General features: G+C 41.5%; 3 protein-coding genes and 2 pseudogenes across 3 annotated transcripts; 3 read left to right on the top strand and 2 right to left on the bottom strand.

Moving 5' to 3' along the window:
• Positions 1-446: 446 nt before the first annotated feature.
• On the bottom strand, positions 447-56256 carry CCNB3 (cyclin B3). The gene is made up of 12 exons (XM_067022868.1): positions 56141-56256; positions 37298-37429; positions 34961-35047; positions 29803-29900; positions 20460-23628; positions 19495-19590; positions 18047-18139; positions 9158-9295; positions 5486-5641; positions 4500-4649; positions 971-1101; positions 447-749 (listed from the first exon to the last, which is right to left on the bottom strand). The coding sequence occupies exons 2-12, from the start codon at positions 37391-37393 to the stop codon at positions 677-679; spliced, it is 4287 nt and encodes a 1428-aa protein (XP_066878969.1). The 5' UTR covers positions 37394-37429; positions 56141-56256; the 3' UTR covers positions 447-676.
• Positions 56257-60700: 4444 nt separating this feature from the next.
• AKAP4 (A-kinase anchoring protein 4) lies at positions 60701-74111 on the top strand. Its single transcript, XM_059049725.1, is given in 7 exon segments — positions 60701-60718; positions 62895-62993; positions 64074-64124; positions 64685-64786; positions 71021-71872; positions 71874-73148; positions 73956-74111. Coding segments are annotated over 6 exon segments (2535 nt in total). The 5' UTR covers positions 60701-60718.
• Positions 74112-90773: 16662 nt separating this feature from the next.
• LOC131747745 (glycylpeptide N-tetradecanoyltransferase 1 pseudogene) lies at positions 90774-92337 on the top strand (annotated as a pseudogene).
• A 14544-nt stretch (positions 92338-106881) lies between these two features.
• On the top strand, positions 106882-107535 carry LOC131747746 (peroxiredoxin-1 pseudogene; annotated as a pseudogene).
• Positions 107536-109635: 2100 nt separating this feature from the next.
• On the bottom strand, positions 109636-109991 carry LOC131747747 (non-histone chromosomal protein HMG-14-like). Its single transcript, XM_059049726.2, is given in 1 exon segment — positions 109636-109991. A coding segment is annotated over 1 exon segment (309 nt). The 3' UTR covers positions 109636-109682.
• Between the last annotated feature and the right edge of the window lie 4583 nt (positions 109992-114574).

Below are 114574 nucleotides of genomic sequence, written 5' to 3' on the forward strand. Positions count from 1 at the left end.
CAAAAGAGACTTCAGTGCACCACTCAAATTGTTTTTTTCAAATTTAGACTCTAGAAAGCCATCTTACTACAAAAGTAGGGGTATATTTCAGTGAAAATCCTTATCCCTACCTTTTCATTATCTAGGAAGAAGCAAAGAAAGTTGGCAACCTGATATGGGGACCAAAGGGTATTGGCCCACGCTTCCAGCTGCCCCAGATCTGAACACTGAGGCCTGTCGGGTAGCGGGGTCTCTTTGGACTACCCCTCCCACCACCAGGATCCTCCTTCTACAGACGCATTCATCAGTTCACACCTAGCTCAATTCCTCTTCCTGTGAAGAGAAAATCTCCAAACAGAGAGGGAAATTGGATAAGCTAGACCCTGAGGCACAGCCTTTACTAGGCAGGAAAAAAAAAAATAGGGCTACATGTGGGGCTCCTGAGCAATAAGAGGGGAAGTGAGCCATTTTAACAACAACCATTAATTTTTATTAAATTTCTAATCAAATACAATAATTTCTTCTCTTTCATAAAAAAGCACAAATATTTACAACATTATCAGTTTGGGAAAAGACAAACAGTAAAAATGAAGAAAAGTGATGAAAAGACAAATTCAAGGACAATAAATACAGCCTATTTGCATGCCTGCCTGGCCCTGGTGGCTGCTGCCAGAATGCCAGACCCTCAGCCTCAGAATTAGCAGCAGTTCAAAATCTCCTCCAGTTTCAACACGTCCAAGGGCGGGATTTTGGTGACTTCAAAGAAGACCCTGCAAAAGGAAGAGGGGTCTGCTCAGTGTAAAATAGCACAAAGCAAGCAGGCTCCGTGGAATAAGTGGGACATAGGCCCTTGGTTCCCTATCTTGCTTTAACTCTGGAGCAGAAAGTAAGGTAAAAAGTACCTGAATCTTTATTTTCCCTTAAATTAGGTTAGTCTGGGCCTCCCCATGACTGAGCACAAACCCAACCTCAACTGGAGCTTGGTACTTACTGGTGGGAATACTTGGAATACACAGTCTTGAGCCTACTAAACAAACGCAAAGTCAGCAGGATGTTCAGCTGCCTGACCAAGGGGTGAAGATCAGAGGTCTTGTAGCCACTGTAATACTCCAGGGTAGGAGCCTGGAAGAAGCAACATGGACAGTGACTTTTACAACAGGAAGCAGACACTTCCTGTCTCCAATACCCAAATCCAAACTTCTTATCCATAGTACAGGCAGGGAAGAAAGTCAAACAATTCAAAGACTCGTAGAGCACAGATACCGACCAATAATTATAGGGTACTACCTAGAAGACTATGTTCTAGGTGCAAGCTAGTGGTATGGCTATATCCATATGCACCAGCTGGATATTAGCCCTAGCCATAGGTATTTAAACTGAAATCCACCAAAGAATTTAAGGAACAGGACTGACTTTGTTACTTACTCTCAGGTTAAGAGCCAATGGCCAGGCAAACCTCAGAACAAACTTGAGGTCCCAACTAAACAGCCAACAGGAACTTAAGGCTGTTCCTCCTCTCTGGCTCAAACAGCTATCATTTCATGCATTCATTTTCTCAGTCAACTTTAAGGATGCCTATCATGTGGCAAAAAGAATATAGCAGAGTGTTTAAGGGCAAAGGTTCTGGAGGCAAACTGCCTGGGTTCAAATTCCAGCTCCATTAACAGAATGGCCTTGAGCCAGTTACTTAACCTCTAGGTGCCTCAGTTTCCAAATCTGCCAAATAGGGATGATTACAGTAATTACATAATAGGTTTAAATGAGATAATAGACATAAAGCACACGGAACAGAGTCTAGCACATACCCAAACAATGCTAGCTAGGATTAATATTACCAAGCCCCATACAGGATGCTGGGAATACAAAGATGACTAAGAGATGACTAAGGCTCCTGCCCTTGAGGAGTCTGTAGTCTAGTGGGGGAGACAGACATGCACACAGAGAATTACAAAATGTGTGGGAAGTGCTACAATGGAAGGGAGCATGGGACAGTGTAGGAACAGAGCTGCAGGACCCATGAATTTTGGCTGGGAAAGTCACAAAAAGCTTTGCAGAGGAGGGCACATCTGCAATAGGTACTGAAAGTCTAGTGGGAATTCCACAGGTAGAGAAAAGAAAATTCATTATTCTGTGAGGCAGTGGTTTTCTTAAAATATCTAAAATTATTTTCCCTGAACTCATTTTTTTCCAAATATCTTACCTGGAAGCCCAAAGAATTGGGGGCGGGAACTAAGAAGCCCACCAATTTGGATGCCTTTACCTTTTACATGGCCCCTGAGATACTTCTGCAGGAATCCCAGGGCTCTACTGAATATTCTTTGGAAACCACTGCCACAAGCAAAGGGCAGTCATTAGCATGCTAAGCAGGGGAGTAACACATGGGATAACACATCATATTGGGTGTGTTAATTAAGATTAACAGCCCTACTGTCACTGCCCCAATTGTTCGCATTGTTCACATTGTTCAATTGTTCACTGCCCCAATGCTTCACGTTGATTATTATAAAAGCCCACTCACTGGTGTTGATACGTTCACATACGCTCTCTCATCTAATATACCTTCCGTATTGCTATATACTAGTACTGTTTCCAAAACATACAAACAGGAAGATATCACTCTCCTGCCTTAAAAACTTGCAATGCCTTAGTGTAAAATGGATCTTTCAGCATGGCATCAAAGGTCTCTCACAATCTGACCACACTCTAACATTCTGGTCTCACCTCTCACCATTCCATACTCATACATCCTCTGCTCTATCCATAGGAAATGTCTTATTCTGCCCTGAATACATCACACTGTTTCCTTATTGCCTTCACATCTTTTCAATTATTGTTCCCTCTGCCTAGAATGTCTCTTCTCAAGGTTCCTACTCATTTCTCAAGACCCAACTCAAAAGTCACCTCCTCTGTGAAGCCTTTCTCATCTACAGCAGTATATATAGTGTAGAGGACTGTGGAGCCAGACTACCTGGGTTCAGATCAGGGCTGACACTTAGCTGATACTCACTGGTACAGCCATGCCAAGTGTTAAAACAATGAAATATTTTATACTGGTTGGCAAGCAGTTTGCTGCCCTGAGCCTCTCAACTGTCCTCCCTCAGGACCTACCAGCCTTCCCCAGGATCCAAGGGTCAAAGCCTGGGTCAGCATGGGGCCTCCAGGATCATGGCTCCGGGGCTACGGCCACATCCATTCTGATTATAGAGTAGGTATATTCTTTGAACAGACTCCTAGTTCCCAAAGCCTAGCTCTGCCTCTCATTAGCCAAACACGGGAAGTTATTTCTTATCTGTACAATAGGGATAATAGTGCTGATCTCATAGGGTTGTTGTGAAGATTGAGTTAATAGACAAAGAGTTTAGTTCACTGTCTAAGCACTCAGTAAATGCTAGCCATTATTATTATGTATTTTTTCTCATCGTCATCACTGCCATTTACTTAATGCTTTCTCTGTCCCAAGAAATTTCAGTGCCTTGTCCAAGTTCACACAACTGTTCATAGAGTTCTTCCTCAGCACACAGAGGTTTCTTCATCAGTAGTGGTGCTAGAATTTCTAGGCTGCAGGGGCTTAGGAGTGGTTGGGAAGAGTATGCTCATTTGCAATCATACTCTATTGGATTGCATGTTACACGTCAGTAAAAATTCATAGTTTTCTAAAGTTGCTTTTATTCACAATTTTTTATAAAATTGAGAAAGCATCAAATATGCATTTTATTTGTATTGGGGAAGGAGGCTGTGGGGGCATTCCTCCTCAGAGAAGAGCACAATAGTATATCTCTGAGTCCCCTGTTACACACATGGACAGTTGCTTTCACTACTCTGTTCTCTGGGTCAGTGCTTTCCAAATCCTGTTCCAATGAGCTCCCTTGGGGGGTCAACCTTGCTGAGGGGACTTCAAGGAGCAGGGGTAGAATGGGGTCAGGCAAGAAGTTGGTACACCCCACCCCCTGCTGCAATCAGAATAATTTCACATTAGTCTGTTTTGTGATACTAGGCTTTCAAGTAAGCTGTCTTTGGAAGAAAGGGTACTGTGATGAAGAAAAGTGAAATAAAATGCTTTAAAACCATGGCTCTAGAAACCCTTTAGGCCTGGGCCCCTAAGATGTAAAGATGTTAAAGGATTCATAAAGGCAGGTATGTAGTAGTCTTGTCACAGAGTTTCCCACAGCCCTAGTTTACACCTTCCTCCTGAGCTGACCCTGTGCTTTTAAATCCCTATCCCTGGGACTTTCCTGGTGGTCCACTGGTTAAGAATCTGCCTTCCAATGCAGGGGACAGGGGTTCGATCCTTGGGCAGGGAACTAAGATCCCACATGTCGCAGGGCAACTAAGCCCACGTGCCACAACTACTGAGCCCACAAACTCTGGAGCCCATGTGCCACAGCTAAAGAGAAGCCCGCGTGCTGCAATGAAGAGCCCACATGCTGCAACTAAGACCCGATGCAGCCAAAAATAAATAAATAAATAAATATTTTTTAAAAATCCCTACTCCTTCTTCCCCACCGCCCACAAGTATTTACCCAGTGTCTGAGCTTCTCCATGTAGAGGGCCAGGAGGAAGGAGCCAGCAGCTAGCTTGGAAGCCCTCTCCTGCACATAGTCGTATTCCTGCAGAGTCATTTCACAGATGAAGCGGGACAAGGTCAGTGTCTTCATGCTGGCACGGAGACACTAAAGGCAGGAAGAAGACTGGGTCAGCATTCTATTCAGAACACTGGAACCAAGCAGAAAACACCCTGCACTCACTCACTCCAGTAATCCCACCTTGGGCCTAAATGGCTCTCTGCCTGAACAATGTACCTCTTTTGCCACCATGACTCACACTAAGGACCCTGCCCCCAAAGCACAGAATCTTTAGGAGGGGGGATTATGAAATTGGCAATGGTATCTGCCATCTTCAGGGTTTTAAACCAAATTATCAAGTGTGATTGTGGTACCCTCCACCTCCCCTTTCTGTACGTGTCATCCTTTGAAGAGCCAAAGGCCTCCAACTGTTGACTTTTCACTGGGTTCCAGACTAGGAGGTATTCCATGCTCCAAAAGAACTCCTTCCCTTTTCTTATTTGAATATATACGTGTGTGTGTGTGTGTGTGTGTGTGTGTGTGTGTGTGTGTTTAGATACACTCACACACACACACAAATCCTACAACAAGACACACTTGTATAATACAAAGTGACTTCCCCTGTAACCAATATTCAGGTGAAGGAAGAGAACTTTGACAGCATCTCCCCTAAACTTCCCAAGTGTCCCTTCCTGATCAAAGAATCTTCTTCCCCTCCCCTACTCTGCCCTCACCTCAAAACTTTATAGGCATACCATGGAAAACTGCAATTTTCTTCCCCCAACACTCCATAAAGATTGCCAATCTAGGAGGGTGGACTGAAGAAGAAATTCCCCTGTCCCCAGTTGTCCCTTTCCCTTTTCCTACCACTCAAGCAGCCACTCTGGGAATGGAGGGGACTAACCCAGCAGTGGGAAAATGAAGATGTACCTTCCCTGTCTTACCTTAGCATATCTGCGCAGAAAATGATAGGCGATGGGAATGTTGATATCAAATTTGAGGGTGTTTAGGATGCTGATTTCCATGGCGAGCATCTCATCTCGCTTATAAATATCATCACAGATGTACAGGAAGTCATCCACACAAGGTGGGCAGGGCTCCTATGGGTGGAGAGGAGAGGCAGTCACAACCAGGCAAAGACAGCCCACTCCTCTCTGCTTGGAGATGAAAGGCAGGGGAGGAGAGGGGTGAAGGATAGGAGGTGATAACATTCCCTGGCATGAACCTTCAGGGTAGCTCTGAGAGCCAGCTTCTGGTTTTTGAGTAGTACATCTGAAAATCAAAATCAGAGAGATAGGAGGAGAGAGGATAGGGCCTCTTGGGGTAGATTCTTATAGCACTGTAAGTGGCATAATATGGCACAGGGACTGGAAGCACTGATCTCTCTTCTAATGAGTGAGAGCCAGAAATGGGAAATCTAAGGCCTACTCTGGGGGGAACAGAGGGAAGGAGACCATAGGAAGGGAGCTAGAGATGGAAAATAAGCCCACACTTTGTTTTCTTGTCTAAGGAATGAATAAGGATGTTTGGGAGGGGGCACTGCTGGGGTAATAGGCAGTGAGAGAAAGAGAGAGATAGGCACAGAGGGAACCTAAGCAGAGACTGAAGACCAAAGGATGGGAGGATGTGCAAGGGAGCTAGACTGGGAAGGTCCAAGCCAAGCCAAGGGTGAGAAGAACCACCCCCCTCCACAATCTGGGGCACCTTTCCATGTCCTGCCCTCTGCAGGTTGAACCTTAGTTTTGGGGAAAGGGCTAGGAGGCAGGAAGACCCCTGAATCTTTTCTCTAGCTGCACCTCACTGCCCACCCCAGCCTTCTTCTCACACCTTTATTTTCAGATCACAAACTGGACCAACCCTCTGGGTTTGCAGACAGGGAAATTGAGGCCCAGAGAGAGGAAGTGACTTGCTCAAGGTCACACAGCAACCTAGTGACAAGACCAGGACAAGAAACTCCCCCTTCCACTGCTCTACTCACCAGTGGTTGCTTCCTTTCTTCTCATATCATCTCCATACCTCCCCTTGCAAAAGTCTTTCTGTACTTCTCAATCCTGTGAGGGGAAGACACCCCTGCTCCAAAAAACTTAGTGGAGGTCCTTTGTCCTGATAATCAGAAGACGGGTGCTCCTGGTTCCAAAATTTGCTAACGAGAGCACCTTGCACACTCCTTCTCCCTCCTGCTCTTGGTTGTCCAGGAACCCCCAGCTGCTTTTTTAACCCCCCTGAGGCTGAGACAGGGAGCACTTGTTTAAGCCACAAGGTCATCCCTAGGTAGGTGGAGGGAGGAAGAGAGAGGGAGAGACGTAAAAAGAGAAAGGAAGGGGAGCAAGGGAATGAACCAGGAAGCCAGTGAGCAGGGAAGGAAATGAGCTAGAGAGGGGAGCAGGGAACAAGGGAGAGAGTGAGGGAGGACGAAGGGAAAGAGGAAGAAAGGGAAGGAGGGAAGCTAGAGAGCAAGGGCAGGAAGGAGGGAGGGAGGATAGGAAGGAGGGAGAGAACCAAGGAGAAAAGGAGCCAGGGAGGGAAAGAGGGTGGAAGGGAACAAGCATGAGTGGGTGGGAGGGAGTGACCAAAGAAGTGAGTGAGAGGGAGCTGAGCAGAGAGGGAGCAGGGAGTGAGGGGGAGCAATGGAACCAGGGAGCAAGAGAGTAGGGAAGGAAGTGAGCCAGAGAGGGAAATGGGGAGAATGAGGGAGGGAGGGAGGAAAGAAGAAGAGAGAGAAGGAGGAAAAAGGAAGGAGACATGGAAGGAGGGTGGGAGGAAGTTAAGGTGGGGGGAGTCATGGTGCCAGAGTACCATGGAGCAAGGATGGGAGATACAGAGGGAAGGAGCAAGCAGGGAGGGGAGAGAAGGAACAAGCAGAAAAGGAAGGGTGAGGGAGGAGGGGAGGAGGAAGCAAAGGAGGAGGGAGGGGAGCACACACTAGAGAAGCAACAGGGAGGAGAGGGAAGGAGAAGGAAGGGAGAGAGGGAGTGACAGAGGGAAGAGCACTAGCTAGGGAAGGAGAGAAGAGAGTGAACAAAGGAAAGGGACAGGAAGAAAGGAAGGGGGGGTGGAAGAGAGGAGGATGGAGTAGGAGGGAAGGCGGGATGGGGTGGGTAGGTGGGTGGGAAGGCTTGGAGGAGTGAGAGATAGAACCACGGTGGAAGGGAGAGGGTCATGGAAGGAGGGATCAAGTGAGGAGGGGAAGGAGAGAGAGAGAGAAGGATAGAGAAAAGAAGGGTTGGAAAGAGCAACAGAGAGTGGATGGGTGGGATGGAGGGAGGGGCCCAGCATGGAGTGAGCGAGTGTACAAAGCAGGGATTGAGGGATCAAGGAAGGGATTGAAAGAAGGCTGGAGGGAGGAAGGGAGCTACCGAGCAAGGGAAGAAGTGGAACAAGGCAGAAGTGGAGCGAGGGTGGAAGTGCAGTGAGGGCCAGAAGTGGAGTGGGGGCTGGAAGTGGCAAGAGAGGGAGGCAAGTAAGGAGCAAAGGAGGGGTGGAGTTAGAGAGGGAGGTACTGATCGAGGTAGGAGCTAGTGAGTAAAGGAGAGAGTGAAGAAGGGAAGCAGAAAGCTAGTTAGGGATAGAGCTGAGTAGGGAACACAAAGACAAATCCACAGTTCTAAAGGTTTCTGTACTCATAAAAGTTGCTACTTCTCTGTTCCTAAACCCTAAGTTTTTATACTATTAGCCTATCTAAAGGAAAAATGAGAAGAGAACAAGATCATTTAGCATCTAAGGAAGAGGAAAGACTCAGTTAAAGTAGTCAGATGGATATAGTTATGAAGGAAAGGCCAGCTACTTGCTTTTATACGGCTACTTCAAAAATAACTAATTTGGGCTTCCCTGGTGGCGCAGTGGTTGGGAGTCCGCCTGCCGATGCAGGGGACACGGGTTCGTGCCCCGGTCTGGGAGGATTCCACATGCCGCGGAGCGGCTGGGCCCATGAGCCATGGCCGCTGAGCCTGAGCGTCCGGAGCCTGTGCTCCACAACGGGAGAGGCCACAACAGTGAGGCCCGCATACCACAAAAAAAAAAAAAAATAAATAAAAAATAACTAATTTAATTGGACTCACAACCATCTACACCAGGCCATTTTCTCTTAAATGTCTCCAGCACCTAGATTTGGAAACACTTCCTTATATATGCAATTCAAGACTCCACTAGACGGAGGTGGAGTTGCTGGAAGAAGAAAATGGGGTGGGGACAGAGAATTATGGTCCAGAAGGAAGTTTTAAAAAACAATCCATTTAACTAGGAATATGTCCACCTACACACATCTTCAAAGAGGAAAAGGGAGAATTTTGTTGATGTCAGGAAACAAATACACCACCATTTGCACCCAACACCAGTTTCCCTGCTTAGTAAGACAAAAAATCGGTAGGAAAACTTATTTGTGTGCATGTATGTAATTGTAACATACACACACACATATACATATGCAAATGTACACATGTGCATATATATGTATATACATGTATATAATACATACATATACACACATTATACATATGGATGCATACACACACATGTATACATACATATGTAAATGCACATTCATACATACATATATATCTGGCTTGGATAGAAACCAATTGATTAGTTTTCTCCAGGTCCTATGGACTCAGGCTCACCTCAAATTTTGCTGCAATCAGAAAAGCAGTGGAACCAAGGAGTTGTAGCTTGTCCCTCTTGCATATTACCTCCATAAGGTAGTGATCTACCAGCTTCACTGCCAAGTACAGGGTCTCATGACTCATCTCAAAGGTCATCTGGAGGAACACACAAACAAGGCAGAAATCCACATATTGTCCAAATCCAAAGGCACATCCAGATAGGTGTAACTACCTGGTCTGTGGTATTGAGGACAGTGGTGCTACCAGGCCTGGCCAGCTGAAACTCTGCTATGAATGCAAGAACTGATTCAGTTAGGGGCCTGGCTACATCTCTAGTGCCTTTGAGGACCCTGGCATTATCTATCCCTACACATTTGGGTAAGTGACCAATCTTACATCAGAGGGAGATGCTCTCCTTCTCTATGAGCACCTTGAGTGAACACACCCTCTCTGTTTCATCTCCAAAACTTAGATTCTTGCTTTCCCTATTTGCTACTTTGTAGGGTAAAAATCCTGAAGGTTGACTTTTTGTAATGCAAGTGCCTGACTTAAGCTTTGATTGCCAAAGCATCCACTTCAAAGAGGCATCCAGATAATAAGGAGACATCTTCAAGATGGCAGAGGAGTAAGACATGGAGATCATCTTCCTCCCCACAAATACATCAAAATACATCTACATATGTAACAACTCCTACAGAACAGCTACTGAATGCTGGCAGAAGACCTCAGACTTCTGAAAAGGCAAGAAACTCCCCACGTACCTGGGTAGGGCAACAGAAAAAAGAAAAAACAGAGACAAAAGAATAGGGATGGGACCTGCACCTCTGGGAGGGAGCTGTGAAGGAGGAAAAGTTTCCACACACTAGGAAGCCCCTTCACTGGCTGAGACGGGGTGTGGGTGGGTGGAGAGGATGCTTCAGAGCCACAGAGGAGAGCGCAGCAACAGGGGTGCAGAGGACAAACCAGAGAGATCCCCACACAGAGGATCGGTGCCGACCAGCACTCACCAGCCTGAGAGGCTTCTCTACTCAACCGCTGGGGGGGGGGGGTAGGAGCTGAGGCTCTGGCGTCAGAGGTCAGATCTCAGGGAGAGGACTAGGGTTGGCTCTGAGGGAACACAGCCTGAATGGGGCTAGTGTGCCACAGCTAGCAGCGAGGGAGTATGGGAAAAACTCTGGAACTGCCTAAGAGGCAAGAGACTATTATTTCAGGGTGCATGAGGAGAGGAGATTCAGAGCACCACTTAAAAGAGCTTCAGAAATGGGCACAAACTGCCAGCTAAAACCACAGACAACAGAGATGGGCATGAAATGCTAACGCTGCTGCTGCAGCCACCAAAACTCCTGTGTGCAAGCACAGGTCACTATCCACACCTCCTCTCCAAGGAGCCTGTGCAGCCCACCACTGCCAGGGTCCTGTGATCCAGGGACAACTTCCCCAGGAGAACACAAAGCACGTCTCAGGCTGTTGCAACATCATTCGGGCCTCTGCCTCCACAGGCTCACCCCGCCTTCTATACACCTCCCTCCCCCTGGCCTGAGTAAGGCAGAGCCTGCTAATCAGCCACTTCTTTAACCCCTTCCTGTCGACACCAGAGGGCAATCTACATGCAGAGGCAGGGCCAAATCCAAAGCTGAGCCCCAGGAGCTGTGCAAACAAAGAAGAGAAAAGGAAGTTTCTCTTTGCAGCCTCAGAAGCAGTGGATTAAACCTCCACAATCAACTTGATGTACCCTGCATCTCAGGAACACATGAACAGACAACGAATCACCCAAAATTGAGGCGGTGGATTTTGAAATGAAGAGGAAATAGGCAGTCTACCTGAAAAAGAATTCAGAATAATGATAGCAAAGATGAACAATCTTGGAAATAAAATGGAGAAAATACAAGAAACGTTTAACAAGGACCTAGAAGAACTAAAGAGCAAACAAACAATGATGAACAACACAAAAAATGAAATTAAAAATTCTCTAGATGGGATCAATAGCAGAATAACTGACGCAGAAGAATGGATAAGTGACCTGAAGATAAAATAGTGGAAATAACTAGAGCAGAGCAGAATAAAGAAAAAAGAATGAAAAGAATTGAGGACAGTCTCCGAGACCTCTGGGACAACATTAAATGTACCAACACTCGAATTACAGGGGTCCCAAAAGAAGAAGACTAAAAGAAAGGAACTGAGAAAATATTTAAAGAGATTACAGTTGAAAACTTCTCTAATATGGGAAAGGAAATAGTCAATCACATCCAGGAAGCACAGAGAGTCCCATACAAGATAAATCCAAGGATAAACATGCCAAGACACATATTAATTAAAGTATAAAAAATTAAATACAAAGAAAAAAGATTAAATGCAGCAGGGAAAGCAACAAATAAAATACAAGGGAATCCCCATAAGGTTAACAGCTGATCTTTCAGGAGAAACGCTACAAGCCAGAAGGGAGTGGCAGGATATATTTAAAGTGATGAAAGGGGAAAGCCTACAACAAAGATTACTCTACCCCGCAAGAATCTCATTCAGGTTCCACAGAGAAATTAAAACCTTCACAGACAAGCAAAAGTTGAGAGAATTCAGCACCACAAAACCAGCTTTAAAACAAATGCTAAAGGAACTTCTCTAGGGAGAAAACACAAGAGATGGGAAAGACCTACAATAACAAACCAAAAACAATTAATAAAATGGTAATAGGAACATACATATTGATAACTACCTTAAAGGTAAATGGATTAAAGGCTCCAAACAAAACACATAGACTGGCTGAATGATTACAAACACAAGACCCATATATATGTTGTCTACAAGAAACCCATTTCAGAACTAGAGACACATACAGACTGAAAGTGAGGGGATGTAAAAAGATATTCCATGCAAATGGAAATCAAAAGAAAGCTGGAGTGGCAATTCTCACATCAGACAAAATAGACTTTAAAATAAAAACTATTACAAGAGACAATAAGGACACTACATAATGATCAAGGGATCGATCCATGAAGAAGATATAACAATTGTAAATATTTATGCACCCAACATAGGCGCACCTCAATACATAAGGCAAATACTAACAGCCATAAAAGGGGAACTCGACAGTAACACAATCATAGTAGGGGACTTTAACACCCCACTGTCACCAATGGACAGATCATCCAAAATGAAAATAAATAAGGAAACACAAGCTTTAAATGATACATTATACAAGATGGATTTACTTGATATTTATAGGACATTCCATCCAAAAACAACAGAAAACACATTTTTCTCAAGTGCCCATGGAACATTCTCCAGGATAGATCATATCTTGGGTCACAAATCTAGCCTTGGCAAATTTAAGAAAATTGAAATCGTATCAAGTATCTTTTCTGACCACAACGCTATGAGACTAGATATCAATTATAGGAAAAGATCTGTAAAAAATACAAACACATGGAGGCTAAACAATACACTACTTAATAACGAAGTGATCACTGAAGAAATCAAAGAGGAAATCAAAAAGTACTTAGAAACAAATGACAATGGAGACACGACGACCCAAAACCTATGGGATACAGCAAAAGCAGTTCTAAGAGGGAAGTTTATAGCAATACAATCATACCTTAAGAAACAGGAAACATCTCGAATAAACAACTTAACTTTGCACCTAAAGCAATTAGAGAAGGAAGAACAAAAAAAACCCAAAATTAGCAGAAGGAAAGAAATCATAAAGATCAGATCAGAAATAAATGAAAAAGAAATGAAGGAAACAATAGCAAAGATCAATAAAAGTAAAAGCTGGTTCTTTGAGAAGATAAATAAAATTGATAAACCATTAGCCAGACTCATCAAGAAAAAAAGGGAGAAGACTCAAATCAATAGAATTAGAAATGAAAAAGGAGATTAACAACTGACTCTGCGGAAATACAAAAGATTATTAGAGATTACTACAAGCAACTCTATGCCAATAAAATGGACAACCTGGAAAAAATGGACAAATTCTTAGAAATGCACAACCTGCCAAGACTGAACCAGGAAGAAATAGAAAATATGAACAGACCAACCACAAGCACTGAAATTGAAACTGTGATTAAAAATCTTCCAACAAACAAAAGCCCAGGACCAGATGGCTTCACAGGAGAATTCTATCCAACATTTAGAGAAGAGCTAACACCTATCCTTCTCAAACTCTTCCAAAACATAGCAGAGGGAGAAACACTCCCAAACTCATTCTATGAGGCCACCATCACCCTGATACCAAAACCAGACAAAGACGTCACAAAGAAAGAAAACTATAGGCCAATATCACTGATGAACATAGATGCAAAAATCCTCAAGAAAATACTAGCAAACAGAATCCAACAGCACATTAAAAGGATCATAGACCATGATCAAGTGGGGTTTATTCCAGGAATGCAAGGATTCTTCAATATATGCAAATCAATCAACGTGATACACCATATCAACAAACTGAAGGAGAAAAACCATATGATCATCTCAATAGATGCAGAGAAAGCTTTTGACAAAATTCAATACCCATTTATGATAAAAACCCTGCAGAAAGTAGGCATAGAGGGAACTTTCCTCAATATAATAAAGGCAATATATGACAAACCCACAGCCAGCATTGTTCTCAATGGTGAAAAACTGAAACCATTTCCACTAAGATCAGGAACAAGACAAGGTTGCCCACTCTCACCACTCTTATTCAACCTAGTTTTGGAAGTTCTAGCCACAGCAATTAGAGAAAATAAAGAAATAAAAGGAATCCAAATAGGAAAAGAAGAAGTAAAGCTGTCACTGTTTGCAGATGACATGATACTATACATAGAGAATCCTAAGGATGCTACCAGAAAACTACTAGAACTAATCAATGAATTTGGTAAAGTAGCAGGATACAAAATTAATGCACAGAAATCTCTGGCATTCTTATACACTAATGATGAAAAATCTGTACGTCAAATTAAGAAAACACTCCCATTTACCATTGCAAAAAAAAGAATAAAATATCTAGGAATAAACCTACCTAAGGAGACAAAAGACTTGTATGCAGAAAACTATAAGACACTGATGAAAGAAATTAAAGATGATACAAATAGATGGAGAAATATACCATATTCATGGATTGGAAGAATCAACATAGTGAAAATGACTCTATTACCCAAAGCAATCTACAGATTCAATGCAATCCCTATCAAATTACCACTGGCATTTTTTACAGATCTAGAACAAAGAATTTCACAATTTGTATGGAAACACAAAAGACCCCGAATAGCCAAAGCATCTTGAGAACGAAAAATGGAGCTGGAGGAATCAGGCTCCCTGACTTCAGACTATACTACAAGACCACAGTAATCAAGACAGTATGGTACTGGCACAAAAACAGAAATATAGATCAATGGAACAGGATAGAAATCCCAGAGATAAACCCACACACATATGGTCACCTTATCTTTGATAAAGGAGGGAAGGAAACACAGTGGAGAAAAGACAGCCTCTTCAATAAGTGGTGCTGGGAAAACTGGACAGCTACCTGTAGAAGTATGAAATTAGAACACTCCCTAACACCATACACAAAAATAAACTCAAAATGGGTTAAAGACCTAAATGTAAGGCCAGACACTATCAAACTCTTAGAGGAAAACATAGGCAGAACACTCTATGACATCAATCACAGCAAGATCCTTTTTGACCCATCTCCTAGAGAAATGGAAATAAAAACAATAATAAACAAATGGGATCTAATGAAACTTAAAAGCTTTTGCACAGCAAATGATACCATAAACAAGACCAAAAGACAACCCTCAGAATGGGAGAAAATATTTGCAAATGAAGCAACTGACAAAGGATTAATCTCCAAAATTTATAAGCAACTCATGCAGCTCAATAACAAAAAAACAAACAACCCAATCCAAAAATGGGCAGAAGAACTAAATAGACATTTCTCCAAAGAAGATATACAGATAGCCAACAAACACATGAAAGAATGCTCAACATCATTAATCATTAGAGAAATGCAAATCAAAACTACAATGAGATATCATCTCACACCGGCCAGATTGGCCATCATCAAAAACTCTAGAAACAGGGCTTCCCTGGTGGCGCAGTGGTTGAGAGTCCGCCTGCCGATGCAGGGGACGCGGGTTCGTGCCCCGGTCCGGGAAGATCCCACGTGCCGCGGAGCGGCTGGGCCCGTGAGCCGTGGCCGCTGCGCCTGCGCGTCCGGAGCCTGTGCTCCGCAACGGGAGAGGCCACAACGGTGAGAGGCCCGCATATCACAAAAAAAAAAAAAAAAAAAAAAAAAAAAAAAAAAAAAAAAAAAAAAAAAAAAAAAAAAAAACTCTAGAAACAATAAATGCTGGAGAGGGTGTGGAGAAAAGGGAACCCTCTTGCACTGCTGGTGGGAATGTAAATTGATACAGCCACTATGGAGAACAGTATGGAGGTTCCTTAAAAAACTACAAATAGAACTACCATATGACCCAGCAATCCCACTACTGGGCATATACCCTGAGAAAACCATAATTCAAAAAGAGTCATGTACCAAAATGTTTATTGCAGCTCTATTTACGATAGCCAGGACATGGAAGCAACCTAAGTGTCCATCAACAGATGAATGGATAAGGAAGATGTGGCACATATATACAATGGAATATTACTCAGCCATAAAAAGAAATGAAACTGAGTTATTTGTAATGAGGTGGATAGACCTGGAATCTGTCATACAGAGTGAAGTAAGTCGGAATGATAAAAACAAGTACCGTATGCTAACACATATATATGGAATCTAAAAAAAAAAAATGTCATGAAGAGATTAGTGGTAGGATGGGAATAAAACACAGACCTCCTAGAGCATGGACTTGAGGATATGGGGAGGGGGAAGGGTAAGCTGTGACGATGTGAGAGAGTGGCAGGGACATATACACACTACCAAATGTAAATTAGATAGCTAGTGGGAAGCTGCAGCATAGCACAGGGAGTTCACCTCTGTGCTTTGTGACCACCTAGAGGGGTGGGATAGGGAGGGTGGGAGGGAGGGTGACAAAAGAGGGAAGAGGTATGGGAACATAAGTATATGTATAACTGATTCACTTTGTTGTAAGGAGAAACTAACACACTATTGTAAAACAGTTATACTCAAATAAAGGTGTTAAAAAAAAATAGAAACTGGAAACCCAAATGTCCTTCAATGGGTGAAGGGTTAAACAAACCTTGGTATATCCATACAATTGAATACTACTCAGCAATAAAAAGGAATGAACTATTGAGACACACAACTTGGACAGATCTCAAGGGAATTATGGTGAGTGATAAAAGTCAATCCCAAAATGTTACAAAGGTCAAAAAGAGAAAAACAAATACCGTATGCTAACACATATATATGGAATCTTTTAAAAAAATGGTTCTGAAGAACCTAGGGGAAGGACAGGAATAAAGATGCAGACGTAGAGAATGGACTTGAGGACACGGGGAAGGGGAAGGGGAAGCTGAGACGACGTGAGAGAGTGGCACTGACATATCTACACTACCAAATGTAAAACAGATAACTAGTGGGAAGCAGCTGCATTACACAGGGAGATCAGCTCGATGCTTTGTGACCACCTAGAGGGGTGGGATAGAGAGGGTGGGAAAGAGACGCAAGAGGGAGGGGATATGGGGATATATGTATACATATAGCTGATTCACTTTGTTATACAGCAGCAACTAACACAACAATGTAAAGCAATTATACTCCAATAAAGATGTTAAAAAAAAAAGAGGGGGATAATAAACGCACACAAATGTTAACACTGTAGGTTGTGGGATCATAAGTAATTATAATTTCTTACTTTGCTATAATTGTGAATTTTGTGCAATAAAAATAATAACAAAAGTTTTAAAAAAAGATTCAGTTCATCGTTCCAACTGGTAGAGATATTTTATGTTATCCATTTATTTCCTATCCCTACTCCCAGTTTCATGCCATCTGTGAATTTGATGAGATGATCTTCTCTGTTCTCATCTATATCACTTATAAAAATATTGATCAGAACAAAGTCCATTGGCAGTCTACTAGAAATCTCTTTCTTGCTTGGTAATGATCAACAATCTTTGTGATCAATTTTACTTATTTAAGGTTTACTCAAATTCTACTCTTATCTAATTTACTATTTTGCATCATTTCCATAAGATGACATTTTCATGCTTTGCTGATGTTCAAATATACCATGTCTACCACATTTCCCTGGTCTGTCACTCCAAAGTTAGCCTGAACCATTACTCTGGTACTTAAAGGATATTAAACTACATTACATTTCCTTCCCAATTATATAGTAAGACTCTGCTGGGCTGATACTATGCCTTATATTTCCTTGCAAACTCCACAGAAATCCTTTCAATTCCATTCATTCAACAACTATTTATCGACACCTACTACGTCCACGTACTATTGTGGGCTATCCTTTGTTAGTATAAAATGATAATTAAGTATTCATAACAATTTTCCCTCAACATCCAACCCTCAACAAACAGCTATCTGCCCTGTTTGGCACTACAATGTCCTTCCTATTACCTATCCCATCCAAAGCTTGAGAGACTTTGCCACTAACCCCTATCCAAATCACAAGATATACTTTTACAGGATTTTGAGAATGATTAAATTGCCATACCATCATTGCCTTTTCTAGAAATATCTCTCCTTCCACTGAGCACTTAAGACACTCTCTGAGTGTCTTATTAATAACATTCTTATAGTACTTAGTATATTCTACTTTGTATTGTTCTTATCTGCCTGCTGTCTTATCTTGTCCCCTAGGTCATAAGCTCCCTGATGGCAGGAATCATGGCTTATTCAGCTCTGTAGACTCAGTAAATTTTTACTACGTTTGGGACCTGGCAATGCTAAATGAATAATTGATAAAGAGAATAGCAGCCCCTTAAGGCAGCAGCTGTCAGACTTACCTGCACCTCCACCAACCAGTCCACGAGAATGGCCCTCATGTCACTGTTGATATCTGTCTGCCTGGTCATATATTTTTTAAGTATGAACTTTTCCTGGCAGCAAGAAGAAAGAAGTGTTAACAAATAAACTCTTCTTATAGTTCAAAAATTGTAACTTGGGAAAAAATATTTGCAACTAATATCTCAGAAAAAAATTGTAACCTAACATAAGTAATTTCCTCAGGGTTCTAAATCATTATTTTCACCTGGTATCAGATAGGGGCAAATCAAAGTATCCTTTTCCAGACAAGTTTCAGTTACCTTAGGAAATGAACACACATGATATTTAAGTGTCAGGGTAGATATAGAGGAGTCCAGGAGGATATGGAATATGGGCAGGAATACACCTATGACTATAGATGAATACCAAAGAGATTCTGCCCCTTCTTTGCAATTCAGTCTAAAGCACAATACCAGGCTGTGTAGAGGAGTCCTTCTCAAACTTTAACATGCATATGTGAAAGATACTTGGGGATCTTTAAAATTCACATTTTAATTTAGAAGGTCTGGGGTGAGGCTAGGTTTCTGCATTTCTTTTTTTAAAATTTAATTTAATTTTTTATATAGCACATTCTTATTAGTTATTGATTTTATACATATTAGTGTATATATGTCAATCCCAATCTCCCATAAGATCCCCAAGTGAAACCAATACTGCTGAGGTAAGGCCCGCACTTTTAGTATAGTAAAATCATCTCTTGCTTCCTCCAAGGTATACTAGAAAAAGTACAGGCTCTGGAGTCAGTTAATCTATTGCTGTGTCTCTAGAGAGAAGATGAGATATGCATCCTTCCTCTTATGCATGGCCTGCTAAAATTCTAGTTAGTAGATAATCTTGGTCCCATCTGTTCCACTGAGAGACAGAAGAAAATTTGGAATTGATGAATATTAGTGGTAAAAGAGACTGGCAGATTTCAAAGGAGAAAGATTTCACCAGGTTGGAGAGAGCTGGAATAAAAGGTCTGGTTTTACATATGATGCCAGAAACTTGCATAGAGAAGGGAAAAATCCATAAGAGCAGTCACTCAGAAAAAGCCCGCTTAACAATTTTTGTGTCTGAGATTACCGCCTCAGCAATTAGAGGCTTATGGTCTCCAAGGTAATTAGACTTTAGTTCATATCCCAGATCTACCACATACTATTTGTGTTGACTGAGCAGTTTCCCCCAACTATGAAAAGCAGATAATAATACCTACCATCATGAAGTTATTGGGAAAATTAAACAAGATAATGTTTATAAATCCCTTAGCACAATGTGTAACTCATAGTATGCTACCAGTAGATGTCAGTTGCTGCTATTATTGTTTTCATCATCATTATCACCTCCCCTTTAAACTTGCATTTGAAGGATGCGTGATGAGAAAATGAGAACTGGAAATCATTGCCCCTCACCCGCACCACCTACAAACCTCTCTCTCCTTCATGTAACTGAAGATATCCTTAGCATATATTGAGTTGAAAAATGGATCACTGTGGTCCTTGTCAATATCCTCCAGTGGGGTTATCTGCTTGGAAATCACCAGAAAGACATATTAAGAGAAAGATTCCAAGAAAAGCTTAGCACACATACATAAAAAATGACTCCTTTCTTCTCACTGTCATCTTCTCCTAAGGTTCCTCAAGCCTTATATGTCCTGGGCCATAACAGAGCACCCCTTGGCCCTGTAATCCTCATACTGTTGGGTAACCAAGAAATGCTTAGTCCTCCTGTACACACCTGCTCTGTCCTAAGAACCAGACACTATTTTTACAGGTAAGCTCAAGATTCTCCAAGAAAGACATTCTTGTCTTACTCTTTCAAATTATGTCACCTGTCTTCTTAGGTCCCTTGTTATGTCTCAGTGCTTTGATCTGGCCCAGTTCATCTTCTTGTTAGCCTTTTCCTCCCTTCTACACCTTTAACCAGGTTGTTCTGCCTACAAGAGGGGTCTTTCTTCTCCTGCTTGCCAAATCTCATCCTGTAGTCCTTCCAATTTACAACTTAAAAACCATCTTTCTTGGAAGATGCATCTGTGAACTTAATCCGCAATTACTAAGAAAGGCAATTTCCTGAAAGAAGTTGTCTAACCGCTACTGAAAAGCGTGTGTGTATATATATATATATATATATATATATATATATATATATATATATATATATGTATGTATTTACACACACACACAGTATTCCAGACCCTTGGGGGTATTCCTGGAATAAATACTTTCTAATTGCTCAGGTACATCACTACGCCAATCACAAAGTCAAGAGATTCTACAAGGCCAACTTGATTTAATACCAATTGCTTAGGAAGGCAAAAAAAAATCTTTGCTAGCAGCCACCTCCATGACAACAAAGAACACTTCATCTAATTTAAGAAGAAAAAAAGCAGAATACCTCCTTCTCTGGTCTCTTGTCCTGAGATGAGAAAGGTTTATTGGAACTGGATTCACAAGTACTGGACTGGCTTATGGTACTGAACTTGCCCACACTGGACATGGTGACAGTGCTGGACAAGCCTATTCTAGAGTCAGGGGCAGTGGTGGACACAGGTGGGCTGGTTTCAACTTGGAGGATGATGAAATCTTTGAGGAAGGTGTCTTCTTTGTGAGTGAGATTCTTTTGCAAGGCCAATGGCTCCTTGGAAGACAAGTCTTTCTCATTGCTGGGCTTCTCCTGCAAGGCCAAGGGCTCCTTCAGGATAGCCTCCTCCTCAATTGTGGGATTCTCCTGCAAGGCCAAGGGCTCCTCGAAGAGGGTCTCTTTCTCACTCGTGGGCTTCTCCTGCAAGGCCAAGGACTCCCTCAAGATGATTTCCTTCTCAATGCTCGGATTCTCCTGCAAGGCCAGGGGCTCCTTCAGGATAGCCTCCTCCTCAATTGCAAGATTCTCCTGCAAGATCAAGGACTCCCTCAGGATGGTCTCCTTTTCAATCCTGGGCTTCTCCTGCAAGGCCTGTGGCTGCTTAATAAGGGACTCCTCTTCACTGATGATGTTTTCTTGCAAGGCCAACTGCTTTTTCAAGAGGAACACCTCCCCCTGAGCAGTGGGCTTCTTCTTTAAAGATAATTGCCCCTCTATGCTCACTGCCACCTCAGTGGAGAGCTCTTCCTTCAGAACCAATGGTTTCTTGAAAAGGAATTCCTCTTCAGTGGTTCTTTTGTCCTGCAAAGCCAACAGTGCCTTCAAGGAGTCCTCTTTGTTATCAGTCTTCTTCTGCAAGGCAAAAGACTTCCTGAAGAGGGACTCATCTTTGTTGGTAGGTTTAACATGCAATGAAAATGGCTCCTGAAAAGGGAACTCCTCCTCAGTGGTAGACCTCTCCTCCAAGGTCAGTGGCTCCTTAATATATGATTCTTCTTCAGTGGTGATATTCTCCTGCAAGGCCAATGGCTTCTTTGAGAGAAGAAGCCACTCTTGCAGAGTGGTGTGTCTCTCTTTCAGTACAGATGGATCCTGGAAGAGGAACTCTTCTTCAGTTGTAGACTTTTTTTTAAAGGGCAACAGCTCCTTAAAGAGTGACTCCTCTTCAGAGGTAGTCTTCTCTATGACTAGTGGCTTCTTTAAAAGGAACGTCTTCCCCTGAGTGATTTGCCTCTTTTTTAAAGATACAGGTGTCTTGGTAAGAATTGCCTCATCAGTTGAAGACTTCTTCCTAAATGACATTGGCTCCATAAAGGAGGAGTCCTTACCTTCACCAATCATATTCTGCAAGTCCAATTGTTCTTGGAAGATAGGCATCATCATTTGAGTGGTACACTTTTTCTTCTTTAAAGATGACTCCTTGGTAGAGACTGCCACATCTGTGGTATGTTTCTTCCTAAATGACACTGGCTCCATAAGAAATTCATCTTCACTGTCTATATTCTCCTGCAATGCCCACAGCTTCTTCAAGAGGTCCACATCCCCCTGAATGGTGTGCTTCTCTTGCAGTGCAGATGGTTTCTTCAAGAGGGACTCCTCCTCAGTGGTAGGCTTTATTTTAAAGGATAATGGCTCCTTAATGAGTGACTTCTCTTCAGAAATGGTCTGCAATACTAGTGGCTTGGTCAAACAGGACATCTTACCCTGACTGGTACACTTCTTCTTTAAAGATAACAGCTTATTAGAGGAGGTTGCCTCCTCAATGGTACACTTCTTGTTAAAAGCCAAAGCATCCTTTAAAAGGGACTCCTCCTCAGTTGGAGTCTTTTGCAAGACCAATGGCTTCTCCAAGATGGACACCTCCTCCTGAGTGGTGTGCTTCTCCTGCAAAGCTGATGGCTCTTGGAAAAGGGACTCCTTAGTGGTGGGCTTCTTCTTAAGGGATAATGGCTCCTTAATGAGTGACTTCTCTTCAGAGGTGGTCTTCTGTAATACTAGTGGCTTCTTAAAGCGGTACCTCTTCCCCCGAGTGGTACGCTTCTTCTTTAAAGGTAATGGCTTTTTGGAAAGGGTTGCATCCTTAGTAGTATGCTTCTTACTCAAGGAAATTGGCTCCATAAGAAATTCATCTTCACCATCGTTTTTCTCCTGCAATGCCCCTGGCTTCTTCAAAAGGGTAACCTCCCCATCAGTGGTGTGCTTCTCTTGCGACACAGATAGCTCCTGGAAGAGGGACTCCCCCTTAGTGGTAGGCTTGTTTTTAAAGGACAATGACTCCTTAATGGGTGCCTTCTCTCCAGAGATGGTCTTCTGCAATATTAATGGCTTCTTAAAGTGGGCTATCTTCCCCTGAGTAGTGCACTTCTTCTTTAAAGATAATGGCCTTGTGGTGAGGGTTGTCTCTGCTGTGGTAGGTTGTTTCTTAAAAGCCAATGGTTCCTTAAAGACAGAATCCTCTTCAGTGTCGATCTTCTCCTGCAAGGCCAATGATTTCTTCAAGATGGACACCTCTCGTTCAGTGGTGTGCTTCTTTGGCAATGCAGATGGCTCCTGGAAAAGGCACTCCTTTTCAGTGGTAGGCTTTCTTTCAAAAGACAACAGCTCCTTAGCGAGTGACTTCTCTTCAGAGGTGACCTTCTGCAATACTAGTGGCTTCTTCATATAGGACATCTTCCCCTGAGTGGTACACTTTTTCTTTAAAGATAACAGCTTCTTGGTGGGGGTCGCCTCCTCAGTTTTAGGCTTCTTCCTAAAGTTCATGGGCTCCATAAAGAAAGAATCCTCTTCAACACTGATGTCCTGCAAGGCCAACTCCTCCCTCGTGCAGGACTGCTTCCCCTGATGTGTGCACATACTCTTTAAAGATAATGTACTCTTGTTGATGGCTGCCTTCTCAGTTTTATGCTTCTTCGCAAAAGTCATTGGCTCTACAACATCACTGTCAGTCTCCTCCTGCAAGGATAGTGGCTTCTCTAAGAGGGACACCTCCCCCTGATTTGTGCTCTTCTTTAATGACCTCTTGATGAGGACTGTATCCTCAGTAGTGGGTTCCTCCTTTAAAATGAATGGCTTTTTGAAAAGAGATGCCTCCTCAGCAGTGGGTGTCTTGGAGCTGGTAGATATCTCCAGAATGAGCGGTTTGTCTATAATATTTGGTACCATGGTGGTTGAGACTACTACTGGTGAGAGTTCCAGTTTATACCTATAAAGGAAACAAAGTTTGGGTAAGAAGAATGTAGTTCCTAGAATCCTCACCTACCATCTTGTTTTGTCACTCTACTTACTAAATGTATGGAAGTGGAAAGGGCTTCAACCCCAAGAGACAGACTAGAGGGTAAAAATCAACGGGTACCATAGTAAATCAACTAAGTAGCACACGGTATAGTTTCTATGACCTAGGTCCCCATACTCTTCTAAAAAATTTCCCCTGAAATCCATGTTATTTATGCTTTCTCACATATGATTTATTAACTTTATTTATATACAAAGGCTTTTATTATAATACTTACCACATTGTATGAGTGATTGGCTTATATATGTTTCCCTCACTAGCTGCATTTGTCTTTGTCTATCAGCACCAGGCATCTGATAAAATTCAGGTTGAAATTAATATTGTTTGAAGGCTTATGAGAGAGAATTATAAGAGAGAGGCTTATAAAAGGCTTATAAGAGAAAGTTGGGCTGGTACTTAATGTTCATGGTATCTAACCATATTCCTTTCACTCTAGGCTATTCACAAGATGCTTTCCTAGTGGAGATAATAACAAAGACCAAAATAAACATTTGTTCACATGTGTCAGATGCAAAGCTTTGTTTTGAATAGGACTGCATATCCAATCAGAGTGACTAACCTGGTGTGACCAAATCTCTGGATGACTAGAAATCAGAATAAGAAAAGGGAGAGAATTAAATGTAAATATGATCAGTCTGAACAAGAGTAAGTACCTTCAAAAGACTAGATATTATATGATTCCTTTTATATGAAACATCCAGAGGAGACATATCCATAGAGGTATATCCATAACAGAAAATAGGTTGGTGGTTGCCTGAAGCTGGGAAGGGGTAGGGAAGAGGGAAGAAAGGGACTGGGAAAGAGAAGGGACTATAGGTATGAGTTTCTTTGGGGGGTGCTGAAAAAGTTCTAAAATTAGATGGTGGTGATGGCTATACAAATCTATAAATATATATATTTTTAAATTACTGAATTGTTAAAAAAATGAAAAGGAAGTTCCTCAAAAGGTTCCATCTGACCAGATAGGTTCCAGGTCCCTCCTGATGAGAACTTTTAGAAGTAGTCTTCAGATAGTCTAGTTATGATAGAGCATGCATTCTGAATCTAGACTGCCTGGATCCTCCATTTACTGGCTGGGTGACCTTGGGCAAGATAATGCTCTATGCTTCACTTTTTTCACCTGTAAAATGAGGGTCATAATATTACCTCCTCTATAGAATTATTGTAAAGATTTGAGTAATTGATATGCATCCAAACACTTAAAACAAATCATTGTTAGAACAATTACATGCCAATGAATCAGATAATTTAGACAAAATGTACAAATTCTTAGGGAGATACAAACTACCAAAACAGACTCAAAAACAGAAAATCTGAACAGAGCTATAACAAGTAAAGACACTGAATTAATAATCAAAAACTACCCACAAAGAAAAATCTAAGCCCAGATGGCTTCACTGATGAATTCTACCAAACATTTAAAGAAGAACTAATACCAACATTTCATGAACTCACGAAGAGGTAAGAATAGTTCCCAAGTCATTCTATGAGGCCAATATTAGTCTGATACCAAAAACAAAGACATCAGAAGAAAACTCAAGTCTGATATATCTTATGAACACAGATGCAAAAATCCTCCACAAAATACTAGCAAACCAAATCCAGCAGTATATAAAAGGATTATACACTGTGACCAACTAGGATTTATCCCAGGAATGCAAAATTAGTTTAACATCTGAAAATCAATTCATGTTATCACACCATATTAATGGAATAAAAACAAAAGCTACATGACCATCTCAATAGATCTAGAAAACTCATTTGACAAAATTCAATACCTTTTCATGATAAAAGCACTCAAAAAACTAGGACTAGAAAGGAGATTCCTTAACTATGAAAGAACATCTATGAAATACCCAAAGCTAATGTCATAGCTAATTATAAAAGACTGATGCTTTCCCCCTAAGATCAAGGAGAACACAAGGATGTCCAACTCTCTTTTTGTGGGGTGGAGGATTTGTCATGTAGTAGTGAATAACTAATATAGCATTGTTGATGCTTTAGAACTGAGCCCCTCTGTTCTTTGAATAAAGTACAAACTCTTTGCCATGGTCCATAAGGCCCTGGTGATCTTGCTCCTGCCTGCCCCTCCAAATCAAGCTCTTAAAAAACACTGGTAGGGGCTTCCCTGGTGGCACAGTGGTTGAGAGTCCGCCTGCCGATGCAGGGGACACGGGTTCGTGCCCCGGTCCAGGAAGATCCCACATGCCTGGGAGCAGCTGGGCCTATGAGCCATGGCCACTGAGCCTGCGTGTCCGGAGCCTGTGTTCCGCAACGGGAGAGGCCACAACAGTGAGAGGCCCGCGTACTGCAAAAAAAAAAAAAAAAAAAAAAAAACCAAAAAACAAAACAAAACAAAAAAACACTAGTATAGGAAGTAGGTATTTAGTGTCTATGATGTCCAAAGCTTGGGGTGATCAGAGTAGGCTTCCTCAATAGAGTGACCAACTGTCCTTGTTTGTCTAGGACTGAGAGGGTTCCTCGGATGCAAGACTTTCAATGTTAAAACTGGGAAAGTCCTAGGAAAACCAGAATAAGTCAGTCATTCAACTCTTGGATGGTAAGAATGTTCAACTCTGAACACTTCTATTCAACACAGTACTAAAGGTTCTAGCCATGGCAATTAGGCAAGAAAATAAAATAAAAGGGATCCAGATTGGAAAGGAAGAAGTAAAACTACTTATATTAGCAGATGACATAGTCTTATACATAGAAAATCCTAAGGAACCCACACACAAATACTATTAGAACTAATATACAAGTTCAGCAAAGTTCTATGATTCAAGATCAATATACAGAAATCATATGCATTTCTATATCCTTGGGATGAACATGAAAATGAAATTATGAAAATAATTCCATTTACAACAGAATCAAGAAGAATAAAATGCTTAGGAATAAATTTAACAAAAGAAGTGACGGCTTCCCTGGTGGCGCAGTGGTTGAGAATCTGCCTGCCAATGCAGAGGACACGGGTTCGAGCCCTGGTCTGGGAAGATCCCACATGCCACGGAGCAACTAGGCCCGTGAGCCACACTACTGAGCCTGCATGTCTGGAGCTTGTGCTCTGCAACAAGAGAGTCTGTGACAGTGAGAGGCCCGTGCACTGTGATGAAGAGTGGCCCCCACTCACCACAACTAGAGAAAGCCCTCGCACAGAAATGAAGACCCAACACAGCCAAAAATAAATAATTAATTAATTTTAAAAAGAAGGGTGAGAAATTTATACTCTGAAAAGTACAAAAAAAATGTTAAAAGAAATTAAAGATCTAAATAAATGAAAAGACATTCCATGTTCCTGGATTGGAAGACTTAGTATTAAGATGGTAATGCTCCCCAAACTGATTTACAGGTTCAAGGCAACTTCTATAAGAATCCCAGCTGGCTTATTAGTAGAAATTGACAAGCTGATTCTAAAATTTATATGGAATTGCAGGGAACCCAGAAGAGCCACAACAATCTTGAAATAGAGGAACAAAGTTGGAGGAGTCACACTTCCCAATTTCAGAACACACTACAGAACAACAATAAAGATAGCATAGTACTGGCATAATGAAAGACATGTAGGTCAATGGAATAAAATTAAGAGTTCAGAAATAAACACATTTACAGTCAGCTGATTTTCAACAAGGGTGCCAAGACAATTAAGTGGAGAAAGATTAGTCTTTTCAATAAATGGTGCCAAGGCAACTGGATATCTATCAGTACATGCAAAACAATGAAGTTAGACCCCTAACATACACCAACAATAAAAGTTAACTCAAAATGGATCAACAATCTAAGTTAAGAGCTAAAACTTTAAAACGAAAAAAATCTTCAAAGTAAATGTTCATAACCTTGGATTTGGCAATGGTTTCTTAGATTACGATACCAAAAGCATAAGCAACAAAAGAAAAAATTAATTGGATTTCAATACAATTAAAACATTTATGCCTCAAGGAACACCAAGAAGAAAATGAAAAGACCTACAGAATGGAGGAAAACTACTTGCTAATCATATATCTGATCAGGGACTTGTATCTAAACTATATAAAGAATTCTTACAACTCAATAATAAAAAGATCAATAACAAAATATTTTAAATCAGCAAAGGATCTGAATAGACATTCCTCCAAAGAAGATATGCAAGTGGCCAATAAGCACATGAAAGATTCCCAAATCATTAGTCATCAGAGAACTGCAAATCTAAACCACAATGAGTTACCATCCCACACTCACTAGAATGGCCATTAAAAAAACAAAAAACAAACAAACAAAAAACCCAGAAAATGGCAAGGATGTGGAAAATGCAAAACCCTCGTCCACTGCTGGTAGGAATATAAGATAGTGCAACCACTATGGAATACAGTTTGGCAGTTCCTCAATGAATTCAACATAGAATTACCATATGACACAGCAATTACATTTCTAGTTACATATGCAAAAGAATTAAAAACAGGTGTTCAAACAAAAACTTGTACACAGGTGTTCACAGCAGCACTATTCACAATAACCAAAAGGCGGACACAATTCAAACGTTCATCAACTGATGAATGGATAGACAAAATATGGTACATCCATACAATGGAATATTATTTGGCAATAAAAGAGGATGAAGTGCTGATACCTGCTACAACATGGATGAACCCTTAAACATCATGCTGAGTGAAAGAAGCCAGATACAAAAGACACATTGTACAATGGAATTGTACAATTCCATTTCTGGGAAACGTCCAGTATGGATAAATCTATAGAGACAGAAAGTAGACTAGTAGTTGCCTACAGATGGGGAGGACTGAGAGGTGGTAGCTAAAGGTAGAGTTCCTTTTGGGGTTGATGAAAACATCCTAAAATTCACTGTGGTAATGGCTGCATAACTCTGTGAATATACTAAAAAACACTGAATTGTACATTTTAAGAAGGTGAATTGTGTATGTGAATTATATCTTAATAAAGCTGTTACCAAAAAAAAAACCACTTAGTATAATGTGTGAGTACAGTGAACTCTCAATAGATGTTAGCTATTAGCTCTAGCACTATTATTAGGGTCCATTTCACTGAACTCTGAATGAGGACAAGAATGTGTATGGCATTTTGTGAGGATTTCCCTGCTAAAGTCAGAATGGTGAAAGAAATTCAAAAGAAAACACAGGGAATTAAGGTCAAAATACACATGCAAATCCCAGGAATTTCATTTCAGCAAGAAACTGAGTAGGGCTAAATGCTAATCTTCTGGTATGATTTCTTTCTGCTGGGTAATTAGCAAAGTGTCCTGTGGACCTGGCATGTTAATTTTTGGAGTTCCCCAAACTTTTCCCCTTACCATTTGGAACCCATGCTTAGGCAGGTTATAGCTATCTAGCTGATCTATTGTATTCTTCCAGAAAGAAGTAATTCCCACTGGAATGAGTATATAAACAGGTCTCACTCCACTTTCTAACTCTTCTTCTAATAGAAGTTTTCCTAGGAGTAAATCCTTTTCCCTATCCTAGATGAGAATACTCCTATCTACTTGCAGAACCTGTGATCAGTTCCCTATAACAGCTGGAAAACACACATTTTTGGTCTAAGGAGATAATAATTTCTCTACAGTAACAAGGAACAAACCTCCCCCTAAGGGTTCTAATGGGATAAGCAGACTGGCAAGCTATCAGCCAGCTGCTGAGAATCCCCCTGAAAAGTTAAGTTGCCTTCACACTCTCAACCACAGAGTAGCTCAGTCAAGGACTGAAGTACTAAAATAGAGAAAAGATGAGCACAAGAACTTTTCGCAAATTTCTCAATGACAACAGCTCTTTCAATATGCACACATCATGTGGGTGGGTGACAGAGGGGGAGAGGGAGAGGGAGGGAGGGAGGGAGAGGGGCAGAGAGAGAGAGAGAGAGAGAGAGAGAGAGAGAGAGAGAGAGAGAGAGAGAAAGATTGGGGGTGGTGGTGAGATGAGGCCTATAATTCTTCAGCAATTTAGTCCATCTAAGCACCCAGAGTTAATGTAGTACTCACCACTGTAGCTCACTAAAAATGTTCTCAATGGGGACAAAAGGATGTCACACCCTCTCCTTTACCATATAAAACAATGCCATCTGAGTGCCCTCAGTACTCACCCACGAGCAGGTGTGTTCCTGTTTATCTTCTTGGAAACATCTTTAACAAACTCATTACTGGCTTCCTTCTTGGGCTTGGCAGGTTGACTTTGAGAAGCCTGCAAGAAAAAAAAAAAGGTGGGGGGGCTGGTCTGGAGGAGGAAGCAAGGAAATGGAGAGAGAGAAAAAAAAAAAAACCTCAAATTACCCAATAGGTGGTTCTCATAGGAAGGTCCTGACACACATCCACACCCTGGACACCTTGTTTGGGTGTTCCCAGGAACACTGATCAAAACGTCTTACAACCAGTATGGTACTGGTGCCAACTAGTCATGATGGAAGCTAGCAGTACAGTAGTCCTGGTGCATATTAGCTAAATAGCAGCCCGAAGTGATTTCAAGATACATATGATGTAGTTCTGATCTCCAATGTCAGGCATACTGGCTGGCAAATTCTCAAAAAGATGTTTTGTAAACATCACATTCCATTTTGCCCCCATAAGATGTTCAGAGGGGGGAAAAGGCAATATAACTGGCTTTGCTGCCTGAGTATACCAAGATCAACTAGCTTTTCAGGATAGACCTCTAATACAACACTACCTGTGATACATCTATTCCATCTCACTGAGGAGATATTTATTTAACACGGGGCTCTGGGGAGCTCCACCAGAAATTCTAATCATGACTAATTCTATTAAACAGTAAAAAAGATCATGGGACTGTGAATAATGTCAGTAAAAATAATCTTAAAGGTTATGCCTTTAAAATGAAACAAAGTAAATCTATTATATTCCAAATAAATACCATAACCACACTGAAGGACAAAAGAAAGAAAACAGAAGGAAATACAAGATAATAAACAACTAATCCAAGTAAACACAGACTATATACCCTCACCATATACATCCTCAGTCAGGATGCGTTTGTGGGATGGTGGAGAATATTGCAAATAAATCTGGAACTCTTTTTAGTAGGTGTGTTTATTATGGTGGTGTGGGAGAAGTAATTCTGAAACTCTTTTAGATGTATTATAGTATTGAGTAAATGTGTTGATCTTGGGAACCATGGTTCTCATTGTAGAGAAGGAATATATAAACACGGATTGAGGAATAAAAGAATGAACCCTGTACGTTTTGGAATGGGAGCTGTGTGGACTCATGATTTCTTAAATAGGTATGTGTGTATATACATCTGAGTATACAGGAGTGTGTATTTGTATATATAGATATATGTGTGTATATATATATATATATATATATATATATATATATGTTTAAGTACAGATATGTGTGTATCTATATGTATATATATATGCAGACATTTCCTAACTCTGTTTGCAGAAAAGGCAGAAAAAGCAGACACCCCAGTAGCACACCTAGCACTGAGATCTTGGTCTCTAATACCATTCCCCACTAAAAGGAACAGGAATTCTTCACAGAAATAGTTGACACCATGGCAATAAAATAGGTACAAGAACATCCTGGAACACCCTGTTATGCTGGAAAGAAAATCCTCAAAAAATGATTGTAGTATGTCACAAAGACACAGTAGTCAGATTAAAGGGGACCCTAGTGACCAAATCTGGGATAATTTGAGCACCAAAATAATAAAAAAACAATACTGAACAACAAACCACTGAAAAAATAGGAATTCATAAGTCTATACCAATAATAAACAAACAGGGAAGAAGGGAGGCCTCTGCTTGTAGACTGGTAAATGGGGGGGAACAAGTTCTAGAGTTGGAAAAATCATCATAAAGATTGTGTTAGGCAAAAATCGTCAATGAATGCTAAATCTAGGGGACATTTTGATGAAGAGTGGCTATTTCGAGGCTCTTAAGAGTGTGTCCCACAGATTATTAGTTGCAAGAGGGAAAAAAATAAACAGTACGTAATTATACAGTGGAGAAACCAGACAACATCTTGACTAGGTGATCAAAATTAACCTCACCAATGAGGGACAGATGGATGTCGTGTGCCTCCAGGTGTGATACTCTAAGGACAAAACCTCACCTATACAGTACTCCAGCCAAGCATATATAACATCAGTCTAATCACATGGAAACATCAGACAAACACAAAATTAGGAATGTTCTATTTTTAAAAGGGGGGTTGGGTGGGACTGTATTCTTCAAAAATATCATAAAAAACAAGAAAGGCTATGGAAGTGTTCCTGATTAAAAGAAGCTAGAGACATGACAAGTAAACGACCCTAGACTGGATCCTTTACTGGAGGGGAAAAGATGCTTATAACATTGACTTTACAAAGTCAATGGAAAAAAAACTGGAATATGGACAATAGATTACATAAAAACACTATATCAATGTAAATTTATAAAGTTGTTGACTTCACTGTGTTTATATAAGACTATTTCTCTAAGGATAAATAGTATATAGAGACTCTTTCTCTATATACACTGAAATACCCTAAGTACTTCATGGTAAAGGACCATGATGTATGTAAGCAGATAAGATAAAATGTTAGTAATACGTGAATCTAAGTAAACAGCATATGTGTGTTCTTTGTACTGTTTTTTATTTTTGCAACTTTTTATAAATTTGAAATTATTTCCAAATGAAGTATAAAAAAATTATGCCTTTGTATCATCATATCATAATATGTAACTACAATCCAACAGGGAATTCTTTCTTAGGCCCTCAAGTTGTTGTCCACTTATGCTCTTCAAAGAGCTTGAAACAGTTTGCATTTTAATGTCACCTAAAGTTTTACAAACTCCTTATGTGTCCAGCTGAGATCCAGAATTGGAAAAGATGTGTGTTCTTGGCAGGAGAGAGGTGGAGACCCTAATCCCCAGGGTGAAACTTTCAACTTGCCATATGTGAAGGTTCAAAGCACTAATATTTTCAGATCTAAGCTCAAAGGGACCTTTACCAGTATTTCCCCATAATTCTTTCACCAAAAAATAGGAAAATAGAGATGAATATCCTACTGACAAAAAATAATTTAGGAAATAGACTTTATCTCCTCATCCACTGGCTTTGGACCAGCTCTAACAAATCAAAAGTCCTTCCCATGCTGAAAGGATAAAAGAGAGGGAAAAAAAGAACACTCACAGCAGACTAACTAATTAAAACAGATCAGCTCTTTCAGCAAGCCAGGACCTCACTGTGGTGAATGTTGAGAAGAAGACAGATACGGGGACATGGAAACGAAGTAATACTGACAGGAAGAAGCAAATCATCATAAAGGGAATCCCCAAAATTCAGAGAGAAAGGAGTCCTCAACCCTCAAAGAAATGAGCTCAGACGTCTTCAGAAATGCCCAACCGTGGAATGGCTTAGGTACACTGTAATGATGGAACTTTGTCTGGAAAGCACCAAAGACCATTCAAGGTGACCAGGACTTGAACACAAAAGGGAAATGGGCTTTCTGAGCTTCTGAAAAGATAGAGGCAGAGATATTGCTCAGGGATGTCTTGGGTCCCCAACCCTGGACAAGTATGTGGCCTAACAGATGTTGAATTCAGTTGGAAAATCAGGAGGGTCCTAGCATGTTTCCTATTAATTTATTTGTGTTTGTTCTTTATGAATGATGATATAAACTTCACAAGAAAAAAGGACTGAGACATGGCAGGAAAGTTTTTCATATGCAGTTAGACTTTGCTTTGCACAGTGTCACTGGACTCCCATCGGGACTCTGGAGGCCAAGAGAAGCTACATTAAGATGGGCTGGGGCTTCCCTGGTGGCGCAGTGGTTGAGAGTCCGCCTGCCGATGCAGGGGACGCGGGTTCGTGCCCCGGTCCGGGAAGATCCCACGTGCCGCGGAGCGGCTGGGCCCGAGAGCCATGGCCACTGGGCCTGCGCGTCCGGAGCCTGTGCCCCGCAGCGGGAGAGGCCACAGCAGTGAGAGGCCCGCGTACCGCAAAAAAAAAAAAAAAAAAAGATGGGCTGCATCTGCTCCTGATTTGTGTGCCTACCTTATTCAACCAAGTTTCTAGAGCCATGGTTAAATAAGTCAGGAAATGAATCTAACCTTACAGGTCTGTGTGGGAGGTAGCTCTCTCAACCAATCTAGAGTAAATCTGATTATGCCAGAAGCTGTAACACAATCATACATGTTGTAATCTGCATGGGAGAAGACTGTTTTGGCAGAAAGGTGGTCACACAGCATCTAAAGAGCAGAGATACAAAGGGGAGAACTTTGCCAATGCTTATCCAATCCTGCCCAAGGGGGTAAAATATTATCTAGCAGATGTAAGAATTCTGGTAACCACAGAAGGACACTATTATAGAGGGCAGGATAGGGTTCACTAGGGTTCTCTGTATCCTAGATGAAACAGACTTCAAATCCAACATTGGGCAAGTCTTTATCTGTGAAGTGGAGATAATTATAGTATCTGCCTCAAAGGATTTTATGAGGATTAAGTGAGTGGATACAGGGCAAAATGCTTAGAATAGTGCCTGACACATGGTAAACACTCAGGAGACATCAGTTATTATTATTTTCTAAGACCAAAGATTACCTCTGACTCAATTCTATATTCGGTTAGTAACTTTCTAACTAGTAAATTTGATTTTTTTTTTTTTTGCTGATGCCTTAATAACACCAGAAGGGAGGTAACTTGGAAGTGAACTCAAGAATTCTAGCCAAAATTGAGTTTCTAGATCTCCATAGTTGAAAACCAGATCATGGAACTGTGGTCATCAATGGTTCTGTACTTCAGATGACATTTTTGATTGTCACTATGACTGGGATGCTGCTGGAACTTAATGCTGGGAACCAGGAATGCTGGCTGAAGTCAGTCGTACACAATAGAAAAACTTTCCTGTTCAAAATGCCCATAGTGCTTGAACTGATAAACACTGCCCTCAACTACAATGAATCTACCAAAGTACTTGCCTCCAAGGCCTACACAACCAGCTGAGCCACCTCTGGACTTTATCTAAATGCAAAACCTCAAAGTTCTCATATTTGTCTACAATTTCATACCTGATAATCACTCTTACTGCTTCCAGAGAGCTCCATCAATTAATCCAGATTGTATGTGCCAGCAGAAGAGCCACTGCAGTTTCTGAAATTGGGTCATTGATTCCAAATAAAATTGGCTCTCAACATTCTAGAGAGGGTCAGAGTTTGGTAAACTGGAAAGGTCCCTCAAGGAAGAGGTTGTCTCAACCTTATGCGACACCACGGCGGAGGATGGGACTAGCATACTCACGTTGGTGAGATCTTCAAAAGCTGACCTCTTTTTGAGTGGTCGCTGAGATGAAGATGGAGATATCTTTGCTTGGTAATTCTCCTCTCTCTAAAAAAGTAAAAGAGGTAAATGCATATATCCAATTGTGAACAGTCTTTTCAGGGACTTCGGGTCATCTTTGGGGCTCGGGGTGGGGGAATGGCTGAATCTCTAAGCAACTGCAGACACCTACAATAAACCCCAATAAACTACCACAAAAGGAAATTTTGGCACCCACTGCTTAGAGAGTCCCTGAAGGAGGTAATCATTGATGATAGGGACAAGGCTGGGAGGAGAAAAGATGACTGTCAGTGTAACTCTCAGAATGAGCAAACTAGCTTGGTGAAACTAATTTTCTCTCTTACTCCTCTCATATTTATGGCTATACTAGCCAAGATTAACCATCACCACCCCCACAACCCTGCAACTCCCAGTCATTCCTTTAATATGGATGTTCCCAGGTAAATTAGTTCAATAATTTAACAAAATGTAAGTGTTTCTTATGTTAAGTAGTTGATTTAAGACATTCTCAATAAGGACAATAACACACACACCTAGATACTGATCCAGGATCAGCTCTTTATTAGCTATTGACCTCGCACAAGTCACTTAGTTTCTGAGACTCAATTTCCTCATCAGTAAAATTGGAATAATAACCTACCTCATTTGAGGATCAAATAAGAGAAAACACGTTTTTTAAAAATCTATATAAACTGTAAACGGGCAGAAATAGTATTTTTAAAGTATATAGTCCAATATGTTTTTAAACCTCATAGGGAAAATTCTGTATTTTAAGAAAGGAGTTTGGTAATTCATATTAATCCCTTTTAGTGTATACAAGGGAGAGATGGGGAAAGGAGGAAGGGTGAATATTTTGGATCAAAGGGAGCTTCCTTTCTAGGTAGTGTTTATCTACATATGCCTTACCCCACTCCCAAATGAGCAAGACTCTCTCTGTGGGGTGAGAGGTTAAGGTAAATCACACTGTAGGGCTTTTCTGTTCCCTAACAGTTTTTATTTGGTGAAAGTCTCCTAAGTATCAGATTTCCTTTATGAATTGAGAACCCTGCCCTACCTATGTCAGAGAGTTGTTATAATATGAAGCAGAACATTGAGGTCAGACCATTTATTTTCCCGGTTCTCCATTTACACCATGGACAGTTAGTACATGACACAGTAAGTGATTAGAAATTTAGAGAACTGGATTCATATTACAATAGAACAATCTAGCACAGTGGAGCAATCCTGAAAGAGCTGAGAAGAATTACCTCTGTTTTTTAATTGATTAAGCTAAGAAATAAGTAAACTATTAGTCTCTTATCTAGTTCATGATAAATAATCCTAGTGGAAATAATTAGCAAAAAATAAATTAGTATTTTCTCTCAAACTGGCTAAGAAATTAACTGTTGGTCTGTTATCCAATTCCTACTTAATATTACTGGTAGAAATAACCAGCCCCAAATAAAATCAATGGGTGAAACTGAACTCAATAAAATTTATATTTGCAAAATGTGCCCTGAGAGACTTGGATTTGGAAAAATAACTGCCACAAAAGAAAACTTACAGTGGCAGAACTCTAATCAGAAAATTTGATATGGACAAAAATCTGATCAATGTATCAAATCTTTCTTGCCAAATTTACATAGGAAAAACACATTTGGCCCCTCCAAGAAAATCATTTCAGTGAGACAAAAATGAAAATGATTAGAAAGTGTTTATCTGTGCTGAGAGAAAACCAATCAAGGAAAATAAATTGGCCTAATGATGTTTGCTCCAGGAAACACTCTCTTAATGACAATTCATCAGGTTAGTAAAATTCTGATTAAAATATGAACGATGAGGAACATAGAACATCGCAGGGTTGGAATGACAAACTATCCACAAGGTCAAAACAGCAGGCTCAAAATGGGCCCATTCTTCAAATTTAATAGCTGTAAAAAGCATTATAATACATTTGTTGACCTAATCTTCATACTCTCCCCAGGATGTACCAAGCAGCCACTTGGCAAGGTGCCTTGAGCATCTCAGAGAAAGTAAGAGTATAGATGTGATCACTAATGAGAACTGAGTATTGTTTGCTTTGGAAGGTTATGGAGGACGGCCTTCATCTTAGCCATGCATTTATGAGAAAGAAGAGTTGACACTTTCTCCCTAAGTCCTAATTTGCTGGTCTTCTCCAACTACAAGGTCTGCCACCCTTTCCCACTTTCTCAGATTAAACCACACATATTTCAAAAGGTGCAGGGGTGAGGATAGGGACTGAACCAACACAGGAAGAGCTTATTTGAAACACTGTTGGGAAAGGCAGCTTGCTCTAACCTTTTCAGATGGGCCATGATCACTGGGCACAATTTTGCTGGACTGAGATTTCTTAGTCTCACATCTGGAGCATTGGGGTGGCAGTGGCAGTGGCATTTCTTATGGATTCAGCAGCATCTATCCAAGGCAGGGCTGCAATCAGAAAAGGACTGTTTAAAACACCATTCACCAGAAATATCAGAATTCTCTGGAGATCCTTGAGAAAACCCAGTCTCTCTATAGCATCCCTAGGAGAAAACATACTTTGATTTAAGCAGATCTGGGCTCAAATCTTGGTTCGACCACACTTAACCATGGGCAAGTGACTTAAACTCCCTAGGCTTCAGTTATCTCATCTGTAAAATGGAGATAAGTATATGTACCTCTGCAGGGCACTGTTCAAATTAAATGAGATACTCTATGTTAAAAGCTCAGTACAGTGCCTGCCACCCTTTGTGGGCACTGGGACTGTGGCCTAGCCCCTAGTTTAGCCTAGGAACACTGGGGACAAATTAACAGTTTTGCATTGAAAATAATCAAGAACATGATGGATCATATAGTATGGAGGCTCGCTGGTAGGGTTAATGTTCTTTAAAAGGCATGGGGTCCTGGCCACAGCAATTATAATGATGCTACAGAGAAGGCAAAAGAATACATTGCACACACACACACACACACACACACACACACACACACACGTATGCACAACAGGCCAGAGGGTATTCAAAGGCTGCATTCAATCAAGAAACTGTAATCCAGTTCCAGACACCCAGTAAGAAAAAAATAAAATCAAATCAAAAGATAACAGCAGAAGGAATTAACTTGCTGAAAATCACTTGACATAAAAATTTAACAGTCATTACAGACCTTGGGAGAGTCCTACCTTCACCCCATCTCAGTGTGGGATCCCATTCTACATTCCTTAAATTTCCTTTAGTTTGTGAATTCCCAATAGTTATGATATACTTATGTATCTTACAAGCAAATACATAATTAGGAGGAATCAGTTCTTGGATATCCAAGAAAGCCTTCCCACTCAAATACAACTGCCCTTCCAACCTCACCCATATTCAGTGTCCAAGTTCAACTGCATTTGACAAAGAACAGGCTTCCATAAGAGAGACCCTAAAGGCAATGCACCAGATACTTCAGGCAATGGAGATACAAACACAAATAAATCATGTATCTTACCCTAGAAGTATTCACAGGCACAGCTCTAACAGTAACATAAAAATATGACAAATGATTTAAAAACGGTAGATAAAAAGTACTTTAGAAACATAATGGAAAGTCAGTAATCTTGTGGGAGATTCCATCTGGACTTAAACGACAAAAAGGTTCCCAAGTAGACAGGGGAGCTTTCCAGGCAAAGAAAGCCTGAGCCTAGGCGGAGGCTTGAACATGCAGAGCACAGCAAGTTTGGGAACATCCAAGTTGCCTGGAGTGTGGAGTATAAAGAATGTGTTGGGGAGGAGTTAGAAAGAGGCTGCAAGCTAGGCTGGGGCCACGCTGGTAAGACTGCAGAGAAGACCGCAGTTTGAGGGGAAGGTTTAAGAAAAAAGAGAGGCTAACTTGGGCTTAGCTTTGGATGGAGAATATTAAACATTTTGTTGGCAAGGAAAAGTCAGTACAAGTATGTGCCTTCACACTTACTATGTCAGTTAATCCTCCCAACAAAACTGTGAGGGTAAGCAGGACAAGTACAATTCTTTCCATTTTATAGTCCCAGATGAGTTAAGTGACTTACTACACAGGACACATTATTAAGCAGCATAGAACACCCAGCTCTTCCAGGGCTCTTTTCTAAAATAACATGAAGTCTCTCTGATAGTATGCAAAAAAGATTCCAAAATAGCCTACAGTCCAAAGTGAAAGGCCATAGTGTGGTAGTATGAGGAGTAATGAGGAGTTAGAATGAACACAGACTTTTAAGAAGCAATTGGGCTCCTAAATCAGCCAACTTAGCATCTTAGAGCCTCAGTTTCCTCATTTGCAAAAGAGCTATACCACCTCTTACTTGCAGAGGTATTGTGTGGCTCAAATGTAAATTTGTATGTGCAAAGCTTAACCTGGTAAGTACTCAGAATAAATGGTGCATCTTATTCTCCTTCTCTTCCTCCAAATCCAAACCTATTTTCCATCTCATCCTTCAAAACTCAGCCAAGCAGCAATAAAGCTAAATTGAGTGAACCCACCCTTAACTGCACTGTATGAAAACCACTCACTCCACTATTATTATTCACACCTCATACAATTTTTTATGGATGACCAAAGACTCATGTTCTGAAATCTTTATCTTTCAAGTGGAAAGAAAAAAAAATCAAACTGGAGTCAACAGGCCAGAAAACTTTTAGCTGATGGCATCACAGGTTGACTAAACCTCAGAGAAAATAAGGTTTTTCAGATGATGGTCATGTATCACCTTCATTATCCTGAACAATAATCACTTGCTTTGGGGGACACAGACACTGACTTAAGTAACTAATTTCCCTGCCACTAGGTGCGGGGAGGGAATTGACACCACCAAAAACATGCTTTCATAAAAGAACACTCTGCAGAACACTCTCAACTTCTACCACCTACAGAACCCTTAGCCTTACTTGGACAAAAAAATTAAAATCCTTTCTACTTTCCAGACTTTCCATCTCCCCTACATACACACTGATGAGTGTTGAAGGCTCCATTGGGCATCCCAGGGCTGGTGCTGAAACCCACACAGGGGCAAGTTGGATTGTTTAGAAGCCCAATTGCTCAGAGTCCAAAACTGTAGATCAAGACAATCTCAGGAAACAGTAGTGACTTCTTTTTATATATAAAGGCAGGTTACAGACAGCAAGACACTGGGGAGAGAAAGCAGCATGGTGTCAATGAAAGCAGCACTGAGCTGGGAAGGATGCCCAGGGTCTAGTTCTAATCCTGCCCTAGCTGGCTGAGTGACACAGGACAGGTCCCTTTTCCCTCTCCAGGTCTCCTTCCCCCACCTAATAAAATGAGATAGTGGGACCAGAGTCTCCTTGACATTTAAACCATGGTCAATGGACCAGCAATGTTAGCATCACCTGGGAGCTTGTTAGCAATTTAAAATCTCAGGGCCCTGCGGCAGGCCTTACCGAATCAGGAAGTGCAAGTTAATAACCCCAGGTGATCTGTATGCACTTTAAAGTTTAAGAAGCACTGTTCTAGGATCGCTTCAACTTCTGACATTCTAGGATTCCAAGAGGACCATAGCAGAGAGCAGTGGAAAGCCAGAGTTGGAGGGGTTGGAGGTGGTGATGGAAGAGAGCCAGTGGAGACAACAAGGGAGGAAGGACACATGTTTCCATCTTCTTTCATATCCTTCAACCTGTAGTTCAAAAGACATCCCTCAAGTAGCATTCTCTAGCTTAAATATGTCTTGTGGATGAAATTGATCCTGCACAGTTTCGCTTGTGAAAAGACGTTATGTAAATGTACTCTGATTCAGGCATGTGTACTGGTAGCTCCATTTAAAAGCTGGGACCCAGTTTTGTTTTTTTATTGTTTTTGTTTGGTTGTTTTGGTTTGTTTGTTTGTTTGCTTTGCCATGTCACCCACTAATACACACTCCCTGCCCAACCTCGTAGAGGGCTCTCTCCACAGACTGCTGACTGACAGGAAAAAGCAAAGGTTTCCTGTCAGGGATCCCATGGATCCCGGCAAAAGAAGACAGTGAGTTACAAGGGACTGGAGTGAGGCTCAAGGACCCACCCGCGTGCGACACAACCGGACATTCAAGCGGGCAGTACAAGTTCAAAGGCGCCTACCTCATATCGAGATTGAGGGCAGAAGAGGAAAGACCACGGATGCAGTCCTAGCCCAGGAGAGGCCCGGGAAATGACCGGAGCTCCGCGTCGCAGCAACTGGCGTCCGTCTCAACTTACCCCGTACTCTCTCCAATCAGCCCAGGAGCGAATTTTGAAAATTACAGCCCAGGAGGCAGAGCAGTGGTGATTGGCCAGCAAGGGCAAATCAGCGTGCAGTTGAGACTTGAGCTCGCCTACCAAGGAGGGGCGGGGCTGGGTATTTTTAAACTGAACTCTGCAGCTAATTGACTTCACAACGGGGCGTGGTTTCCTGTACCCCTGGTTGGACTGGGCTGGGCTGACAAGCGGGAGGACTGGGTCTCTTTAAAGACTCGTTTTCATTTAAATAATCCTGCAGGAGGATGGCGAGAGCCGCTGCATTATGTAGTGAAGTTCAGAGCAATTAAAACATTAATATTAATAAGCTTTGGGGAATTCCCTGGCAGTCCAGTGGTTAGGACTCGCCGCTTTCACTGCTGTGGCCCAGTTTCAATCCCTGGTCAGGGAACTAAGACCCGCAAGCCCCCGCGGCGCGGCCAAAACGTGCCTTTGTGAGGGAAGCAGAGCAGAAATTATTGCCCTTATTTTATGGATAGCCCCCAAAGTGCAGAGAGCTAATAGTAGCTAACATTAATTGAGCACTAGCTCTGTGCTAATTGCTATAAATTTTTAAATTGTTTTCAACACTGTCCAAAAAGGTAGGTACTTTTATTATTGCCGTTTTACAGACAACAAAACTGTAGCTTGCTAACTGCCCAATGTCACAATGCTACATTGTGGCAAAGCAGGTAATACAACCGATATGCTCATTCATTTCATTCCTACATTAATTCATTCATTCAACAAATAATTATTGAGCACCTGCTTTGTTCCAGGAGCTAAAAAAATATATATGAGTAACTGACAAAAGACTTGAAGAGTGTATAGCCCTGCCCTGTCTTCTGAGGAGGGAAAGAGAGAATGGAGATGCCAGGAATAAAATCTAGGAATTCCTGCGTATACAACAGATACTCTACCACTAAACTACATCTTTACACTTATTATTAGTCCATTCTCCTTTTAGTATCTCATAACTTCTACATTAAATGGAAAATAGTCACATGATCCCAGGCCCTCTTCTCTTTTTAATATCCCTAGGTTATCACATCCAGATCCATGACTTTAAGTAGCATCTAAAAGCTGGCCCTGAACTCCAGACTCATAAATCCAACTGACTACTCCACATCTCCATTTGGATGTCTAATAGACACCTCAAACTTAACGTATTCACAGCCTTCACCAAACCTGATCCTTCCTCCAATGTCCCCCATTTCAGAAACTGGTACCACATCAAGCCTGTTAATCAAGCCAGAAACCTGGGTATCATCCTTGATTCAAACTCTTTTCCACCACCTTACCCTACCAAATCCAATCCTTCATAAAGTCCTGTTGATTTTACCTCAAAAATATACTTTATATCCATCTACTTCCCTCCATCTCCACTACAACCATAGTCTCTCGATTGGACCACAGTCAAAAGCCTCCAAGCTGCTCTCCCCCTTTCTAATCAGACTCTTCTCTAATGCAAATACAATACAATATGATCAGTCTTTTTTTAAAAAAAAATATGTATCATGTCCCTCTCCTGCTTTTGTGGTTTCCCACAGAACTTAAAATAAAATCCAGACTCCTTACCCTGGCCTACAAGTCCCGCCTATCTCACTAACCTTGTCTCATATCACTCTCTTTCTCATTTACTCCATTCCAGCCATAATGATCTTCTTCCTAAACTTTGAATATACAGAAAATCCCTCTTCTCGGGAACTTTGCACATGACATTCCCACTGTCAGAAACATTCTTCCCTCTCTTCTTTAAATTACTTTTTTTTCCTCATGCTTTAAGTCTCACCTTAAATATCCACTCTTCAGAGAGGCCTTCCTTGACCATGTTATCTAGAGTAGGATTCTTCTCCCACTCCCTAATATTTTATCTCAGCCCCTTGAATTTCTCTTTTCTTTGAATTTTTATTGGAGTATAGTTGCTTTACAATGTTGTGTTAGTTTCTTGCTGTAGAGCAAAGTGAATCAGTCAAATGTATACATATATACACTCTTTTTTAGATTTCCTTCCCATTTAGGTCTTTACGTTTCTTTTAGAATAATTATTGCTATTTGTAATTTTTTTGAGGCTGCCAATCATTTGGCATTTATTCTTTTTTAAAACATCTTTATTGGAGTATAATTGCTTTACAATGGTGTGTTAGTTTCTGCTTTATAACAAAGTGGATCAGTTATACACATACATATGTTCCCATATCTCATATTTGTAATTTTTTAACCTACCTCCTCACTCAAGAATGGAAAAAAAAAGTCATGTACCAAAATGTTCATTGCAGCTCTATTTACAATAGCCAGGACATGGAAGCAACCTAAGTGTCCATCGACAGATCAATGGATAGAGAAGATGTGGCACATATATACAATGGAATATTACTCAGCCATAAAAAGAAATGAAATTGTGTTATATGTAGTGAGGTGGATGGACCTAGAGTCTGTCATACAGAGTGAACTAAGTCAGAAAGAGAAAAACAAATATCGTATGCTAACACATATATATGGAATCTAAAAAAATGGTCATGAAGAACCTAGGGGCAGGACGGGAATAAAGACACAGACCTACTAGTGAATGGACTTGAGTACACAGGGAGGCGGAATGGTAAGCTGGGACAAAATGAGAGAGTGGCATGGACATATATACACTACCAAATGTAAAATCAGTAGCTAGTGGGAAGCAGCCACGTGGCACAGGGAGATCACCTCTGTGCTTTGTGACCACCTAGAGGGGTGGGATAGGGAGGGTGGGAGGGAGGGAGACACAAGAGGGAAGAGATATGGGGATATATGTATATGTATAGCTGATTCACTTTGTTATAAAGCAGAAACTAACACACCATTGTAAAAAAAAAAGAACATGGGCTCATTAAACAACAGAATCAAATTCTGGATTCTCACAGAAATGGACTTATAATTAATAAATTGGCTTCTGGTTTATTTTATAATGCCTATAATGTACCTGAGGTATTCAATTGTATCCAACTCTTCATAGTATCATTTTAATAGGAAGATGCATTCTGATTTCCAACCTGAGAGCCTCAAAACACAGCAACCAAAATTTCTGCACTGTAGGATGAGACAAACTAGAGACTGCATTAGGTCAGCCACACATTAACAATGTACGTATCCTCATCCGTGTAAGCAAATGCACTCTGCTCTATCATCTGCATCTCCATCTTTCCTATGGGATTTTCCCTGTTGAAAATCCCCCCAGGGATGTTGAGGGAATGGGTTCTAAGTCAGCTTAAGACTTACGTTCCATTGCCACCCATCAGCATATATGATATTCAGATATATAGGTAACTGACTTCCCCAACCAGGCTGAAAAACCAGGGCCCAGGTGTTGTATCTACTTCTTGTTCCACTGAGCAACAGGCACAGGATAAGATAATAACAGTTGGCTGAATTTAGGACTAAATGCTGGCTGCTTCTGTGCCCAGAGTTCCAAGGCAACTAAGAACAACCTACGTGAATCTCTTGTCCAGATGAAGTGTTCTAAGAGAAATGTTACATCCATTTCCACCCACAGCTCCCAGTTTCACCATAGAGTCTACGCTTGGACTATCACCTAGGGGAAAAATGCAAATACTATCAAAGTAAACTACAAACATTCTTCCTGATACTACGGATATGGGGTCCTGCATTTAATGGGTTCTAGAAGGTAATCCACTTTACAAATAAAGCAATCTAGAAAACAAACACATCTGAACCTCTTTCTTAAATTTCTGCCTACCTTTCACGCTGAGAATTCAAAACTTATTTGAAAACAAGGCTACCACTGCCATGTGCCAGTATAACTTACGATACAACCATAGAATTCACAAATTACAGGTTCTTCAAGTACATCAGGAAAGCAACTAGAAACTGAGAGCAACGGGACTGTGGAAGGACAACTAGATTAGATGCTAAAACACCTAAGTAGAGGTCCTTGTCCTTTCTTGCTCAAGCAGACTGTAAACCCTCTGCCATTCTGTTCCCTCATCTATAAAACAGAAAAACTCCACCTCTGACAGCTCCTAGGAAAGCTGTGAGATCAACTGAAAATATGTGCAATGGCAATGAAAACTGTAAAACATGTTAAGGATGTAATGAGATACTAAGTTCTTTCTAGGATTCAGAATTATACTTAAATAACGAACCCTTCAAGTTCAACAATTAAAAAGAATTGTTCTTATTAGCCAGAGTAGGATTGAACTCCCCCACACACAAATACACAAAAACCCTACAAGTCAATTAAACATCACAGTAATAATGATATTAATTATAAACTTCAAAATTTTTCGAAGCCCTAGAGCTAACGCAACACCAAACTATAATTTGCTTTTGTGTAGGAGAGATTTGATTCAGAACATCCTGATAACAGTTTTTGAACATACCACATTTATAAACAAAAATCTGGTTACTGGCATTTAGGACAGCGAGGCTGTTACTCTTTTTAGGGTGTGTGGAGAACATGATTTGATTTACAGGATGTGGGAGCAGCAGTCGGTAGGTGCACATGGGAGTTGGAACCACATTCTGCTGGAAGGCTGTCACCAATACCCTGTCTGCATGCGAGAGAGAAAGAGGATTAGGCACATGGATGTTCAATTTGTAAAACAAGGCATCTGAACAGCACAATACCACTAACTAATAATGGTGGTAGAAAATATATAGCAATTCTTAAAAGTAATTGCTAGTGTTTTTATCATGAATAAGCTTAAATACAGTGTAGAGGAGGAAAGTAATTGTCAGAGCTCTGTCTATATCTGGCTATTGTCACCTCCAGGCCTATAGCAGTCCATCTCGGGGCTTGGAGTTTCAGATGCCAGGAATTACAGCAAGCAGGCCAAAAGATCAGAGTTCTAGCTTTAAACCTGGGCCTGCAACCAAGCCAGAATAAACCAAAGTCCTTAAAGCACTTCCCTGTACATGGATCTGGTAATAAGGCATATGTGCTTAAGTCCTCTATACAGAACATATGATTGTAAACTCAGTATTATGATCACTACATAGAACATAAATTAGTACACCAACTCACATTACAATCTTAGAAGCAAGTCTTCCTTTATGTCATCAGCAATAAATAAACTGTCTATTCAGGAAAGACTGACTTTCCCTAGTTTCTTTCCCCTCACTAAACAAAAACCCTCAACCTAATTAAAAAACACCAATCCAATACGAGTACTAGGCAGATGTCTGTGACTTGAACTGAAGATACTGGAAAGGTACATAATTAGCAAGCATTGTATCAGAAAACAAAGCAACACAATGGAGTGGTGTGAGAGTCAATAGTAAGGCTATGTCAGGGCACAAAGACAAGGCTGACACACCAATGCCACAAGCCTACTGTTGTCTTCCTCTCTACCCAGGGTCAGAAATGTCAATGTCTTCAAAGCCCAGACAAGTAAATATGTAAAGGCCATGGTTGTAGTAGGAAAGGGAGTTGAGGGATGTGCGGGGAGAGGAGAGACTATGGGTCCTCAGGGGAGTACATGCCTCACCTAAGGGTGTTCCCATCCAATCGAAACCAAAACAAGTAAAACAAACCAAACAACCAGAACAATCAATCAAATGAAAATCCTGCACTGTCTAAGTCAAACTACCACATCTGCAGGCTCCTGGCTCAGGCCTCTTGCAGGCCCATGGACACACTTTTCAGCGCCTTACTTCCATCAACAACAGCCACATTTGCCATGTCACTTAAATTATCTCCTGAGCTCCGGTCAGTCGTTCAGTGCCAGTCATAGCAGAGGAAATGACAGCCTTGACAGAGAACATGCAGCCAGTATGGGGTCACTGGGCCCCACATCAGGGACATAATATTGCTCTTCCCACAGGTGCCGAAGGGCAGGCTTTTCTTGAGATACCAGTTATAGTTTCCAACAGTCCAGAGCTGAACTGCAGGGGAAAATGAAAAGAAGGCCATCAGAGGCAGGGGCCAGAGGACCAGACTTCGTACCACTTGCTAGAGAGGGATGAGGACACTCTTTTCTTTTTCAAATGACCCTTTTTGCTCAGCCTCTTCATTAAGATAATAATATTAACAATAATTGTTAAAGTATAGTTTTTCATGAGGACAAAATATTAAGCATCAATAAGGTCAGAAGCACACGTGTTCATTTCTGCCTCTACCTTCAAACTTTATGATCATGATGATGGAAGGCTCCTACCATAGGACAGTGCTTAAGTGAGTTGTTTTTTTCATAAAGACTTAGAAAGAAGAAAACTTGGCAATCAGATTAAAAGTATTAAAACACCCAATCCAAGAGCACTAGACTAGCATCACTATGTTGTATTACGCTTAAGATGCTTATTATTTTCTTCCAGGTGTTTTGCATGCAGTTATGTCCAAGGGAGATCAGCATGCAATTACCCTTAAAAGAACAAGACCAAAACCTGTACAGTGCAGGAAACAGAAAGAAGTTGGTCAAAGAGTACAAACCTTCAGTTACAAGTTCCAGAGATCTAATGTATAGCATGGTGACTACAGTTAATACTGTATTGTATACTTGAAAGTTGCTATGAGAGTAGATTTAAAATGTTCTCACCAGGCTTCCCTGGTGGTGCAGTGGTTGAGAGTCTGCCTGCCAATGCAGGGGACAGTGAGAGGCCCACTTACCAAAAAAAAAAAAAAAAAAAAAGAATGGAAGGTCCACAACTACAAGGACTGCACCTATTGTGATCTATCTCCAGTCATTAGCATTAAGAATAGTTCACATTTATCAATTGCTTACAATATGTTTGACACTGTTCTGACACTCACAACAATACAATGAGTTGTTAATGTCCCTGTTTTGCAGAAGAGGAACTTGAAGTACAGAGAAGTTTAGTAACTTGCCCAAGATCACACAGCTAGTAAGCTATTGGATTGGGATTCAAACCCAAGCAGTCTGATTCCAGAGACCAAACACATAAGCACTACCCCATACCTGCCTCCTTGACAGATGGCTGAAAAAACATTAATATTTGTTAACCAAGTAAAGGAGTATCTTCCTTTAAGGGTCATCACTGTGGACAAGTGTCCCACTGGGATGCACTATAAAGGAAATATAGTATTAACACAAGTCACAACAAGTCTTCTTTAGTCAAAAGAGGAAAAGATCCATCCACCAAAACAACAGCAACACAAACATCACATAACAAGCAATTTTATTCTTCCTGTTTCTTTCCACTTCTTCACAAAACAAAAAAGTTATTGAGTAAAAATTATAATTTTCCAAAAATTAAAAAAAAAATTCTCACAACCTTCAAACCTCCAGTGGACTTAACCTTTCCTTTGGGTAGCACTCAGAGGGTGCTAAGAAAAGAAGAGACAGCCCTTTGACTCTACCATTTTCCAATATTTCCCTCCACCCAGGCATACAACCCTTTCATAAACTCTCCTTTCCCCTTCCCACTACAACCCTTTATTAAAACCTGATAGGAAAGATCTGCTCTTATCTACCTCACTTTTACATGAAAATATATTTCACATGGATCCAAGATTTAATTGTGAAAATGAAACCATGGAAATACTAGACAAAATATTTTTTAAATTTTTATAATCTTGCAGAAAGAAAAACCTTTCTAAACAGGACAAAAATCTAGAGAGAGCAACAGGCTCAATAAATTTTAGTAGCTAAAATTTTTAATTTTTGTTTGGCAGAACAAGTAAACAAAAACAGGGATAAAAAACTTAACAAAAAACTGGCCAAAAACATTGTCAACACGAATGACAAAGGAATAATTTTCAAAATGTACAAAGAGAATTGCATGATCAGAAAGAAAAAGATGAACCACTCACCAAAAAATTTGACAAGAAAATGAACAATTAGAGAAGAAATAAAAATGGTCAATAAACATAAAAATATGCTCAATTTCACTAAAAATAAATGTAGATTAAAACAACAATGCATTGTTTTGTTTAGGACATTGGCAAAGGTTCAATAGATTAATAATAATTTCTGTTGGTAAAGGGGTGCATAAACAGGCATTTTTATTCATTGCCAGCAGAAATAAAAACTTCCACTAACTTTGGGAGGGTTATTTGAAAATATCTAGTGATTTCTTTTTCTTTTTTTGGCTGCATTGGGTCTCGATTGCTGCATGCGGGCTTTCTCTAGTTGTGGTGGGGGCTACTTTTCGTCGCAGTGTGCAGGTTTCTCATTGCAGTGGCTTCTCTTGTTGTGGAGCGTGGGCTCTAGGCACACGGGCTCTAGAGCACAGGCTCAGTAGCTCTGGCACACGGGCTTAGTTGCTCCATGGCATGTGAGATCTTCCCGGACCAGGGCTTGAACCCGTGTCCCCTGTATTGGCAGGCAGATTCTTAACCACTGCACCACCAGGGAAGCCCTCTAGTGAATTTTTTTTTTTTTTTTTTTTTTTTTTTGTGGTATGCGGGCCTCACTGTTGTGGCCTCTCCCGTTGTGGAGCACAGGCTCCGGACGCTCAGGCTCAGCGGCCATGGCTCACGGGCCCAGCCGCTCCGCGGCATGTGGGACCTTCCCGGACCAGGGCACGAACCCGTGTCCCCTGCATCAGCAGGCGGATTCTCAACCACTGCGCCACCAGGGAAGCCCACCTCTAGTGAATTTTTAAAGTTTGAACCCTTAACCCAGAGATTCTACTTCTGGTAATCTTTCCTACAAAAATACTTAGGCAAGTTTTCCAAATTTGAGAGAGACATAAACCTACAGATTCAAGAAGCTAAGTGAACCCCAAACAGGGTAAACCCAAATAAATTCAAACAAAGACACATCACAATCAAACTTCTGAAAACTAAAGAAAAAACAAAACAAAAACCTTGAAAGCAGCAAGAGAGAAATGACACCTTTCTAACAGAGCAAATTTTTGTTGAATGACAATAGATTTCTTACCAGAAACCATGCAGGCCAGAAGAAGGTGACAATATTTTCCTAGTACTAAAAAAAAAAGAGCTGTCAGGTCAGAATTCTATATCCAAGTAAAATATCCTTCAGGAGTGAAGGGGAAATCAAGTCATTCTCGGGTGTCCCCCTTAAAAGAATACAACGTTCACAAAGTAGGAAAAACAGTAATAGAAGGAATCTTGTGACATCAGGGAGAAAGAACAGTGGAAAGAGTAAAACTACAGGTAGATAAAATAGACTCCTTCTGATGCTGCTTTCTCAATTATGTCTGACAGTTACAGCAAAACGTATAACTGTCTGTTATGGTTCTCAATGTATGTAGAGGAAATGTTTAAAACAATAATATAGATGTAGGAGAGTAAAGGGAGGAAAAGTTTCTAGACTTCCTCAAACTGATAAAATGTCAACTCCAGTAGATTGTGATATGTTGTGTATATATAATGTAATACCTAGAACATGTACTAAAAAAGCTATATACAACTCAACATAAAACACTCTGATTAAAAAATGGACAGAAGACCTGAATGGACATTTTTCCAAAGGGGAAATGCAGACGGCCAAGAGGTACATGAAAAGATGCTCAACATTGCTAATCATCAGGGAAATGCATAATAAATCAAAACTACAGTGAGATACCACCTCAGAATGGCTACCATCAAAAAGACAACACATAACAAGTGTTTGTGAGGATGTTCAGAAAAGGGAACCCTAGTACACTGTTGGTGGGAATGTAAATTGGTGCAGCCACTATGGAAAACAATATAAAGGTTTCTCGAAAAACTAAAAATAGAACTAACATACGACCCAGCAATTCCACTCCTGGGTATATATCTATTTTTAAAAAAAGAAAAAAAAAAAAAAACACTAACTCAAAAAGATACATGCCAATCCAAACTGGCAAAGAAGAAGTAAAGCTCTCACTGTTTGCAGATGACATGATACTATACGGAGAGAATCCTAAAGATGCCACCAGAAAAGTACTAGAGCTAATCAATGAATTTGGTAAAGTGGCAGGATACAAAATTAATGCACAGAAATCTCTTGTATTCCTATACACTAATGATTAAAAATCTGAAAGAGGAATTAAGGAAACACTCCCATTTACCATTGCAGCAAAAAGAATAAAATGCCTAGGAATAAACCTACCTAAGGAGACAAAAGACCTGTATGCAGAAAACTATAAGACACTGATGAGAGAAATTAAAGATGATACCAACAGATGGAGAGATATACCATGTTCTTGGACTGGAAGTATCAACCTTCTGAAAATGACTATACTACCCAAAACAATCTACAGATTCAATGCAATCCCTATCAAACTACCAATGGCATTTTTCACAGAACTAGAACAAAAAGTTATACAATTTGTATGGAAACACAGAAGACCCTGAATAGCCAAAGCAATCTTGAGAAACAAAAATGGAGCTGGAGGAATCAGGCTCCCTGACTTCAGACTATACTACAAAGCTACAGTAATCAAGACAGTATGGTACAGGCACAGAAACAGAAATATAGATCAATTGAACATGATAGAAAGCCCAGAGATAAGCCCACACACATATGGTCACCTTACTTTTGATAAAGGAGGCAAGAATATACAATGGAGAAAAGACAGCCTCTTCAATAAGTGGTGCTGGGAAAACTGGACAGCTACATGGAAAAGAATGAAATTAGAACACTTCCTAACACCATACACAAAAATAAACTCAAAATGGATTAAAGACCTAAATGTAAGGCCAGACACTATCAAACTCTTAGAGGAAAACCTAGGCAGAACACTCTATGACATCAATCACAGCAAGATCCTTTTTGACCCACCTCCTAGAGAAATGGAAATAAAAACAAAAATTAACAAATGGGACCTAATGAAACTTAAAAGCTTTTGCACAGCAAAGGAAACCATAAACAAGACGACAAGACAACCCTCAGAATGGGAGGAAATATTTGCAAATGAAGCAACTGACAAAGGCTTAATCTCCAAAATGTACAAGCCGCTCATGCAGCTCCATATCAAAAAAAAAGCCAACCCAATCCACAAATGGGCAGAAGACCTAAATAGACATTTCTCCAAAGAAGATATACAGATTGCCAACAAACACATGAAAGGATGCTCAACAGCACTAATCATTAGAGAAATACAAATCAAACTACAGTGAGGTATCACCTCACACCAGTCAGAATGGCCATCGTCAAAAAAACTACAAACAGGGCTTCCCTGGTGGCACAATGGTTGAGAGTCCACCTGCTAATGCAGGGGATATGGGTTCATGCCCCAGTTTGGGAAGATCCCACATGCCACAGAGTGGCTGCGCCCATGAGCCATGGCCACTGAGACTGCACATCCAGAGCCTGTGCTCCACAACCAGAGAGGCCACAACAGTGAGAGACCCACGTACCGCAAGAAAAAAAAAAAAAACATCTACAAACAATAAATGCTGGAGAAGGTGTGGAGAAAAGGGAACCCTCTTGCACTGTTGGTGGGAATGTAAATTGATACCGCCACTATGGAGAACAGTATGGAGGTTCCTTAAAAAATTAAAAATAGAACTACCATATGACCCAGCAATCCCACTACTGGGCATATACCCTGAGAAAACCATAATTCAAAAAGAGTCATGTACCACAATGTTCATAGCAGCTCTATTTACAATAGCCAGGACATGGAAGCAACCTAAGTGTCCATTGACAGATGAATGGAAGCTGTGGCACATATATACAATGTAATATTACTCAGTCATAAAAAGAAATGAAATTGAGATATATGTAGTGAGGTGGATGGACCTAGAGTCTGTCATACAGAGTGCAATAAGTCAGAAAGAGAAAAACAAATACCGTATGCTAACACATATATATGGAATCTTAGAAAAAAAATATGGTCATGAAGAACCTAGGGGTAAGACGGGAATAAAGACACAGACCTACTAGAGAATGGACTTGAGGATATGGGGAGGGGGAAGGGTAAGCTGGGACAAAGTGAGAGAGTGGCATGGACATGTATACACCACCAAACGTAAAATAGATAGCTAGTGGGAAGCAGCCGCATAGCACAGGGAGATCAGCTCGGTGCTTTGTGACCACCTAGAGGGGTGGGATAGGGAGGGTGGGAGGGAGGGAGATGCAAGAGGGAAGTGATATGGGCACATATGTATATGTATAACTGATTCACTTTGTTATAAATCAGAAACTAACACACGATTGTAAAGCAATTATACTCCAATAAATATGTTCAAAAAAAGATGTGGCACATATATACAATGGAATGTTACTCAGCCATATAAAGAAATGAAATTGAGTTATTTGTAGTGAGGTGGATGGACCTAGAGTCTGTCATACAGAGTGAAGTAAGTCAGAAAGAGAAAAACAAATACCGTATGCTAATACATATATATGGAATCCAAAAAAAAAAAAAAGGTGATAAAGAACCTAGTGGCAAGACAGGAATAAAGATGCAGACCTACTAGAAAATGGACTTGAGGACACGGGGAGGGGGAAGGGTAAACTGGGACGAAGTGAGAGAGTAGCATTGACATATATACACTACCAACTGTAAAATCGATAGCTAGTGGGAAGCAGCCGCACAGCACAGGGAGATCAGCTCGGTGCTTTGTGACCACCTAGAGGGGTGGGATAGGGAGGGTGGGAGGGAGGGAGATGCAAGAGGGAAGTGATATGGGCACATATGTATATGTATAACTGATTCACTTTGTTATGAAGCAGGAACTAACACCATTGTAAAGCAATTATACTCCAATAAAGATGTTAAAAAAGACGTGCATACTGAAAACCACAAAACATCACTCAGAGATATTAAAGACCTAAATAAATGTAAAGACTTCCCATGTTCATTGGTTGAAATACTTAATATTGTTAAGATGGCAATTCTCCTCAAATTGATCTACAGAATCAATGCAATCCCTATCAAAATCTGTAGAGCAAAGAGTTAACATAGCAGGCCTGAGGATACTATCAATTGAAAATCCTGCTGGCAAGTTTGGCCCTTGGCTAGGATCTGGGAACTTGAATTTGGGGAGGGTTCCCTCCACCCTAACTGATAAGAATAGCTCACTGTACTTTAACTGTTTGTGCAAACAACATGGTTTCTGATGAACACCAGCTTTCCTCCTGGGACTCTGGACTTTTGGTATGTGCTATAGGCAGAGGGTGCCTGCATGACTGAGTCTCTGATGAGCTTCCTTCACAAAACAACATTTCACACATGTTGTCACAACTCTTTACTGGGAAAAGTTATGCTAAGTGAAGGAAATCAGTTACAAAAGACCACATATTGTATGATTCCACATATTAAATGTTAAAAATAGGCAAATCTATAGAGACAGAAAGTAGAATAGTGGCTGCCTAAGGCTGAGGAGGTATAGGGTTGGGGGAGCTGAGGTGTGATAGCTAAACGGTATGAGGTTTCTCTTTTTTTGGTGATGAAAATGTTCTAAAATTTATTATGATGATGGTTACACAACTCTGTGAGTATACTAAAAATCACTGAATTGTACACTTTAGGTGAATTACATGGTATTTGAATTACATTTCAATAAAGCTGTCATAAAAAATAACAGTAGCTAATAAAATATATTGTTCTTCTAAAAATATTCTGTTGAAGAGTGGCAAGGGAAAAACTCAGTGGAACCAGTTAGGAAGGTATTGAAATAAGCCAAGCAGTTTGGACCAACATAATCTAGTATTCTTGGCCGTGGCCAGGCACTTCTGTATGGTTCTGGGCATAGCAATTCTTGAACCACCATTACCAATGATTGTCTTTCGTTTCTTACTGAGATAGAATTGACATATAACATTATATTAGTTTCAGGTGTACACACTAATTTTCAGTTATGTAAATATCCTTAAGCAGTCACTAATATAGACCAACCTAGTACTATTTCTTGCAGGGTAAATGAAAATGAGTAAAACAGCCATTCTCCTCAAGCATTTCTGTATTTGGAAAGATAAAGCTCCTAATGAAATAACTATAACACAAGGCAGAGTGTGACGAGTCCCAAAGCAAGGTGAATATAAAACTGAGAAGGACTTCAGAGGACACATGCTGAGTGATTATTGTAGCACCGTCGCTATTGTCATAATCACTCCGCCATCACCAAAAGTGATTACTGATTACTGAGTGGCTAAGTACATGAGGCCCTGTTAGGTTCTCTACAGAACTGGACAGTCACTGCTTTCCTTGAACCTATACACATCTTTATGATAGGGCCATTAAGGAAATATATCAATAAATATAACATACACAAACATGCAGTTTTTAGGATGGGGACTGATTCGAGCAGGAAGGACTCACCAATTTCCCTTTGAATTTGAGGAACGCCTTGGCAAAGTGGGTTTGTGTACGGGGGGGGGGTGATATTTGGACTGTGTGCAAACACGTTTTCCAAGCAGCTGCGACCTCCTAGTGGCCACAGGAACTCATTACCCCCATTGCCATCTTGATTTGAAAGCGACAGGCGCAGAAGGTCTAACCCTGATAGCCCCACGGGGCCACACTACACCGCAAAGCTGAAGACTAGGGCAGTCTTTATCCTATTTTAGGGTGGTCTTCATCCTATTTTAACGATCCTTAAGTGTGCTTGTTGGGGGAGGTGGGGACCTGCTACAAGGGCTGTGAAGGAACCTGAGAGGCTTCGCGCTCCCAGATCCCCTTCCTCTCCTCCACGGTCTTTGTTTAAAACATTCACTCACTGATAATGATACAATTTGGAGGGAAATGTAAAAACTCTGCCACCAGCTAATAATTTAAGTGTTTAAATATTTAAGTATTTAAGTATTTTTTGTCAGATGTTCGAGACAAGTTTGTGGGTTTAACAGGAAAAAAAAATCCGATTAACAGCCGAGTTCCCTCAGCAACATCTCCAGCTCTGACACGGGATATAATTATATATTTATATGTTTATATATATAAGGCAAAAAGCTCTTTTAATACCTAGAAAATATGTTGTACCTTTAACAAGCCACGGAGGGATTGGAATAAATGCTATACATTGGATAGGAGCTCCCCACCAATCAGAAACGGAAAAAAAAAACAAAACAAGGAAAACAAACACACACGGAAGAGGGGCTGGGGGTTGGGGGGTACTAACCGCCTCAGAATAATCTCCTCAGTATAACCGCCTTCAGAAAAAAACGCCTCAGGATAACCTCCTCAGTATAACCGCCTTCAGAAAAAGCCGCCTCGGGAAAAGCGATCTCCCAGGCCGGCGGTTGGACCCCACAATTCTCACCAGCAGGGGGAGATAATGGAGCAGCACTTGGTTCAGTCAGACATGAAGCCACCAGATGGGGCCAAAAGATCAGAGTAGATACCCTCGATACTTTTCTTCTCAGGGAATTTCTCTTCTGCGTCTTCGGACCCGAGAAGAAAGTACTAATCTCTGCTCACACACACAGACACCCACCTCCAAGATGATGGTAGTGGCCAGTTCCAGACCACCAATCAAATGGCCTCTCTGCTCCAGCTACCTATTAATAAAATCGGAATCGAAATAGTACCCATTTCAGAAGATTGTGTGAGAATTAAACGAGATAATGCATACAAAACACAGTACCAAACAAATTTTCAGGCCCCATTCCAGACCTGCAGAATTAGAAACTCTGGATTGGGGCCCAACTATCTGGTTTTAGTTTTTGGTTTTTTTAACACTTTACTTACATTTACTGGTTTATAACTCCAGAACAGCCAAAAAGAAGGGATGTACAGGGCAAAGTATGGGGTGGGGACAGGTGTGTGCAGAACTTTCATGCCCCTTTCAGGTACATTACCCTCTTGATCCTGGGAGCTCCCCAACTGTTTTAACAAGCCCTTCAGGTGATTCTGATGCACGCTGAAATATAAGAATTATTGCTTGAAGAAGAAGAAGGCTGCCCCCTCAAATAGCTAACCAAGGTTTTTGTCATTATTACAAATTCCATGATTATGTGGCTTCTGACTTGTTTCCTGCCTGAAATTCCAAAGCCATCATTTGTTTCTTGAGCCCAGCTGTGTGCCCAGTAGTGTGGCAGATACAAGGAAAGAGACAGAAAACCTGCCCTCCAGGCTTTCAATGTAGGTGATCCAGGAATAGGGAAAGTTAATTAACTCTAGGAGGCCAGATCTAGTCAATGTTAGATGAATTATACAGATGATAAACAAGTGTTCTAGGAAATCACAGGAGGGAAATTTCACAATTATAAGAGGGAGGGGCCTGACTAGAAATGGCCACTGCCAAACCAAGCCCACGCCTCAAAAATAGCTGTAAGTCATTTTCTACAAGGCAATAGAACAGACCTTAGCTGCCTAATTTAGTCCCTACCTATAAGGAAATCCCAACATATCTGAGTCTGCTTTCCTTTAACAGCTGCCCTCTGAAATTTAAAAAATGAGAATGTTTATAGCTTTTAAAGAGTCTTTTATTTTCTCCCTCCACTGCTTCAATCACTCATAAGAAAGGATAGACAGATATGCACAGTACAGACATAACATAAATACTTGACAGAAGTAATTATGCAGCACCATTGCGGAGATGTTCAGAATAGCTATCTAATTTTTCACTTTAGTGTGGTTGCATGAAGCTACTCTAAATGACATTGTGTATTCTCATGGCTGGAAAACAATTCAGGAGAAAAAGAAGTGGAGTTCCCATTTGTATTGGTCCACAATAAATAATGTCTGATAATCATTAGCATCACGGCCCATTTTCCAAATGGTCACTGTGTCATCACATAAACTAAATTAGGTAGGCTAAATCTGAGTCTGGAAGATCCTTAGTGGGACTAACAGGCAGAAAGTGATTTTATGTAGGCTGATCATTCAACTCATTTAAATTTCATTTTGCCATTATTCATAATAATTACATTACAGACACAGGTCCCATTTTTATTAATAGCTCTTTCAAAACAAATGCAAACTGAAAGCATATTTAAAGTGTTGACTTGTATAATTATTCACAAGTTTGTGTGGAAGAGATGTTTGGGTAGAATAAACAAGGTTAGAAAACAGATGATGATTAGGGGAAAAAAATGATAACCAAAGCTTCTGTGTTTAACATCTCTGTGTTTGGCTCTTAAAGGTTAACCTACTTCACACATACATGCACACTAACATAGCATATTCCTTCTCTTTATTTATTTATTTATCTGTTTGTTTGTTTGTTTTTGGCTGCATTGGGTCTTCGTTGCAGTACACGGGCTTTCTCTGGTTGCAGCAAGCAGGGGCTACTCTTCATTGCGGTGCACGGACTTCTCTTTACGGTGGCTTCTCTTGTTGTGGAGCACAGGCTCCAGGCGCACGGGCTTCAGTAGTCATGGCATGCGGACTCAGTAGTTGTGGCTCACAGGCTCTAGAGCGCAAGCTCAGTAGTTGTGGCGCCCGGGCTTACTTGCTCCGTGGCATGTGGGATCTTCCCATACCAGGGCTCGAACCCACGTCCCCTGCATTGGCAGGTGGATTTTTGACCACTGCACCACCAGGGAAGCCCCCATATTCCTTCTTTTAACTCTTTGGATATCCCTTCTCCCCCATCTATCCCCATCTCTAGTCAGTACAGGCCTGTCTGAGAGCTTCAGCAGCGAGAAAGAAGAGGCAGTGGATACACTGTAACCTATGACTAAACCTCCTTACATTTCATTATTGGTTTCCCATCCAATTCAAAAGCTGCTCTTGTTTGCTCCTGGTTAGCTTCCAAGATGACAGGATTGGAGTGCCAAAGGACAGGCCTCTAATCATCCATAATAGTTCTCTCTTTGTCAGTTAGGGGATATGGTAAGACATTTTCCAGGCCAGGATCACAGTTGTCCCCTTCTGGGCTGGGAGACAGAGGTTTTTTGGTTTTTTGGTGGTTGTTGTCTATTTGTTTTTATCTTAGGGGTATACATTCTTGTGATTGAAGAATAAATAAACATTTTCTTTCTTTGCTTCTTATTCCACAGACATGAGCCAGACAGAGGAGCTCCAACTGTTTCTTTAATCATCAAAAGTTCCCCTTGACAAATGGGTGGTATAGGAAAAGCAGGTCCTGTATTATGTATTCTAACTCATCACCATGGACAAAGCCATCCTCCTTGACACAAACTTATTTTTAAATAAAAATTGTATGTAGTTATGGTGTACAACATGATGATTTGATATAGTCAGGCTTCTCTGAGCTTCCTTCTCAACTAGGCCTCAACCTTGGCCTTATATGAACTACAACTTTCAGCACAATTCCATCCACCCCCTACATTAAGAGATCAAGAGACTTGAACAAACAACAGCACAGTTTCTGTCACCTCAAGGCCATGTCCCTAGGATGATGACCCCAGCCTCTTTAAAATGCCTGCCTGGGCTTCCCTGGTGGCGCAGTGGTTGAGAGTCCGCCTGCTGATGCAGGGAATGCGGGTTCGTGCCCCGGTCCGGGAAGATCCCACATGCCATGGAGCGGCTGGGCCCGTGAGCCATGGTCACTGAGCCTGCGCGTACAGAGCCAAAAGCTTGCCTGAGAAAGTTCAAAAGTGCCAAAAGAATTTACTGTTTATTCCAGCCAAAACTTGACTATAGCCCCCTGACCTCCCTTTTCTCAGAACATTTACTTTAGAAAACTTGTGATTGTAAATCCTTTCTCTGTCCTTTTGAGATGTATCTTCTACAACCCAGGAAACTCTTTCTCAGAGACCTGGGAGTCGTCCCTTTGAAACATAATCATCAAGAAAAATAGGGCCCCTATCTCTCAGTCTCTATGAAAGGGTAGGAACCTAACTTTGTTAAGTACCAGTTAGCAAACGCAGATGCCCTGATCACATTGATCAACCTCCCACCCCCAAAATTTCCCTCAGCACTTTTCCTTTAGCACTCCCCAGCATTTAACAAGCCTTTTGTTTCAGTGGAGTTGAGCTCTGTTCACCTGAAGTCTCTCCCTTACTTCAGAAGCCTGAATAAAATAGGTCTTGCCACCTTTAACAAAGGTCCAGCTTTGTTTGTCTCTGATGTCATGAATTGACAAGGTCAAAACTGTACAGGACGGTTAAGACATGTAATTTTAGGGTAACAGATAAAAAAAGAAATGGAAGTAGAACCAAGGATATGAAAGTATATGATTTAGGTGGTCATCTCAACTGATTTTTAATTCAGATGCAGTTATTCACATGAGGTTAATGTGAAGGCAGGTGAAGAAAGGACAAGGAGAAAATAAGATGAGACTTGGGCACAATGAGAGCATTTGGTTATGGGCTGTTTCCAAACTGGGGCTAAACTGAAGGCATCTCAAAGTGTAATGGATAATGCTTTAAGGTATACTGTAACCAGCCATCTAGCACTGACCATAATGTAAAAGAATAAGTGGGGCTCAGGTCTTTTCATGGCTTGAGGAGTCTGTGAAAGGCTGTCCCTGACCTAAGTGGATTGGCTTTTGGCGGGGGGGCCAATTATGTCTCATGATAAAGGTTAAAGCTTGCTGGACCACTTAGACACCCAGAATCCTAAGGATAGAGCCCTTGTCTTTGTTGCTGTCACTGTTCTCTATAGAAAGAATGATGTCATGAAGTAGAAGTTCTGGTACCAACTGGCAGTCAAGTCTTTAGGATAGTTTGGAGGGTTGAGGAAAGCAGCTACATCTTGAGTCAGACTGAAAGGGTCATCACAGCATCCAAATGTACAAGAAAAAATCATTCCAAGTTCCTACGAAATAGCCTACTCTGATACTACAAAGGTAGCGCCATCTTCTGACTTCTTTTTGACTAGCCAAGGGGGTGTCTTGATGATGAGGTGAAACTACAGAAGCTGCTAAGGCAGTCTCATACTTTCTACTTTCATATTTTTATTCAGGATACCCAGAAAGGACTTAAACATTTCTCTGTTTCTACATAAATCCAAAGATCTCTTGCCACGTAACTCTAAATATCTAGAGGGAAACCCAAAGAGAAATAAGTTAAGATGTGAAAATTAATACTGTTTTATTCAGAGGCTGGTGGTCATTCTGTATATGAAAAATACAGACCTCCACTGGTAACTAACATGACTAGATTGTTCTGGAAGTCTAGCCTGAAGAGTAATGAGAAGGGAGGTCTTAAGGAGTTGTGAGCTGGACAAAATGTAAGCGAAATATGTGTACCCTTCTAGACAGAACAGAAAAAATGTACAGCAGACAGCCTGATGTGCTTTTGTTGAGAAGGGCTACTGAGTTTGCCAGCCTGCCCACCCTTTGCTAAGGTTGCTACAGTTTCAGGCATTATGACCCAACAAACCCTGTTGTCATGTGCTAGGGTCAGAAGCAGTGCGGAGAGCCTGGCTCCTTCAGTCTCATCCAACAGGTGATGGGGTGGCAGCCAGCAGCAGGTGCCCAAGAACTTGGTATTGCCCACTTCCATCTCAAGGGGCACATCTCCCTTCTAGGTGGCACATGTTCATCCAACATCTAAAATAACTTCATTATCAAGGTAATAATTTCATAATTTTATTTTTTACAGTTTTTTTTTTAGGATTTGGACTGAGGGTATATCCAACTCACATGAGGGACCTCTATGCCTCCCTCTCTTTTTCTCTAGGCTAGTGATCTCTAGCTCTTGAAAAAAAGAAACTTCCTCTTCTGAGGATGTGGAAAACCTCTTCCTAAAACTTTTTCAGGGATTTCTAGAGATTTTTGAAGGGAGACTCCAAGAAGATCTAGGGGAATGAGATGGAGGGGGGTAGGGGGAATGGTAAAGTATCAAAATGTAGTAGTATCCTGTGAAAGGCTAGCCACCAGAGGATAGCTGTTACTAAAATGTTGAGACTGAGAGAGGAAGAGAGAGGCAGAGGAAGGGAGGGAGAGAGAGGGAAGGAGGGAGAATGGAGGGAGGGAGGGAGAATGGAGGGAGGAAGTGAGGGAGGCGGGGGGGGGAGCTCGAGGTTAAAGGGGTCTAAATTTTGAAGGAAGTGAAGGGAAAGGAATTCAACTGCCCTATAATACTTGTCACAAAAGGTTTCTCTTGTTAAATTTTAAAGATAAATCAAATTCAACCCCAGATACCAAAACAATTCTACTGAGCTCTTAACTGAATCTTCCCAAATGTGTCTTACATAGGGAAAATCAGTCAGTGGCTTCTGCCATTTCCTTTTTACTTTTACTTCCAGGTTGGGGTGGGAGGTGGCACGGGGGTTGAAGGAAGTTGGCAGAGATTATTCTCTCTTTCAAATAAACTTTGTCCTATGGGATCAGGGTCTGGCCTTCCAGCAGACATGTGTCTCTTACTTATACTTATGGCTATTAGAGTGAGTGTTCCCAGTATTCAGAAACTTTTTCTATATGTTGTTTTAATAAAAAGAATTAATCACTTTACTGGTATACACCTTAGTCTTTTCTAGTGGCCCTATGTGGTAAGTAATTTCACTTTCTTTAATGTAATGAGAAAGACTCGGGTTAGACTATGTTTAGCTAAAATTCAGTTAAAGGGGATGAGGTGAGCTTGACTCTTTGAAGGTACCCAAGAGTGGATAAAGAAAAGAGGATACAGGTGAGATTTAGTGAATGGGGTTAGGGAGAAGTAAATCACTAAATTTAACCCCACAGTCTCTAGACCTCCTTTTAAATTTACTTCCCAGCCTGTCATTTTTCCTGACTGGCATTTTCCCAAGTCAATATGATACTCCCATGGTTCCAAATACCTGGTGTGGGGAATCTAAATTAAAGAAGACTATGGATTGAGCTAAAAGATAATGATCTTGATCATCAGGTTCAAACAATTCAGAGTGTCCTTCCCCCATGGCTTCCCCCACCAGTTCCTAGCCTAAACCTATATGAAACAGAGATGGGTTTCAGAAACCCCTTTAGGGATTCTTACTCAAACTGACTCAGTTTCTAAAAGTCATATATAAGACTTTCAGATTTATTTTCTTTCTCTTTCCAGATGTCTGATAATAATATTGACTGGTTACATAGCAACAAGCCTGTGCGCAAGGTAGAAATCTACAGCCCAACAGGACAGCAAGATCAGGGCCAGAAAGTGGTAAATATACAAAATGACTCCTACCAAGAATGGCTTGGCATTTGAGTATAGATATATACTGGAGCCCAGGATAGACTAATGGATAGTGGTACTGTGACTTCTCCAAGGAATCAAGCTCAGTAAGGTCTGTGGGGGACCAATGTGCTCATACATCACACAGGGACAATTCAAGGGAGGGGCAAGATGAGGAGTGAGGTGAAGGAGCTGAGGAGGGGAGGCTGATGGGGGAGCCTGAGGGGAGCCAGGGGTGGTGGTTAGCTAGTTACCAGCCTCTATTATCTCACACCTCTGAAGTCTAAATAATGTCACCTAGCTACCAGTAAGTTACCCTAAAGCTGGATTCCTTCAGGAGGGCAAAATATGTATTTTTCCTAATGAATAACAATAAAAAGCACCTATTAAACAGAGAAATGTTTATCCATGTACCACTTAAAATCTTCTATGTCATCAATAGTAAAAACACCACATTTTGGCAACATTAGTGTAGTAGAAAGTGCTCCAAACTGGGAGCCAGGGGAATTGAGTTCTAATACAAGTTCCACTTCTGAGTCTGTGTCAGTTGGGCAAGCCATCTCTCTTCTCAGTTTTCTCAGTAAATGTGGATATTGTATTTTGGGCCTCTTTCTCTCACAGGTAGGTATTCTCATCTAGGAAATATAGTAACATTAAGATTCTGTCTGCCTAGAAGTTGAGACACAGATGTAGAGAACAAATGTATGGACACCAAGGGGGGAAAGCTGCGGGGGGTGGGGATGGTGGTGTGCTGAATAGGGCGATTGGGATTGACATGTATACACTGATGTGTATAAAATTGATGACTAATAAGAACCTGCTGTATAAAAAAATAAACAAAATTAAATTCAAAAATTAAAAAAAGATTCTGTCTGCCTAATAAAAATCATTTGTCTATTGTTTATTGAGTACTTAACTATGTCTAGGCTCTCTACTAAAAGCTTTACATGCACTATCTCAATCAATCCTCACAAGAACCCGATAAGGTAAGTGCTACTATCATCTCCCAGAGAATTTAAGGGCTTTTCTCTAGAATTTTTATAAATTCACCATCTTCATTTGATGCAGATAGGCTGTGCTGATGGGTCCTTCCTGATCATCGGAGATGAAGATTCTAAGGTGGGTACTCTCTGCTTCCCTCAGAGTTGGAATGGGTGGGAGGATGCTGAGAAGGGTTATCAGTTTCAGCATGAGGAAAGGGAAAGGTTGTGGCAGAGGGCGGAAAGGTGACAGGGACTCAGGTGGGAAGCCATCGTTCTCATGAGCCCATGATCCCTGGTTCGGAATTTGCTGTCATTCTTGATACCAAATCTCATTTTATAAGCCACTTAAGTTGCTAGTAGGGCTAAAAGAATGAAGGCATAGAAGATAGCATGTCAGAAAAGTGGGGCCGGGGAGGGGAACCCTATCCAAAAGGTTGATGTTTAATGGAATATGGTTCCTGAGACTGATGTCTTTGTGAATACCTTCAGTGGGGTGGGACGGAGTAGTAATTTGTAGAGGGAGCTTTATCTCATTCTTCAAAGACTAGCTAGCCTTACAAGCCTACCTTTCCTTCAGAAAGAAAGGGGATAATAGGAGACATGATATTCATGCTTTGAAGTAGTAGCCTAGCGGGTCAGCTTGGAGAAGTCTCAAAAAGCAAATTTTCACAAGAATCTTGCCCTTTAATTCCATAGGATGCTGCTGGTCTCAATTCAGAAGGTGACTTAAACCTGGAGAAACTGAAAGAAGAAGAAATTACTGTGATCAAGGATACTAAGAAGCAAGACTCGTCTAAGGTATAGACTTAGCCTCCGAGTCTACCCTTTCTCATTCCCAGAGTCCAATGCTTAATCTGAGGACTCTGGTTCAGAGATAGTAAGAGAACTATTGTCAAACAGGCCCAAAATTTAAATATTATGATATTCTAGAGAACACAGGCCTAAGCTCACAGTCACAGTAAGTTCAAGGCTCAGGTAGCTCACAGTGACACTATTACAGAGGCTCAGAATGCCCTCTCCTAATTTCAGGTACCTACAGGAAAACATCTTGCTATGCTTATCTTAACAAAGATATGGGCTTATAAGCAAGATCCTTGCTGGTAGGGCTAAAATTCAGTTAAAGGGGATGAGGTGAGCTTGACTCTTTGAAGGTACCCAAGAGTGGATAAAGAAAAGAGGATACAGGTGAGATTTAGTGAATGGGGTTGGGGAGAAGTAAATCACTAAATTTAACCCCACAGTCTCTAGACCTCCTTTTAAATTTACTTCCCAGCCTGTCGTTTTTCCTGACTGGCATTTTCCCAAGTCAATATGATACTCCCATGGTTCCAAATACCTGGTGTGGGGAATCTAAAATAAAGAAGACTATGGGTTCATGCCCTGGTCCGGGAAGATCCCACATGCCGCAGAGCTGATAGGCCCATGAGCAATGGCCGCTGAGCCTGTGCTCCGCAATGGGAGAGGCCACAACAGTGAGAGGCCTGCATACAGCAAAAAAAAAGAAAAAGAAAAAAAAAAAGAAAAAAAAAAGCTTTTTCTGCATCTATTGAGGTGATCATATGGTTTTTATTCTTCAATTTGTGAGTACGGTGTATCACATTGATTGATTTGCATATGTTGAAGAATCCTTGCATCCCTGGGATAAATCCCACTTGATCATGGTGTATGATCCTTTAATGTGCTGTTGGATTCTGTTTGCTAGTATTTTGTTGAGGATTTTTGCATCTACGTTCACCAGTGATATTGGTCTGTAATTTTCTTTTTTTGTAGTATCATTGTCTGGTTTTGGTATCAGGGTGATGGTGGGCTCATAAAATGAGTTTGGGAGTGTTCCTTCCTCTGCAATTTTTTGAAAGAGTTTGAGACGGATGGGTGTTAGCTCTTCTCTAAATGTTTGAAAGAATTCACCTGTGAAGCCATCTGGTCCTGGACTTTTGTTTGTTGGAAGATTTTCAATCACAGTTTCAATTTCATTACTTGTGATTCATCTGTTCATATTTTCTCTTTATTCGTGGTTCAGTCTTTGAAGGTTATAACTTCTTTTTCATTTCTTCCAGGTTGTCCATTTTATTGGCATAGAGTTGCTTGTAGTAGTCTCTCAGGATGCTTTGTATTTCTGCAGTGTCTGTTGTAACTTCTCCTTTTTCATTTCTAATTTTATCGATTTGAGTCCTCTCCCTCTTTTTCTTGATGAGTCTTGATTATGGTTTATGAATTTTGTTTATCTTCTGAAAGAACCAGCTTTTAGTTTTATTGATCTTTGCTATTATTTTCTTTGTTTTTATTTCATTAATTTCTGTTCTGATCTTTATGATTTCTTTCCTTCTACTAACCTTGGGTTTTGTTTGTTCTTCTTTCTCTAGTTCCTTTAGGTGTAAGGTTAGATTGTTTATTTGAAATATTTCTTATCTCTTGAGGTAGGCTTGTATAGCTATAAATTTCCCTCTTAGAACTGCTTTTGCTGCATCCCATAGGTTTTGGATCATTGTGTTTTCATTGTCATTTGTCTCTAGGTATTTTTTTATTTCCTCTGATTTCTTGGTTATTTAGTGACATATTGTTTAGCCTCCATGTGTTTGTGTTTTTATGGTTTTTTCCCTGTAATTCATTTCTAATCTCATAACGTTGTGGTCACAAAAGGTGCTTGACATGAGTTCAATTTTCTTAAGTTAATTGCAGCTTGATTTGCGACCCCAGATGTGATCTATCCTGGAGAATGTTCCGTGTGCACTTGAGAAGAAAGTGTAATCTGCTTTTGGATGGAATGTCCTATAAGTATCAATTAAATCTATCTGGTCTATTGTGTCATTTAAAGCTTCTGTTTCCTTATTAATTTTCTGTTTGGAAGATCTGTCTATTGGTGTAAGTGAGGTGTTAAAGTCCCCCACTATTATTGTGTTACTGTCGTTTCCCTCTTTTATAGCTGCAGACAGTTGCCTTATGTATTGATGTGCTCCTATGTTGGGTGCATAAATATTTATAATTGGTATATCTTCTTCTTGGATTGATCCCTTGATCATTATGTAGTCTCCTTCCTTGTCTCTTGTAACATTATTTTAAAGTCTATTTTATCTGATATGAGTATTGATACTCCAGCTTTCTTTTGATTTCCATTTGCATGGAATATCTTTTCCCATCCCCTCACTTTCAGTCCGTATGTGTTCCTAGGTCTGAAGTGGGTCTCTTGTAGACAGCACATATATGTGTCTTTTTTTTGGTATCCATTCAGCAAGCCTGTGTCTTTTGGTTGGAGCATTTAATCCATTCACGTTAAGGTAATTATTGATGTTTGTTCCAATTGCCATTTTCTTAATTGTTTGGGGTTTGTTTTTGTAGGTCCTTTTCTTCTTTTGTGTTTCCCACTTAGAGCAGTTCCTTTAGCATCTGTTGTAGAGCTGGTTTGGTGGTGCTGAATTCTCTTAGCTTTTGCTTGTCTGCAAAGCTTTTGATTTCTCCATCAAATCTGAATGACATCCTTGCAGGGTAGAGTAATCTTGCTCGTAGGTTCTTCCCTTTCATCACTTTAAGTATATCATGCCACTCCCTTCTGGCTTGTAGAGTTTCTACTGAGAAATCAGCTGTTAACCTTATGGGAGTTCTCTTATATGTTGTTGTTTTTCCCTTGCTGCTTTCAACAATTTTTCTTTGTCTTTAATTTTTGCTAATTTGATTACTATGTGTCTCAGTATGTTTCTCCTTGGGTTTATCCTGTATGGGATTCTCTGCACTTCCTGGACTTGGGTGGCTATTTCCTTTCCCATGTTATGGAAGTTTTTGACTATAATCTCTTCAAATATTTTCTCAGTTCCTTTCTCTCTCTCTCCTCCTTCTGGGACCCCTATAATGTGAATGTTGTGGTGTTTAATGTTGTCCCAGAGGTCTCTTAGGCTGTCTTCATTTCTTTTCATTCTTTTTTCTTTATTCTGTTCCTCAGCAGTGAATTCCACCATTCTGTCTTCCAGGTCACTTATCCGTTCTTTTGCTTCAGTTATTCTGCTATTGATTCTTTCTAGTGTATTTTTCATTTCACTTATTGTATTGTTCATCTCTGTTTGTTTGTTCTTTAATTCTTCTAGGTTTGTAAGACATTTGTTGCATCTTCTCGGTCTTTGCCTCCATTCTTTTTCCGAGGTCCTGGATATCATCTTCACTATCATTATTCTGAATTCTTTTTCTGGAATGTTTCCTATCTGCACTTCATTTAGTTGTTTTTTCTGGGGTTTTATCTTGTTCCTTCATTTGGTACATAGCCCTCTGCCTTTTCATCTTGTCTCTCTTTCTGTGAATGTGGTTTTTGTTCCACTGGCTGCAGGATTGTAGTTCGTCTTGCTTCTGCTGTCTGCCCTCTGGTGGATGAGGCTATCTAAGAGGCTTGTGCAAGTTTCCTGATGGGAGGGACTGGTGGTGGGTAGAGCCGGCTGTTGCTCTGGTGGGCAGAGCTCAGTAAAACTCTAATCTGCTTGAATGCTGATGGGTGGGGCTGGGTTCCCTCCCTGTTGGTTGTTTGGCCTGAGGCAACCAAACACTGGAGCCTACCCGGGCTCTTTGATGGGGCTAATGGCGGATTCTGGGAGGGCTCACGCCAAGGAGTACTTCCCAGAACTTTTGCTGCCAGTGTCCTTGTCCTCACAGTGAGACAGAGCCACCCCCTGACTCTGCAGGAGACCCTCCAACACTAGCAGGGAGGTCTGGTTCAGTCTTCCATGGGGTCACTGCTCCTTCCCCTGGTTCCCAATGTGCACACTACTTTGTGTGTGCCCTCCAAGAGTGGAGCCTCTGTTTCCCCCAGTCCTGTCGAAGTCCTGCAATCAAATCTCACTAGCCTTCAAAGTCTGATTCTCTAGGAATTCCTCCTCCCGTTGTGGACCTGCAGGTTTGGACGGCTGATGTAGGGCTCAGAACCTTCACTCCAGTGGGTGGACTTCTGTGGTATGTGTTCTCCAGTTTGTGAGTCACCCACCCAGCAGTTATGGGAATGGATTTTATTGTGATTGTGCCCCTCCTACCATCTCATTGTGGCTTCTCCTTTGTCTTTGGATGTGGGGTATCATTTTTGGTCAGTTCCAGTGTCTTCCTGTCGATGATTGTTCAGCAGTTAGTTGTGATTCTGGTGTTCTCACAAGAGAGATTGAGAGCATGTCCTTCTACTCTGTCATCTTGAACCAATCTCTGGTGTTTGTTTTTAAAAGAGGAGCCCATATTTACTACACACAATGCAGGTCTCCTTGATTGTAACTGAAGCCCATTTGCAAAATGTGGACCTTATTATGACCTCACGTTTCCAGGAATTCATGGTGATGAAGCAATGAATGGAGCAAAGAGGGCAATGGTACTTAGTGCTGAGTAGATGTGTACACAATATGTATACACATATCCAAACATGGGCATACACAGTCACAAGTATAGATATACACATGTATGTTTACACAAAGTGACACACACATAGATATATACATGTATGTACATTAACAAAAAATAATTTATAAAAATTTGTAGCCAGGCCATACACATGCCTGGCTACATGTGACACTGACAAACACACACAAGCACTGAAATAACAAACTTATGTATAGTGATCTAGTCACAACAATGACTTACACACATATGCAAAGATATACAGTTATACAGAGTCAGACACACTAATGTGCCCACATGTGATACACATGAACATTTATATATACATCCAAGCATACTATGCATAAACACACATTCACATTGATACACACAAGCCTTGATCAAAACAGACCATGCAGACTCAGGTACAGGCATACTAACTTATAAATATACCTCATGTTGATACACACACATACAAACTTAAACAAAGTGACACATTAACTAACTCACGTTTGTATACACTGATATACATATTGACACAAATGCAGTGACATCCCCACTCATGTACTCACAGACACACTCAAATGCCAGTGTGTATGCAACACTGACATACATCAATCATTGACATAGTATATAAATATAACATAAACTGATACCTAATATATCGATATACACAGTCATTGTACAATCACCTATTTATACATATTCTTTTTTTTTTTTTTTTTTTTTTTGCGGTACGCGGGCCTCTCACTGTTGTGGCCTCTCCCGTTGTGGAGCACAGGCTCAGGACGCGCAGGCTCAGCAGCCATAGCTCACGGGCCCAGCCACTCCGCAGCACGTGGGATCTTCCCGGACCGGGGCACGAACGTGTGTCCCCTGCATCAGCAGGCAGATTCTCAACCACTGCGCCACCAGGGAAGCCCCATATTCATTTTAAACACACATATTTATTAATATATTATACATTAATTATATATTAATATATTGATGAGTATGTATGCTAATACCTGAATGTATGCTTCAACATATATAAATACATTTATAGCTGTGTGATACATGCTATTGGATTTATATCATAAACACATATGCAGCTCTCTCAACTCGACACTTGCTTATTTTCATATTCAGAGACACACTGATATACACACTCATATTTTTACATTCACATACATGTACAAAATATACATACTAACATGCACATGCTGGCCTATACAGTTGACATATACAATGGGTATGATGTCAACACATTATGACACATGCTTACGCATGGTGACATCACACATTGTGCATTGACATACACATATGCACACACATACAGGCACATTTTCACACACTAAGAGTACAGACTGACACATGTTCACACTCATGAATTGATATACTGATGTGCATATACACACACGACAGACACTGACATATTTTTGACATGTATTGAAATAAGCACACATACTCAGATGAAATTGACAAACATATTGATAACACTTGTGTATAGTTAAGTGTACAAATGTATCTACTCTGAGCTTTTGTTGCTGCCACTTGTGCTTAAACATGTCTTAATGGATATAATTGTGTGTTATGCACCCATGCAAATACTAAAAGCCAAATCCCTAATCTGTGCAACTTAGAAGTTATATCTTCTAAATACAATAGGGGAAAGAAGTAGCCTACCCAAAGCCTTATGGATAGGTCTTCTTTTTTTAGATGGAGAGGCCAGTGTGCCTTTTCAAACAATCTCCTTCTAATTCTACAAGTGTCCTCGATCGTCTACTCACTGATCTTCAGAAGTACGTCTTGTGTTTGCAACATGCACTTAGCTCCTCATCCTCTAGCTGTAGACATAAAGTAGGAGACATAGAGGGCAAATATCACAAACTGCCCTCTGGAAACTGCTACAGAGTCTATGCTGATCAACTGAAAATGGATTACGTGGCCAAAGGACCTCAAGGCCAACATCTGGAAATGACAGCGGCCAAAGAAACCAACAATAACCAGAGTCCTTCCACCCCACCAGCCAAATCTCGTAGCAATCAGAGGGCAGTTATCTCCCCTGATGGAGAATGTTCTACAGATGACCCTTCCTTCTATGTCAACAGACTATCTCCTCTGGTGATCCAGATGGCCCATAAGAAAATCAAGGAGAAGTTGGAAGGTGGAAGCAAATGTCTTCATCATTCATTCTATCCACCCAGTGGGGACAAAGGGAAAAACAGCCCTCATACTGCTGTGAGCAAGATCACTTCTGAAATGGCCCATGATGCTGTGGAAGTGACCTCTGCAGAAAGGCAGGGCACTGGGGAGGAGTGTAGGGAAGGTGGCCAAAAAACCTTTCTGTATAGTGAATTATCCAACAAGAGCAAAAGTGGAGACAAACAGATGTGCCAAAGAGACAACAAAGAATTTTCAGATTCGATCAGCAAAATGTTCATGGCTTATGCAAATCAAGTGGCATCTGACATGATGGTCTCTGTTAAGCAGAACTTGGAAGTTCATAGCTCTGGGAAGCCAATTCAAGCTTGTGTGGGCCTGAGGGTGCTGTTAAAACACACCAAAGAAAACTGTGTCCTATTTGATTGACTCCTGCGTGAAGTACCTACATAATATCACCAGGGGCCTGATGGCCAACTTTGTCTCAACTGTCAAGAGGAATCTGTTCAACCATGGGAAACAAAACACTGCTGGTATTATGGAGGTCATGCTGAAGCATCTTGTCTGTGCTCTTCTTGGGGAAAAAAAGGAAACTAAGTCTCAGAGTTCATCATATGCATCCTTGAAGGCTGGGTGCCATGATCCCAAATGCAAGAACCAAAGTCTCGAATTCTCAGCTATGAAGGCCGAGATGAAGGGAAAGGGCAAAGGCAAAATGAAACCAGAGGAGTGCAAGTCATTGACCAGTGCTGAGGAAGTCAGTGAACATACCCTCAAGGAGAGCCTGACAATGTGGAACCAACATCAAGGCAATCAAGGCAAGATGGCTGGCAAAGCATGCGCCAATATGGAGGAAAAGAGAGAGAAGATCAGCCTTTCCATGGAGTCATTGTCAAAGGACTTGACTGCCTCTGCCCTTAGGCTGATCCAATACTATCTGACCCAGCAGGCTAAGGGCAAAGATGCATTTAAAGACTGTCCCGGTTCTACCACCGGCTATATGACTCAGAGTGCCCAATACAAAAAGTGCAGAGGTAGCCAAAGTGCCAAGGCACTTTCAATGAAACATCTAGAATCTCGTGGAGCACCTGGATCATCCACCTCTCTAAAGGAGAATCAACACCTGGACTCCCAGAGGCTGGATATGTCAAACATCGTTCTGTCACTGATTCAAAAACTGCTTAGTGAGAGCTCCTTCAACTGTGGAGATCTATGTGAAGGTGAGAACCAACGTTCTGAGCCCAGGACAGACAAAGGAGCCTCCATGTCCAAGAGGCCTGACAAAGGGGAAGAACAATGCCAGGACAATCAAGAGCTTGACTTTATCAGTGGGATGAAGCAAGTGAACCGACAATTTATAGACCAACTGGTAGAATCTGTGATGAAGCTGTGCCTTATCATGGCTAAGTAGAGCAACAATGGGGCAGCCCTTGCTGAGTTGGAAGGACAAGCAGCCTTGGCCAACAACCCCAACTACCAGGCCGGTGGCCCCAGATGCAGTCACAATGCTGCGATGTCACAGAACTATCAAGACTCTCCTCAACCCGAAATCACTGTCTATAATCAGTGCTCAACAAGTAGCTTGTGAAAGCAGCTCCAGGATGTCCTGCAGTGGATTGCAGCCTCACAATTTAACATACCCATGCTCTACTTCATGGGAGATGATGCTGGACAACTGAAGAAGGTAAGCAATGCAACAAGGAGCAAGAGGAAATAGGGTTGGAACGGGTAGGGGCAGGGAGGCGGTATTGTACTTAGAGCCCAAGAAGCAGTCCAGTTTTTTGAGTCTGTTCTTTATCATGTGACTCATGAATTACTCTCACCTCATAAAGACACAAAAGTGATGAACCATTAATTATGTGGAGCTCTGGATACCTTAAGGCCTGTGTACTTCCAAGAGGAGGAGAGTGAGATTAGCTCATTTTATCAGTGATCCTTTCAACAAACTATTTGGTAAAACATCAGGGAGCAATTTTTAAGTCTTATGTTTTGCACACGTGTGCAGCATGCACGTGCACATGCACACACACACACACACACACACACACACACACCCCACAGCTGTTTCCTACATTAGATGGATTCCAGAAAAATAAAATACTAAACCAAATTATCCTGCCTATTTCCAATGTCATGTACTTTTTTTTAGGGAGGCAGGGGAATGGCAACCCCTAACCTTGACCTAGAAATCAGTACAGATTAACTGATGGATCCGAGTACCTGATGAGAAGTATTAGTGAACACAATTGATTCCAGAGTTTGTTTTTTGAAGCTCAAAAAGAAAGGAACTTTGGCATCTTAATCTATGCCATTAAAGGAGGGTCCAGAAAAAAAGGAAAGCCATGTCAGCAGCCTCCAGTCCTGGACCTGTGGCAGCCTTTAATCCTAGAATCATAGGCAGGAAGGTGGATGGGGTGTAGCTGATTTTCTCCGTCTGGGCCCTGACTCCAAAAGCATCACGTGACTCTATCTATCTCTGCTCTCTCCACAGCTTCCTGAAGTGTTAGCTAAAGCAGCAGAGAAGGGGTACAGTGTAGGAGATCTTCTTCAAGAGGTCATGAAGTTCTTCAAGGAACGACTACTGGATGAAGCCATGGGAAACGTGCCTAGAAAACAACTGCTAGACTGGCTGCTTACTAACCTGTGAGCCAACAATTCCTTCTCCTCTCCGTTTACTCCCCACCCCCAGCAGCATTCTGTCCCAGCTGGAGCACCCTCTACCATCAGGACAGTGAACTGCATGCTGCACGACTGTATTTTCTAATACATCTGAGCAGTTGGACTGTGCATATACAGGGTGTCCAACAAACTGGGCAAGAATGTGAAAAAAAACTTTTTTGAATTGTGTCATTGTTTTCGTGGTCAGATATATCCGAGGCAAGGGAGGGGAATGCATCCAATTTCAAGGACTGGTGATACAGTGTTGGACTTGTGTCTGGATCTCACCCTGGGTTATTTTCTAAGCACCCAAAACACAGGGATATAACCCATGTCCAAGTTCCTAAGTCATCCGGTTTATCCAAATCTCAGTTCACAAGCTATTTAGAGTTTTGCCACCTGTGGTCTCCCTGTTTCTCTCAGAATTGCACAGTTAACTTGATAATCCCCCTTCTAATCCCAAGGATGCAGCTTTCTTGATCACTTTTAAGAGTTTGTAGATGGGCTAGCTTAGATGAAAAACAAACCGAAGAAAGTATATTACCCACGGACACACATACACTCCCAGTGTTCACTGCACATGGCTAAACACTATCCAGAACTACAATGGGATCTGATCCTCACCCACACATAATAAAGCTTCCTTATAAGTCATTTCCTTCAACTGATGAGATTTCCTTGTTTTCCAGCAGTCTGAGAGAAAAATTTGCAGAGAACAAAGCTACAGAATGGTAAATTCTTCACAGCCACCTTATGTGAATCCCAATGTCTCCTTTGAGACTAGCATTAAATTCCTAGATTTGTTCTATGCTTCTCAGAAGTCTTTCACAATGCTATAATTCATTACAAATCAGATCAAGACAGTGGTTTCAGCACTGTGGTCCTCTGTTAGCTAGTTTGCTGTAGCATACCTTGGCACCTTTGAGGTGCTTGTGGCTTAGTAGAACAAGCACAGGATGTGGCTTCCTTCTCGACTCAAAAGTTAAAGCTTTGGCCTCTTACTAGTTGCATGGCCTTAGAGTCACCTAGGTAGACTCTGAGCCTTTTCCTTTATCTGTAAAATGTAGACAAAAATTACCCTCCCTGTTTAGAGGTTAAACTAGAGGAATAGATGTAATGATGCTTTGCAAGGAGAATCTTGTTACAAATTAGATATGGGATTGAAGTTGTACCTCTCAAAGCCCATCCTAACACAGTTGCAAGTGCCCTTGGTATACTTCCAAACTGAAAGCAAGATTCTTTGAGTGTGGGACCCAGAAAGGCACATTTTGGGGGAGGTAAGAAGCATAGAGACAAACTTTGACAACTTCTCCACAATGACTGGACCAGTCAGATAGAAGTAAAGGTAGGCTCCTTAAAAGCCAGGATTTTAAAACTCCCCAGCCCTGATAAAGCTAATCAAACCTTTTCTACTCGCACCCCGACCCCATGAAAAGCTTTGGAGTTAAGCTACCACAGAACCTTCTCTTTGTCCTTGAAGAAAATCCTTAATAAACAAATCCCGGGACCAGGTCTGCATTTCTGATGACTCAGTCCTCCCTGAGCACAGCTGGGTCCCATAGTAGTTTACTTCCTTGATTAAGTCAGCTCTTGACTTACTCCTGATCTTTATTATGAGGCGGCCTTGGGGATTCTTTGGAACGTGGAAGTAGAGCAAAGGAAGTTACATGTTCTGTTAAATGAGGACCATTGGGGCAAAATGGTCTCTAAGGGCCCTTCCAGCTCTGACATTTGAGGATTCTAAGAGTTTCTCTTCCATAATTTCTCAGGGAAACTTGCGTGGATGAGGTAAGATCAAGGTGAGGAAACTTGATTTTTGCCAGAGCTGACTGACAGACTCCAGCAGAGAAAGGAATGCTTTGGGCCAGACAGGGTCCTGACAAGGGTCTGGAGGAGCTCAACAGTCCTTGGGGTTTATTCCGGGAGGGTGAGACCCTGACCTTTCACCCCTCTAAATGGGGAAGTGATCCCAGGCATCTTATTAGCAATGTGGCCACGCTCACTGCCAGCAGCCAGAAATGGACAAGGGCTTCTGCTGAGCTGAAAGCCCCACATACAGTAGGAAAGGGATGACAGGAGCAGAAGGAGAAGGAAAACAGGATTATCTCCTGGCAGGCAGTGTCACTGGTTTGATATCGCTGACAATTTTAGTCTTTCTGAACATCAGGCCTCCATTTCACAAGAAAGTTGTGAGCAGAACTCATCTGGGAGGTTACCACAGGGCCAGGCCTAGGCTGAGGTGAGGCAAGAGAGACATTTTCCTCAGGGGCAAAATTTAAGGGGGCAGAAGAAAAAACTTGGTAATCAAAATCAATAGTTTTTTTTTAATTGAAGTATAGTTGATGTACAGTGTTGTGTTAATTTTTGCTGTACAGCAAAGTGACTGTTATACATATATCCTTTTTCATATTCTTTTCCATTATGGTTTATCACAGGATAATGAATATAGTTCCCTGTGCTATACAGTAGGACCTTGTTGTTTATTCATCCTATATCTATAATAGTTTGCATCTGCTAATCCCAAACTCCCAAAATCAATAGCTTTAATGTACCATTTAAGAAATCAAAATTAATGCAGAGTATCCAAATGTCAAATATTGTAATACAGAGGATTAGTAACAGTGCCAGGCCAAAACATAACGGAGCATGAGGTAAAAGGAAAAATTGGTAAGACATTTTATGGGAGGACCACTTTATGGAAGATTGCCAAGGCAGTACTTAGAGAATGTATAGCCCTGAAAGCCTTCATCAGTACAAAAAAGCAACAATGAATTAAATCCCTGCCTAGAGAACTTTGGGAGGGAACAAATAACAAATCAAACGAGTTTAGGAAAGGGGAAATAAAATTTGGAGCAAGGAAACAAAAGCAGAGAAAGCAAAGTTTCACTTAAACCTTACAAAACAATCAGGGGTGAGGAGAGGAGTATTGCAGTGTTCTCTCTCTTGCTTAACTTAAGAGTATATCTTTCCAAAGAAAGCTCAGGTTAATTCTGGTTAAAAACAGGAACCACACAAGATTTCCCCGGTTAAAATTCTACTTTGCAATAGTTCTAATAATGGAAGAAGAAAAGTAAAAAGTAGAAATATAGGAGTAATTAAAATAAAAATGCCACCTTTGCAAATGATATATTTGTACGCCCATGAAAAGCAAATCCCCAAATATGAGAGGTAGTGAATGAGCTTTGCAGAGGTATAGGATAGAATTTACTTGTGAGCTGTAAGAATTTGCCATCAACTATAAAACAATTGCAGCTGCTTTCTCCTCACTGACTCAGAGACATGTTAAAAGTCCAGCAGTTCCACTGCACTAAGGTCTCTGTGGTGTCAGAACATGAAAAAAATCTGGAAGAATTGATTGAATTTCCGTATCCTAGGGCCACCCAGCCAGAAAGAGGAGAGTCTAATTACCATAGTGACAATAATATTAAACACCTAGGTATTAAGGAAGGCAAGAAGTGACATTTACAGAGAACTTACTGAGTGCCAGACACTACCAGGTGCTTTAGTTCTTTTAAAAACCTTGTGAGATGGTTTGTTATTAGCTGCTTTTTACAGCTGTGAAATTAGAGGGTCCGGTTTAAAGGCCTTTTTTAAAAGTTACACATCAGTAAATGGGAGAGTTGGGATTCAAATCCAGGTTTGCCTCATGCCAAACACTATGCTTTTTCCATTCTGTCACAGTCTTCCCATTAATTCAGAATCCATGTTTATTAAACAACTATAATACATGAATGAGAAAAAGAAAAACAGGTAAATAGAAAAATAGACCATGCTCCTAACTAGTAAAACTAAGTAAAACAAAACACTTTCTAATTCAACATATAGGTTTCATATAAAGCCAATTTAAATCTTTATGGGGTTAGTCTCAAAGTATCTCCCCCAAGATAGTTATTACTTACCAAGGGGAAAGAGTAACTTTACAATGGATGAGCTCACCAGTAACACCTTAATTATGTGATCAAGGTTAACACCATCAGTAAAGACACACTGGTATCATGTACCTCCTGATATAATGTCAACAGAAGGGCATTCTTGCCAAAAACCCATAATCCCAGTCTAATCATGAGAAACTACCAGATAAACCTAAATTGAGGGACATTCTACAAAACAGCTGACCAGAATTGATTCCAAAGGGTCATGAAGGGAACATTTTAGAGTTGTGGAAATGTTAACTATGTATCTTGATAGGGGATATGTATACATTTAACATAGGGGTACACATTTCTCAAGGCTGATCAAACTGTACACTTAAAATTAGTTAACATTATTCTATCTAAATTAGATCAATAAAGTTTATTTTTAAATATATTTAAACTTAATACCTGTAGGAAAAATAAAATCCCCTTCCACTGTTCACAAGTTTCTTTGCTCCTCTGCCTCTTTCCAGAAAGTCTCCAATTCAGCAAGTCTTTCTGACTTCAGGCTCTCAGCCACCTTTAACTTGCAGCCCTCCCTCCTGCCCCTTCCACTTGTTTGTGGTGGCCCAGAGCAGGACCTTGGGAGCTCCCCCTTTATGAGAACTTCCCTCCCAGATCCCAGCTACGTATCCAAGGGGAAAAGGTTTTCAGCTCACCCCGCTTCTTGTCATAAAAGTCTCCTTCTCAGAAAAAACTTCCTTCATCACCCTATCTGCCACAGTTACTCTTTATTACATGACCCTGCTTTATTTTCATCACACTAACTGATACATCCTCTTTATCATAATTTACTTGCCTATTGACCATCTCTTCCCTCTAGAATGGTAACTCCAGGAGCACAGGGACCTGCCTGTCTTGTTCACTACTGTATCCTCAGTGCCCAGCACTGTGCCTGGTACATGGTACCCATTCAATAAATATTTATTGAATGAATAACTATCCACCTATTTCAGTGTTCCCTGATGGGGACAAATAACATTAAATCGGGAATCAGAAAATCTGTCTTTAACCATGGCCACTTAATATCACTTCATCACTTGATATAGTAGCCAAGTATGTTTCCTCACCTCAAAAATCAGGATGCTAATCAGTATCTTTCAACATCTACCTCTCTGGAGGTGTTGTGCAAAGAGGCAACAAGCAAGGTGAAAATGTTTTAAAATAGACCTAAATGTGCCCATTAAAGCTTCAATGGAAATAATAATAATAATACATCTCTAACATTTACTGAACTTTTGCTATATGCCAGACATTCATCTAAGTGCTTTCCATTATTTTGTCCTTTAATCCTCCCAACAACTCTATGAGGTAGGTACTCTTATTGTCCCACTTTGCAGATGAGGCAAATGAGGCCCAGAGAAGCTGAGAAACTTGCACAGTTAGAAGTGGTAGAGTTGGTATTCAAACCCAGATAATCCTGGCTCCAAAGCTCCCACTCTGTACTGCTTCATAGAATACCAGGGCCTTGTCCATAAAGTCACTTGTCAGGATAAGTCCTGGTGTAGTGCAGAATGGAGTAGACACATCTAGGAGGTGACAGGAACCTCTGGAGTGGGATGGATGGTTGGCTGGGAGGAATCCAGGCTGGTGGCAAAGCAGAGATTTCCAAAGGGTACTGCAGGCATAAGCCAGGGCCCAGAAGAAGGCCAAAAGCTACCCTCAAAGCAGCAGTCATCTCAACAAACAAGCAGACACAACTCCTGGGACTCATGGAACAGGGAGTATCCCCAAGTTCAAGTTGAGGTGACGCTCAGAATGCATCCTCAGGGGACAAACTGGTAATTCACATTTGCTCACAGTCCCCAGGGCCACGACTGATGGAGGGTGGGTCCTGGGGGTTAGGGGGGAGGGGAAACAGAGTGAAAAAAATACCTCCAGACAAGCTGGCAGGCATGTGCCCTGGGGGGAATAAGGGTGGGCCCTGATGGTGTCCATTCAGTGTTCCCCAGAGCCAGGCTGCACGAGGCAGAGGGGAAGGAGGCATTATGGAACACTTGGGGTGCTTAGCGCCTTTGTCAATGAGTATGAAAGTTATTTCAATATTTTAACAGCCAATAGGGTTGTACTGGTGCCTAAAGTCTGAATGCCAGCCCTAGGTTGGAAATTCTTTACTTTCTCCTATCTTTCTCAAGCCTCAGGGCCTGGCTAAAAACTGAATTTGAGGTGTCATCTGAGGTGAATCCAGCTGAGGAAAGGGTGGAAGGGAGGGACCCCACAAGTTGCTCCTTCTGGCTCACACAGCTCCATCCTCACTTTGATCACGCTGTATTATAACGTCCTGTTTACATGTCTGCCTTTCCTCTAGACTGGAAGTAGTATGTAATAAATGGATGCGACATATATATGGAATCTAAAGAAAAAATGGTTCTGATGAACCTAGGGGCAGGACAGGAATAAAGACGCAGATGTAGAGAATGGACTTGAGGACACGGGGAGGGGAAAGTGTAAGCTGGGACAAAGTGAGAGAGTGGCATGGACATATATACACTACCAAATATAAATTAGATAGCTAGTGGGAAGCAGCCGCATAGCACAGGGAGATCAGCTCGGTGCTTTGTGACCACCTAGAGGGGTGGGATAGGGAGGGTGGGAGGGAGGGAGATGCAAGAGGGAAGAGATATGGGAACATATGTATATGTATAACTGATTCACTTTGTTATATAGCAGAAACTAACACAGCATTGTAAAGCAATTATACTCCAATAAAGATGTTAAATAAATAAATGGATGGATGGATGGATGGATGGATGGATGGATGGATGGATGGATGCGAAGGGCCTCCCACCTACTGGGCAGTCAGACAACTGATGTTTGTTGAGCAACAGCTAACGTGGATTGTGTGCTGATTCTGTGCCATGTCTCTCATCTGATCCTCACAGCACCCCTCTTGGTAGCCCCACTTTGCAACTGAAAAAAATGAAAGCAAAAAAGATCAGAAACTTGCCCACAGCTGGGATTAAGCCCTAGCAGCCTGATTCAGGAGTCTGTACTCTTAACTACTGTGCTTGATTTAAGTGGCTGGTGGGTGGCCATGCGTGTGCAAAAGTTCAGAGATGAATAAAGTGTGGCTTGTTTAGGAAGTGGGGAGACATATGTAGCTGGAATGCAGGGCGTATGAAGGGGAGGTGATGGGCCACAAAACTAGAAAAGTCAGCTAGCATCCGATTGCAAAGGGCCTTGTATATCATGTTTAAAATTTTGGACTCACTTCTAAGGTCAATGAAAAACCATTTGAAAGGTTGGAAGCCCAGCAGTTTCAGGGTGAGATTTATGTTCTGGAATGTTCAGTCGATCTGCTGTGGGACGGATAGACTGGAGGGAGTACTGCTCAACTGTTATTTACTTCCTTTGTTTATTTCTGGTTTTTTCCTCCCTTTCATTTTTCATTTTTAAAATGCCAACCTCACTGGACTTTACTGACAGTTAAAAGGATTTATCCACATCAGGGCCAGCACATCTCTTGGAGGGCAGGTGGGGGAGGTAAAGGATGACTGTCAGGAAAACCCCAGCTGTGATGGAGCCAATTGGTAAAGGGGAGAGTGGTAGGTTTTCACTTGCCTTCCCTATGGCTGCACTTTGTCTCACCGCCTGTATTTCACACTGTCACTCTCACCAGATGCTAAAAACAGTTGACTCCAGATTCCATGCTCCCCGCAACCGCCAAATGACAAATGGGTGTATTTTTTCTGACCCTGAAGGGGTTTCACACAACACATCCCAGAAAATATAAATCTTTTTCCAGAACTCGGCGGGAGGCAGAAGCAAAGTCAAACAGCCTGAGCTGCTAACCTTCCTCTTGGGGTTTGATAGCATCTGTCTCCCAGAAACCTTGCTTTTGAAAAAGAGATTTCTCCTGTCTGAGATTTCAGGTGCCTGTCAGCCAGCCCTGTGGCACAGACTATCTGCTGGAGGGAAGAGGGGGCTTTCCAGGGAAATAGTCTCTGGCAACGAAGGGCCCGCTTCTGAACTGATATAGCAACTTACTTCTCATCCTGATGCAGCTTCTAGACCAGGCACACCTAGAAGGATTTGTCATACATCTTTATCTGCCTTTGAGTATACTCCTGGGGTTTCCATCCTACTTCCCTGGCCCTTCCTTCTCAGTCCCTCATGGAATCCTCTTTCTCTGCCCATGTGATAAATGTTGGAGTACCCCCAGATTCACCCTCACCTCATCTTCTCACCACTCCCACTCCCTAGCTACACCTGCTTTACAAAGGAAGGCCTAGCTGCAACATTGCCAAAGAGAACTAGTGCCAAGGTTTGGGTCCTGAAGGAAACCAAGAACCAGAGGAGGTAGAGCTGGGTCTGAGATGAAGTTCCACAGTGGTGCTTCTTTGCTGGGGAGGGGGGTGGCCCAGAACTTTTAAAATGCAGATCCCTAGGTCTTGCCCAGGGAAGGTCTTCGTTCGTTAGCTTGAGGCAGCAAGACAGGCATGCGTATTTTGAAAAATCTTCAAGAGACGGTCTATCACTCTTTATTTTGAAAATAATTAAAACCTACAGAAAGTTATAAGACTGGCACAATGAGTACCTATATACCCTTTATCCAGTTTCACCAACTATTAATATTTTGCAATCTTGCTTTCTCTATCTATCTAGCACACAACTGACTAAAATGGTGAAGCATGTGGGGATATATGTTTATGTATTTTTAAAAATGGTGAAAGTATAATTATTATTCTGTAACATAATAATTATTATTTTGCGGAACCATTTGAAAGTTAGCTGCAGACATCAGGATATTCAAGTACCTCAGTGTGTATCTCCTAGGATCAAGGACATTCTTCCACATATAACTCATACTCATTTTCCTTAACTATCCCAATAATGACTTCTGTAGACATTCCCCTCTATCCCATCCAAAAGCCACTTATTGAATGGAGTTATCCTTTAGTCTCCTGTCATCTAGAACAGTTCCCCGGCCTTTTTGCTGGTCTTTTATGACACTGACATTTTTCTAGTCCAGGCCAATAGCTCTGAAGAATGTCTGAGAGGTTCTGATCTACAGCCAAGGTAGAGAACAACTTAGAGAATACTTTAGTTTGGAGAGATCATAACCAGTCAATGAACTGAAGGGCAGGCCTAGGGCCAAAAATAGAGACTCAGGAACTGTATGAAAACTGAAAGCAGGTCAGGAGGGAAGTGAAGAAATGTGGTGGCTGGGCAGATTGGATGGCTTAAAAGTAAAAGGTCACAGCAGCTATTCTTCCCAGGGTTACAAATACTGAAATACACCCAGCAGTGATTCACCTGGTGATTTCTTCAGTCCTCTCACCTGTCTCCTGTGCCCCAAGCCCTTATGCTGATCTGTCATGGCATTTATTGAACATATACTCTGTGTCAGGCACTTTTCTAAGCACATTACATGTATTACCTCATTGAACCTTTACCATCACAATCTCTCTAGGAGGCAAGAACCGTGATTGTCCCTATTTTTTTAATTTTAAAAATGAAGTATAGTTGATTTACAATATTGTGTTAGTTTCAGGTGTACAGCAAAGTGATTCAGATATATATATATATATATATATATATATATATATCAGATCCTTTTTTCCCTGACCAGGGATTGAACCCAGGCCCTTTACAGTGAAAGAGTGGAGTCCTAACCACTGGACCACCAGGGAATTCCCCCAGATCCTTCTCTGTTATAGGTTATTACAAGATATTGAATATAGTTCCCCGTGCTGTACAGTAAATCTGTTGTTTATCTACTTTATATATAGTGGTGTGGATCTGTTAATCCCAAACTCCTAATTTATTAAATTAGGAGTGATTGTCCGTATTTAATGGATGAGGGAACTGAAGCCCAGTGGGGTGGTAACTTGTTCAGGGTCGCACAGCTAGTAAGTAGGGTCCCAGAATTTGAATCCAGGCAGTCCTGTCTCTAGAGCCTTCACTTTTTTTTTCATTTTATTTTTTAAACTATTATTCAATAACATTGACTTTTTCTTTGTTTGATTTTCAGTTCTAGGATACAGAACAGTTCCATCATCCCCCAAAACCGCCCTGGTGCTATCCCTTTATAGTCACCCCTCACCACATCCTATGAAGAATGTTGTCATTTTTTGTTTTGTTCCTTCTGGAGGCTGTGTTTCCAATGTCAGGGTTTTATAAATTGTGCACTGTTAAGCAGGTCTTTCCTTCGCCAACCAGTAGTCAGTTGGGTCCTGGAGAAGAACATTTAGTTCAGTTTTCCATCTGTGTTATCCTAATTAGGAACAGTTTAATGCACCCAGGGGTCAAGAGTAAACAGCTCTATCTGGCGGCTTTCCTGAGCTCCTCATACTTCGTTATCTTCCCAGTACTTCCTCGTTCCCCAGGCTTCCATGTTTGGTTCTCTGGGCTAGAAAGAACCCATGTCCAGGATTGCACTGGGACTGGGAGGGGCAAGTGGGAGGGGACAAGGAAGGGGGTGACAGAGACAAAAAGAAAGCCCCGGGTTTGGGCCTCTTCCTCTTAGAACTGCAGGTGCATTGAAGAGAGAGGAAGGGTCTTCTCCTTCAGAGTTTTGGCTTCTGCCATTTCCCATACCCAGCTGTGGGACTACCTGGTGACCGGGGCGTGAGGGAACAGAAAAAAGAGGAGGGAGAAGAAAGCACCCATGTATTTTCTGCTCTCTGTCTGGAGCTTAGGATTTCCCTTTGCTGCTCCTCCATCCAGAACTAGAGGCTTCCTCCTGGATCTCCTTTGGCACCACTCTGCTCACTTCCAGTTTTCAGAATGTGTTGAGTTTGTGGTGGGAGATGCTGGAGGAACAAAAGTGGTAAACTTACCACCAGTTCGGTGTTACTTTTATTTCTAGTGTTCTCTGATTTGTCTGCTGATATATGCTGAGTTCTTAAAGAGTTGCTCATGCTTTCTGTACAAGACTTTCTGTTCTGTCTTGAACACTAATTATTGATTGACTTCCCAAGGAGGGGGAAGCTGTCCTGTGAGGGACACAAGGGCAGTGCCTACCTTTCGGGTACTTATGATCTGAATGAGGAGAGAAAACAATGCATAAGGCAGCATATTCTCCAGGTCAAATGAAGGAGCCAACTAGCATTGTTGGAGTTCAGAGGAAAGACTACCCTGGAGGCCTCAGAGCTAAGGTAGGATTTAAGTTGGGTGTTAAAGAAAAGAAGGTCTTAATTAATCAGAGAGTGAGTGGGGAGAACATTAGGAGAAGAAAGCAACCCAAGTGAATCTGTGGGGTAAGGAATATAAAAACCTCCCTGGGCACACCAGTGTCTAGTAGGTTTCTTCCTGACATACCATCATCTACCATTAGCTGCCAGTCTGCAGCTGGAGTCCCCAAGGCAGCCTGTTATTCTAAAGCAGCTTCTCTGGTCACCTTTTGGGGATTTGTGAATGCCATCTTACAAGTTACTAGTTTCATATAGCCCTAAATTATATTCTGTATATGTTATATGAATCCAATGGGTGTGCACTGAGGTATAAGATGGGCTGCTGCACTGGTAGGGCCTATACAGAAGTTTTCTTAAGTATTACTTTATATTTTATTTAACAAACATATAGCATTTACTAGTGCTAGGCATTGTGCTAAGCACTTTAAAATATTAACTCATTAACAGATACCAACCTCATATTGACCTATGAGGTAAGTGCTATTATTATCCTCATTTCAGAGATGAGTAAACTGAGGCACAGAGAGGTTAAGTCACTTACTCATGGTCACACAGCTGGTAAGCAGCAGAGCTGGGATTCAATCCTTTCATTTTTTTCTTGGTTTTTATAACAGCTTTTTTGAGATATAACTCATGTGACATATAATTCACCCCTTTCCAGTGAATAATTCAGTGGTTTTCAGTTCATTCACCAGGTTGTACAACCACCACCTAACTTCTTCACCACCTCAAAAAGAGACCCTGTCCCCATTAGCAATCACTCCCCATTCCCCCACCCCAGCCCCTGGCAACTGCTGATCTGTTTCTCCCTCTTCTGGACATTTCACATAAATGGAACCACACACTATTGTGGACTTTTGTGTCTGGCTTCTTTCACTCAGCATAAAGTTGTTTTTTTTAAAAATTGAAGTACAGTTGATTTGCAGTGTTTCAGGTGTACAGCAAAGTGATTCAGTTATATATATATATGTTTTCTTTTTTCAGATTCTTTTCCATTATAGGCTGTTGCAAGATATTGAATATAGTTCCCTGATAGTAGGGCCTTGTTGTTAGCATAAAGTTTTTAAGGTTCATCCATATTGTAGCTTGTGCCATGAAACTTCATTCCTTTTTATGGCTGAACAACAGTCCATTGTACATAGGGATCACATTTTGTTTCTCTAGTCATCATGGACATTAGATTTTTTTTCATAATCTTTGATTTGTCTATTTTTCTATACTAATCCACCTGTCTGTCCAATAGAACTTTCCAATGATGGAACGTTCTAGATCTGCACTGTCTAATGTGGGAGCCACTAGCTACATGTGGCTACTGAGCACTTGAGATGTGGCTAGTGTGGCTGAAAAGTGCCTTATTTAATTATACTTGAGTTTAATTATTTCAAGTGTAAATTGCTCCTGTGGGATGGACCACAGTCTATAGCTGCAGAGGAGCTATGATAGATTGATCAGAATTGGAGGCTCGATTCACGAGTCACTCTGAGACTGTGCGGCCAAGAAAGGACACTCCAAGCAACCTGAAAAATAATCCCCCCCAGCTCTAGGAGATCTGCTCCCTGCACGGTCATGATGAAATACTGCACAGGGGTCTCGGCCCCTGGTCCAGCCAATCACAAAAGGGATCCAAATTCTGGAAGAAGTCACACATTGGGCCTAACCAGAAGGCTGAAGCTACCTATCATGACGTTGCAATTGTTACAGACCTGAGTGGCTGAGGAGGAAGGGAAACAGAGGTTAAAAAAACTGCTGATTACTTATGCCTGACTCCCAGCCAGGCCCAGGAACAGTTGTGAGGAAATAGGAGGGCGTTCCCTTGTGTGATGAGTTATTTACATCCACTCCCCCAACAGCAGCTGCCTGTGCTCCCACATCACAGCAAGGGCTCCTTGGCCTGAGAACAAGGTTGGTGGAGCTGGGACTTCTTGTTCCTCAGAGCCAAAGCGAACGCAGAACTGACCAAAGTGAGGCACAGATGCACACCTGAGGCCAGCACAGGGGACAGTTATGGATCAGAGAAGACAGAACAAGCCCCTCGGTATGAAGTGCCCAGGGAGCCTGGCAGCTCTTCAAGGGGATACCCATCTGCAATCCAAGATCCAAAGGCTTTTACGCAAGTTGGCCATCAAGTTCACTTGGAGGCAAAGCTGACCCACACCAACGTGTGTGACTGTTACCACTCTGACGCTAAAAGTCACTGAACGCAGGCTCTGCCTCAGCCCTTGTCAAAACCACATACCTAAAACCCAAAATTCTGAGTTCTGTAATGCACCCAGCCCCAAGGGTTTCAGGAAAGGGACTAGGCCAGTATCGGGTCCGCCCAGCTACATTCAAAGCTCTCCAAAAAGGGTTTATTTGTTTTCCTCAGGACAGCTCCTCCAGATACCAAGAAGGACTGCTGTTTCAATGGAAGGATTCGGGAAGGGGGTGTACTCCTAGGGTATCCTTGGCCTTCAGAGACTAATGCAAGGCAGACACCGCAGAGAAGAACACAGGTGGAGCACCTGCATATCAACCCTGGAAGATGCACCTGCATGCCTCCCACAGGCCAGAGGAGGCATGGGAAGGCAATTCTTGGAACTCATAGGGTAGTGCTTCCAGGAACGTCTGCCAATGCTAGGTTTACATGCAGGGTGGCTTTCTTTTCAGGATGTTATGAATGATAAGCCTTGTCTTCTAAGTCAGGCCCCAGACACTCAATCTTCCTGAACTCCCATAAGGTGTACAGGATAAAAAGGATTTCACCTAAAAGGTATCAGTCACTAGAAACAGTTCTTCATTCAACAGAAATATAAGGTGTGTACACTGTGTGCCAGGTACCAGGGCAGTCCTAGGACACGGTGAGTCCTAGACCCTGCACTCACAGGAAGAGGCAGATGGCAGAGGCCAGGAGCCATCATGGATGCAGTGAGAGCAGCAGACGCACAGACAGTGCCCCCGCCCGGGGCCTGTGGGTGCAGGGTTTCCTCCCTGAGCCAGGACAGGGTGTGGAGGGGCAGCATGGAGCCTGGCTGTGGGTTACTGGCTTGCAATCCTCTCTCTCCGGAGCTTTACTCTGCTCACCTGTCTTTTCCTTGATCTCACAGAGCACAATGAAGAGAGCAGGCTTCATCCCATGGCGATTCGGAGCATGCTTTCTGGCCCGCGCCTCCTCTAGGCTCCGGTCGGTTACGGCCGTGATCTGCTGCAGGACGTCGCCCGTATCGGGGCGCGGCGGGCGCTTAACCAGGAGCCGCTGAGCCTGGAGAGCTAGAGTGGACGTCATAGTCAACCGCCGCCATCTGTGCAGCACGAGCGCGCTCAATCAATTATTAACCATGATGCTCTAGTGCCTCTCTCTACAAAAATCCTGGATGGATGGTTGAATTAAGATCCTTTAAATCTTGTTAAAGGAATCTTGAGACTATTCCTTTTGTTTCTTCTTAATAAACTTTATTTTAGAAAAATTTTAGATTTACATAGAAGCTGCAAAGATAGTACCAAAAATTCACCATTTCCCCTTATATTAGCATGTTACATAACTGTGTCCCTTGTGTCAAAATTAAGAAACCAACATTGTTACATTACTGTAAACTAAACTACAGAATTTATTTGTATTATACTAGTTTTTCCACTTATGTTCTTTTCTGTTCCAGGCTTCAATCCAGGTTACCATTTTGTATTTAGTTATCATGTCCCCTTAGTCCCCTCTGGTCTGTCAGTTTGTCATTCTCCTTGGTTCTCATGACCTTGACAGTTTTGAAGAGTACTGGACAGGTATTTTTGTAGAATGTCCCTCAATTTGGGTTTGCCTGATGTTTTCCTTATAACTAGACTGGGGGTGACTGGTTTGGAGGAAGAATACCACTGAGGTGAAGTGCCCTTCTCATCTCATGGTATCAGGGAGGGCATGACATCCACATGACATCACTGGTGGTATGAACTTTCATCACCTTTCTAGATAGTGTCTACCAGATTTCTCCATCAGAAAGTTACTACGTTTCCATTTCTATACACATCTCTTCTGTATACATACTGGTTAGAAGTGAGTTATTAAGTCCAGCCCATACTCAAGGGGGAGGGTGTTAAGCTCCACCACCTAGAAGAAGGGAATACATATAGTATTTGGAATCATTCTGTATGAAAGATTTTTTCCCTTCTCTTCTATTTATTTATTTGTTCAATCATTTATTTTTATCAGTATGGACTCGTGTGTTTCATACTTTGGGTTATTATTTGGATTATTATTGACTATTTAAAAATATATATCCTTCCTGTACCTTTAAAAGGTTATTGGCTTGAAAATCCAGAATTCCTTATTGTGGATTTGTTTGAAGTAAGGACTATCTGAATTAAGTTTGAGGGAGTGTATGTGTGCATGCAGATGAGGAAATTGAAAGTAAGTGATGTTACGTAAATTGACCATGCTTATATAGTATGTGATGGAATCTCATACAGGAATGGTGTCTACAGAATCCTAATACTAGGTCTCCATCCTCTGCTTAAGCACCTCTTGTGACATGAAGCTCATTACCTCATAAGACAGCCCTTTTGATGTTGAGTCTGCTCTACTCCTAGTGGGATTGCAGTCAGCCAGGTAGTGGGATTGCAAGAGAGGAAGGGAAATGGTGGCCATGGGAAGAGCAGAATATGATAGGGCAGTTGGCAAGAAAAGGGATTTGATTAGAGGAAGTGGTGACTGAGTCTAGGATGAAGCAGCTAAAAACTGATATGTCTCAGGACTTCCCTGGTGGCACAGTGGTTAAGAATCCGCCTACTAATGCAGGGGACACAGGTTTGATCCCTGGGCCAGGAGGATCTCACATGCCATGGAGCCACTAAGCCTGTGCACCACAGCTACTGAGCCTGTGCTCTAGAGCCCGTGAGCCACAACTACTGAGTCTGCATGCCACAACTACTGAAGCCCGCACACCTAGAGCCTGTGCTCTGCAACAAGAGAAACCACCTCAATGAGAAGCCCAAGCACCGCAACGAAGAGTAGCCCCTGCTCACTGTAACTAGAGAAAGCCCGTGCACAGCAACAAAGACCCAGTGCAGCCAAAAATTTATTAATTAATTGATTAATTTTTTAAAACAACTGATGTGTCTCCCTGGATTTCAGGGAAGTATTGGGTTGGCAAAAATTTTTGTTCGGGTTTTCCATAATATCTTACTTTTTGGCGAACCAATAGTTGTCTACCAGGCTGACAAAATATATATAGAGAGAACTTGTAGTGACTACTCCCCCACACCTCATGCCCATCTAGACCCTATTCTTCTCCCCCAGTGGACAACCTTCAGTTATTGTATTACTCCTTTGCCCATCCCCAATACATCCATTCTTAGATATAAACTATATTCGTTAATTCAACAACCATTTCTTGAGCACCTACTATATATGCCACAGGAACTATTCTAGGTACCACAGATGAGTTGGAAGGGTAGTGTGTGCGTGCATGTGTGTAGGAGGTGAAACAAGCCCTTCTATTGCTCTCTTTTATTTGGATTACATTATTTCTCATTCCTTTTATCCCTGATATGTTTTTTCAAAATCTTTGAGATGTAATTCACATGTCACATATCATACAATTCACCCATTTAAAGTGTATGTACAGGCAACTCAAGATGGCGGACGAGAGTGATACAGCAGTGAAGCCCCGGGCACCTCCAATGCATTCTGGAAATGCAGCCAGAAATGCAATGGAAATGGCCATGAGCACTGCAGCGATTGCAAGAACGAGGAGGACAACAGCTACAACCGAGGTGATTTGAGTCCAGCCAATGACACTGGAGCCAAAAAGAAGAAAAAGAAACAAAAAAAAAAGAAGAAAGAAAAAGGCCGTGAGACAGATTCAGCCCAGGATCAGCCTGTTAAGATGAACTCTTTGCCAGCAGAGAGGATCCAGGAAATACAGAAGGCCACTGAACTTTTGTCGGTGGCTCAAGGGACCTGCAAAAACCATGGAGGAGGCTAGCAAGTGAAGCTACCAGTTCTGGGACATGCAGCCCATCCCCAAACTGGGAGAAGTTGTGAACATGCACGGTCCTGTGGAGCCTGACAAAGACAACATCCACCAGGAGCCCTACACCCTGTCCCAGGGCTTCACCTGGGACGCCTTGGACCAGGGGGACCATGGTGTGCTGAACGAACTATACCTCCTCCTGAACGAGAATTATGTGGAAGGTGATGACAACATGTTCCGATTTGATTATTCCCCAGAATTTCTTCTGTGGGCTCTCCAGCCACCTGGCTGGCTCCCCCAGTGGCACTGTGGGGTTTTAGTGGTCTCAGGTCAGAAACTGGTTGGATTCATCATCGCCATCCCGGCAAACATCCATATCTATGACACAGAGAAGAAGATGGCAGAGATCAACTTCCTGTGTGTCCATAAGAAGCTGCACTCCAAGAGGGGGGCTCCAGTCCTGATCTGTGAGATAACCCAGAGGGTTCACCTGGAGGGCATCTTCCAAGCTGTTTACACTGCTGGGATGGTATTGCCAAAGCCTGTTGGCACCTGCAGATACTAGCATTGGTCCCTAAACCCACGGAAGCTGATTGAAGTGAAGTTCTCCCACTTGAGTAGAAATATGACCATGCAATGCACCATGAAGTTCTACCAACTGCCAGAGATTCCCAAGACAGCTGGGCCGCAACCAGTGAGAGAAAAGGACATTCCAATAGTGCACCAGCTCCTCACCTGGTACCTGAAGCAGTTTCACCACATGCCAGTCAGGAGCCAGGAAGAAGTGGAACATTGGTTCTACCCCCAGGAGAATATCACCGACACTTTTGTGGTGGAGAATGCAAATGGTGAGGTGACAGATGTGCTGAGCTTTTATACACTTCTGTCTACCATCATAAACCACCCAACCCACAAGAGTCTAAAGGCTGCTTATTCTTTCTACAATATTCATACCCAGACCCCTCTTCTAGACCTCATGAGCAATGCCTTCGTTCTCACCAAAATGAAAGGGTTTGACATGTTCAGTGCAGTGGATCTCATGGAGAATAAAACCTTCCTCAAGAAGCTCAAGTTCAGCATAGGGGACAGCAACCTACAGTATTATCTTAACAATTGGAATTGCCCAGCATGGGGGCAGAGAAGGTTGGGCTGGTGTTACAGTAACCAGTTGCCAGTGAGATTCTGGATAAAGCCACTGAGAATTCAAACCAGGAAATGGAGCCCCACCACTTGTTGGTCTAATTTTCATAAACGTGAGAATCTCTGGGAAGGGGGGCAGAACTGAACTGGCTTTACAAACCGCCACTGAATTTGACGATTGTTTTGCAATGGCATAGGCTGTGTGATGTCACCTCTGGCCGTGTCTCTGGTCTCCCTGTTTTTCAATTAATCACATCATTATGCAGCCGTGATCAAGGGAATGTAACTGCTGAAAACTATCTCGTGATTGGCATATTATGGAGTTATGGGTTAATAAGTATATATATATATATATGCATATATAAAGTGTATGTACAGTTCAATGGTTTTAGTATATTCACAGATATGTGTAAACATCACAGTTAATTTTAAAACATTTTCATCACATCAAGAAGAAACCATTTGGGCTTCCCTGGTGGTGCAGTGGTTGAGAATCCACCTGCCGATGCAGGGGATACAGGTTCGTGCCAAGGTCCGGGAAGATCCCACATGCCGCAGAGCAGCTGGGCCCGTGAGCCATGGCCACTGAGCCTGCACGTCCGGAGCCTGCGCTCCGCAACGGGAGAGGCCACAACAGTGAGAGGCCCGCATACCACCAAAAAAAAAAAAAAAAAGAAGAAGAAGAAACCATTTAGCTATCATCCCTCTATTTCCTCAGTCCCTCCTCCCAGCCCTAAGCATCTACTAATCTACTTTCTGTCTCTATATGTTTCCCTTTTCTGAATTTTCATATGAGTGGAATCATATAGTATATAGTCTTTTGTGACTGGCTTCCTTTACTTAGCATAATGTTTTCAAGGCTCATCCATGTTGTAGCATATGTATCAGTACTTCATTCCTTTTTATAGCTGAATAATATTCCATTGTATGGATACCATACTTTGTTTATCTATTTGTCTGTTGATGGACATTTGGGTTGTTTCCACCTTTTGGTTATTGTGAATAATGCTGTTGTAAATATTCACATACAAGTTTCTGTGTGGGCATATGTTTTCATTTCTTTTGGGTAGATACCTAGAAGTGGGATTGCTGGGTCATATGGTAACTCTATGTTTAATCATTAAGGAACCACCAGACTATTTTTCAAAGTGGCTGCACCATTTTATATGTTCCCACCAGCAATGTATAAGGGTTTCTACTTCTCCACATCCTCCACATCAACACTTGTTATCTGACTTTTTTTGTTCTAGTCATCCTAGTAGATGTGAAGTAGTATCTCATTGTGATTTTGATTTGCAGCATTTCCTTGATGACTAATGATGTCTGAGCATCTGTTAATTTGATTTTTGGCCATTCATATATCTCATTTAGAGAATTGTATATTCAAATTCTTTGCCCATGTTTTAATTGGGTTAGTTATCCTTTTATTATTATTTTTTTGTGTGTGTGGTACACGGGCCTCTCACTGTTGTGGCCTCTCCTGTTGCGGAGCACAGGCTCCGGACGTGCAGGCTCAGTGGCCATGGCTCACGGGCCCAGCCGCTCTGCGGCACGCGGGATCTTCCCGGACTGGGGCACGAAACCATGTCCCCTGCATCAGCAGGCGGACTCTCAACCACTGCGCCACCAGGGAAGCCCTATCCTTTTATTATTGAGTTGTAAGTGTTCTTTATATACTCTAGACACAAATCCCTTATTCTTTTTCCCATCATTTGGCTGAGATACATGTCTGGTAGGAAAGTGCCCAAGGCAGACCTTGTAGTCAAGATGATGGTGTAATAAGGCAGGAAAGAGCCTCAAACAGAAAAAGCTGTACATGTGGAGAAAGGGCCCAGCCTGCTTCTGGATTTTCTAGAAGTCTGGCAGCCGTGGAGGGGATCCTAGGCCAAGGGGAGCTGGCTACATCTAGCTAGCAGGCTAGCAATGCTACTCCAGGTAGTTGTTAAAAATTATTTGACCATACACAAACTTCACTAAATGATGCCCTTTCTGAGGAAAGCCTCACTCTGTGCTTGGTAATTTCAGCTCCTTGTCTTGGAACAATCACGCCAGTGTTCACAAAAATATTATTCATGACACTTGTGAAAGACAGCAAGGCAGACTTTATCTGGGGGAGTACTACAATGGGGTTTACCATGGGGAAAGAGATGGGGCTTAACTTGGAATACAACAAGGAAGGGTAAGGCTTTGTAATCAAGGAACAGGTTTAGGGTGGGTATATCAGTGTATGAAAGACTACTAAGAGGAAGCAGCAGGGGTAAGGGGGTATTCTGGCTAAACTGACCTAACAGGATTCTAACTGAAGGCAGTTGGGGTGATCAGACATCACCTAGGGGATGGTAAAAGATGAGGAATTCGATCAAATATTGAGGGTGATCAGATTGGGGGGGGACATTCTGGTTAAAGAGACGTAGGAGTCTTGCTAAAATTGGACAATGCAGAGAGGAACACAGAAGCTCAAAAGTCAGGGCCTAGTTGAGAAGATAGTTGGAGCCTGACTAAAGTTTGGTCAAGGAGAGACTCTTCGACACTAGTCCCCCACCCCAACTCCCATACATTTTCCCTGTCTGCTTCCCTATGAGTAGACAGTCAAAGGAGACAAACACTCCTCAATGCTATTGTGTGGTTTGATGGTTCCTAGGCAGCCCCCAGGGCCCCTTTCAAACTGTAGCCTGCCCCACACCCCTCCCGGCTGGGGTGCCCCTGCCCCACCTTATGGTGGCTGGCTGCTAGCAGTATTATGGGTCCCACAGCAAAGACTCATCTGCCTGCAGGCTCCACTGCCAAGGGCCAGGAAGAGGCAGCTCAGGCCTGGTGGGGGATGGGGGCAAAGTCATGTAAGTCCTTAGGATTCACCAGAGCAACCAAAGCCCATTTGGTGCTGCAGGATGTCTCCACCACTCACCTGTCTCTTTTGCCATGCCCATTTCCCAGGTGAGGGAAGCTGGGAGCCCTAGAGGGTGGACCACTGGCACCCCTGGGGAGGGTCTGGTACCAGCAGAGGTTAATCTCCACATTCTTGGGGCTCATTAGCCCCAGCCATAACCTCACTCCCTCTGTACTTCACTCCTAAAGGACCTGGGTTTCTGAGGTTCCTTCCCTATCACCCAAATGCAAATTTGGGCAGGTCTGAGATCCAAATCTTGGCTTAATTGTGGTCACATGGATAGACAGTGGTGAGAGTGGGGCTAAGCTTGTTTGTTTTGCTCAGAAAGGACCAGAGCAGGCAAAGTGGGACCTTCGGGTGGTCTGTATGCTCCCATCCCTGAGCAGGGAACAGTAGGTACTGTCACATCCTGGGAATGAACTCTGCAGATATGGGCAAGAGCAAAAGGTACTTTCAGCCTGGGAGCCTCCCAGGGAACAGACACTGCAGTCAGACTACCTGGGTCCAAATAGCAACTCCATCACTTACTAGTTGTGTGACTCTAAGAAAGTTACTTCACCTCTCTGAGTCTCGAGTTCCATAAATGAGGATAACAGCTCCTAACTCATAAGGTTGTTGTGGGGACTAACATGTGTTAAAATATGTAAAATGATGTGTTTACTGTTATTTTCATTGTGGATGGAAAGAGGGCAAAAGCCTTGGCTTTCAAGGGCCTAGGCCTGGCAACTCTTGATTCCCATAGAGCTGATAGGCACTGAGAATCTGGGGCGTGGGCACTTCACTACACTCGTGGTTAATCCTCTCAACAACCCAGTAATGTATCATCAGTCCCATTTTGCAGATATATCTCTTAGCAAGGCAAGGAAATGGGTAGGGTTGAAGTAAGAGGGAGTGAGTGAGTGCATGAAAAGCTCAGTCTCCTGACTTCTCCTACAGTGCCCTCTTCACTTCACAGTCTGCAACAGACAGCTGAGGAAAAAATTCCTGGACAGCAGGATAGAAAAGTTGTTCTGTGAAATCAGAGTACAATGGCTTAGAGGGAAGAACTGCCAACAGAGAGGGGCTTCCTGCTTGGACCCTGAGCCATGTTTTGACTCCTGGTTCCTGGGGGTTGTTGGTTTCCTCTGAAGAGGGAACTTATTTCCCTCCTGTAGGCAGAACCCAGGAAACAAACCTACTTTCCTACAAGCTGACCTGAGTACTCTCCAAAGAAAGAAACTAGGTCTTCATTAATCACCAACTCCAGCTACCTCATCCCTCCCACCCCTTACAAATCAACAAACACAAACACTTGAAACACTTGGCTCCCTGCCCAATGAGAACTTTGACCTTTATTTATTTATTTATTTGGCTGTGCCAGGTCTTAGTTGAGGCATGCAGGATGTTCGTTGCTGCATGTGGGATCTTTTAGTTGCGGCACATGGAATCTAGTTCCCAGACTAGGGATCGAACCCAGGTCCCCTGCACTGGGAGTGCAGAGCTTTAGCCACTCGACTGCAGGGAAGTCCCGAGAACTTTGATTTCTAAGGAGTGAAGAAACCTCTGACTCCGCTCCAGATTTGTTGAATAATATCTAGTGATTCCCAAAGCAGAAGAAATAATTTTCAGAAGGAAGAGATCAAGAACAAGGGAGAACAGTGACCTTGTTTTCCCAGCGCCACATTCCTCTCCATTTCTGAGCCCTCTTTACTACTCTTAGAAGGAGGTAGGGAATCTGCCTTTGACTACTGTAAGAATGGAGTCAACCAAAGTTCAGAGGTTAGCTCAGATGGAGAGTAATTGAACCCAAGTCTATAACAAATGATTCCCATATCCTGGTTTTTTCCCCCTCACAACTAGGACTCTCCCTAGACAGAGGTATAAACTTGCCTCCTGAGATTACCAGCCAGCCAAATTTTAGTACACACTTCACCCTCCACCCTCACACTCTAGGTCAAAGCTGAATTAAGACTTCTGGAGCATAAGGACTAAAAAAATATTGTTTTTGGGAAATCAGCTATTTGTCAATCAAGTCTTTTGCATCTTTAAATTCATATATGGACTATTCACGTGTAACATGCCTATAATTTTTAAATCCTCTGAAACAAATTAGATGTCATAAACTTCTCTTTCTCAGGAAAAATGGTTCTAAAGCACGAGGTAATTTGAACTTGTGAAACTGAAGTTGGATTCCAGATAAGTTATAGTTTTATTAAAGAAATTGAGAAAGTCCTGTTTAATGTGGCTGCCCCTTTGGGGAACTTTTTAAAAGTTATTTCAAAAAAATGAGTCTTTTTTTCCATATGAATTTTTATTGCAATGTACACATAACATCAAACAGCTCGGGTACAGGGGGTTCACCCTTTTCTAGGCTTCATGTGACCTCTTCAAAGATCTTCGGATATTTTCAGAGAAACAGCAGATAAATTTATGTTTTATTATAATCCTTTTCTCCATTCACATTCTCAATATCTTTCTAAATTAGAAAAGGACATAGTTCTTGTCCTACACTTTGAAATTATGATTTTATGACAGGCTGACATTTTAGCACCTTTTCTATGGCCAGCAATAATGACAGGCATCTTGTAGGCTCATGTCTAAGGATGCTGTCTTCTTCCATTTCTATAAACTAAGAAATCTCATTATGTGCTTCTGCATGTTTTGAAGAAATTGAAAATGTCCCCAAACTTTCATTATCAAAGCTCTAATTTCACAGGTAAGCAAAACACACTCCTTTTAAGCAGCATTGTGTACAAGATGTGCAGGACATTTAACGGGCAAAATATTTTCATTTTCTTTAGTACATTTATAGACTGAATGGAATTTTCAAAATTTATGTGTGTACTGTCTGCTGAATATGCAGATAGATGAGCAAAATCTAGTTTGTATTGTTCTGCTTTCTGTGGTTTCATTAACATCTTCATAGGTATCAAGAAAGCAATATGAAACTCTACCTTTTTTAAAAAAATTGAAGTATCTAATAACTAAGTTTTTCTTGCTGAGATCAGACTCATCATTTGACACACTGTAAAAGGTATGATCATTGGTAAGATATAACAGAATCAGATCTATGCTATAAGGGACCTACATATCTGCTATCAAAATTTCTCCCTTTTGTTTGCCTAGATTTGTAACCTCGTAATCAGGATATGTAACTTTAGTCAGTTTCATAGAGTAATCAAAGGAATAACATGATAATGCATGTTCATTTGTGTGGTATGCCCAAGCTAATTCAGTGGCTGTTATTTTCAACGAAGCAATGGCATCTTTTGTGGAGATTTTTGATTGATTTCGAAGTACTTGCCAGTCTCATCCAGGACTTGTAAGATTCAGTCTCTATATGTGCTTTCACGTACCGTTCTTCACCATGCCCAATCCCAAATTCTTTATATTGTGTAATAGGTCCTGTTTGGGTTATTTACCTCCCTAATTCAGTTGTATATGGTCTTCATCTGTCTAAAATAACACAGTAGTTTAGCCTTCTTTTTCGGTGATGCTAGTATTGGTATTGTAATGGTTCTCATCTTCATTATCTGCATTCTTACAGAACATGGTGTTCTGGGCTGAACTGTGTCCCTCTCAAATTCATATGTTGAAGCCCCAACCCCCAGTATCAAAGAATGTGGCTCTATTTGGAGATAGGGCCTTTAAAGAGGTGATTTAAGGTTGTTAGGGTGGGCCCTGATCCAATCTGACTGTGTCCTTATAAGAAGAGGAAATTTGGACACACAGGGAGATACAAGGAGTGCACGCTAAGTGGTGGAAAGACCATGTGAGGACACAGCGAGAAGGCAGCAATCTACAAGCCAGGAGAGAGGCATCCAAAGAAACTCAACCTGCCAACATCTTGATCTTGGACTTCCTAGGCTCCAGAATTGTGAGAAATAAATTTCTGTTGTTTAAGCCACCCAGTCTATGGTATTTGTTACTGCCGCCTAAGCAGACTAAGACACATGGTGACAATATTTACAATGTTAAAGGTTAAACTAGCACAATTTCAATACGAATCACAACAAAGTACAGGCAAAGTCAAAGACTGTTAATGCTCATGATTACAATACACTTAAGTTGCACACTGAAGTGGCATCACTCAGAGTGATGCAACAATGAATCATCCACTATTCATTCAGAGTGGTGCAATAATGAGTGATCCATTACTGTAAACCAAAATCATGGTTGTCAATATCAGTATCCAGGGGAAAAAACAGCTACAACAACTGCAGAAGGCAGATAATCTATACCATATTTGTTTCACACTGAAAACTGTGTTGTTTTCACCCCCTATTTTGGGGGCCACCATACAGGTTTTATACTCCCCCCTCAACAATATTTAGCACCCACCAGTGAACACTGAGACTTTTGATATCCCAGGAAGGGGTTTCCCGGGATTCAGGACTTTCAGTGCTAAAATTGTAATAGTTCAAGGCAAACCAAGACAGTTGGCCATTCTAAATGGTGCTCCTGGGATGCCACTGGCTACGTTCTATTTCTTGCCAGGGTGATGGTCACAAGATGTACTTTATAATAACTTTTAGCTGTACATTTATGTTTTATGCATTTTTATGTTAGTGTATTTGTTTTTCAATATATTTTAGAAAAAGTTACGCCCCCTCACTTCCCACCCCATATGTAATCCAAAATTAAATGATACTAAAATCATAAAACAGAACAAAATCTAACAAATTTCTGATTTTTCCATGGTTTATATATAATGTAAAATTGGTTCCACTTTTTGTGATGCCCTGCCTTGCTGGTGCCTTAGGTACTTGTTTATTTAAACAACCTGGTATTGCCCTCAATGAATTACATCACATTACCAGACACAACATTGGCAGGCCTTCCAACACTAGCCCCATGTGACCTTTTGCTTTTTATCACTCTTTCAGGTAGCGTTAACGGTTCCTTTCCACTGCACTTTGTGTCAGTGCTGATCACAATTAATTGAAATTAGGTGTATATTATGTGTCTCCCAACATTGCACTGAACTCCTTGAGAGCAGAATGGTGCCTTGTTGATTTCTGCATCATCAGTGCTTTGTGATTGGTACTTGGTGACATTTTTTGAATGAATGATGGGATTTTATTAGGGCCAGCTGTCAAAGTCTTCCCTCTCTGGTGTCCTTGTGCTACAACTGCATTATAAGCCTGCCTATGTTGGCTAAATCCCAAACTGGCTCTGTCCAACTGACAGCATTTATTTTCTGAGCACCCCCGTTACCCTAGAATATAGAGCTGGTATAAAATTCATTTATATAGGATACATTTATTGACTGTATCAATAAATACAGTCAATAAATGTACCCTGACCTGTGCCTGCAGTACAAAGAGGCAAAATCTAAATTGAAAGGATACAAAAAAAAATAAAATAAAATAAATTGAAAGCATAATCAAATGCTGAATTATGGCAGGGAAAAGCAGTCTACCTGAATCATTTACTGAGCCTTCTACATTGATGGCTCCTCGAAATAACTGTTTGGCATCATCTTCTACAGGTACCAAACAGTTACTTCCAAAACCCAAGGGGTTTTTGATCATTTTTCCAAGTTATATTATTGATTTTTTGGGGGGGGAGTGTGTCTTCCAAGCTCCTCACTCAGCCATTCTGAAAATCCCCACAATTATTTATTAATTGTTGTACAACATTCTCTATCCATGAGAATAGATACTATAAATAGCCCAAGATAAAGAGGCATTGCTGTCTTGAAACATAAGGCAAAGATAGCTTCTTCATTGCCCAAAAGCACAAAACAAAGCACAATCTGTCAAAATCATTTTTAATATTCAACTCATAAAATAACAAATATTAGGTAAGCTTATGGCCCTTGACCATTATGAGGTACTTTTGTTTTCCTGTTTTGTCTTAGAGGTGTTTTGTGCTTTTGATGCAATCAAATTTATTTACCTGTATCTCTATGTTTTATGCCTACCCTACCCTATATTTCCTTTTATAATTTTATACTTTATGTTCAGGCCTTTAATCTACATGAAATTTACTTTTATGAAAGTTGTGAGGTAAAGATCTAACTTTATTTTTCTTAAGTGGATAACCAGTGTTCCTAAGACCATTTACTGAGTACTTTATCCTTTCTCCTTTGTCAAAAACTGAATTCCCTTATACAGTTGGATCTGTTTTAGACTTTTTATTCTGATCCATTGATTCATTTGTCAGTGTTTCTTCCATTACCACATCATTTTAATTACTACCCCTCTATGGTGTGTTTTGATATTTGATAGGGCAAGTAAGTCTCAACCCACTGTTCTTTTTACAAAATTGTCTCAGATATTTTTGCACTTTTTCTCTTCCAAGTGATTTTTGGAATCAATTTGTTGAGTTCTGTAAAACTTTTCACTAGGACTTTGATTGGGATTAAATTTATAGACTTTTATAGGTCATTGACATCTTTACAATATTGAGTTTTACCATAGCGAAATACAACATATTTATCACTTCACTCAGATGTTCTTCCTTTTCCATCTGTAAAGTTTTGGGTTTTTTCATCTAGATTTTGTACATTTATTTTAGATTTTTCCCCTGGGTAATTTATAGTTCTGGGAGTTGTTGTGACTGGGATCTTTTTAAAATCTATTACAATGTCCAGTAGATTATTGTTGGTGCATAAAAATATTATTGCCTTTTGTATGTTGTGCTTGTATTTTGCCACTTTGCTAAATTATTTTATTGGTTCTAATGGTTTCTCGATTAACTGTCTTGGATTTTTTATGTAGATAATTATAATATTGCTTACAAATAATGATAGTCATATTTCCCTTTTTATTATTTATATCTCTTTTGCCAAAGTTAATTCATTCATTCAATTAATATTTGGCAGCTGCTTATGTGCCAAGGCAGCTGCCATGTGCCAGGTATTGTTCTACACTTGGGGGATACAGTAATGGACAAAACAGACAAGGTTTATGCCCTCTAGCGCTTATATTCTATTCAGGAGACATTGACAATTTAGGAAAGGCATAAAAAGGTTAGTCGCCTAGCTGCATGTAAATCAATGAACTTAGAACACTCCCTAACACCATACACAAAAATAAACTCAAAATGGCTTAAAGATTTAAATATATGACATGACACCATAAAATTCCTAGAAAAGAACATAGACAAAACATTCTTTGACATAAATTGTAGCAATGTTTTCTTAGATCAGTCTCCCAAGGCAAAAGAAATAAAAGCAAAAATAAACAAATGAGACCTAATGAAACTTATAAGCTTTGCACAGCAAAGGAAACCATAAACAAAATGAAAAGAAAACCTACAGACTGGGAGAAAATATTCACAAATGATGCAACCAACAAGGGCTTAATTTCCAAAATATACAAACAGCTCCTACAACTCAATATTAAAAAAACAAACAACCCAATCAAAAAATGGGCAGAAGATCTAAATAGACATTTCTCCAAAGAAGACATACAGATGGGCAATGGGCACACGAAAAGATGTTCACCATTGGTAATTCTTTTTTTTTTTTTTTTTTTTTTTTGAGGTACATGGGCCTCTCACTGTTGTGGCCTCTCTCATTGCGGAGCACAGGCTCCGGACGCACAGTCTCAGCTGCCATGGCTCATGGGCCCAGCCACTCCGTGGCATGTGGGATCTTCCCGGACCCGGGCACGAACCAGTGTCCGCTGCATCGGCAGGCGGACTCTCAACCACTGCGCCACCAGGGAAGCCCACCAAAGCCCACCATTGGTAATTATTAGAGAAAGGCAAATCAAAACTACAATGAGGTATCACCTCACACTGGTCAGAATGGCTATCATTAAAAAGTCTACAAATAAAAAATGCTGGAGAGGGTGTGAAGAAAAGGAAACCCTCCTACACTGTTGGTAGGAATGTACATTGGTGCAGCCACTATGGAGAAAACTAAAAATAGAGTTGCCATACAATCCAGCAATCCCACTTCTGGGCATATATCCAGACAAAACTATAATTCGAAAAGATACATGCACCCCTATGTTCATAGCAGCACTATTTACAATAGCCAAGACATAGAAACAACCTAAATGTCCACTGACAGACAAATGGATAAAGAAGATGTGGTTTATGTATACAATGTATTATTACTCGGCCATAAAAAGAATGAAATAAAGCCATTTGCAGCTACATGGATGGACCTAGAGATTATCATACTAAGCGAAGTCAGTCAGAAAGAGAAAGACAAATATCATATGATATCACTTACTTGTGGAACCTAAAGAAGAATACAAACGGAACTTATTTACAAAACAGAAACAGACTCATGGACAGAGAAAACAATCTTATGGTTACCAAAGGGGAAGGGGGAGGAGGGATAAACTAAGAGTTTGGGATTAACAGATACACACTACTATATATAAAATAGATAAACAACAAGGACCCACTGTATAGCACAGGGAAGTATATTCAGTAACTTATAATAACCTATAATGGAAAATAATATGAAAAAGAATGAATATATACATGTATATATACATATATATATGAATAATTTTGCTGTACACCTGAAACTAACACAACATTGTAAATCAACTACACTTCAATTAAAATAAAAAGGTCAGTCATCACTGGCAAAATATCCCCAAACTTAGTGGCTTAAAATAACAATAAAGGGGGAGAGATAATTTAGGAGGTTGGAATTAGCAGATACACACTACTATATATAAAATAAATAACAACTATATATAAAATAAGATAAACAACAAGGACCTACTGTATAGCACAGGGAACTATATTCAGTATTTTGTAATAAACTATAAGGGAAAGGAATCTGAAAAAGAATATATATATATATATAACTAATATTATATATATATATATATATATGAATCACTGTGCTGTACCTCTGAAACTAACACAACAATGTAAATCAACTATACTCCAAGTTTTTTAAAAAAGGCATAGGCTCTGAAATCAGAAAAAAAACAATAAATATTTATCTCACACAGTTGATACTGGTCGTGAATCTGGTAATAGCTTGTTGATAACTCGGGGTCTTTCTTGAGATTGTAGTCAAGATGTCAGCTGGGCTTGCCATCATCTGAAGACTTGGCTGGGGCTGGAGGATTCATTACCAAGATAACTTACTTACCTGGCTGGCAAGGTTCTGGTTGTTGGCAGGAGGCCTCAGTTCCTCATCTCCATAGGGCCGCTTAAGTGTCGTCATCATGTGGCAGCAGGCTGTCCCCAGGAAGAGTGATCCAAGAGGGAGAGACAGGCAGAAGCTGTAAAGTCATTTATGACCTAGCCTTAACAGTATTTCATCATTTTCACAATATACTATTGATTACACAGGTCAACCTTATTCAGTGTGGGAGGGGACTACACAAAGTTATGAATACCAGCAGGCAGGGATCACTGGGGGCCATCTATTTTTTAAAAATTTTTATTGGAGTATAGTTGATTTACAATATTGTGTTAGTTTCGGGTATACAGCAAAGTGAATCAGTTATACATATACATATATCAACTTTTTTTAAGATTCTTTCCCCATATAGATCATTACAGAATATTGATTCTTTTCCCATATAGGCCATTACAGAGTACTGAGTAGAGTTCCCTGTGCTGTACTGTAGGTCCCTATTAGTTTTCTGTTTTATATATAGTAGTGTGTACATGTCAATCCCAATCTCCCAATTCATCCCTCCCCACCCTTACCCCATCAGGGGCCATCTTGAAGGTTGAATACCACAAACTATACATGAATTTTGAGGGAATTGTAAAGCATGAAAGTAGAGGATGTCAGCTGTGAAGCATAGACAACTTGAAGCCAGGAGGCAGGCTCATGAACAAGAATTGAGGATATTAAAAAAGGAATCTCTAAGATAGTTATTCTCAACCATCAAACTCAATAATGACTTTATAACAAATATTTTGTAATACCCTTTTATTTTCCTGAAATGGAGTTTGTGGATAAGTAACTTACCTATATACCTAATTTGAAAAGATGAGCATAATGTCCTAACTGTAATATTAAGGACATAAAATTATATTTTTAACAAAATAAAACATATTTCAATATCTAAATGCTTAATCATGATTATACTGGAAGACATAATGAAGTCAGTGGCCTCCACCTGAAAATACTAACTGATACGGGTGTGCTGTATTGTTCACTCAAATACCACAAGTGACATTGCCATAGTGATGTTGAAATGGAGCAGGACCCTATGATCCTCCCCACAATGTCCTCTGCCTGCCTTTTGTCTGTGAAAAAACTTTTATTAAAGAATAAATTTAATCAGAGAGTGAGAAAATTCAGAAACAAAGGAAAACAGTCCAAGTCTAAATAATAATAGTCACTAAGCATAATAAAGGACCTTTAGTTCCTCTTCATGGGCTATAGATAATATTCTGAGCCATAACCTGTGAGCTATCTTGTAGATATTGAAACCCCCACCAGGTAGAAGGAGTTAACTACAGGATGACCAGAATGTAACCATGACATAAGCGGCCACGATTCTGAAAATTGGGCTCAAGGAAATGGGAACAAACTGACCCTGGAACTGAAGATTAACTGTACTTAAAACAATCAAGATGATGCTGGTCAGACCACCGCATGACCAATTTCAAGAGGACTGTCAGAGCTGACTGTTGTTTCTGCATGTAGCCCCCTCCCGCTGTCTATAAAAGCTCTTGCACACTGGTTGTTGCGGGTCGGGGGTAGCCGGCCTTTGGACAGGAGTTCGCCCTCCTCCTGGGTTGCCGGCATCCAAAATAAAGCAAATTTTCCTTTCCACCAATTTGCCTCTTTATTAGCTTTTGAGCAGCGAGCAGCTGGACCTTACTTTTGGTTAAAATGTGGTTTTCCAAATGATGAACAACTCTTGGTAAAATTCTGAATAAAACAGCACACAATCTTCCCTTGATTTACATGATTGTTGCATTTTTGAAAACTTCAGTGTTAATTGAAACTGTATAAAAATACTTGGTGTTTTTGTTTAATATGGAGTTGGCTTATAAGCTTGGATAATTGTAAACAGTCTTTTCACCTACATGAATGTCTAGCAGACATTCAAAAGTCACATGAGATAAGACCATCATGTGCACTGCAGGACTTTAGCAACCCTGAACCCTGCCCACCCCACCCCCGGTTGTTGTGACAACCAAAAGTACCACTGTATATTTCCCAAAATGCCTTCTAGGGAGCAATATGGACCCCCATCCTCACTCCCGCCCCCACTGAGGACCACTTACCGAAGAGAGGGCAGGTAAGTGTAGGCAGTGGAAGGAAATGAGAAGTGGAGGGGTATGGTTGTGAGGGATACTTGAGTACAGGATATGAGGCAATCTGAATCTTGGGGCTTCCATCGCCATACCTATTTATTGATGGAATGAAGGTCTCAGAACCAAACACAACCTTACACCAGGGACAAGAGGGAAGATGGAGAGGGGGGTAGAAGAAAAGGCCAGGACTTGTGGACTCTGAGCTAATAGGACTTAGGACTACTATTGCACTTTTGCTGAAGTCACCTTAGCATTTTAGACACTACCTCATACCTTTCTTTCTTTACCTTTCTTTGAGCCCAGACTAACTGGAGCTTCTAAAACGCTGGTTACTGCTGAAAAACATCTCTGTTTTACATATGAGAAGACTGAGGCCCAGAGAGATGAAATGCCTTACAGGAGGTCCCCACAGCAAGTTGATGGCTGAGCTGGGGGAGGTGAGGATCTTTCCACTAGAGTACTTTTTTTTTTTGAGGATACAAAGAATTTATTTTGGCGTGTCTCTTTCCTGACTGTCTTCTGTGGTTTGTCTGTGAGAATAGCTGATAGCAATATGTCTTCAGGAAATGCCAAAATTGGGCACCATGCCCCCCAGTTCAAAGCAACTGCTGTTATGCCAGATGGTCAGTTCAGAGATATCAGCTTATCTGACTACAAAGGAAAATATGTTGTGTTCTTCTTTTTACCCTCTTGACTTCACCTTTGTGTGCCCCACAGAGATCATTGCTTTCAGAGATAGGGCAGAAGAATTTAAGAAACTCAGCTGCCAAGTGATTGGTGCTTCTGTGGATTCTCACTTCTGTCTCCTGGCATGGATCAACACACCCAAGAAACAAGGAGGACTGGGACCCATGAACATTCTTGATATCAGACCTCAAGCGCACCATTGCTCAGGACTATGCGGTCTTAAAGACCCATGAAGGCATCTCATTCAGGGGCCTTTTTATTACTGATGATAAAGGTATCCTTCGACAGATCACCATAAATGACCTTCCTGTTTGCCGTTCTGTGGATGAGACACTGAGACACTGAGACTAGTTCAGGCCTTCCAGTTTACTGACAAACATGGGGAAGTGTGCCCAGCTGGCTGGAAGCCTGGCAGTGATACCATCAAGCCTGATGTCCAGAAGAGCAAAGAATATTTCTCTAAGCAGAAGTGAGCACTGGGCCATTTTAGGGCCAGGTTGCAGTAGGTGGCCATGAGAACAAAACTATCGTCTTTTGTACTATTGTCATGCTTAAAACACAGGACCTTACACTCAGCTGAGATATGGTGTGGGACAGGACAGGCCTTTCCTGCAGGGGTTAGGGAGGCCAGCCTTTCTTCCTCTGGAGGGAATGGCCTGAGCTGTATTATGCGGCAGGCAAACTGATGTATATAGTAGTAGGGTATTGCTTTTGGTCTTTTGTAGTTTTATTAAACTTGAGCTGAGACCTTGTTGATTCTTCATTTTAGGGGGGCATTAGCCTTTGAGCGTAAGAAAAATTTACTTTTTGCTTTCCCCCTTTAGGGGAAAATGAGGTGTGAGAGCTGCCTCAGAATCAGGAAATTATATTGAAGGGAAATGCAAGTAGATACAGGGAATGGACCTGAAGCAAGGTGTTTCATTTCACCATATCTGGAGAAGAGCAAGACCTACTACAGTATTGGCCAAGGCACTGCAATTTATGCTATAGGCTGGGTTGCAAGTTAAGAGCCCAATGAGATTACTGACATTTACTTTTACACTACTGGGAGGGCTGTATGAAAACCTGAGGCTTGGCCTCTTCTGATAAATGCCTGGTACTGGTTGCGTAAAAGATCAGAGTTAGAGGCTTCAGTACTTTTGGAACTAAAAGGGAGAGGAGGACACAAACACAAGTGCTGGTGTTCACAGGGTAGGCTTTTCTGTGTCAAAAGCACAGTGCTGAGCACCTCGTGGCTTCCCTGGGTTTCTATCCTTGATTTAAGGGTAGTTCTTTCTTGTCCTCATACCATTGTCCTAAGGGAGGGTTGTCAGTGGGGCAAAGGTGGATTCCTCCTGGGCTCTTGAGGCTAGGGCAGATTCAGGACTGAGAATCCTTCTGTATATCATGTGGTGCCCTTCTAGACACCTTCCAGACACAGCTACCCCAGCCTACCTACCCCTCCAGTATTCAGACAAGCAAGAACTATGGGCAGCAATATAGGACTCCTGGGGCCTTTAATAATAGCTTATTATATGCCAGGCACTATTTCATATTTATTTAGTCTCCATAATAACCCTCTGAGGCAGATACCATTATTTAGGGGACAGTTGCTTCTTTTTTTAAATGTGCTTCAATAAATTCCTTCATAATTGAGATTTTATTGGTTGTTTTGAGGATCAGTACACAGACATTTCAATTTGTCCACAATTCTCAACATACGTACCAAAAACCTAAAAAATCATGTCGTTGTGATTCTTTTCTGAACAGTTATTCCAGTGACTTTCCAGCTTAAAATTTGGGGGCAAATTTTCCTTCACAGGATATCAAGTACCAATATCTTCCAATATTGATATGCTGTTACATCATAAGTCCCACTAATTCACAATTTAGTATCATATACACTACATACTCAAATTGTCCATCATTCACAGCACATTAACAGTTACTAGAAGAACTGGACTACCACGACCAAAGATGTTAGAGTGCACAAAATTCTGCCCAGGAGAGCCAAGATCAAGGGGTAAGTGGTTTGCTTTAGGAAACAATTCTACCAAAAACAACGTGGGAAGAGAAGTAATTTAAAGTGTTTAAGATATTAAATGCACAACTGACTCCAAACTGCCATTTAGTATGCTTTGTATTATAGGATATAAAAGCTACCCTCGGGCTTCCCTGGTGGCGCAGTGGTTGAGAATCCGCCTGCCGATGCAGGAGACACGGGTTCGTGCCCTGGTCCGGGAAGATCCCACATGCCGCGGAGCAACTAAGCCCGTGAGCCATGGCCGCTGGGCCTGTGCGTCCGGAGCCTGTGCTCCGCAACGGGAGAGGCCACAACAGTGAGAGGCCTGCATACCGCAAAAAAAAAAAATAAAAATAAATAAATAAAAATAAAAGCTACCCTCCATCTGTGGAATGTTAAGTTAACACCCAAGACAATCAAAGCCTCCCATATTCAATATCCCACTATTTTCTGGTTGTACCAAAAAATAAACAACCAGCAAATGATTTCACCTCTTAAAAAAAGCATTTATACTTAAAAAATGGGATGAGGTAGGATTCCTTCCTTTTTAAAAAATGTTTCTAGAGCTACTAAAAAACTTGCATTTACAAAATAGTTGATAAAATATTCCTCTGGATTGTACGAGAAGGGAAACAGGGACCACTGAAAGGACCAGGTGTGTGATATTAATCAGACCTGGCTTCTTTCTCTCCTGCTTCATCAGAAGCTGGGCTCTCCTCATTTTTAGTCTCTCCATTTTCTGCAGGTAAGTCTTCTTTAGTCTCTTGATTAGCCACTTCAGCCTATTTTCCCTTTGCTCCCCTTTTCCCTTTTGTTTGCACTTTTTTGTCAGAAGATTTATCCATTCCTGCCGCCTTTTTTGGCTTCGTTTCCACTTTTGCAGGAGCTGGTTTAGCTGACAACCTCGCCGATCTCCTCTTGGGCTCCTCCTTCGCCGCCCCCTCGGCGGAGCTGACCTTCCTCTTGGGCGTCATGGAGGTGGGGCGGGCGCATGCCAGGTGCCGCGCTGAGAGCCTTCGCGAAGCTGGGCTGCCTGGCCGCTGCCGCTCCTCGGGGACAGTTGCTTCTTAAACCCTGTAACAAGTAGCATCTTGAAGCACTGCAGAGAAATGGCAACAGGTAATAATCCCATATTCCAAGGCAGGTGGCAAGTCTGGATCTGCTTTGGTCTTTTGACCAAACTTCTTTGAGCTTTGTTATCTTCATTTAAGATCTCTACTATAGTTCTTTATCAGAAATGATCATCTTGTACCCCAAAAAAGTCTTGCCCAGCCAAATTTTTAAAAAAGAATTTATTTTAATAATAGGCATCTGGTCAGTCTCTAGTGCTGGACCAAGGACTCTAGGCCTGGACCTACTTCAAATTGATCTGGTTTAAATGGATCACACTATACATTCCAGATTATAACTGCCACTTGGTGAGTAGCCATAAGGTTCGCCTCAAAACTAACAAGGCGACTTCCCTGGTGGCTCAGTGGTTGAGAGTCTGCCTGCCGATGTACAGGACGCGGGTTCGTGCCCTGGTCCGGGAAGATCCCACGTGCTGCGGAGCGGTTGGGTCCGTGAGCCATGGCCGCTGAGCTTGCGCATCCGGAGCCTGTGCTCCGCAACGGGAGAAGCCACAGCAGTGAGAGGCCCGCGTACCACACACACACACACACACACACAAAAAAAAAAAAAAGCTAACAAGGAAATGTAAAGTTATATTTATTTATCAGTAATAAACAAATGTTATACATATGACTTTTTTTTCAGATTAAAGCTTGAAATACACTCAAGGATGTTGAGCACTGATTTTTTTTCTCTTTCTTTTTTTAATTGAAGTAAAATTGACCTATAACACTATGCTAGTTCCAGGTATACAGCATGGTGATTCAATATTTCTACATATTACAAAATGATCATCATGATGAATCTTCCACTTTTAAAAGGGAATTTGAAGAGGAAAGAGAGGCCCATTCACTAGTTACACTTTCTAGTCAGGTCTAATTCCCTTTTATGGAACAAGGTCAGGGACAGATAACACTGTTGTAATTCAGGCTCAGCTTCCTACCATCTGGAAGGTTAAGTCCTGGGTTTATTATGTTTTTTCTTAAAGAGCCAACCACTTGGAAGTCCTGAAGAACTGAAATACTTACAGTTGCTCAAGGGCCTGCCAATGTCCCCAGACTTCTGACCAGATGTGCCTCAAGCTGGCTGACAGTATTAAGAAATATGTGTCCTCAGTGAGTGAGTGAGTGACCTGAGAAGGTTGACAGGCTGTCCAGTGAAGACAGCCTCCTCCTTCTAGCCTCTGTCCTCGGCCCCTAATGTGGGGATGGGTTGGGGCGTACCAGAAGTTGGTCTTCTCAGAGTTGTCTAGCTTTCCTTCAAGGGACTGATAATATTCTCTAGCACAGTATCCAGAAACGTGAGTTGCTTCCCCAGACACCCAGGAAGGGCTTTTGAGAAAGATAGGTTCATATTTCCTGGGGGTCCTAATTATCTATGGCTGTGTAACAAGCCTCCCCAGAACTTAATGCCTGACATAAAAAAGAATGAAATATGGACTTCCCTGGTGGCACAGTGGTTAATAATCCGCCTGCCAATGCAGGGGACATGGGTTTGATCCCTGGTCCAGGAAGATCCCACATGCCGTGGAACAACTAAGCCCATGCACCACAACTACTGAGCCTGCACTCTAGAGCCCACGAGCCACAACTACTGAGCCTGTGTGCTACAACTCTTGAAGCCTGTGTGCCTAGAGCCCATGCTCTGCAACAAGTGAAGCCACCACAATGAGAAGCCCATGCACCGCAACGAAGAGTAGCCCCTGCTCACCATAACTAGAGAAAGCCCGTGTGCAGCAACGAAGACCCAATGCAGCAAAAAAGTTAAATAAATAAATAATAAGAATGAAATAATGCCATTTGCAGCAACATGGATGGGCCTAGAGATTATCATACTAAGAAAAGTCAGGCAGAGAAAGACAGATACCATGTGATATTGTTTATATGTGGAATCAAAAAAGTGATACAAATGAACTTACTTACAAAACAGAAATAGAATCATAGATGTAGAAAACAAACTTATGGTTACCAGGGGGGAAAGGGAGGGAAGGATAAAATTGGGAGATTGGGATTGACATATACACACTACTGTATATAAAATAGATAACTAATAAGAACCTGCTGTATAGCACAGGGAACTCTAGTCAGTACTCTTTTTTTAATGGGAAAAAAAATCTTAAAAAGAGTGGGTATATGTATATGTATAACTGATTCACTTTGCTGTACACCTGAAACTAACACAACATTGTAAATCAACTATACCCCAATAAAATTTTAAAAAAGAACTCAGTGGATTAAAACAACCATTTTCTTGGGCTTCCCTGGTGGCGCAGTGGTTGAGAGTCCGCCTGCCAATGCAGGGGACACGGGTTCGTGCCCCGGTCCGGGAAGGTCCCACATGCCACGGAGCCACTGGGCCCGTAAGCCATGGCCACTGGGCCTGCACATCCGGAGCCTGTGCTCCGCAACAGGAGAGGCCACAGCAGTGAGAGGCCCGCGTACCGCAAAAAACAAAAACAACCATTTTCTTATATGTCATAATTGTGTGAGTCAGGAATTCCATCAGGGTTTGGCTGGATGATTCTTCTGTCCCACATGACTGAGATTGCTCTCAGCTGGTGGATTGGGTGGTCTGAAGGGTCCAAGATGGCTTCACACATATATCTGGAGCCTTAGTAGGGATGACTGAAAGGCTGGGCTCAGATGACACTGTTGTGCAAGGTACCTACATGGGAACTCTGTGGCATGACAGTCTCAGGGTAGTTGGATTTCTTACATGGCAGCTTAAGGCTTCCAGAGAGAGTGTTATAAGAAACCTGTGTGAAAGCTACAAGACTTATGACCTAACTTCAGAAGTTCCAGAATGTCAGTTTTGCTGCATTCTTTTGGCCAAGCAAATCACTAAGTCTAGCCCAGATTTAAGGCAAGGGGAATTAGACTCTACCTCTCAGGGAGAAGGGTAGCAAAAGATTTGCTATTAACCTTAATCTGCCATACCAGTCTTATAGAAACATTCATTCATTCACTCAACAAATATTTATTGAATGTCTACTACATGCATACCCTAGTCACTAAAGACAATAGTGGGAAATAAAGCAGACACAAAAATTCCTGCACTTGTGGAGCTTACATCTTCCCAGGGGAGGTAAACAACAAATAAGAAATTAGTAAAATATATAGTATGTTAGATTCTTGCAAGTTTTAAGGAGAGAAATAAAACAGGGTAGGGGAATAAGAAGCATTGGAATGGAGATAGTGTGGCTAGAGAAAGCCTTATTAAGAAGAAGACTTTTGGGACTTCCCTGGTGGCACAGTGGTTAAGAATCTGTCTGCCAATGCAGGGGACACAGGTTCGAGCCCTGCTCCGGGAAGATCCCACATGCCGCGGAGCAACTAAGCCCGTGCGCCACAACTACTGAGCCTGCGCTGTAGAGCCCACATGCCACAACTACTGAGCCCACGTGCCACAACTACTGAAGCCCACGTGCCCTAGAGCCCGTGCTCCGCAACAAGAGACGCCACCACAGTGAGAAGCCCACGCACCGCAACGAAGAGTAGCCCCCACTCACCACAACTAGAGAAACCCCATGCACAGCAACGAAGCCCCAACACAGCCTAATTAATTATTTTTTTAAAAAAGCAGCAGCTGTTATTATTTTTTAAAAGAAGAAGAAAAGACTTTTGGGTAAAGAGCTGAAGAAAGTGAGGGAAATAGCCATTCACCTCTCTGGGGGCAAACACTCCAGGCAAAGATAAAAGCAAGTGAGAAGGTCCTGAGAAGAGAGGGTGCCTGGTGCCTGGAATACTGGAGGAACGGTGAGGAGGCCAATGAGGCTGGAGGGGAGCAAATGAGCAGAAAGGGTAATAAAGTAAGACGAACTATGGAGATTGGTGGGTGAGCGGAGCACCAGATCCCCCATGTTCTTGGGAGCCATGGTTAGCAGTCTGGCTTTTCTTCTGAATGAGACAGGAAGCCATTGGAGGGTTTTGAGCAGAGAAGTGATATGACCTGGCTTATGTGATGTCTATTTTAAAAGGAACATTCTGGCTGCTCTGTGGAGAAAGAAAGACTTAAGGGAGTCTAAGGCAGAACAGGAAGTCCAGTTGGCAGACTCTTGCAAACATGTTAAAGGTGATTCCTGGTGGCTTGCACCAGAATGATGGCAGTGGGCATGGTGAAAAGTGGTTGCATTCTGGATAAATATCTCCAAGGTCAAACCATCAGGATTTGCTGACAGACTAGATGTAGAGTATAAGGGAGAGAATAAGCAGGCACAAAAATATGGCCTCTTCTATAAGTTCACTAAAATCTCAGATCCCTTTAGATTCCCTGTTAGTGCTTTTCATGTGACATCATTTTGTTGTGTTGTTTTTTTTTTTTTCCCAGAGGTTCTATTTTATTTTGGTAATTGTGTGTGCATGTGTGTTTTACTTGCTTCCAGTATGAAAAAGAAAATTCACATCCTACTTAATTGGAAAAGTTATCTCTGTGTTAACTGTTTTAATTT

This window comes from Kogia breviceps, chromosome X (genome assembly GCF_026419965.1).
Source record: "Kogia breviceps isolate mKogBre1 chromosome X, mKogBre1 haplotype 1, whole genome shotgun sequence".
NCBI lineage: Eukaryota > Metazoa > Chordata > Mammalia > Artiodactyla > Physeteridae > Kogia > Kogia breviceps.

Excerpts from the sequence above, each read along its gene's own strand:
- CCNB3 (XM_067022868.1), bottom strand. The coding sequence starts at position 37,393 with ATGCCACTGCCACTGCCACCCCAATGCTCCAGATGTGAGACTAAGAAA. Across the intron at positions 9,296-18,046 it reads ACTGGTTGGTGGAGGTGCAG|ATGACCTTTGAGATGAGTCA; the intron begins GTAAGTCTGACA and ends GTGTTCCTCCAG. Across the intron at positions 1,102-4,499 it reads TGGAGAAGCTCAGACACTGG|GCTCCTACCCTGGAGTATTA; the intron begins GTAAATACTTGT and ends TGCTTCTTCCAG.